Source organism: Moschus berezovskii, chromosome 14 (genome assembly GCF_049115385.1).
Source record: "Moschus berezovskii isolate FMDL1 chromosome 14, NW_MosBer_1.0, whole genome shotgun sequence".
NCBI lineage: Eukaryota > Metazoa > Chordata > Mammalia > Artiodactyla > Moschidae > Moschus > Moschus berezovskii.
Window position 1 is genome coordinate 58,208,473 of NC_142473.1, and position 115,798 is coordinate 58,324,270.

The 115,798-nt window shown below is 52.9% G+C and overlaps 3 protein-coding genes and 2 non-coding genes across 9 annotated transcripts; 3 read left to right on the forward strand and 2 right to left on the reverse strand.

The window, feature by feature from the left end:
• The first annotated feature begins 5,044 nt into the window (after positions 1-5,044).
• RPS3 (ribosomal protein S3) lies at positions 5,045-10,914 on the forward strand. The gene is made up of 7 exons (XM_055423693.2): positions 5,045-5,147; positions 5,981-6,111; positions 6,385-6,478; positions 8,369-8,463; positions 9,582-9,769; positions 10,291-10,487; positions 10,841-10,914. The coding sequence occupies exons 1-6, from the start codon at positions 5,118-5,120 to the stop codon at positions 10,482-10,484; spliced, it is 732 nt and encodes a 243-aa protein (XP_055279668.1). The 5' UTR covers positions 5,045-5,117; the 3' UTR covers positions 10,485-10,487; positions 10,841-10,914.
• On the forward strand, positions 5,686-5,835 carry LOC129554973 (small nucleolar RNA SNORD15). Its single transcript, XR_008685691.1, has one exon. It is a non-coding gene; the product is annotated as a small nucleolar RNA SNORD15 (small nucleolar RNA).
• Positions 10,031-10,174, forward strand: LOC129554972 (small nucleolar RNA SNORD15). Its single transcript, XR_008685690.2, has one exon. It is a non-coding gene; the product is annotated as a small nucleolar RNA SNORD15 (small nucleolar RNA).
• Positions 10,915-15,934: 5,020 nt separating the features above from the next.
• On the reverse strand, positions 15,935-22,423 carry KLHL35 (kelch like family member 35). The gene is made up of 6 exons (XM_055423692.2): positions 21,546-22,423; positions 20,384-20,568; positions 19,587-19,705; positions 18,505-18,693; positions 17,066-17,254; positions 15,935-16,123 (listed from the first exon to the last, which is right to left on the reverse strand). Exons 1-6 carry the CDS (start codon positions 22,415-22,417, stop codon positions 15,935-15,937), a joined length of 1,743 nt encoding a protein of 580 aa, XP_055279667.2. The 5' UTR covers positions 22,418-22,423.
• Positions 22,424-27,332: 4,909 nt separating this feature from the next.
• Positions 27,333-114,111, reverse strand: GDPD5 (glycerophosphodiester phosphodiesterase domain containing 5). Of its 5 annotated transcripts, none has more exons than XM_055423696.2 (18): positions 113,312-114,111; positions 91,870-91,951; positions 78,787-78,875; positions 67,837-68,013; positions 54,020-54,123; positions 50,840-50,933; positions 49,911-49,970; positions 44,319-44,417; positions 43,920-44,013; positions 43,400-43,545; positions 39,293-39,375; positions 37,811-37,961; positions 37,066-37,284; positions 36,252-36,409; positions 35,871-36,018; positions 34,556-34,638; positions 31,689-31,801; positions 27,333-28,958 (listed from the first exon to the last, which is right to left on the reverse strand). In XM_055423696.2, the coding sequence occupies exons 4-18, from the start codon at positions 67,951-67,953 to the stop codon at positions 28,810-28,812; spliced, it is 1,818 nt and encodes a 605-aa protein (XP_055279671.2). In that variant the 5' UTR covers positions 67,954-68,013; positions 78,787-78,875; positions 91,870-91,951; positions 113,312-114,111; the 3' UTR covers positions 27,333-28,809. The 5 variants fall into 5 exon arrangements, with proteins under 5 accessions (XP_055279671.2, XP_088699319.1, XP_055279669.2 ...); XM_088843193.1 differs by lacking the exon at positions 78,787-78,875 and adding an exon at positions 111,380-111,519; XM_055423694.2 differs by lacking the exon at positions 78,787-78,875.
• Positions 114,112-115,798: the final 1,687 nt, after the last annotated feature.

A 115,798-nucleotide genomic window follows, 5' to 3' on the forward strand; every position in this document is an offset into this window, starting at 1 on the left:
TCACTGCGACTACTGAGGCCCGAGCACCTAGAGCCTGGGCTCTGCAACCAGAGAAGCCACAGCAATGAGAAGCCTGAGCACCGCAGTGAAGAGCAGCCCCTGCTCGCTGCAACCAGAGAAGGCCCATGCGCAGCAGCAGAGACCCGGCTCAAATAAATAAATAAGCAAAACAGTGATGACCAAACAGAGTGGATATCATCCTCAAACAGCAATCCCTTAAGAGGTACCCTAGTGGAGACCGATGCACCCTCTTTCTGTGAATCCAGTGTCCCCTCAGGGCTGGCACAGATCCCTGGTTCTTTTATTGAACACTAGGAAAAGTTGTCAGCTTATTCAGGGGTCTTGTAGGAAAAAAATATAAGTCACTGAACACTCAGCCCAGCTAGATGCTCACCCTCAGGGAAGAGCAGGCCCCCGGGGAAGCAAGACCTACACAGCCTGATTAAGCAGAAGGGCTCTTTAGTCCCCCCCATCTCACACGCTCAGGGAACAGGGAGGCAGGCACACCCGGTTTCACTCTAAATTCTCTCTTCATTTTTTGGCAAGCTCCTCTAGTTGGATCCATGTATGCTAAATGCTTTCTATGAGATTCCACTGTGCTGGTCTTTAAGTAACTACACTGTTCTCCAAAACTGTTCATTCAACCAGGAAAGGCTCACCTTTGATTTCTAGGAATTTCAGGACAAGACTTGTGTGGCACTCACAGACACATCACCCTTTCTTCACAGTTCCAGGTATACTTCTGTGGCATGAATGGCCAAACTGAGTAAAAACTGCTTACATTTTGGATATTTGGGAAAAGATTAACAACTCACTCTCACAGTCCCAACATTGGGGCATGCATTGTCTTAGTTCCCTGACCAGGGATGGAACCTGCACCCTGCAGTGGAAGCACAGGCTTAACCACTGGATCACCAGGGAAGTCCCAAAGTCAGATATCTTTTTTTGGCCACATCGAGCAGGCTGTGGGATCTGAGTTCTGTGACCAGCAGTTGAACCCGAGCCCTTGGGAGAAAGCAGAGTCCTAACCACTGGACCACCAGGACATTCCCTACTTTTAATTAGAATTCAGTGTATTGTGACTACTATTATTTTTACAGTGTGATTTTGAGTAATATAATGTCTTCTTATAATAGATAAAGAGGAAGGCATCATGATAAAGGCTTCCTTCACGGACTTTCTCCTGGGACCAGAGGACAATACCCAGGCAGGCATCCTCTTGCGTCATTGGGAAGGGGTAGGAGATGAGCTACCACGGAGACTCCAGAGGTGGTGTTTACATCAAAGAACTCTCCATGGTCTGATCGTTAGCTTTGAGTCTCTACAGCTTGGTTTTATGGGTATCCCAATAAGATGCAAGGAAATTTATATGAGCCACACTACTAAAAACTGATCTAAAACCAGAATTCATTAATTAATGTCTTTAATAATCAAACTTTGATTAACACTGGGCCTGAGCCAGGCCATATCCTAGACTCCGGATGTAGTGAACAAAACAGACTTGGTCTCTGCACTTTGGAAGGTTACGGTCCAGTAGGAGAAACACATAAACAGGCCATTCCAACCCAGTGAGGTGAGTGTGCTAGTTACAGGAACAGTGTGCTAGCGAAGAGGTCCAATCCTAGAGGAAGTGACAGAGGGAGATGACATGGAGAAAAAGCCTATTCCTGATTTCCTTACCTCAGTGAGGGTTGTCACTAAGCATCCAGCCTTGATTCATTTTCAATTCTCCGCTCAACCTCAGTCCATCACCAAGGTACATTAGGTCCACAGCAAGTCTCTCTGGTTCATCCACTTCTTTCCATCTTCCCTGGTCCCTCTGTACAGACTCCCCCCAGAACTCTGTTAACTCCATGATTATAGGATCAGAGCATCTCAGCATCATTGGTGTTTCAGTGGTAGGGGAAAGCTCAGATGGCTTCTAGGACCAGGCAATCAGTGAGCCAAGCTGCCAGGAACCGTGGCACATTGGAAAACGCTTTCCTATATAACGGGGAAGGAGAGTGCTGTTATGAGGAAATGTGGGGCCACATTTTTGCTAGATTTTTCTATATTTTTAAGAAAAACGTAAAACAGTTTTATAGAGAAATTTTCTAATTTTTTAAATAGAAACAAACTTCAGATTTAAAATAAAAGTGTTCATCACAAGGAAACTTTTTCTCTTTTTTCAATTTATTTTTGTATCTGTATAAGATGATGGATGTTAGCTGAATCTTTTGTGGTAATCCTTTCATGATATAAGTAAGTCAAGCCATTATGTTGTATGCCTTAAACTTATACATTGGTGTATGTCAATTATTTCTCAATAAAACTGAAAAAAAAAAAAAACCCTTGGGGAAGTTTAAGGCCTGAAGTGTGCTGATGTCTGAAAGTAACTTTGAAATGTATCAAAAGATGCATTGTTGGGTGGGTAGAGGCAAGGATAAATATGTGATAAAGCAGATACAGAAAAAATGTTAATTGCAGCACCTAAGGGCTGCGTATATGGGTGTACACTGTACAATTCTTCCAACTTTTCTATATGTTTGAAGTTTTTTGTAATAAAATCTGTGAGGGGAAATTTTTTTATTGAAAAAGAATTGTGAGCCACTATCGTGACTTCTGTTACAAGCTGTAACAGATTTTATGAACGTGAGGTAGAGGTAACGAATTAATAATATAAAGGTCCTAAAACAGTCCTTAGAATATTTAATACATATTATATATATTATTATTATCAGTTTGCAACAGAGGAAGTGGACACAAATTGGAAGAGATAGGTGCATGAGTGCATTTCATTGAGGGCTTTCAGCTGAATTTCATTAAAGAATAAAGTGAGCAGATTAGTGTGTGTTAACTGTGGAAAATTCTGAAAGAGATGCGAATACCAGACCACCTGACCTGCCTCTTGAGAAACCTATATGCAGGTGAGGAAGGAACAGTTAGAACTGCACATGGAACAACAGCCTGGTTCCAAATAGGAAAAGGAGTACATCAAGGCTGTATATTGTCATCCAGCTTATTTAACTTATATGCAGAGTAAATCATGAGAAACGCTGGGCTGGAAGAAGCACAAGCTGCAATCAAGATTGCCAGGAGAAATATCAATAACCTCAGATATGCAGATGACACCACCCTTATGGCAGAAAGTGAAGAGGAACTAAAAAGCCTCTTGATGAAAGTGAGAGAGGAGAGTGAAAAAGTTGGCTTGAAGCTCAACATTCAGAAAACAAAAATCATGGCATCTGGTCCCATCACTTCATGGGAAATAGATGGATAAACAGTGGAAACAGTGTCAGACTTTATTTTTTGGGGCTCCAAAATCACTGCAGATGCTGATTGCAGCCATGAAATTAAAAGAAGCTTACTCCTTGGAAGGAAAGTTATGACCAACCTTGATAGTATATTAAAAAGCAGAGACATTACTTTGCCAACCAAGGTCCGTCTAGTCAAGGCTATGGTTTTTCCCATGGTCATGTATGGATGTGAGAGTTGGACTGTGAAGAAAGCTAATCGCCGAAGAATTGATGCTTTTGACCTGTGGTGTTGGAGAAGACTCTTGAGAGTCCCTTGTACTGCAAGGAAATCCAACCAGTCCATTCTAAAGGAGATCAGTCCTGGGTGTTCATTGGAAGGATTGATGCTGAAGCTGAAGCTCCAATACTTTGGCCACCTCATGCAAAAAGTTGACTCACTGGAAAAGACTCTGATGCTGGGAGGGATCGGGGGAAGGAGGAGAAGGGAACAACAGAGAATGAGATGGCTGGATGGCATCACCGACTCGATGGAGGTGAGTTTGAACTTGGGGAGTTGGTGATGGACAGGGAGGCCTGGCGTGCTGTAATTCGTGGGGTCGCAAAGAGTCAGACACGACTGAGCGACTGAACTGATACTTGGATTTAAACTGATGAGAATTGGGCTCTAATTAAACTGATGAGAACTGGATTCTAAACTTCTCTGAATTTTTTAAGCTCTGGTTGAGATATTGGCTCCTCTGTCTATGGAAATCTCCAGGCAAGAATACTGGAGTGGGTTGCCATGCCCTCCTCCAAGGGATCTTCCTGACCTAGAGATAGACCCTTCATTCCTATGATCGAACCCTCATCGCTCTCTCTCCTCCATTTGCAGGCGGGTTCTTTACGACTAGTGCCACCTGGGAAGCCCCAGGTTTCTGGATATTCTTGTTGCTGTTCAGTCGCTCAGTTATGTCCAACTCATTGTGACCCCACGGGCTGCATGCAGCACGTCAGGCTTCCCTGTCCATCACCATCTCCCGGAGCTTGCTCAAACTCATGTCCATTGTGTCGGTGATGCCATCCAACCATCTAATCCTCTGCGTCCTCCCCTTCTCCTCCTGCCTTTGGTCTTTCTAAAGGCTGATCGCCGAAGAATTGATGCTTTTGAACTGTGGTGCTGGGGAAGACTCCTGAGAGTCCCTTGGACTGCAAGGAGATCCAACCAGTCCAATCTAAGGGAGATCAATCCTGGGTGTTCATTGGAAGGACTGATGCTAAAGCTGAAACTGCAATACTTTGGCCACCTCATGCGACGAGTTGACTCACTGGAAAAGACTCTGATGCTGGGAAGGATTGGGGGCAGGAGGAGAAGGGGATGACAGAGAATGAGATGGCTGGATGGCATCACCGACTCTGTGGACATGAGTTTGAGTGGACTCCGGGAGTTGGTGCTGGACAGGGAGGCCTGGCGTGCTGTGATTCATGGGGTCGCAAAAAGAGTCGGACACGACTGAGCGACTGAACTGAACTGAACTGAAAGGCAGTATCAGGGTCTTTTCCAATAGGTCAGGTCTTCGCCTCAGATGGCCAAAGTATTGGAGCTTCAGCTTCACGATCAGTCCTTTCAATGAATATTCATGACTTATTTCCATTAGGATTGACTGCTTTGATCTCCTTGCAGCCCAGGGAACTCTCAAGAGTCTTCTCCAACACCTCACAGTTCAAAAGCAACAACCCTTTCACGGCGCTTTTCTCTTTCCTTTTACCAAAGTGAAAACTACACTTCCCATGAGCGCGCCCAGGCGTCGACATCGCGCAGTTCTTTGTCGTCGCAGAGCGCCCTTTATACGCACTTCCGCCCGCTTTCCACTTCCTTTCCTTTCGGCGGCTCGCGGCGGTAAGATGGCCGTGCAAATTTCCAAGAAGAGGAAGGTGAGATCCCGGGGCCCGGTTGCAGGAAACTGTGGCGTTTCGCGGGTCAGGAGCTTCTCTCGGTGCTATTGCGAGACCTACTGCTCTTCGCTATACCCGGGGCAGCGGCTGGACCGTGTCGCTTTCCCGTGGGCTGCGGATGGCGGTGGATTGAGCGCAGACCCGTGGTTGCCGAGAGCAGTATGGCTCGGATAGGAGAGACGGATTTCTGCCGGTTCCGGGCGAAGAGCAGAGATGAGCACTGACGGCTCCTCCTGTCCCGGAGAAGCGCTTGTGAGCCTTTCTTAGTCAGTGGTTAGTAAAGCTAGTAAACGTGATGTTTTGAAAGCATGAACCTTTTCCCTCATGGAATCATAGCTTTGAGAAAGGGAGGTAGCAGTGTTTTCTTGCCGCCTTCCTAGGCATGTCTGGGTGCTGCCTTCCTACCCCAAGGACCTCAGTTGGGAAGGTTACTTACAATATTATCTGGGGGTTAAGGAAAAGTTCTGGAGAAATAGAGGGAAGGGGCCTGGGGAAAACGGTTTGATAATTTAAAACCCTTCAATGAAGAGGAGATGACGAGTCTGACTGGAGGTGTTCTCTTTGTCCAAGTAGCCCCTACCCTGTGCTGCGTTCTGTGGCACAGTTTTAAGGGCCTGGGTCAAAGTTAACTTCCAAAAGATGACCTAGAGGCATTTGTCTGAGAAGGGTTACTATGTTTCCTCTGGAACAAGGCAAGATAATTGATGATGGGTCGTCGGTTGGAGGTGTTGAATTTTGATTAGGGTTACAATGACTGGACTAGAAAAGTGAGCCTACATCAAGATCCTTATTTTCATTTTACTTTTGGTTAGTTTGTTGCTGATGGCATCTTCAAAGCTGAACTGAATGAGTTTCTCACTCGGGAGCTGGCTGAAGATGGGTACTCTGGAGTTGAGGTCCGAGTTACACCAACCAGGACAGAAATCATTATCTTGGCCACCAGGTAAAAAACTCATCTTTCTGGCCATCACCTGTAATTGTCGTCTGCACTGAGGTGATTTGTTCTGTAAACTTAGCGGAACAACAGTTGAGTCTTAGTGAATATGAGTTTTTAAGCTGCATTTTAAAAAAATAATAATCTCTTAGTTCGTGTCATCCAAAATTTATACTTGCCCGTGTCAGATGAATTAGATTTTTACTACCACACGTGTGCAAGATTTAAAATACATCTGTAATGTTATGAGAGCTGTGAATTGTCAGTCTTCATTTTCCCCAGGACACAGAATGTACTTGGTGAGAAGGGCCGGCGGATCCGGGAATTGACTGCTGTGGTTCAGAAGAGATTTGGCTTTCCTGAAGGCAGTGTAGAGGTGAGTGATTCTGGCTTGTGCCAAAGGTTACTTTGGGCCTGGAAATGGCTCTTTAGGATGGTACTGTGCTATGCTTTGTCACTCAGTCGTGTCCAACTCTTTGTGTCCCCCGTGGACCCAAGGCTTCTCTGTCCATGGGGATTCTTCCAGGCGAGAATACTGGGGCTAGTTTCCATGCCCTCCTCCAGGCGATCTTCCCCAACCGAGGGATTATACCTAGGTCTCACATTGCTGGTGGATTCTTTACCATCTGAGCCACCAGGGAAGCCCTCTTTAGGGTGGTGCTTCTGAAAAGTCATATTATCACTCTGAGAGCTTACTTGTGATCAGTGAATATTACAAATGGATTGGTATTTTGTTGAAGTTCTTTTAATAAGCAGTTCAGTCGCTCAGTCGTGTCTGACTCTTTGTGACCCCGTGAATCACAGCACGCCAGGCCTCCCTGTCCATCACCAACTCCTGGAGTTTACCCAAACTCATGGCCGTTGAGTCAGTGATGCCATCCAGCCATCTCATCCTCTGTTGTCCCCTTCTCCTGCCCCTATTGCCGCCAACATCAGGGTCTTTTCCAATGACTCAACTCTTCGCATGAGGTGCCCAAAATATTGGAGTTTCAGCATCAGTCCTTCCAGTGAACACCCAGGACTAATCTCCTTTAGGATGGACTGGTTGGATCTCCTTGCAGTTCATGGGACTCTCAAGAGTCTTCACCACAGTTCAAAAGCATCAGTTCTTTGGCACTCAGCTTTCTTCACAGTCCAATTCTCACATCCATACATGACCACTGGAAAAACCATAGCCTTGACTAGACGGACCTTTGTTGGCAAAGTAATGTCTCAGCTTTTTAATATGCTGTCTAGGTTGGTCATAACTTTCTTTCCAAGGAGTAAGCGTCTTCTAATTTCATGGCTGCAGTCACCATCCGCAGGGATTTTGGAGCACAAAATAATAAAGTCTGACACTGTTTCCCCATCTATTTGCCATGAAGTGATGGGACCAGATGCCATGATCTTAGTTTTCTGAATGTTGAGCTTTAAGCCAACTTTTTCACTCTCTTTCACTTTCATCAAGAGACTTTTTAGTTCCTCTTCACTTTCTGCCATAAGAGTGGTGTCATCTGCGTATCTGAGGTTATTGATATTTCTCCCGGCAATCTTGATTCCAGCTTGTGCTTCTTCCAGCCCAGCATTTCTCATGATGTACTCTGCATATAAGTCAAATAAGCAGGATGACAATATACAGCCTTGACGTACTCCTTTCCCTGTTTGGAACCAGTCTGTTGTTCCATGTGCAGTTCTAACTGTTGCTTCCCGACCTGCATATTGGTTTCTCAAGAGGCAGGTCAGGTGGTCTGGTAGTCCCATCTCTTAGCAGTAGTTTATATCCATCTTGGATATAGTAATGATACATATGGGGAGATTGGCTGCCCATTGATCTCCATGATTTGGCTGTGGAAAGAGATGGGGGTGGGAGAAAAATGAGCAATGGTAGAGTTCAGTCTATGTCCCTGAGTGTGTGTAAGATGTGGGTATTAGAAGTGCTTTAATACTTGGATAGTACAGTGAAGGGCTTCCCAGGCGGCTTACTGGTGAAGAATCTGCCTGCCAGTGCAGGATATGTGGGTTCAGTCCCTGAGTCAGGAAGATCCCCTGGAGGATGCATGGTAACCCACACCAGTATCCTTGCCTGGAGAATCCCAAGGACAGAGGAGCCTGGTGGGCTGTAGTCAGTGGGGTTGCAAAGAGTCAGACACAACTCACTCAGCTACTGAATGAAAACCAGTATGGTGATCCATAGAGTAGTGTCTGCTGGTATCATGAATGTGCTGATTTTTAGTTGAAAACAGTGGTTAGTGTGACAAGTTTAAGAATGTGCCTTGTTTCCTTAAAGCTTTATGCTGAAAAGGTAGCCACAAGAGGACTGTGTGCCATTGCCCAGGCAGAGTCTCTGCGTTACAAACTCCTAGGAGGCCTTGCTGTGCGGAGGTAAGAGTCCTTATGATTGTGTCCTTTTGTGAATCGGTATATCAGCTATTTTGTTAATTTAGTAAGTGGACTTTGTCACAGGCTCAGCTAGTCTCTGAGAGCTTTAACAGTAACACACTGCCAATCCATGTTGTCACTAAACTGGCAGCCTAGTTAGACTAGTAAAGACGCAAGTGTTCAAACAGTGAGTGGGGGTACAGTAGAGCACTATGTGCTTGGGAGTAGAACATAGAATGGAGGCTGGGAAATGCCTTGGATTCATGTTGAAGTCATTCACATACATTGTGCGGTGGTAACTCTGGGGACTCAAAAGAGAGAAGACTCACTGCTGATGAGAGAACTTAAAATCTAGTCAAATATCCCCTGTAGGTATTTATAGATAGTAATGTGAGGACAGAGGACGTGAGGTGGTTAGATTGGCCCCGGAGCTGGGCTTGCTGATAAGATTTCAGCTGGCAGTTCCGTGAGCAGTTTCACTACTTGGAGTAAATGACATGCCTGGATGTTGGGAATTCATTAATCCTTAATGCAGAACCTTGGGAGGTTTTTCAAGAGGAGGGATGTGAAAGCTGTGCTGTAGACAGGTTCCCATGGGAGGAATGCCATAGGCAAGGATGTGCAGAAGACTGCATACCTGGTTTGACTGCCATCTCCATGTAGAACAGTGATTCTCGGAAAGTGTGGTGCCTGGGCCAGCATCAGTGTTGCCAGTAAGAACTGATGAAAAATAAACATTTTCCGTTTCCAACCCAGACTCACTGAATTGGGGAGTGGGGGCAATACAGCCCAGCAACCTGTCTTCATAAGCCCTCCAGGTGCATTGTGCACACACTGAAGTGTGAGTGGTTCGTTTTGACCTTGAGATTTCTGTACTGAGCAGCCAAGTTTGGAAGGCACTTGATTAGAAGGAACTTGATGTGTGTCCCTAAGGAATTCCCTAAGATGGTGGGAGTGGAAGGCTTCTGTCTCTTGGGTCAGGCTCTAGTCAGACTTACTCTGCATTAAAGGAACATTGCAAGTAGTCAGTGCAGGCTGAGTTCTGTTTTGAAGCGGGGTGGGGTTGAGCAGTCCTGTCTGGTGATGACACAAGTGGCTGTCTGTCTCTTGTGCGCCCAAAGGGCCTGCTATGGTGTGCTGCGGTTCATCATGGAGAGTGGGGCCAAAGGCTGCGAGGTCGTGGTGTCTGGGAAGCTCCGAGGGCAGAGGGCTAAATCCATGAAGTTTGTGGACGGCCTCATGATCCACAGCGGGGACCCTGTGAACTACTACGTCGACACTGCCGTGCGCCACGTGCTGCTCAGACAGGGTGAGTGGCAGGAGCGCTCGGGGTGGTGGGCCTTCAGTGGGTGGGCGTGGTTTTGTATGTGCCTTCAGTGGGCGGGCGTGGTTTTATATGGGCCTTCAGTGGGCGGGCGTGGTTTTGTATGTGCCTTCAGTGGGCGGGCATGGTTTTATATGGGCCGTCAGCGTCTGGGGGGTCTGGGGCCCAGTGCAGCGGTTTTGTACTCTGGGTTCGTTGTTCAGCGTCACTGAAGAGTTGGTTTGTCCTCTCGTCCTCTGGTGTGCCCTTCGGTGATGACACGATGACGAGTCAGAAAAGGCACGTCCTGCTCTCGGTCCTTGCCGGTGCCGCGTTCTGTGGTGCTGTGCACGGGTTCCTTTTGCACAGTGTCCTGTCCATTGACTGATTAGAGGCATTTGTCTGAGAAGGGATCAGAGGCGGAATGCTTGAGTAACCTGTTCATTTCTTCCTTCTGCCCTGTTCTGTTTTGTATTGGTGGGGGTGCAGTGGAACTATAGGTAGGTCTTAACTATGGCATCTTCTAGGTGTGCTGGGCATCAAGGTAAAGATCATGCTGCCTTGGGACCCAACTGGTAAGATTGGCCCTAAGAAGCCTCTGCCTGATCACGTGAGCATTGTGGAACCCAAAGATGAAATACTGCCCACCACCCCCATCTCTGAACAGAAGGGTGGGAAGCCAGAGCCGCCTGCCATGCCCCAGCCGGTACCCACAGCATAATAGGTATGTCTGTAAGGGCCTTTTGGGGCATAATGGAATGGTATCCCACCTAGTGAATAAAAAGTAGATTACACTTGCTTTACATGAGAGGACACAGATTGGAGCCAGGGACTCATTTAACCCTGGTATTCTTTTGGGAAGAGTGTTTGCACTGTCTTCCTTTGTTCAGAATTTTCAGGTCGCTCCTATTAGTAGTTAGCTGTCCTTCCCACGATCCATTAAAACAGTGACAGCCCTCTCCTATGCCTGGTGCCTGTTGTGTTGTTTGCTTCTATTTATTCTGTGTGTGTTAATTTTCATGCAAACCCGATACTTGGGTGAATTTTCTGTTCTTACTGTACTTTGTTTGCTTTCAGGTCTCCTTGGTCGCTGGATCTGGAATCTGAGTGTGGGTCTGTAAAGACCTTTAATAAAATCTTTTTAAAAGACATGTGGCCTACTAGACTCTACATCTAGTATTTAGGCTGAGGGTCATGTCACCCCATGGGAGCATTGCTTGATAGATTCTTAGGACTGCCTGGTTCACAGTGTTTCTGTGCTTTCCTTAAAAATCCTGTTGGTTTCAGTGTGAGGAGAGGGGCAGGATGAGAGAATCCAGGCAGAAGTAACCAAAGTAACCCTCTCCTTGTGGGGGAGTAAATCTGGTGATGGTGAAGGCTGATTATTAACAGGACAGCACCTTGATTGCCTCAACCTGAAATTCAGGGTTAAGGGAAAGCGAATGCTGAAGAGCCTGATGTTCAGAAGTAGGTTCACCTAAGGATTAATCTTTATAAAGCTTAGAATGTACAGATCAGAATCTACATCTCTGTGTCCTTCTCTTAACCATTATCCTCTAGTAAAGTATAAAGGGTACTTAAATTAACTACCATTCTGTATGATGATTTAAAGAGTTTTATACTGATGTGTGGAGAAGGCATTGGCACCCCACTCCAGTGCTATTGCCTGGAATATCCCATGGATAGAGGTGCCTGGCAGGCTGTAGTCCATGGGGTTGCTAAGAGACATGATTGAGCGACTTCACTTTCATGCATTGGAGAAGGAAATGGCAACCCACTCCAGTGTTCTTGCCTGGAGAACCCCAGGGAAAGGGGAGCCTGGTGGGCTGCCATCTATGAGGTCGCACAGAGTCGGGCACGACTGAAGTGACTTAGCAGCAGCAGCATGCTGATATGTATTTATAAGAAATTGGATTGTCTTCATTTATTCAGGTGAGACTAGTGAGGGACAGGCTGGCATGAAAATCCTACAAGACTAAAGGTAGTGAATTATGTTGAGAGCATACTGACATCTGTGTTTTCCCCTTTTTAATAGAGCATTGGATGTTTCTACTGGCTAGACAGTAATAACCTTAGTTGTTTTTGTCAGTGTTAGTGGAATTGAGACCATGTCTCGGTGGTAAAAGTACTCCTCTCTAGAATTCTCCAACCACTGGAACAGCTATTGTGTTAATCACCGTTTACTGTGTTCCACGGAATGGGCTCATGTATCTATATTTCATCTTGTGGCTGGGAACTAGAGCCTGAATACCAAAACATTCTCGTTACTCTGGGGTGGCACATTTCCAGGAGTGAGTCCTTTCTCAAGCTGAAGAAAGTTTTCTGTAAAGGACCAAGAGAGGTGGTTGCTGAAAATTGTAGTGTTTGAACTCAGCTAAGCTGAGGTGTTGGAAAAGACTTAAAAGAGTCCCTTGGACTGCAAGGACATCAAAGCAGTCAATCCTAAAACAAATCAGTCCTGAAAATTCATTATAAGGACTGATGTTAAAGTTCCAATACTTTGGCCACCTGATGCTGGGAAAGATTGAAGGCAGGATAAAGGGAGGACAGGATGAGATGGTTGAATGGCATCACCGACTTGCTGGATGTGTTTTGAGTAAGCTTTGGAAGTTGGTGATGGACAGGGAAGCCTGGTGTGCTGCAGTCCATGGGGTCACAAAAGAGTTGGACGCAACTGAACTGATAGTCAACATTTTCTATCTCAGAAGATAATTTTTTCTGTTTTCTCCCTCAAAGATTTTTACATTTCATGAAATTTTCTTCTTTAACAACTAAGTACAATAGTACCTCCACATGCACATCCCTTATTTGCAGCGGATACACTTCAGGCCCTCCAGGGGTGCCTGATAGAGCAGATGGGAAACTATGTATACTGTTTTTTTTCCTATATTAAGGGGTGGGTAAATACACAGCATAGATACATTTTAGACTTGAAAAAGAATCAAAGACTTCCTTGGTGGTATAGTGGGTAAGAATCCACCAGCCAGTTAGGGGACATGGGTTTGATCCCTGTCCACATGCTGCAGAGCAGCTGAACCTGGGCACCACAACCACTGGAGCCTGTGCTCCACAAGAAGAGAAGCCACTGCAATGCACTGCAGCTAGAGAGCTGACGCAGCAACAAAGACCCAGTGCGGCCATCAATCAGGAGTCCAGGGAGCCCATACGGTGATCGTGTAATGTCAAGTTTTATTCTGTTGTGTATGAAGTAAAAAGTTTTCTAGTTCCTTTGAAGCCCACTAACAATTCCAGTTGTAGCTTACTGAATGGTAACAATTCACATTCGGCAGGCAGTCTGGGAGCCCAGAGAGCAGTGGACCAGGAGCCATGTGGACCCTGTATATATGGTCTAACCAGTTGTCCTAGGACATTAGGACACATGGCCGAGGCTGTCACCTTTTGCTTGTGTTCCAGGGATAAGCACTAAGTCTCCCCTCATCAAGTTCCAAGTCCAGAAGATCAGGGACAATACCCTATCAGGCTGGAATCTCCCATGGAGGGAATGATGAATCTCCTAAAGTGCTGCATCCATCCCACACAGTTTTCTCAGATTAGCAGAGGCTGCATGGAGCTAGCAGACTCGAACTGGAATCCTGGCACTGCCGCCACTCACCAGTCCCATGACCTAAGTAAGCAAATCCCAACTCGAGTTCCTCATTTGTAAGTGTGGGAGGGAGAAGACAGGAGCATGCTAGTACCTCACAGGTATTACAAGAGAGAAATCCAGGAAACCTTGGTTTTAAGGTATTCAGTGGAAGGCTTTTGTTCAGGCACTGGAGGACGCAGCAATGTGAAACTGACCTCTTACCTCAAGAGGCATCCTGAGTGTCACAAGAGACCAGAGGTGTCACATAGAGGCCTGGCCAGATATCAGGTGATAGGAGGGCTGATGTTAAGGGTACAGGGAAGGAGTGGTCAGCTCTGGGGTGGAGGGTGTTAGGTCTGCCCAGGCCTGACACCTTCCTGGACAGCAGGAAAGGGCACTGGCACTTGGCATGAGCAAGCATTAGGACACAAGTGGCCATCATGGGGGAAACTGAGCAGTCTGCCTGGCTACACAGAAGTGTTTAGCCTGGGGAAGATGCCCACGTCTCTGGGGAAAGTGTCCCCTGGATTTGCTCCTACCTTTTCCACCCTGGCTTTTACCTGGGTAGGCAACACAGCACCTTCTTTGCCTTGTCCTGCTCTTTTCCATTGGGTGGGAGCAGGCAGGCTCTGAAGCTAGGCCTCTGTCCCACTGCCCTCCCCTTTTGCCATTATCAGCATGTCCAGATGGTCACAGGGTCCCTAATCTGGGATAATCGGAGGGTAGGAGCTCAGCTGGGACCCAGGCCTTTGTGCTGGGTGTGATAGGCCAGCCCCAGCTGGAGAGATCATGCAGACAGGGCCCTGGGGCTTTGGAAGATGGAGAACAGCATGGGGCTGCCCTGTATTGGAGGGGATGGAGGAGCAGATGATAACTCTTCAAAAGGCAATCTCAGTGCAAATAAGGGGAGCCCCAGATGGGGCCTGCCAGCTCTGCTGGGCCTTGCCTCAGAATCTGTGGCGTCCATCCTTTGTTCCCTCTTTCTACTCCACTGGGCTCACCCCTCCCGACCCGACAGTTTTATACTGCTGCCCCAGAGCCCTGGCCAACCCAGCTGTTTATAATGGCATCAAGAGCGTGTGCCCCCTGTTTATGCTGGGGCTGTGGCATGTCCAGATGCAGAGCTGGACTCATTGGTGTCTCAGAGGCTTGTGGCACTGGTGCCCACTACCTTGGACTTCCAGTTTGCTGTGAGCCTTTACCCCAATTCTGCTCAGGGTTCTACAGCTGTCTGTTTTGTTTCAGCTTCTTTCATGAGTGGAGGAACCCTGCCTTGGCCCAGGATTATAGCAGTGAACCTGGGTTTGGAATCTGTTTTTTAACACCTTTATCCCAGAGTCTGAATCCAAAAGCTTGAGCTTCTGCCTTATGTTTTAAGTTCTGTTTCTGGTCCTCAGACATATTTGCTTACTTATAAGCCTGTGCTTCTTCTTAGTTGTCTGATTTTTAATTTTATCTATCACTGAAAGTGAAAGTGTTAGTTGCTCAGTCATGTCTGATCCTTTGCAACCCCATGGACTGTAGCCTGCCAGGCTCCTTTGTCTGTGGAATTCTCCAGGCAAGAATACTAGAATGGGTTGCCATTTCCTTCTCCAGGGAATCTTCCCAACCCAGGGATCGAACGCTGGGTCTCCTGCATTGCAGGCAGATTATTTACCATCTGAGCCACCAGGGCTAGGTGGTTAAATTGGAGAGGATGGTTTAGAAAGGGAGAAGCATTCTGACCAGAAGTGCCTCTTAGATTCTGAAGCTTCATGAAATCTGTGGGCTATATAGTCTGCCTTCTAGTAAGTATGTGGCCTTGGGAGAGGCTTCTTATCTTACGGATATTAGTAACTAGCTGACTACAAGTTTGTTTTTGTTTTTTTTTAACTGTTGATAATCTGAAATATGGGCTTCCCAGTTGGCTCTAGTACTAAAGAACCCACATCTCTTATGCAAAAGACATAAGAGATGCAGGTTCGATCCCTAGGTCTGGAAGATCCCCTGGAGGAGAGCATGGCAACCTACTCCAGTATTCCTGTCTGGAGAATCCCATGGGCAGAGGAGCCTGGTGGGCTATAGTCCATAGGGTCACAGAGGGTCGGACACAACAGAAGTGACTTAGCACAGCACAATCTGAAATACAAGAATAGTGACTATTCCTGGGAGGAATGTGGGAAGGGATGGATTGGGAAATAGGGGGACCTACAAAGGCATTTGTAATGATCTATTTCTTAAGCTAGGTTGTGGGAACACATATTTATTTTATTATAATTCTTAAACTGTACAAAATATATTTCTTTTTATGCATGAAATATTTCATGATTCTTAAAAATGTCCACACCGTTATTACGAAGGTAAATGAAGTAACATGAAGTGCTGAAGTGCTTTGTAAAGAGTCATAGCAGGGAGCAGATATTGGGCATTACTTCTCCAGGCAAAGGAGGCTTGAGCTGGAACACAGACTCGACCTTTGAAGAAGGTTTTATTTCTACAAGAAAAGGGGCAGTAAGTTAAGAGGCCGTTTACATGGAGGTGCCACAGGGGGAGCAGTGGTGAGCCTGAGTCCTCCCGCCCCTCCCACCTCCTGCCTCGAGTGTGAGTCACCTGCCCCGGCTTTGGAGGATGGTGACGCAGCCGTGGGAGCTCGTGCAGCGCTGCAGGGACGGCTGGGCCTCTATCTGCCCACTGCTGGGGTCAAAGGCGAAGACCCTGTCGGTGCTTTCCCCGTGATCATCCCGCCCACCGAGGATGTGGACTTTCCCATCACACACAGTCACGCCACAGCTCTCCTGGGTGGACAGACAGAAAGACAATTAGCTATGTGGTCCGGCCGGGGGCTCCCTCTGTCCCCAGCTGGCTAGGCCAGACAACATAACCTTGAGCCACAGAGTATGAGCAGACAGTCTGGATGGTAGAGAAATAGGAATTGGATGGACCTGACTTCAAGCTCTGGCCTGACCTTTACTAAATGAATGACCTAAGACAAGTCATTTCACCTCTCTGGGCCTCAGTTTCCTGACCTGCAAAGTAAGAAGAATAACAGTACCTTCTTCATTACGTTCCTTTAACTTAATGAGATAAAGCACATAAAGCATTTTACGTAGTGCCTGGAATATAGTAAGCACTCCAATAACAGTAATTCCCACCACCACCATCTGTGGATCTCAGAGAAGCCAGAAATCTTGGGTGCCTAGAATTACTGGAGATCAGAACTGGCAAGGACCACCAATCCATCCACATCCCTAGATACTCAGGAGCTTTGGAGAGGGAACAGAACAGTGAGGGAAGGCAAAGAATGCAGAGGTGGAGCATCAGGGCCTAGCACCTCCCTTCTCTAATACCAATGAGGCAAGGGAACTTAGCAAGTGCCCTCTCTGCCTCTTTCCTCCTCCCACAATAAGCTACCACGTAGAGGCCTACAGAGCAGGAGAGACTGCGGGGTCATTGAGACCAAGCTCCCCATCCAAAGCTACAGTACTTTGGGGCTGGGATTCCAGGTTCTGCCTCACGTGGCCTTGCCGGTGGCCTCAACCTCTATAAGGCCAGTCTCCTTATCTTTGAAGCCCAAGGCTGATTATCATTGTAAGGACAAAACTAGAGAAGATGTAAAACCACCTAACATGGAGTCAGACACAAGACTCACTACCTCTGAGATCCAGATCCTTAGAAGTGAGTCTTTACCTTCTTCAATGGAACCAGTGCCAGGGCTGTACCCAGGAGCCTCCACTTACCACAGGGCTGGGGAGGACAGCTGCCTCCCCCCAGACATCTGTGCCAGGGTTGTAGGTGAAAATTTTGCTCATAAGGCCGCCAACCACATAGATAGTGTTCTCCAGGGAGACAGCGTCAAGGCACCGCTGCGAGAAGGGTGCTGGTGACCTCAGGCTCCACCGGTCCTCCTTGGAATCAAAGCACTGCACCTGAGGGGCAGGAGTGGCAGTGGTGAGGCCTCACCCCCTCACTGCCCTGCTGCCCGCACCTCTCACTTCTCTCTGTTGGGGGCACTCACTCAGCACGTGTGCCTATGTCCATCAGTCCTGAGCCTGGGCCCCTCCCCTCAAGTGTGCTCCACCTGGTTCCACATTCCAGCCCCTCTCCCTGGACTCCTGCTGTCAAAAGCTTTCTCATCTTTCAAGGTCCAGGAAGAGGCCTGTGTCCCAGGAGGCAGAAGCACTGTCTGCATTAGCGCTGCAGAGGGTTCTCAGAGCAGGGCCCCTGTGGAGACACCTTCCTGGCTGCATAAACTGTCAACCCTCCTTCTCCTTGTTGGTGCGCTGAGGTCGTGACAAGGGTCCAGCTGGGGTGTCTTGCCACCCCCATTCCTATAGCTGTCCATAGGCCTCTGAGGCCCACAGGTGTTTATGCCCTCCACAATTACTGAGGGTTCCAACCGCTGCACAAGAAGGTGCTGAAGGGCATTCCCCTAGCCAGCCCAGGAAGCACACCAGGAAGGTGTGCTGGGAGTGGAACTGAAATAAGGTGAGAGTCCTAGTTTTGGAAAGTCAGATCTTAGGGCCACATTCCTGTGAGGCCATCAGGGCAGGGAGGAAGCTGCCACAATGTTTTGTTCACAAAAAGTCTAAATGTACAAAATTTGTACATTTTTTGACAGATGGAAAATTTGATAGACTATGATTCAGCCACCCAGTAGACTATCACACAGACATTGAAATGATGGCTGTGAAGAGTTACTAAGCATGTAGTAAGTACTTATACTTTGAAGAAGAAAAAGAAGGATAGAAAATTTTACTAGTGGAATGTAAACTGAAACAGAAAAGGAAAAGTTAATTTAGAGGAAGCCTAGAAGGCAATGTACCAAACATTAATAGCAGTAGTTATCCTTACCTGATGAGATTATGGTTTCTATTTCTGTTTTCTAAATCTGCGATAATAAGTGTATTATATTTTCGAGTGGAGGAAGAGCATTTTAACTATCATTGCCCTCACTTAATTTTTAAAATTTTTGAAACCCATATGGTACCAGGCCAAACATTCAGGTCCAGACCTTCTGTGTGACCTTGGGGTCCTTTTTCTGAATTCATTTCCTTGCCTGAAATATGGGGAGGATGACTCAGTGCTGTCGATGAAATCAAGACAAAGGACAAGGACACGAAAGAGGTAGCTGTGCTCCTGGCACACAGCAGGCCTCCCCTGCCCTCTGCTGGCCCACCTTGTTGGTGCTGACGCCATCCTGCCCAGCGCCCCCGATCACGTAGAGCCGGCCGGCGCAGGGGGCCACAGCGGCTGAGCTTACTGCCTCGGGGAGCGGGGCCGCGGACGCCCAGGTGTTGGAGAAGGGATCGTAGCGTTCCACACTGCGCAGTCGACGCAGGCCATCGAAGCCGCCCACTACGAATAGCTGTGGATGAAGTCACCTTGAGTTAGGGCTGTCTGCACTTCCGCCCCAGAGCCGCAGGCTGGGTGTGGAGAAACTGTCCCACCCAGGGACCATCCCAGCTCCTGGCTCCGCCTCTGCCCCAGCCATTACCGATCCTCCCTTAGATTTTCCTCTATTAACAGGGGACTGGTTTCTAGGATGGGTACTGAATGTGGATAAGATCCGCAAAATAACTGGCACCAAGTTAATGCTTATGGACAGCTATAAAAATTATAAAAATAGCTAGTAATTTCTTAAAGGTTTACCACCTTACTTAACTGATCCATATTTGCATTTCTGAATTTGGGGTGTAATTTACAAAGATAATTGGCAGGTTTTTTTTTTTTTTCCAGTTGGTCTTAAGTGGCAGAGTCAAGATTCAAACCTAGATTCTTTGACTCCAGAGCCCACACCTTGACTACCTGACTACCAGACTGTACTGTCATTACTATTTTTATTAGCATTACCATTATTAAGCAACTTGGAGCAAGTTTTCTTTTAGGTGCCCTGATGCTGCTGCTAAGTCATGTCAGTCGTGTCCGACTCTGTGAGATTCCATAGACGGCAGCCCACCAGGTTCCCGTCCCTGGGATTCTCCAGGCAAGAATACTGGAGTGGGTTGCCACTTCCTTCTCCAGTACGTGAAAAGTGAAAGTGAAGCTGCTCAATCATGTCTGACTCTGCGACCCCATGGACCGCAGCCCACCAGGCTCCTCCGTCCATGGGATTTCCCAGGCAAGAGTACTGGAGTGGCTTGCCATTGCCTAGGTGCTCTAGATCCCTTCTTAAAAAGAGAGGATCCTAGAGGGCCCTCCCCCAGAAAATCCACACATCTCTACCTTGGGCCCAGGGCAGCAGCTGCAAGGTGTCCCTACCTGCCCCTGCACCACTGCCATCTTGTGTCTCCACCTGCCCCTGTGCAGTGAGGCCACCTTGATCCAGGTATGCAAATGGGAGCTGAACATCCACACATCACGGCTGTTGATGTGGCCTCCTAGGGGGAGAGATGCAGCTGTTGTCCCCAGGCTCTCTTGCTATCCCTTATCCCCAGGGCACTCCAGGAGAGCAGGGACTATGTTTTATTCTCTGAATCTCTAGGGCCCAAATCTCAGGGAGGGCACAAATCGATCTTTGCCATTGTGCCATGACAACAGGGAAATTGCTGACTCCCTATAAAATTGTGTTGTCCTGGGAATTAACTAATATAAGCTGTTTAGCATAATGCACTGCACCTGGTAGGCTAGATAAAGAGAAGTGATTAATACTAATCTGAATTGAAGTAAACATTGCTGAATATAGGGTGGAGTCACACCAGTGATTGGCTCTGCAGTACCTCTACAGTATGGTGGTGGTGGTTTAGTCACTAAGTCCTGTCCGACTCTTGCAGCCCCATGGACTGTAGCCTACCAGGCTCCTCTGTCCATGGGATTTTCCAGGCAAGAATACTGGAGTGGGTTGCCATTTCCTTCTCCAGAGGCTCTTCCCGACCCAGGGATTGAACCCAGGTCTCCTGCATTGCAGGCAGACTCTTTACTGACTGAGCTATGAGGGAAACCCACCTCTACAGTATCAACAACTGTAGGTTATCAAAAGGATCTGGTTGGAGGAAAAACACAGGGCGCGAAATGACAAGCCAATCCTGTGGGGCTCCATTTATGGCGCCCGCCCTCACCAGAAACATAGATGTCATTGCGGAGAGTACACGTTGCGAACTCTGAGCGAGCATAGCCGGGCAAGCTGGGCAGTGGGGTCCAGCGCTGGCTGTCTGGATGGTAGGCGTCAGTGAAGGGCAACTTCAGGAGCCCCTTTCGGTCACAACCACCGATGACCACAATCATTTCAGCTAGGTCCATGAATCTGGCATGGGGACAAACCCAATGCTGGTTAAGCTACACCCAAGTTTCAGCCTTTTCACCCTCTCATGGACTGCACTATATGGTCCTGCTGCCCTTCTGCTCCTCACCGTCCCCATGTTGGACTCTGCCACTTTCAACCTCCCCTCTGGCTATGGAGGGGAAGAGGATCATTACTCCTGAACCCCATTTTGCTGATCTCTAAGTTACAGGAAAAGAACGTTTTCAAAGCCCTCACCCCTACTTAGAAAAGTTATCTTGTTTAATCGACTTTGGCTTTCCAAAGGTTATGTAGCTGAAAGTAACAGAGCTAGAATTTAAGCCCATTCTCTTGACCTCCATCCAGGAGTAATTTTGCTGTGTCCCTCCTCCTATAACCATTTCCTAAACCCATCCCCTAATCATGAAATCCATTGAACCAAGGTACACATCCTTTTAGCAAAGCATTCTCCCCTCCCACTGACCCCTCAAACTTCTGACTCCACCAGAATTTCCAAACCCTTTAGCCAATTCCTACCTAATTCCTTTGAAAAATACTGAACATCTTGTACTCTTGTTCCAGGCCCTGAGTTTACTGTTGGAGATACATTGATGAGTAAGACAGACTGTCCCTTATTCCTGTGAGAGCGACAGACCATCCTGACTACTCCACCCAAAGTCTTTGGTCTGATATTCCAGGGGTGGGAGTATGCCTCTTTCCTTTTTTCCCCAGGCCCAGCCTATTTTAACCCCTTACTAGACCACGCTCCCTGAGGTTAACGGGTGTCTCCAAAGCATTCCCGAGACTACACGAGACAGTTTGTACATGAGAATTTTTCAAGGACCCAGAATCAAGCCTATGAAATGTCTGTTGAATGTATGACTGAATCTCATTCAAGAGGCATGATCAAGTGATAGGATTAAAAAATGGTGGAGGATTGTGCGAGCGGCTGAAGAATGTCTGAGTAACGCAGGGCAGGGGGCAAGGGGCGGGAGGCATACCTCCGCGGCCGGGCTCGAAGTGCGCCAGACTCGCGGCCCAGGATGAAACAGGCGCGGGCCTCTAGCAGCAGCGGGCGGCACTCGCTGCAGGCCTGCAGCAACTCATCGGCCTCCACCTTCTCCAGGAAGTAGGCGGGCGCCAAAAGGGGCAGTCGCACGTGCTCCAGCAGGCGCCGCAGCTGGCCGCGGCGGGCCGGCGCGTCGTGGCGCACCCAGCGCATGGCCGCCTCGAACACGGCCTCCTCGTGCGCCACGCCCAGCGCCGGGTCCGCCAGCAGTGCTGCCAGCTCGTCAGGCGTCAGCTCCAAGAAGTCAGCGTGGCGCGCCACTTCGGCGAACGCCTGGCGCAGCACGCGGCCGCAGCGCTCGGCCAGAGAGGCGAGCGAGAAGGCGGCGGCCACGCGGCGCAGCGCCAGGCTGTTGGCGGCGCGCAGGCGACCCTCGAGGAAGCGCGCGCAGGCCTCACGCAGGCCCGCCACGCCCAGCCGCTCAGCCAGCGCCAGCACCGCGGCCGCCTCGTCCTCGGCGCCTAAGCGCACGCCCGCGCAGTACACGTAGTCGAGCACCACGGCCAGGGCCGTCGCCACCGCGGTCCCGGCGGGGCCTGGCGCCTCGGGCGCCACGGGCACCACGGCCAGGCCGCGCTCTGGCCGCCCGGCCGCGAACAAGCTGCGGAAGTAGGCACTGCCCGCGCTAAGCGCCGCGCGGTGGCACGGGAAGTCGCGGCCACCGGCTCGCAGCACCACGTCGGTGAGGATGCCGCTCCGCCGGTACGCGTTCAGGGTCTGCAGGACACGCTGAGCGTGGCAGGACCCCGCGCATGGCGCCTCGGAGCCCCACTCCGACTCCTCCAACACCACGCCCTTCAGCATCCTGCCGGGCAAAAAGCACAGACAGCGTCGGCAAATCCACCTGGCTGGGGCCCTGCGAGAGGACAAGAGGCCCCTCGTCCATCATTCCTTCACTAGTTCACTAGTTCACTCAGGCAGGCGCACACGGTCTTAACATGTTTTCCCCCATTCACGCAACCGCACTCCCTTCCATCTACCCATCGAGATTCCAAATGGCCTCAAAGAGCTAATCCCTGCCTGCCCAAAGGGCTAGACCCGTACCATCTAGACCTGTACCATCTCCTCCCCCACTTACCCACTTCAGCCATATTGCTCTTTCTGTGCTTCAGGCTCGCTAAGCTTTTCCCTGTCAGTCTCAGCAGGAGACAGATGGCATGCTTTTAACTGGGGTAATTTAAGAAGACTCTAATAAAGGAAGGATTTACAAAAGCATAGACAGTGCTTTGGGACTCCTACAAAGGATAAAGCAGTGCCACGTGGCTATCAACAGCAGGGAAACTTTACCTCTCCAAGGTCTAAAGGCAGAGAGCTGGGAGGTTATTGGAAACTATACAAAATAGCTGTATGAGAGCCCTCTGACAGGAACTGTAGCCTTTGGTCAAGGAATTCTGGTGACCCCCGCAGGATCCAGTATGTTTGGTGGAAGTAGGCACTAGCCCCCTCTCCTCATCCGATGTGCTGTCCTAGGGGTCTCTGTTGGCAGTCCCCATTGACCACACCCTGGTTACTCTGTTCACTGTCTGCCCCTCCCCCGAGAGTATAGGATCTGGCCCACAGTAGGTGCTCAGTTAGCGCCTGTTCAAGGTCGAGTGAATATATCAAGCTGGTGTTTACTGAGAGCCCTTTTCTGCGAGAGGCAGTGAACGAGATTGTCCCTGCCCTCCTGGAGCTTCCATTGAGGGGGGATCCCATGAGGAAATACAGAGCATTAGGGGAGCTAAGAAGGGGCACTGCACCCAGCTGGAGGGGAGTCAGGGAAGGCATCCTTGAGAGGAGACCGAAGAATAGGTAGAATCAGCCAGGTGAAGGGAAGGGAGTGGGAGGGAGGAAGTCTCCAGCTGAGAGAACAGCCTGTGCAAAGACCCAGAGGGAAAGAAGGCATGAGGTAAGAGTAAGTAAGGTAAGAGGGAAGTTGACCCTCTCTAGTAAGTTCTCTGTTCTCTAGGAAGCCCTTGGGGGTGGGGTGGGGGTGGAAACCCTGGCTCTAAGGACTAATCCAGGCGCTGATGCTGCCTCTGCCCCTGACTCGCTCAACCTGTGCAACGCCTCCCCTTTAGTTTCCTCATCTGAAACAGGGTCATAATGCCTCCCTTGTGCAGTGGTTGTGACCTGGTGACTTTTAAACGGAATGTATGAGAAGTGCTAGGCTTATAGTACCAACTCAACAAATGTTTCCTTAGGTACTTTTACCCAGGAGGAAGGGAGCACATCACATGTTAGTTGCTTTTATGTACATAATTTCATTTGATCCTCATAAACCTGAAGTTTCTTTAGACTCTTCCTTTTCTTAAGTTTGTCATGAGGAAACAGCCACATAGATGGAAACTGCCCTTCAGAGGTTGCTGTGAGGATCAAAGGAGGGGTGTCTATGAAAGCATTCTATAGCCTGAAGGGCTGTAACGAATTGGTTATGATTTGGCCATTATGAACATGCAGCCTCTGCTTGCATACCTCCAGGGACAGGGGGCTCACTCCTTTATGTTGCCACTTATTCTAGGGGAGCAGGCATCTGCTCTCTGCTCCTTGCCTCTTCCTCCATTCTCCTGATTCCAGCTGCCGTGTCTCTTCTGAACCTGCTTTGCCCTGGGAGTCAGATCTTGCTTAGTAGTCAGTCTGGCTTTCACTGTTTATGCCTGGGCCATCCTTGGTAGTGGATCCCCTGTCTTAGCATCAAAGGAAATGAGCTCCATGGTGGGCAGGGTCCAAGCAAGTTAACTACTTTGCCCAAGTAGAGGGGCTGAGCCCTGAACCCGCCTGGCTCTAGACTCTGCATGCCCAGTGGCTCAGCCACACTTGCCAAAGTGAGGGCATGTCTCAAGGAGCAGCCCAGGACCACTGGAAGGAGTTGGGAGGGGTCATGGGAGCATGCTGCCTTCATTCTGTTCTCCACTGGTTGAGAAGGCAGCTACACTCTAAGCTGAGATCCAAGAAGGCAGATCTCATCAGCATCAGGAGGGACTTCTCTCTGCAGAGACGTCCTTGCACGAGGGGAGAGGGAGGGAGTCCCCTTGGGGGAAGTGCAGCAGTGTTTTTTTCATTCATTCTCCTACTGTTTTCAGCACTGGGCACTTACACACTGACACATCAGACCGAGTTTCCACCCTAGAGATTTCCCGTCTGGGGGCTGAAGAACACCCCATTGGAATATAAAGGTAGGATTCCCTGGGCAGGGCTTCATTCAGTTTTCTCTCATCCCAGCTGAGAGTCTAGGCACCTCAAACTGAGGGTCCTGACACAGACTGAGGTACCCAGCCCTTAGAAGTTGATATGTCACCCTCTTTTCACACTCACACCTACACACACACACACTCAGACTTGTAGACACCACACAGCCAGGGCAGCACTGCCACCTAAGTCCCCAGTTGTACCTGGCACTTACCTGGCCATGACCTCTCCTGGGCACTCTGCGGCTGCTGCTCCTGCACTGACCACTCCTGTTTGTCCTGCTGCCTGCACCCCTGGCAGCCTGGGCGCAATGTCCCTGCCACTCTGCCTGGACTCCCGCTCAGGCTCAGCTGCAGGAGGACAAAGGGGATGGACGCCGGTGGGGGGGGAGGGGGGGGAGGGGAGAGTTAAGGGGGAAGGGGAGGAGGGGACACTGGGCTTTTGTTCTGCTCTTGGACCAGCCCTGGGAGGGGGAGAAGGGAGGAGCCGGGAGTAGGTACAGGATCGACTGTGCAACTCTGGGATCCGTGTGCCCAGATCGGGGGTGATCTGGTGCTGGCTGTGCCCTTGAGTGATGCGTGGCTGTGAGGGGGTGTGTGTGCGTGCAGGTGTTGCAGGGTACTTGTATGTGCATGTGGGAGTGCACGGGGATGTGGTGCTGTGTGGCCCTGGGGCAGATGTGACTGAGAATGCAACTGCACAGCTTAGAGGTCTAGGGTTCCCTCCTGCCTCTGTGACTGTGCAGTGTCTGTGTTCCTGCCTTACAGCAGACCTGTCACTGTGGGACTTTGTGTAGCTGGTTATACACATTGCATGTCCCTGTCTTTGCGTCTCTGTGTGATTGTTCATCTCTGTGACGGGCCTGTCTGCATACAGCAGGGGGCTGTGTCTCAGGGACTGTGTGTGTGGACAGTGTATGGTCCCTGGGTCTGCGGTATGATATGAGCTGAGATGGCTTTCACTCAACAGTGTACCTGCCCCTGGAGTACAGTCAGGCAGGCATGGTGGGTGCGGGGGAGAGAACAAGGCAGCTCTGGGCTGGCCTGGCATCCTGGAGCCAGAGAGAGGTGACGCCATGGGTTGGTGTCTGATCATTTGCTGCCTCTATGAAGGGCCATTGGAACTGCTGTCTTTGGGGCAGGCAAGGGGGGTTTGCCTTCATGGAAGAGGGCAGCAGACTCGGGGGAGGTTGCCTTGACAAGAACCTGGATGGGCCAGGACACCTGGAACCTGGCCCTGGCTCTGCCGAGATTCTGCGTGCAGCTCGAGGCAGATGACTGCCCAGCTCTTCATTTCAGCAGGATTGGTAGTCTAGTTGCGGTTCCTGCTTTGTCCTAACGGGGTGCTCTGACATCAAGAGGGGTTTGTGAAAGCCATGTGCCAGTGGAGTGGAGTGGGTGAACCTGGGATCCTGTTGGAACGCGCCCCAGCAAGGTTCAGGCCGGCTGAGTTAGTGGAAGGAATTGAAATCGAGGGATCAATGGCTAACCGTGTGTCCTGAGGCCTGGGGGAGTCTGTTCCAAGGATTCTGCTCCAGGGAATGGTGTATCCTGCTTCCCCCTAAGGATTGTACATGTTGCTCTATGTTAAAGGATGTGAGAGATTCGGGCACCATTATATTGGGGACAGAGGGTCCAGAGAGGGCCCTGGAGAGGGGGAGGTAGGCTCAGCCTGGATGGGCCTCACCCAGTAAGGTACAAGGTAGCAAGAGAGGAGTGGGTCTGTGGAGATGGCTGGAAGGGAGGGGCCCTGTCTTCTGTTCCCTGTGAAGGGCAGTCAGGCTGTCCTCCATAGACAGGGGGAGGTTACGAGGAGGACACTGGGACGGTGGGCTTCTCAGTAACCCCCCAGGTCAAGGGTCAGGAGCCAGGGTTGAGCACAGGTTCAGCTGAGGTTGGAGAAGGGCCCAGCCATCTGCCTAACGGGGGGACAGCCTCTATCTTCCCACTGTTTGGGGTGAGGGGAGGCAGCCAGACTGCCTCTGTATTGGGGGGTGCAGGGGTTCAGTGTAGGACCCTGGTGAGAGTGGGATGCTGACTGGCTGTTCCACTCAGCACTCCCAGGCCCTTATCCCTGTTCCTGAAGGCTCTAGGTTAACTCGGGTTGCCCAAGTATGGACAGGAGCCTGGAACATGCTGCCCAGCATGGGGCACTGACTGGACAGGGAGGGGCTGGCATGAAAGTATGATTCCACTTTCCTGGGCAGGCCTGCCAGACACTGGAGAGGAGGTTATTGGGGCGTTTGGGTAGGGCAGTGTGCCCCACTGCTGACCCAGACAGTCCAGGTTTCACTCACACTTCCTCATGCCCAAGGAAAGCTGGAGCTGACCTCTGCCCCAGGAAGGGAGCACTTGGCAGATGTTTGAAAAGGGGGGAGGGAGAGTCCCCCAACAGTTTCCAGAGGGACAGTCCTAGAGGTTAGTGTGGGGGCCCAGTCTGGTTTCCAGCGTTGGGAGGGATTTCTTTTCTTTTTCTGAATGAAGCCTCCAGACCCCAAGCATTCTATTCAGAAGGCCCCCATTTGGAGAAGAGACACACCCCTTGGTTCCCACGAAGCACCATGTTTATTTAATGCAGGCTGGAACTGGGGTTCAGCCTCCCCCTTCACCCTTAGGACATACCCAAGACCATGCAGACTCTTAGGACAAATATGGGAGTTACAGACATCTTCCCAGGGAGGGCAGAGAGCAGGGGTCCAAGGACTGAAAGACAAGGACGTCTGTGGTCCCAGAGGCTGTATTTTGGCTTTCAGCTCAGGTTCCCCCCACCCTGTGCCAGGAATGGGAGTGGGCCTGTTCAGTCAAAGCTAAACCTCTGCCATTGGGGAGAGGCATCTCCCAACTAAGGGCCTGTTCTTCCCTAGGCCAGGAGCTCGGAAGCCCTTCGTGTGACTGCTAGTCCCACTGTCCAGTCCTACACTGGGCCCAGGAGCCCACCCCATCTGCCTTACCATCCCCAGCTGGTTACGGAAGGTCCACAGCCAGGGTGGGGTTCTAGCTCTGCTGTACTAAGCTGTGTGGCCATGGATGGTCACTTTACCGCTCCAAGACTGTCTCCCCCACCACAGGATGGGGACACTGGCCCCCGAGCCCAGGACTCTTAAGGAAGCCCTAGTGCCATGTGAGGCGGGGAAGGGGCCCACCACTCTGCCACTCCCCCAATTCACTTCCGAGAATGGTTCTTCCTCAGTCATGGCACCTGAATCCCAAACCCTGCAGGCTCTGTCCCCACCCTCCCACCGATAATTCAGAGATGAGACGTGTCAAGATGGCAGCTTTAATCATCCTGGCCAAGGCCCCTCAGGCTCCCTCCACTGCAGGCCTCCTTGGCCATACACCCACCATCAACCACGCCTGAACACTTTTCCCAGGTGGCCCCTGCTCTTGGCCACTGACGTGGGAACCTGAGGTCATGTCAGTCTGTGGATCTCCGGGGTGTGAATCCAGCAGCCCTGAGCCTGCTCTTGCCATCTCCAGCGGCTCCTGGGGGACATGGCCAGCATCAGTGGGAGGCTGGTTGGGGAGAACAAGTGTCCCCGCCACTGGAGCAGGCATTCCTCCTGGACCGAGCTTCCTTGTGCTTTGAGACTGACGGAAGAGCGGAGGTGCTGGGCACAGGCCCAGCCCAGCCCCTTGAGGCAGAAGAATCCCCGAGAAGGCGGTTTCCTCACATCACAGACAGGAGACCAGACACACGTGGACACACACAGGCTCCACATCCTCTGCTGCTGCAGGGGGCATGGCACAGCCCAGTGACCCCTCAAAGCTTCCAGGTAAGGTTGCAAAGGAGGGCCTCAGGGAGTGGACCAGGCCCTGGGCCGCGGGCCCCAAACTTCCCAGAAAAAGGAGCCCCAGGCCTGCAGGGGCATCTGAGAGGCTAGAGGGGAGCCCCTCCAAGAGAGGCCATGGCTGACAAGGGACCGGAGCCAATGAGGAGGCTGTGGAGTTAGCGCCCCGAGCATGCTTCTGCCAGCTCTGTGGGCTTCTCTGGTCTCCACACGAGGTACAGCTGGACAGACGGGTCTTCAGCTAACGCCCACTCCGGTCTGTGAGGGTCTTGGCACGGCTGCCGCTCCCTCGAGGAGCCACCGGGGCGGTGGCGCTGTTGGCATACGTGTCATAACTGTTGTCCGAACATACAGAGAGCTCATCGGAGACCTCCATGCCATCGCTGATCTCTGCTGGGCCACAGGGAGGCAAAGGTGAGTACAGGGAGGAGAGGGGGCAAATAAGAAGGGCAGGCAGATGCGGTGGGAAGGCGTGGCCTGTAGCAACTCCCGAGCAGGCACTTGGAGGCTGATGCAACCTCAGGTTTCAGGTGTGGTATTGGTGTGTGAGTCTGGCATTCACGGCCCTTCTCAGTCTCTGCAAACACTCTGGTTGCGCCCTCAGTCTCCTCTCCCCTGGAACTCCACCCTCAAGCCACAGAAAACTATCTGCACCCTCCTGAGCGTGGCACCCGTGTGTTTACTCTCCTTGGGGCTCTGCACATACTGGCCTGTCTCCTGGGCATGACCTCCCAATATCACCTCCTTTTCTTAAAATCTAGCTAAATTCTCATTTCTATTATTGCCCCCAGGCTGGGAGGGGCCTCCTCATAGCCACCCAGCTCCCTGCTGCTTCCCCTGCTCCATCTCCTGTACTGTCACCGTCTGTGGCCCCCTTCATCTGGAGCACTTCAAGGACAGGGATGAGGTCCGGGCATCAGTGTTCCTAGTGCCTGGGGCAGTGCTGGACATACAGCAGAGCCTCAGAGAAGGTCTGCTGAGGGGAGTCAAGCCTGCCCAAGGGGACTCCAGGTGCCTGGGTGGGGCTGACAGTCCCTAGAGAGGACTTCTCAACCAGGAATGGGCGGAGGGTAAGACCTGTAGTTGATTCTGCAGGACCAGCACCCAGAAGGTGCTAGATGAATGGCCTTTGGCACTGCAGGAGAGGTGAGGGGTGGGGTGCAGAATCTGACAGGCCTAAGTGCCGGCCTCCTGCCTTCCATTCATTCTACCCTCCCCTTCTGGCTTCTCTGAGTCAGGTACAGCACAGGAGCCTGAGGATCCCAGATGCCCTGTTCTGGCTCTTCCTTCCAGGAGCTCCTCAGTGTTGCCAGAGAGCTGTGGGACACTAGGGTAGGCCCACCAACCCAGCTTTGGTGCTCCGGGAATGCTCCCAGGAGGAGGGTTTTTGAGTGAGGGTGGGAGGAATCAAGTACCCCAAAGGCAAGGATCTGTATATCCTAAGCACCTTGAGCAGTGCCTGCCATGCCTTGAAAGAAGGATAAGTAAAGGAGTGACTGGGTGAATGGATGTTTACACAGTCGTTGGGGCCAGCCCCCCCTAAAACAACAACCACCCCCTCTGGGTCCAGGTTCATTCAAGCAGCATTTACCAAGCACCCCTCTGGGCCAGGCATGGCATTAACCCTCACAAGTACTCTGTGAGGGGAACCTAGCCCATTTTACAGATACAATGTCTGATGCTGAGGTAGGTTAGGTAACATATTCTTGTTCACACAGTTAGGGGGATAAGCTGGGGTTTGAATCCAGCGCCATCTGGCTTGTAAATACCTCTCGGATCTCTCCTCTCCCACTTCCATGCCCATGATTCCCATCTGAATTATTGGTTTCCTTGCCTTCAGCTTCCTGTTCTAACCTACCACCCTCCACACTTGTTAGGGATTGAATTGTGGGGACTTCCCTGGCAGTCCAGTGGTTAGATCTCCACGCTTCCACTGCAGGGGGGCATGGGTTCAATCCCTGGTCAGGGAACTAAGATCCCATAAGCTGTGTGGTGCAAAAAGAGGTTGAACTGTGTTCCCCTCAAATTCCTGTATTCCTACACTCCGCATGTGACCCTCTTTGGAAATAAGGTCACAGCAGATGTAATTAGTTAAGGTGAGGTCGTTAGAGCGGACTGGTGTCCTTGCGAAAAAGAGAGCTTCAAACCCAGAGATGCACTTGCGAGGCAAGGGGAGAGGCCAGACCAGATCTTTCCCTCACAGCTCTGTTGACACCTTGATCGTGGACTCAGCATTCCGAACTGTGAGACGATTCATCTCTGTTTTTAAGCCACCCAGTGCATGGTACTTCGTTACAGCCCTACTGTTACAAAGGCAAACCTATCTGTGACCCTCCTCTGCTTCCAGAAAAAAGCCCAAGCTCCTGACCACACTCAGGTCCAAGTGCTTCCCCAGTACTGCCTTGGGGTGAATCAGCCAGAGGCCCTCCCTTCAAGCCGTGTGGAGTGACCTTGAGTTCTTGGTGCCCAGCAAGTAGTCCTTGCTCGCTGCCTCACAAGCTGTTCCTGCCTGGAGTGCCCTTCCTTCCCTCTGCTTGCCCGGCCCTCACCTCAAACCCATCGCCCAGGCCCCTGCTATCATTCCTTTCCATTTCAACGGCATCACTCCTCACAAAGTGGGCCTGAAACCTTCCTCACTGCCCCAGGGAGTGCTGAACCCCTCTCCTCGCTGCATCCCCATCTGTTATATCTAATTCTCATGTACTTGTTTGTACAGCTGCTTCCTCCTTCAGTCTGGGAATATCAACAGGCAGTAAGCAGGGAAATCAACATTTGTGGGGTTCCTGTATGAGCCAGGCATATGGCAGGATGGACCTTTAAAGCAGGATGTACCCCCAGCCTCTGCATGTCACCCTAGCCCACCACCCCTGGGGTTGACACTGAGCCACAGGACCTGCAGCTGATGGCTGCAGGTGGAGGGGTGTGTGTTTGTGTGTGTGTGTGTGTATGTGTGCTTCCGTGTCACTGTGACATGAAGCCAGGTGGGTACACGTATGTCTGTGCCGTGTGCCTGTCTATGCATGCTGCATGTGAAATGCGTGTACACACGCTTGTGTGCCCCTGTGGGGCGCAGGGAACAGAGCCCAGAGCCTGTCTCGACCTGTCTGCGGAGTTGCACACCTGAGAAGATGAGCTTCTCCTTCATGATGCTGACGTCCCGGCTGGTCCGGCGCACCGCGGCACTCAGCATGATCTGCTCGGGGTTGTAGCTCCGGATGCCACCCAGGCGCCACCTGCAGAGACGGCCCCGTGGGCATCAGGTCCTTCCCCACCCTTCCTTGGAGCAGGGATCATGCCCACTTCCACAGACTCTCTGGAACTGGCCCGAGAGACCAGCAGGAATCTTGTCTGACTGTATAGATGGGGAATCTGAAGCCCAGAGAAGGGCAGAGCTGGGGCCTGAGCAGAGTCCACTGACTCTCAGCCACAGCTCTCCAGCCCTCTTACCTCCAGAACCCTACATCCGCCCCCCTTGCCCGGGAGGATGCTTAGGGGTTGGTTAGTTATATCTCAGGTGCCCCCAGTTATACACCTGGCTCTCTTTGGATAGGACAATTTGGGGGTGCAGGCTTAACAGGCATGACTGATGACCTGCCCTGGGGTACAAACCAATCCTGGGGAGTCCCAGCTGATGTCACCTATAGCTCCACCATCAGGACCAGGCTGAGTGAAGCCAGTGAGGAACCCCAGAGGAGGTGAAGGAAAGGAAGGAGGAGAGGGGAGACAGCGGGGATCTTGTCTTCACGGGGGGAACAAGGCAAGGGTGCTGGAGTGACTTGGGGTGGGGCCTGCTGCTGCTCCATTCTTACAGCCCTGGAAGAGTGGGGTGCATATCCCCTAATGGGAAGGGGCAGGCTGGAGTGTTATCCCTCTAACAACTGGGGCAAGGGGGCAAAATTAATTGAATGGGTTGAAGTGGGGCTGCATGGGCTGTGCAGGGACCAGGTGGAGCCAGGAGAACTCAGTTTCTTTGGGCCGGCCCAGAGCACAGTTTTTGTTGCTACAGTTCCTCTGAATTAGCCCCAAATCCCTGGCCTCTGAACAGAGATTTCTCCTGCAATCTAAGAGAGAAGGACTCACTGGACCCCCACCCTCACTCAGGGAAGCAGTCATCAGCTTGAAAACAAAGCCCAACTCCCCTGGGGCCCTAAGCCCTGCTGGAGTGGGTGGACGGAGCCCAGACTCCATGAGAAATCAATTGTTTCCAGATGGGATCAGCGCAGCCGAAATGGACAGACAGACAGGTGGATGAACAGAGCAGACAGACAAGGGGAAAGCAGGAGGCAGAGGGGAAGGCAGCCTGCGTTCTGGCTGGGCTGGCCGCCCTACACATGCTTGAGAACAGCAGCAGGGTCTCATTTATCACTGCGTGCCTGGCACCAACCCCCGTGCCTGCTGTGTGGTGGGTGCTATAAGGACTGTTGAGTGAATGAAGGGAAAAATGAGGCCCATGGGGAAATGATCTTCTCCTCCAGGGTCCTCTCCTCCTTCAGGCCTTGCCTGACCCCTAGGAAGACAATCATGTCGCCCTGATGGTATCTCGAGTGGCCCAGCATGCCCACGGAGCACCCTGGGTCTCCGGGCAGAAGATCCGACTCCTTGCCACAGGCCCAGCACAGCACCAGCCAGCATGGGTGGACATCTGCCGACGGAGAGGATGGTGGAAATCCCAGGTAAACGGCCCTTCTCTGGGCTCAGTCCCACAGTCAGGGAGCTCCTCCTCCTAGAAGCTGGTCAGTGAAGGTGCCTGACCTAGGAGGCACCTGACCAAGGGCGACTTCTCATCTTGAAAATCAACATTAAACCCAGGAGGGAAGCGTCAGGCCCGGGTCTCTGCAGCGAGGTATCTCTAGGACAGGAAGCTCAACCACTGGGGTCTCCTCCCAGGGGAAAGCAGGGAAGACGGTGCATTTAGGGGAGAGGGGTAGGGTCAGAGCCAGAAAGTGAAAGAGATAAGAGAGAAAGATAAACAGAGTGAAGGATGGGGAAGGCAAACTGGGAGAGGGGAGGGCAACAGGTGGGCAGGGAGAGACAGAACTTGGTAGGCTGTGCTCCGGGCGTTGGCAAGGCCTTGCCCAAAGTGCCAGGCTGTGGTGGGAGGCGCGGAGAGTTTTTGCCCAGGCAGAACCCCCTCCACAGAGGGAGACACTTTGGTGCTGAGAGAGGCCTGATCAGCAACCTGCAAGGAAATGTCTGCAGGGGGAAGAGAGAGCAGGGGGACACACACAAAGATGGGGAGAGAGCGGGGGGACTGCAGGGGAGCGGGGGAGTGAGGAAAGGGAGGAGGCTTCAGGCAGGGCCGGGGCCTGGGAGGGGGACCTGGGCCTAGGGCTCCGTGAGAGGCAGGCTTTCAGACGGAAGTGGAGAAGGGGGTGGTGAGGAAGAGGGCGAAAGAGGAACAGGAGGAGGAGGACCACACCAGAATTACCTGATCAAGTGATAGCTGTGAGATGCCAAGAGTGCAGCAGAGAGAGGGGAGGGGAGAGAGGAGGGACATGCGCCGGATCAGAGCGGTGTGGGGCAGAGAGAGATAGTCAGTCAGGAGGAAAAGCCCAGCCCCTGCTCACAGCCCTAAAGCCCCACCCCCGGGACCAACCCACTCCCACTGCGACCACCACCCCAGCTGTCGTCTGGAAGGGAGGCTGGGGAGCTGGCATGGGAACTGTGGGAACCCAGGCCCCGGGTGACACGGGGGGAGTGGGGAGACCAGCCCAGAGGGGAGCTGAAACTCCCCAGAGAGTTTACACAGCACATCTCCACCCAGCCTGGCTCTGGGCTCCCTGCTGGGTGCTCATTCCAGAAGTCACTGGGCTCTGGCTGAGGGGGACGGGCTGGGGGCCACCGGGAGGCCTCCTTCTCCACTGAACAGGGCAGTCTGGTCGGGATGCCTCCCGGCCAAGGGCTCAGGAGGACGTTCACCTGGCTGGGGTGGGGACTGGCCTGTTTGGGGCAGGGAAGACCATGGAAGGCGGTCAGGGCCTACTCACTTCTGGAGTATGAAGATGCCAACGATGAGGGTAAAGGAGATCAGGTCGGCGGTGACCCACGTGAGACAGTACTCGTCCGGGGGCTGTGGACAGACGGCCCGTGGCCAGCCTCCAGTCATGGTTGGTCCAGACCAGGGCTCCAGACCAAGGGCCCAGGGGCAGGAGGACCCTGAGTCACCCTCAGAGAGGGGCAGAGGAGGACCTGGAGGGGGCCTGGGGTCTTGAGAGTATATTTTGTAGCCCCGGGGTTTGGGGGGTGTGTGTGGGGATGTAGGATAAAAGAGAGCCATGCAGTAGTCAGAGTAGCGGTGGTGGTGTGTGCTAAACCCAGAGGATTTATGTGCTTAAAGGAGCTTAACGTGAGAGTCAAAATATGAAAGACAAATAGTTGAGTGAGGGGCTGTGCCGTGACGAGCAGGTGCACAGCTGAGTGTGAAGCGGATGTGGCGTCCATGTGGATGGGAGGGTGCGTGTCACTGCAGGCTGCGGAGTGTGGGAGCCTCCCCTCCAGGGCGCCAGAGAGGTGCCTAGGAAGGCAAAGCCTTCAGCGCAGCCAGGCTCCACACCCCCGTGATCTCCGGTGCACTGTGCAGGAGGGGCAGGGACAGGCCAGGTGCACTTTCTGCTGCTGGTCAGCTCCTGGGGCCTGGAAATGAGTGCACTCCTAGCTGCTGCTGCCACCATCACTTATTTCATCTGATTCCGAGCTGAGCCTTTGGAGAGTTTCAAGGACAATGGGCGGGTGGATAAAGATAACCACCCAAAATCTAGATGATTCACCGACACTGGCAATGTCTTAGCCATAATGAGACCCTCCGTCTGCCCTTCATGACTTCAGGGAAGTGGCAGTGGGAGCAGTGGATGGAGATCAAGGTTCCCCAAGACCCCTGGTTGGCAGAGCTGAGACTAGCACTCAGGCCAGTCTTCAGATGCTCGACCAACTGACATCTGGTTTCATTGGCTATAATCTCTGAGCAGATCTCAATGTTTCCTATTTTTGCCCCTATGTTGCCCTCTTTTCTCAATTACTTTCCTTCCTTTAAAACAAAATGTAATAATCCTCAAAACCAAAAGAAAACTCAAGTAGCTGTTTATTTCTCTAGGGCTGTTGGTGTTTTTCCCATTTGGCTCAGGCCCAGGTTCCTCCCACCTCCCAGTATCTCCTGACCTTAGGTCAGAAGAATCTTCCTCATGTTCCCCAAAGTGTTCCCTCCACCTGTAACACCTCACCAGAGACAGCCCCAGGTGTGGAGCCTGCTCCCCACTCCTAGGAGTCACAGGCAGCTCTCGGACCCCCAATAATCCTCCAACTCACCATGATCCAGAGCGGGGAAGGCACCTGGGACAAGGTGTGGGAGTTGTCGGAGGTGACGGATGGGACCCCTGCGCACCACAGCAGGGAGAAGAGCCACGGGGCATTGACTGTGTAGAGGTTCACGCTCAGGTTCCAGGACGCATAGTCCCTGTGGGGCAGCGACAGAGGCTGGTCAACGCTTGGGCCCGTGCGGGAAGCCTGTAAATCTTGGTCCTTCACACACTCATATCATGCTCACAACTGGTGGAAGGAACCTCTGCTCCCAGAGGGCCAAGCTCACACACAAGTCCGGGTCTGCCCTATGCCCTCCACCTCTCCTCTCTGAGCCCGGAGCCCGCGTGTCCAGTCCTCTGGGTGAGCCTGGCTGGGTAGGGTAGGCACCTGAGCTCCTGGCGGGACACCTGAGTGTAGCGCAGGTTCAGCCGCTGGATGTGGCCTCTCCTCAGGCTGGCGGCCGCCTCCTTGGAGCCTGACATCTGCTGGAAGCCGGGAGCCACCTTTCGCACGAAGGGCCTCTGCCTGTTGGGCAGCCACAGGACCTGCAGGCAGGAGAGAGGCAGCCTCTGATTTCTCTTCTATAAGTGGGGAAGGGTGTCTATCCCTCCTGGAGTGCCTGGACGGGTTAAAAGTGGTGGGACCTGGCACACAGTGAAAGCCTAAGGTAATAAGGTGGTCCTCGGGACCATCTCCAGAGGATGTGGTCCCAGCCAAGGCTAGGAACTGCTCCGGCAACACCTCAGGGAGTTTTCCCTCCAGACCCTAGTCAGGACAAGATCGATAACCCCCCAAACGTCCACCACTCTGCACATGGACACCAGTGTCTACTGTGCTGCCATATTTGGTATCAGATTCTTTCGATCCCCAGGTATCACACCCCGAGGATGTGGGCAGCAGTACATGGGAGTACTGTGTTCCCAAGAACCTGGCCCTGCTCCTGCCCTTTGTATATTTTAAAGGACCTCTTTGTTTCCTTCTTGTCCCCACGGTGACCCTGTCAGGGAGGTGTGGGGCATGCTACCCTCATTTTACTAATGTAGAAACTTGAGGTCTGGGGAGGAGTGATACAGTGAGTTTACAGCCGGAACTAAACTCCAGGCAGGCCTGGTCTCCCTGGGGCCGGAACCAGGCTCCGCGGAGCTCCCAGGGCCGGGAGGGGCTCTCTAGGGGACCGGCTGGGTGGGCTTCAGGGCCTCACCTGGTGCTGGGGGAAGCCTGAGCGCAGAAGGGCCTCCAGTGTGATGTTGAGGAAGCTACTGCGGTAGGGGTGCTCCCGCGGCGGGTCACGCAGGTTGAGCAGCAGCGTGGCATTACCCTTGGCTAGCTCCAGGAGCTCCACTAGGCTGCAGATGGACTGGTTTTGGGCCTCCCTGTGGTCGGAGGGTGACAGGGAGCTGGCTGTCCAGAACGGGTCCGTCTATCAGAGACAGGGACACACATGTGGCCTCACCAGGCCTGTGGGGCCTCCACATGCCTTCCTGGCTATGGAACTTGGAGACCCCTGAGCTGCCAGTGTCTGCTGGTGTGTGCAAGTCAGGCAAACTGAAGGCTGCGGCCCCGTGGGGACTCTAGATCAACCCAACCTTAACCTCTCTATCCCAGTCTGCTTACCAAAAGAATGATTTGCTTGGAACATTTCCCAGACCCCAGTACGTTTCTCCTTTAGTAGCATTTCAGATCAGAGAACCGACTTTGTCTAGAGTTTTACAGTTTTAATAGTTTTAACTATTACTATCACCATCAACTTTTTCTGGTAGGGGAGGCAGAACCAGAACAAGCAGTGACAGCCACGGTATCTGGGCTGCAGTGGCATGAGCCGCCTGGCTGTGAGTCAAGGAAGCTGGGCGTGTGAGGGTCGCCTGAGCGGCGGGCGGCCCCCGGTCCTCTCTGTGGAGTCCCGCCCATGCTTTCCATGCCGAGGACTGGGACAGGTGCTGGCAGACCTTCAGGAACCACTGGCCGGCGTTGAGCCTCTGCAGGATGGTCCAGTTGAGCATGGAGGCGGGCCTGCGGGCGAGCTCCGGGAACGCCTCCGCCACGTTGGTGGTGCGCCGCAGGTTGGCGTCGTGCATGAGGAAGGGCACCCCGTCCAGGCTGCGGGAGGGTGGGGCCGCGGAATCACTGCCCGCCCGGGCCCCTCACCTGCTCCTCCCACTCTCTCCTGCCCGCCCACTTACACCCGGCTACCACGGGGCTCAGGAAGGCTCCGCCCCTCTTCGGCCTCAGGTTTCCCGACTACGCAGGGAAGTCAGTGGACTGATAGGCGAATCCCTCTGGCTCTGAGGGTCAGACAGGGGTGGGGACGGCTGAGGAGGGAGGGCTGGGCCTATTAACAACCTAGGAAGGCAGATGCTATCTCATTTGATAATGGGGAGACTGAGGCTGGAGACAGAAGTATCTTAACTCAAGGCCTACCAGGCAGTAAGCGGTGGAACCTGGTTCAGAACGCAGTCCACGTGATGCCATATAAGAAGAGCGAAAATGCAGGCTCCTTTGACAAATTCCACCCCACTACCATCCTGGTCTCCCCCACTGCTGGCCATAAGCCCCGTAAGGTGCCTGAGTGTGGAACAGTAAAAGGCACCCGTGCTTCCCTTCCTCAAGACATTTTTCTACCATCTGCTAGGAAGAGTTGATAAACACACAATTCTCTAATGTCTACAATGGGAGTGGTGTCTTCATACTGTGGTACCCTAACTCAATACCCTGCCCCCTCCCCTTCTCAGAGATGATGTCATCAGATTGGTATGGCTTCTTCCTGCCCTTTATATAAATATTAATACATACTTATTTATCTGCATGTAGAAAATGTATCAGTCAGTTTTATCTGGTCTTTAAAAATATAACTGACATCACAGTGAATGGATCACTCAGGAACTTGCTGATTTCACTCATCAGAGTGTTTGTGCTCCGTCTTGCTGAGCCATACAGATCTAATATTTCCATTAAGTGGATCAGTGGCAGGACTCCAGGTCCCTACCTCCACTCTGCTTGAATCAAGAGAGTCTGTTTTGTCCTCTACAGATTTTATATCCTGGAGGATGGCACAAGGGGATTCCCAGGTGGTGCTATTGGTAAAGCACCCGCCTGCCAATGCAGAAGACATAAGAAACACGGGCTGGGAAGATCCCCTGGAGGAGTGCATGGCAACCCACTCCAGTATTCTTGCCTGGAGAATCCCCTTGACAGAGCACCTGGCGTGCTACAGTGCATAGGCTCGCTAAGAGTCAGACACAGCTGAAGTGACTTAGCGCACACATGCACAGCGCATGTTTACTTGCACGAACATGGTGCCTGCCCTGCAGTGGGTAACCCAAGCCTCTGCTCTCCCATCCCCAAGAGTCTGGGACCAGAGGTTTCTCCAGAGACCTGGATATGCATGCATTGAGGAGGGGAAGAGGTGCTGTCCCAATCCGCACACCTACCTGATGGTGACATCAGCCTGGAGTCCATACAGCTTCTGCTCTAGGGCCTTCCTGAAGGACATCAGTGTGTGCTCTGGGGCCAGCTGAGGGGGAAGGTGGTGGTGAGGGGAAAGCCAAGCTTTAGCTGGTGTGCCCCTCAAAGTCTTCCATGCTAGGAGGCTGGGTAGGCCTGGTTCTAATCCCCCTCCTTCAAGCAGTAGCTGTGGGGCCCTGGGCATCCACACAGCTTCTCTGAAGCTCAGTTTCCTTATCTGTTAAATCATGCCTGTCTCACAGACTTTTTTTGGTGGGGGGAGAGAGAAACAGGGGTGGTTAGTGTTGATGAATATAAATGTGGAGGTCAGAGGATATTTCTACAGTCTTCTGCCTCTATATAGTCTTGGGCTGAGCTGAATGCCAAGTTTCCCCCTATTTATACTTGGAGTCCGGGTGGAGATCCCCAAAGGAGAGGAGAGGGTAGATAGCATGGCACAGTTTCAGTAGGGAGACCGGTTTCCTCATCTATACAGACGTGAAAACACCATCTCTTAGACTGTTATTAAAAGCCCCAAGCATGTTGCCTGATATACAGTAAATGCTTAATAAATGACAGCTGTTACCCTACAGCATATACATCAGAAAATCCTAGTCTGAGTCCTGACTCTGTCCTTAACTAGCTTTGTGGCCTTCAGTGCATCTCTTTATCCTATAGGCCTTGGTTTCCCCATTTGCTCCTTGGGGGTATAAGTACAGTGTTCTCTGAAGGTCCTTCCAGTTGGGGGAGTTGGGGTTCTGAGTCTCCCTCCCTAGTTGTTTAGATTGATGATCTGTCATACCCTTTTCTGCCACTAGGGGTCAGCACCATACCAAGGGTTGTGCTAGGACCAAGCGCAGTGTAGGATGGAAGACTGGGAAGGCAGTGAAGATGGATGGAAAGTGCTTCCAAGGCTCATCCCATCCTCACCAAGACATGCTCATTCCCATCTTTTCTCCCTGTGGCCATGCTGTTTCCCATTTCCCAGCACATAACACACTCCCCTCTTCTGGAAAGCAGCCTGGCGGGGCAAAGGCTTTGGAGCTGAGATGGAACAATTCTCCTTCCCAGTCACCGACCTGGGCCATCACTTCCCCTTCTGGACCTCAGTTTCTTTAGCTGTAAAATGGGTTAATGTTATCAAGCTCATAGATGAGGTAATAGATGTCAGCAGTCTCTGAAAGGTGTGTTTCTTTCTTCCCCTTTCTGCAGGGCAGAGGAGCCTTGGGGGAGGTGCTACCTTGTTTCCCAGTTAAGTGGGCTGTGTAAGACCCCACAGAGGCACCTAAGGAGAGGTGTGGACTTGGTGGAGTTCCTACTCAATCACTTCCAAATGCCCTGGTGCCAGGCCTCCCACAAATGACCCCCGAAGGGATACTGGCAGGAGGTAGACTGTGGGTAGACACGAAGAGCATAGCAGTGGCTATGGAGACTCTCCGGGACAGAGGAAGTGTTTGGGTGGGGCCAAGTCTCTTTTCTGGAGGCTTTTTAAACTCAGGTCTCTTTAGGTTAGGTGCTGACTTCCTGGAGGAAGAGGGTTCCCACTGCCTCAGGCTGAAATGCAGATGGGGTATATTGTCAGAAATGTGCGAGTGTGGGGTGGTCATCACAGACTCATGGTGGACCACTGTGCTTCAGAGGCTCAACTCTGGAGTCAGTCTGACTAAATATTACAGTATGCAGACGCGCACACAGGTCCTCCCAACAGGAATGACACCCAGATACCGTCTCCAAGACAGGGATGAGCACTTGGGCTTACCACACATAGATGTGTGAGCCTCCCCCAGGCCGAGGTACACAGGTGTAGACAGTGATACTCATGTGTTCAGTGACACAAGAAAGAGTTGTGTCAAGACACCTACACCAGCCCCTTAAGGGGCGCCACGAGGATGCAATCAGCCAGACACACAATGGGGAAATTCTACAGGACAAATGACTCAGTTTCTTCAACAAATAAACATATGGGAAAAAAGGGAAGAAGATTATTTTAGACTAAAATATACTTATGCAGAAGGACACGGCAACCCACTCCAGTATTCCTGCCTGGAGAATCCCATGGACAGAGGAGCCTGATGGGCTATAGTCCATAGAGTGACACGACTGAAGCAACTTAGCACCAAAGATGCTTAGCTCAGCTGGTAAAGAATCCGCCTGCACTGCAGAAAATCCCAGTTCGATTCCTGGGTTAGGAAGATCCCCTGGAGAAGGGAAAGGCTACCCACTCCAGTATTCTGACCTGGAGAATTCCATGGACTGTACAGTCCATGGGGTCACAAAGAGTTGGACACGACTGGGCAACTTTCACTTGACTTTCAACTACAAAAAGACATTTTAGAGACAATAAAGGAAAGCTGAGCACTGATTCGGTATTAGATAGTCTTAAGGAGTGATCATGAATTTGGTTAGGTGTAATAGTGGCATTGCGGTCGTGGTTCCATTTTTAAAGTCTTTTTGCATTAGAGATACACCCTGAAGTAAGTATGGGTAAAATAATACAGTGTCTGGGATTTGCTTTCAAATATTAAAGTGGGGGAAGGGAGAGGGGAAAGAAAAATCAGGGAAATGGATGAAACAAGAATGGCAAAATACTGGTAAGTGGTGACGGTGGTTATTGGGTTCATTATACTATTCATTCCACTTCTGCTAAAAAAAACAACCCACACAGGGCCATCTCGCTCCTTCCCTTTGCCCCCTCCTTCCTGCCTCAGCACGCCCTCTTGTCCTGTGGCCTCCAGAGCAGGTGGGATGGGAAACAGGGGCCATGGAAAGAAGAGCAGCTGTAAGCTGGGGCCCTGCTTCCTGGAAAGCTGTGCTTCTAATTCATCCTCACAAAAGCCAGCAGCGGGGAGGTTTGGAGGGGATCAGCAACCCGAGACACCTGGGTGGCATGCGGCAAAACTGGACCCCAAATCCAGATCCCTCTGATGGGAAACGACGGCCTTCCCAGCTGGTTGCCTCCAGGTGCTGGGAGCAAGCAGCACAGGGTGTGACAGGAGGACGCCAGGCTCCAACTCAGGGGCACAGGTCTCAGCCTTGCCTAGGAAATGGGCGCAATAACACCCCCATATGCAGAGGGTGTAGGACCTTCAGTCAAACTCGACACCTCCTTTAAATGCTTCTTTCGTGAGGCTCCCTTAACTACCCTGAGATTCAGTAACACGGTGGACCTCCCAAAGACCCTCACAACCAAGAAAAAGCTCTCAAGAGCCCTCACACTCCCTCTGGTGGTGAGGAGAGGTACTGCCTCTGTTGAACCGCGCTTCAAGGCTTCCATAGGTCGGGAAACCCAACCTAAGGAAGCAGGAGGGCTTGCCCAAGGAAACAGGAAAGTATAACTCTTCCTTTCTGTAAGCCAGACTCATATCTAGGCACATCACACATGCTAACAGACTCCTGCTTTTCGTGGCCCCATGGTGCAGGCACTCCCATCATCCCGGGGTACTAGAGGAGAAAAACAGGTACAGTGAAGATGGAATTGGTCCTGACTCCCACAGCTGCCACGGTGCCTGGAAGCCTGGCTCCAGAGCACACTCACTCCTTTGAAGGGGAGGGCCTTCTGTGGGATCACAAGGGTGGCAGAGAAGGAGCAGGTGCTGACTTTGATGCCTTCCTCCCCTGATTCACCATAGTGCAAATGCCTTCCTTTAGCAGTGGGCTTGGGGCTGTACCCGGCTCTCTTGCCCACAGGAGGGTTTTCCTGTTGCTTCATCCCAGCCCTGGGAGCCTGCTCCCCTCCCCACACCCAGCATCTCTCTCTCTCTCTCCTGGGCCTTCCTAACCCACAGCCTCACAGTGTCTTTCCAGGGCCCCCAGGATAAAAGTGAAATCTTTTAAGCAAGATGCCTTCAGGCTCTGCAGGACTTGATCCCACCCAAACTCTCTAGTCTTTACACCAGTCCTTTCCATATATCATCCCCCGCCCCCACCACACACACATCATCACCAAGAAGGGCTAAAAATCGTTGCTATTATTATTATACCCATTTCCCTGCCAGCTCCTCCCTACCAGGAGATAGGTTTTTGCCTGTCTCCCTCTGGAATGGCAGCGCTGCCCACCCCTCATCCAGTCTTTAGGGCCCACAAGTGGCACTCACCATGGGGGCCCCGCGGTGGCCGATGAGGGCGGGTTTGGGGCCCAGGTCCTTTTTCTCCATGATGCAGGGAGAGGAGATGGTGAGAGGGGCCAGGTAGAGGGCAAACAGCACGGCAAAGAAGGTTCCGAGAATGGCCATCTGGGAGGCTGCAGACACGGGTGCAGCCGTGAGCCCCAGGCAGCAGGGCAGGGCATGCTAGAGCCCTCCTCCCTCTGCCCGTCTGGACCCTGGCACTCTGAGGGGGACCCTGCACCAAGAGGACTCCTCATTCTTGCTGCAAAAGTGAACCCGGCCTCGAACTCACACGCCAATGTAGAGACACAAGAGGAAACATGCAAGGCTGAGACTGTCACCTCTGTGCCACCTGCAGGCCACTCTGAACCAGGACTCGCCACGCTGAGAGCAAGGGCCCCACCGTAGCCCCAGGCTGCCCAAGTACAGTCCAGGTGGGGGCAGGACAAGCTGGCCTTGGTGCCTGGAGCACACGGGTTGGGGACAGGTCCTGCCCAGTTATACTTACAGGATCGTTCTGCGCGGGCAAACTGTCCTGCCACGATCCAGGAGAGTGCTGTGACAGCCACCAGGGCCCCTACGTGCAGGAACGGCGCTGTGCCCTTGGGTAAAGGAAGGGGCAAGAGAGACTGTCGGCTCCCAGCCGTGCCCAGACCCTCTGGTCACCAGCATCCTCCCGGCCTATCTTTATCCGTGGGGCAGGCAGCTGTCTCTGTTTTTCAGCGGAGGATACTGGGAGTCCAGGGACCCTGGGTGCAAGAATCCTCCCTGTCTCTGAGTTGCTCTGTGATGTGGACCCTTACCCCGCCTTCTGGACTTCAGTCTGGAGGAATGGGAGTGAGCTAAAGGCGCTGTCTTGTTCTAAGGGTCTTGGGGAACCAGCCGGTGGGCCCCCACCCCCACTCACCTGCAGGGAGATGAGGAGCACCTCCCACTCGTCCTCCCACAGCTGGGCCACGGCTGACATGGCCACCACGGTGGCCACCAGGATGGCCACCAGCCCGATCTATAGGGGAAGAGCCACCAGACGGTCAGGGGGCGCCAGAGCCTGCATAGCCCAAGGGTCCCCCCGTGTGTTGGGGAGGGAACGCAGAGGTGGAGAGACAGAGGGAGGGGCCGAGATGTGGGCAGGGAGAGTGGGGCGGCTAGAGAGGCCGACCTAGTGGGGCGGAGGCAGGCGGATGACAGAGAGACGGAGGCAGGAGGAGGCAGGAGGGCGGGCCCGGGGAAGCAGGGCCCACAGGAGAAACAGGACGGTGGAGAGAAGACAGGTGGGCTGGGCTGGGGACGTGGCCCCAGGGCGCAGGGTGTGGAAGACGCTCCTGCTGCCCAGCAGGCCCCATTCCAAGCCTTGCCCGCCCTCCCAGCCACTTTTCATCCTGTGTGACAGGTGAAGATATCAAGGCTCCCCTGGAGCTGGGACGAAGGGTGACTTGCCCAGGTCACAGGGCAGGAGGCTGAGGAGCCGGGTCCTGTGTGGGAGCCAGACACCCAGTCCACCTTCCCCTCGGCCTGCAGGCGGGAGCAAGCAGAGGGGAGGCAGGGGGTGGCCCCATGCGCCCTGTCACCAAGGCGCGCTCTCAGTCCCAGCCTCCCAGCTTCTAGCCTCTAATGAGCTATGGGAGCTGCCCTCCCAGAGAAAGTGGAGCAGAGCTCTGACGGAACCTTTTTGGGACAGAAAGCTGTGGGGACAGATGGGATCTGACATGTGTCCTGTAACACAATTTGCTTCCCCACACTAAGCAATGCCTAGCTTCTGGTTATTTAGCCCCCAGGGTCCCTGCCTTGGGCCCTGGATCTGCATCTCTGCACCACCAGGCTGGTCTTGTAAAACTCAGGTCATGCCTTCACCCTGAAGCCTTCCACAGCCCCTGGCTCCACAAGGTGCCAGCCAGGACCACTACCTCTGGCCCTCCTGACTCCCTACTGCCTGCTCCCAGTGGTTTTCTGTGCCAGCAGGGCTCTCGCCCTCTTTTCTCTCCCTACAGGGCCTTTTCTGGCAGTGGCAGCAGCATTCCCAGAGCCCTCCAACAACCAAACAGGCTCTAAATTGAGTTTCTGGCTCGTGAGAGCAGAGACAGCAGCTGATCCATCTTCGTTCCCTGCCAGGCAGGGAAGATTCATTCTTGTCTGGGATTAAGGTTTCCTTTGGAGGTTTGTCGTTCTGGCCCATCAGCCTGGAAACAAATGTTCTAATAAGAAGCAGTAATAAGGCTGAAATGGGTAGGAACCCTTATGGACTGTGACAGGCCAGCCCAGAAGACATGGGAATAAGAGATATGAAGGTGCATGGAGGGCCCAAGTGTGCCCTGGGTCTGTGGGAGGCCCTTTCGCTTTGTCCTCATGTTTATCCTTGTGAAAGCCCGTCAGGATTGTCTTCATTTTACACATAGGAAAATAGGGCTCAGAGAGCATAAGGGTTTGCTTGGTCATGGAGCTCTGAGGGGGCAGAGTCAGAAGCAACCCCCATTTTGCCTGTCTTGGAGGTCAGGCTTTTTCTGGGAAATCTGTCCTCACAGTGCAGTGGAGGGAGCCCCGGGGAGCATCCTCTTGACCCCCAACCCCAACATGCAGACTCCCTGCCCCCAGCTCCAGGGCACAGCAAGCATCTCTGGAGGGTCATTCCCTGAGTGTGTTTTATTACAGTAGTTAACTGCTAGTGGAAATACTTGTGATAAAACTGATTTCCCAGGATCCTAATGCAATGAAAATTTTTATCCTCTGAACTCGGCAGTTGTTATAGTGGCAACCATTATGCTCCACAGCACTACTGCAGTAGTCAGCGCCCGTGGAATTTTGCCACACACACCATGTCCTGAAGCCATGGAAACAGCGCTGACTCCTGACACCTAGACTGCCGATCCTCAAGTCTGACTGCAAAGGATACATCCCACCCAGAAAGTGGGGAAAGCCTAGGGGAAGCCTCGGAGAAAATGGTCTTTGGTTTTCTGTGCTGGAGGCACTGCAGTTCGTGATGATAGCTGGAAGGATGGAGGATATAGGAGGTACGTCCGTTCATTCACTGAGCCCTGCCTGGGTGCTGGGACTCGGGAGGAGTTGGAAACCAGCCTTGCCAACACGTTGGCCTCTTGGGAAGGTGATTAGAATCTGGGTTCTGTGTGGTTTAAGTCACAGATGGTCGGCCCAGGGTTCAGGGACCCACTCATGTCATATTCCTTGATGACCGTGCCTAGTGGGGGTGGGTACCCTCTCAGAGCGTGTTTCCTGAGCTGCAGACATGGGGGGAGTGAGTACCTGCCTGGAAGGGGCTTGGAAAGATAAATGAGAACATGCAAGTGAAATGCTTAGCACCATGGCTGGCAGCAAAATAATCAGTGCTTACTAAATGTCGTGTTAGTTGCTCAGACGTGTCCTACTCTTTGCAGACAAATGTTAGTAACATACTTTTTTTTAAGTGGGCGTGGGTTTCCCTGGTGGCTCAGTGGTAAGGAATCTGTCCTTTAATGTAGGAGATGTAGGAGTCGCGAGTTCGATCCCTGGGTTGGGAAGCTCCCCTGGAGAAGGAAATGGCAACCTACTCCATTACTCTTGCCTGGGAAATCTCACGGACAGAGGAGCCTAGAGGGCTATAGTCCATGGGGTTGCAAAGAGTCGGACACAACTTTAGCACCTAAACAACAACGGCAGCATCCAAAAGAATGAAATAATGCCACTGGCAGCAACACAGATGGACCGAGCGGAATAAGTGGAATAAGTCAAAGACAAATTTCATATGATATCACTCATATGTGGGATCTAAAATAAATGGTACAAAGGAACTTATTTACAAAATAGAAATAGAGTCACAGACATAGAAAGCAAACTTATGGTTACCAAGGAGGGAAGGGGTGGGAGGAATAAATTGGGAGATTGGGATTGAGATATATAAACTATATATAAAATAGGTAACTAATAAGAACCTACTGTACAGCACAGGGAACTATTCTCAATATTCTGTAATGGCCTATGTGGGAAACAGTCTAAAAGCAGTAGACACATGTCTAACTGAATCGCTTGGCTGTACACCTGAAATGAACACAGCATTGCAAACCAACTAAAAAAACTACACTGAGGCACTGTTTTCACCCGCTGGGAATGGCAAAGTCAGGAAGTCCCCGAACACTTTATGGGCAAGGGTGACTTTATAGGCACAATCATGTATTCTTGCTTGTGTGTGCTCAGTTGTGTCTGACTCTTTGTGACCCCCATGGACTGTAGCCCGCCAGGTTCCTCTGTCCATGAGATTTCTCAGGCAAGAGTACTGGAGGGGGTTGCCATTTCCACCTCCAGGGGATCTTCCTGACCTGGGGATCAAACCCACATCTCCTGCCTTGCAGGTGGATTCTTTTACTGCTGAATCACCAGGGAAGCCCATACATAAACTATACCGCAATTAAAAAAAAATACTACCCCCAAAAATGTTAAGATGCAAAATGAAGGTATAATAGGCTACCACTGTGTTTAAAGAAAAAGGAATGTGTGTGTGTGTGTACATACACACATCTGCATGTGCTTAAAATATCTCTGGAAAGATAATGGGGAGATATACATTTTGTACTTCTTTGTACCTTTGTAATGTTGAACCATGTCAATGTATTAATAGTCAAAAGTTAGTTAAAACAACCCCCCCCAAATAAATATTCCTTAAAATCTTAGAATAAAACTATAGAGTCTTGCAAACAGAGGGGTAGAATTTCCAGCCTCTACTTGACTACTGAGCCCCAGGGAGCTCCTTCCCTCCTGGTGCAGTGGATCCAGCTAAGCATCAGCTGGAAGGACGTTCCTCATGCTGAGATCTCCTGGGAGGGATCAGAGGGGAGAGGAAGGCAGGGCTGGCACCCTGGGAGCTGGCACTGGTGCAGATGAAGGGATCTGAGCCCCCTTCCCCCAAGAGAAGACTCCCTGCGTTGCTCTGCTGCCCTGGCTGGCTTGAGCCTCCAGATGCCTCTCCGCTGGGATCAAGCAGGTGTGCCCTGGCCTGCTGAGAGCCAGGCATGCCCCAGAGGAGGGGGCCGCGGTGTGCACCAGCCCCACCTGGGGTGCCCACAGTTGTCGTCCTTTCAAGTGTCAGGTTTGCAGCTGGGAAAAGAAAGTCCCTCACAGAGAAGGCTTCAGAAGTGCAGAAGAGATCTTAGGAAAGAGTGATGAGCAAGAGGAAGGTGGGAGGGGACCAGAGGCGGCTCACCGCTCTTTATGCCTCCAGGACTTTAGTCACCTGGGTCTGACTCCCCAGCTCCCCAGCTCCAGACCTTGGAGGCACGCCTGAATGCCCACAGGCACCTCCCACTCCATGCAGCCCAAGTGGAGCTCACCACATCGTTCTTCCAGTTCCCGTTCTGTATCCTTTTAGCTGGAAGTGAGCCCCTCCCCTCAGAGTCACTCTGGACCCATCTCACGGGCTCATGATTATTCCTGGACATTTCTGCCTCTTCCTGATTGGCCAGCCCATGGAGTCAGGCTCTGGGGAAAGAGAGGTGGCCCGGCCCTCTTTCTGGGGCCCTGGTGATCCTGGGAGGGAGGGCCTCTCTCTGGGTCAGTTCTGTGCCACTCCTGAGCCCACTGGGGTCTCAGAAAGAGCAGGAGACATCAGCCACGTGCATTCCACAGCATGTGTGCCATGAACAGTGAGCCAGAGAATCAAGGCTCTGGAATGTATGATGCCTCTTTGCTTTGGGTCCAGCCCTGCGTGGTGCGCTGGGCACACAGATGGAAAGTCAGTTCTGGTCTCTGCACGGAGCTCCTAGACTAGGGAGGGTTGGGGTCAGGGAACCAGATGGAAATGGACAATGAGATGTCAGGACTGTGGCCGGGGAGCCTTAGGGGATCGGGGGAGCCTGAGAAGCTTTGTGTAGGTGGGAGGAAAACCAAGGAAGGGTCCAAAAGAGAGAGAAAGGGAGGCAGGAGTGAAAACATAAAGCAGAGAAGAGGCAGACATGCTGGGAGGGCCTGAGATGTCTCATGTGGCAGAAGCTGAGGGTGACGGTCCCATGACAGCAGTTGGGAGAGGTCAGCAAGGGGCCAACCTGCTCAGGGCCTTAATGTCTGGAGGGAGAGCTTGGATCCTCCTGGGAGCAATGGGAGCTGTGGGAAGGGCTTTAAACGGGGAGTCGTAACACTGAATCAGAGTTTCAAGATGAGTTCACTGAAGAGAAAGAGGATGAGACTGAAGTCAGAGTCAGCCAGAGAGCTGGAGCTGTGACCTACGCCGGTTAACCACACGGCTGTAGATCTAGGAGCCTGGACCCTCTACTTAAGTTGGAAACCTTGGGCAAGTTACTTAACCTCTTCGTACCTCAGTTTTCCCAGCTGCAAAATGGGATAACAGCACCTATGCTGCAGGGCTGCTGAGGGGTAGCTGAGTAAACACAGTCCAGTGTCAGCTCCTAGAACAATTACAACCACGATCCGGGGGAGGCGAGATGTGTCCGGGCTCTCCCTCTGCTGCTGTGGCCTCCAGCCGCTCCCCTCCTCCCTGAGCCGTTGTGGAGGCAGCCCTTACCTTGTGCAGCCAGTGCAGGTTCATCTGTTGCCCCACGGCGATGTGACAAAGTGCCAGGACCTGGGGGAGGGCCCATAGGGCAAGAGGCAGGCATCACGTGTGACCCAGGTTTCTGCCAGTTCCCCAGACACCCTGCCCCCCATGGCTCTCCAGGCCTGGCTCAAGCAGTCAGCTAACCAGCAAACCGTTCTCATGCCCAGCCCTGCTCAGCCCTGCCCAAGCCTGGCCTCCTCCCAGATTATTTCAGATTCCTCCAGGCTCCTTCTCCTCTAGGGTTTTTCCCTCAAGAACTCATTGGACCCTGCTGCACTTGGGCTGCCTAATTCATGTTCTCGGAGTTCCAGGACCCAGGATTCTGAAGAAGACTTGAGCCTGTCCCCCAGGAGCCTGGAGAGTTGCTCTGATGCTCACCCACTAGGGTAAAGAATCTGCTTGAAATGCAGGAGACCTGGGTTTGATCCCTGGGTTGGGAAGATGCCCTGGAGAAAGGAATGGCAATCCACTGTAGTATTCTTGCTTGGAAAATTCCATGAACAGAGGAGATTGGCGGACTAAAGTCCATGGGGTCACAAAGAGTTGGACACGACTGAGTAGGGAACACACACCCAGGAGCTCCCAGGCCAGCCTGGGGACTAAGTTGAGTCTGAAGGAGCAGGATGTTGGAAGCAGGGACCAAAGCAGAAGTTCTTGGAAGAGGAAGTCTGCAGTGGGGCCTAACAGTGGGATGTCCTCACGGGGTCAGGGGAAAACATGCCAGAATGGGGCAAAGCAAGAGGACCTCCCACCTTGAAGGAGCCAAACCCCAGAGGTCTGGAGAAAAGCCAACTGTCCTCCTCAAACCAGGGTGGGGCCCTCCATCAGCCCGGCACAGGCCAGGTCTCCCTTCCCCTGGGAACAGGACCGCCTCCCTCTGAGACAGCCCCACGTACCTGGAGGCCAGCGATGTAAGTGAAGGCAGCTGCTGTGGTCATGAGGATGGGCACGGACCAGTCACTCCAGTAGCCCATGCGGTTGTAGAGGTACCTGCCAGGAGGAGAAGGGGTGGGGTCAGACCTCCACCAGGGAGCCTGGCTGCTCCCTGGGGCCTGCCAGCTCTCAGCTCTCAGGTGGCCTGCTCAGGTACTAGACTCTGGCCCTTCAGTGAGGAGGTCACTGCTTCCCTGGTCATCGGTCAGCCTGTGGAGGGCTCTCGGGGGACACCTGGGCGTGGCAAGAAGCATAAACAAGAAAACAATTTCCCTTAATTCTACTGCCCAGAAGTAACCATCATCAAAACTCTGCTGCCTTCTTCTGGTGGGTTCCCCTCTCTGCTTATATATTTTTGTAAACAGCAAAGCCGAGACCCCACTGTGTATAGCACAGGGGTCAGAGTTCAGGCTTTGGAAGGAGGCACTCGCAGATTCAAATCCCCTGGCTTGCAAGACGCTGGGGAGGTGACAGACTTCCCTGATGCTAAGATGCTATTGATTGTGACATTCATCTCAATTTCAACATCAACATTTGAAAAGATGAGGTCTTAGGATCGATGACATGTAACACCTGACTTCCCTGCACCTTAGTTTCTTCATTTACGGGATAGAATAATGAAGTGCCCTTCCTGGGATTTCCTGAGGATGAAGTTTATGTGAGGAACAAGGTAAGTACTCAACTCTCTGCTTCTTATTAACATAAGCATTTACTGATGTCAGAAGCCTGAGGAAATGTGATTTTTCTCATAGTCATGCGGTTTTCTGTTGCACGAACGTACCGTATGAAACCAACTTCCTACTAACGACAATTAATAGTTTCCAATTATTCACGATTATAAATTAACACAAAAACTCTTTGGCACATACCTTTCTGCATTACTAATTATTTCCTTAGAAGAGACTCCTACAGATGGAGTCACAGGGCCAAACGGAATAAGCTGCTTTTAGGGCTCCTGTTAGAGCCTGATAAGTTGCTCTCCAGAAAGACTGAACCACCCACATCCTCCCTGTACAAGTGGGGAAACTGAGGCTCGGAGAAGGCAGCGAGCAACGTGCACAGGTCATCAGAGAAAACGAGCCAGCACCAGGCTGTCTCAGGCCTGCTACCCTCTCGGGGCTGGGAGGCCCACAGGAGGACACCGTGGTGTGGGTACCTGCTCTCCCTTGGCCCTCACCCTCGGAATTCGAGGGCAAGATTTACTCAGGGTGAAACTGAGGCCCAAGAACAGGCAGCCCCTGGCCCTGGTAGCTACTCCTGCAGAGCATCTGGCTCCACATGTATCTCCCTTTCGGGAGGGAGCCCGCCCCCCCCAATTCCTGGCTGACAGTAACAGCCCAGCCAGTCCCTCTCTGACTTTCCCCATTCAGTCCTGACCACCCAGGTCTTGCTCGTCTCTTCTTACCGCAGGAGCTATCCCTGGAGGCTCTCTGTACTCTGAGGACCAGGCCAGGGGCTCCTGAATCCCAGCACAACTCCAAGAAACCGAGGAGACTGGCTGAGGGAGCTGCAGGTCCCCAGACCCTCCCCGAGCACAGGCAGAACTTCCCTCTGTGGTCTCCCCAACATGGCAGCATCCGTCCTCTGCTTGAGCTGCCCAGTGATGGGGAGAGTCTCTGGGCAGAGCAGGGTGGCCCCATGGACCATGTGATACCATCAGGTAGTTTAAATCCCTGTCCCAGATCTGACTGCATCCTGCTGTGTAACTACAGAAAGGCTACTTAATCTCTTTGAGCTCCCGTCTCCTGGATTGTCCTAATATGTGCACTTGGCACTAACTGGTTGTATGGCCATAGGGGAGTCCTGTCCCTCTCCGGGCCTTAGCTGCTCCTTCTGTACGTGACAGGGTGGACCACCACTGGGGTAGCAGCCCTGAAGCTCAACAGAGCCATCCAAGGACCTCAGGGAAGGGCCAGCAGGGAATGCTCCCACTTGCCCACAGCAGTGCCTGTGCTTTGGATACCTGCAAGGATGAATAATTTATTTATGGCATTTAATAAAGGCCAGAGGCCACCTCTGGGACTTGGCTGGGGCTCCGGCTCATCTTGCCAGGCTGTGGCGGGGCAGCAGCCTGTCCTTTATTGAGATCATTAATCACAGAAGCACAGCCTGGTGCCATGCAGAGGGGAGCGAATGCCAGACTCCATGAACTGAGTCTTAGGATCACTACAAAATTCTCGAACCACAGCCCATCAGAAGCCCAGAGTCCAGAAATCATAAATTCTAACATCATGACCACTTTCCAGCTGGAGGTTCAGCCTCCCAGGAGGCAACCTCGGGTTTAGGGGAGCCTGGAGCCCTCTCACATCCATCACCTCATTTTGTCCTCAGAAAGACCTGCTACCTGTCAGCGCTCTGCAATCGCATTGTACAGAAGAGGACACCGAGCCTGAGAGAGGACTCACACTCCTGTGCCCACGGTCACAGTGAGCTGACCTTCTAACCAAGAGGAAGAGGCAGCACCAGAGGGGCAGGCTGCACTGGCTGCCAAGCCCCAACTCTGCCCCCAGCTGGTTGTCTGAACTTGGGCCTCAGTTTCCACACCTGTCAATGGGCAAGTTCCTACTAGAGTCGGGTGAACTTCTCTTCCCTGCCTTCCACTGTTTGACAATGGCAGGCCATGGGGGAGTGAGGGCAGGGGGTGAAGAAGAAATAGGTGCCCTTGTGCATCCAACCCCAGACGTGTCCTTGGACCTGAGGCTGCTGCCCACAAGGGGCACCGAGCTTTCCCAGAACCACAAGATCCGCCAGCCTGGCCCATGGCCCTGCTCAAGGAGGCAGGAGGCCTGGAGTCAGAGACCACCTCCTCTGCTGAAGCCTTGGTTTCTTTGAGCCTTGGAGTCTTTGTCCACAAGGGGTCCAGAGGTCCCAGCTCCCAACCGAGCCCCTGCCCTGCCTTACATTCCTATTTCCATGATAGCAGCAGCAGGAAGGAGTTCCCTGTTCTCTCCAGCTGGTCTCAGCTCCCCTAAGTGTCTGTTCTCTCTAGAGGACTACGCCCTCAAAGGTTACACAGAGAGCTGGTGGCCAGTGGTGGCCGGGCCCTAAGGACCAGCCCGGGAGAGAGGTTCAAACCCATCCCTCACCCCCGACCCCACTCTCAGCCACCAGATGCCCAGGCCCCGCCCCCGGTCCCCACTCACCAGTTGAATTCATCGTAGTCATTGTGGACTTCCCACCAGAAGTAGAGCCAGGTGAGCGTGAGGCCGAAGGTGAAGGTCAGGAGCAGGAACCAGAGGCGCTCCCACTGGAGGGGCAGAGTGAGGCCAGGGGTCAGTGGGGGCAAGGCTGGCCCCTCGGGCCACCGTCACCCGGAATGTTCCCACCCCTCCCCCTTGGTAGCCCCACCGCCAGACTGGGTGCACAAGGGCACCTGTTTCTTCTTCACTCCCCGACCTCACTCCCCCATGGCCTGCCTTTGTCAAACAGTGCAAGGCACGGAGGAGGGGAAGTTCCCTCAGCTCTAGTAGGAACTTGCCCATTGACAGGTGTGGAAACTGAGGCCCAAGTTCAGACAACCAGCTGGGGGCAGAGTTGGGGCTTGGCAGCCAGTGCTCCCTGCCCCTTTTCACAGGGGTGGGGACTTGAGGCTCAGAGAGCGGAGTGACCTGTCCAACATCACCAAGCCCGGAGTCACAAAATGATGGGGAACCAGGGCAGGGCCGGGGGTCCACCCCAGAGCTGGGCCCTTAGTGCTGCAGCCTGAGGGCCCTCCTGTGTGCACCCGTCTCCAGGACCAAAGGCCACATCGGCCTGAGCCTTCACACTGGGAGGGTGATCCCGGGTCCGAGGGGCCACATTCCTCACCTCCTTCCCTCCTCACACATGCCTGCAAAGCAGGTGTTCTTCCTCACCTCTGCCCCTGCTACACCAAGGCCCAGAGAGGTGAAGCAACTTGCTCGAGTCACACAGCAAGTTAGAGAAGGATTAGAGAGCAGTGCCCTAGTCTCTAGGCTTGAAGGAATGTGGTGTCTACCACCCCCACCAGGGGTCAGCCCCTCTCTCTCATGGGGCCCGGGGGGTGTGGGGTGGATGGGGGGGGGTCCTGCTGACGCCACCTCTGCGCTTCCCCCAGAGGTCTGCAGGCACTTCCGGCTGGGGCCTCGGGTGGACCCCTGCTTCCATCCGTCCCCTTATCTCAGAGGCACAACAAGCTTGGAACATCCTGCTCTCTGGGAAACCGCTGAGATCATGAGATCGCAAACAACAGCTCGGAGGGGAAGTCAGTGCAGGAGAGACCCGGGATCACCCCCCACCTTGAGAGGCTGGAGGGGTTGGAGGAGCTCAACGTCTCTCATCCAGCCACTGCCCAGGCCCGCTGCGGCTTTGCTGGCATCTCTGATCCTCCCTGCACCACACAGCCAGCTTGGAGCTACAGTTCTAAGCCCGGTTTAACCTCTCAATGTCTGTCTAGCAAGCAAGCCCTCTCAGGGCCACCGGACAACGCTCTTCCTCCTCTTCGAGGTCTTCCCCATCCCAGCAGGGATTCTGTCTCTCCAGAGCTTCCGTAACTAACTGTGGCACCCCTGGCGGTTATGACACAGCCCCTGCAGGTCTAGAACTGTCCCACTGTACGTCAGTAACTACCCCCCCACTCCCGCTATACTGTAACCACCTTAACGTCTGGGTGGTCTTCATTTTCCCAGGGTGAGTGGCAACTTAAGATAGATTTGATAGTGAGATGGCAGATGAGAAAAGACTCTCTGACGCTGGCATGAGTCTGCCCACCCAGGAGAGATTTCACTCTGGGTTTACCAACTTACTACCCCCTCCAAAGAGGAGCCCTTGATTTTCTGTGAACGCCGAGCCAGCAGTAGTGAGCAGCCCTCTGTCCACAGAAATCACTCTCCCTCAGTAGGGATGAGGCCTCTGGCCAGAGGACAAGGTTCCGAGAAGGGCCCGGGTGAGGGGGGAGCCTCGGCCGACGATGAGTCCTGTCCCAGGCCAGCAGCATGGAGGTCAGTAGGTGGTAGGAATCAGAGGAATGGTATCAGGGACAGTGACAAGGAGAGAACTGGCCACGGGTGCTGGGAGGGGATGTCCTTGGTGACATGTGACGCAAGACCCAGTGACAATTCTGACAGGTGATCAGGAAGACTGCGGGTGTCAGGAGGGCCCACAGTGGACAGAGGTCCTGAGTACTAAGGGTCACTGTTCTCACTGGGCTGGATCCCGACAATGGGGCAGGAAGGATGGGGCAAGAATGAGGGGCACCCCCTCCCTACCCCTGGAAACCCACAACAAAGGACTAGGAACCCCATTATTGGAACGAGGCATGAGCTGGGGTTGGGGGCCACCCAAGGTTGACAGTACTGGGAGCTGAAAGCCAGAGGTCCTATGGCCACAGGGAGCCTGTAGATGGGGGTGAAGAGGCTCTGTCCACAGCAGGTCACTCAGAACAATCAGAGGAAAAAACTGAATGGCAGGGGCTGGAAGAAAGGGGAGGGAAGGCCAGGAGCTCGGGGAGGAAGTGGCCTAGGGAGAAGTTCCACTGTCAAAGAGGCTCCAGGGGCACGACTGGTCCTTGTCTGGGCAGGTTATAGGGGAGGGGCCTGAGCCAGCCCCGCCCCTGGGAAGCCAGCCTGGCTCTGCTCCAGGGCGGTTCAGCCACTGGCCCTTCATCACCTCCCACTGTCTGCACAATGCCCGGGCATTTATCCCCATCTCAGAGCAAACAAAGATCCCAAGTCTCGGAGAAGGGCAGCCACATATACAGGCTGAGCAAGCTGTAGAGCCCCAGCACTCAAGAGGCGCCACGCACATCACGGTCACACCATTGACGTGCACGTTTGTCATGACAAATTTTCCAGCAGGTAATGGTCCAAAGCCCTGTGGAAGGGCCACCCTTTGCTTATTTGCACAGAGGCTCAAAGGGAGTAAGTGGTAGTGAGTCGAGGTTGAGCAGTGTATACAAGGTGACCAAGGAGAGGAGGAGTGGAGGTAGGAAGCCACCCTCTGCAGCTCCCTTGGGAACCAGCTCTGCAGAGCTCTCCCTGAAACCCACCTCTGCCCTCTGGGACGATCCCAAACCCAGCTCGGCTCCCTGAGATTCCTTTCTCCTCTCTCTCTGGGGCCCATCCCCTAGGCCAAGCCTTCTTCTCCTTCAGGAAATCCTCCCATCCCTGCAGCCCCCAAGACCTCCCTTTCTTTTTCTTTTTGGCCCCGCTGAATGGCACGTGGGATCTTAGTTCCCTGACCAGGGATCGAACCCATGACCCCTGTATTAGCAGTGCAGTCTTAACCACTTGACCACCGGGGAAGTCCCAGGACCTCCCTATCTTCACTGCTTCTGCACAGACTCTTGGTACCCACCAAGCCACTTGACCTGGAAAGAAGCCAGGGTCAAGAGGGAGACAGACCTGGCTCTGCCACTTGGGTAAGTTACCACTGAGCCTTGGTTTCCTCCCCTGTAAAAAGGGAATGACATCCGTACTCTGGAGGGTTGATGTTAAGTGAAGTGATGTACATCAAGCAGTACACAGTAGGTGCATAATAAGGGGCAGTTAGTTCACCAGGCTGTGGACTCCTTCCACGCAGGGACGGCTGAGGTATCTGTGCACCCTGGCCCACAGCCCTTGGAGGACCGTGCTGCTCAGACACGGTGTGAGGAGCAGAAGCCGGTGTGGACGTGGTGGGATGCAGGGAGGCCTCAGGGCCACCAGTGGACAAGGACGTCATCCAACCCTGGGTTTATCCTCAGGCGAAGCCTGGGGACCCCTGGGAACCAAGGGAAGGAACTCCCATTGTGACACTCCAGCCCCTTCCCTTCTGAGTCTAGCAGCCACCTGAGAGCAGGACAAAGGTCAGGTGATTCCCGACCGGCTACAGAGGCACAGGGAAGTGGCTGAGAGCAGCTGGGGAAGGGGATGAATGAGCTCTGCCTGCGGATGGGCAGGCGACTCCCTCCCTGTACCACAGGGGTGGCTGTGGGGGAGAATCCCAGAGGCCCCGGCCCCATCTTGTCTCCTCCACTCTTGCCCCCGCCCTCCCTCTGTCCCAGACCTGGCAGCAGTGCGCCAATTTTTCCTGCTGGTTGTCACGTATTCTCCTCATCCCTCTTATCTCTGTCCCGCCTGCAGCCTTCTGCATTCAGAGGAGACCGTGCGTGTGGAAACAGCTTATTAGCAGCTGGGCTCACAGGGTCACACAGCACTGCAGCCACAGACCCCAGCCCGTGCAGGACGTGTGGGCGCAGGCCATGCTGCTGCCGGGTGCTGCCCGCCCCAGACTGTGCCCTGGGCCAGAACACACACAGACACTGCTATGGGTGCACCCTTGGAGTCCCCTAGGGTCTGGGGCACCTCCAGATAGAACCTGGAGCCTGAAATCTGCAACAGGATGGCACCGGAGTGGGAGCCGCCTCCCTGCCCTTGGTACCACCATGGACTTCAGGCTTACACTGGGAGGCAGAGCTGTCTGGCAGAACTCCTATTCCCTGTGTGTCCCTTGGGACAGAGACTGCCTCTGTGGCCCCCAGGACAGGAGCGCCCCTGCTTTGGCTCCCACGGCTCCAGGGATGGGTATTCCTGTCTCCATGCTGCTTGGCCCTCCTGTGGGCTGAGAGTTCTTCCTTCTGAGACAGTGGCCGGACAGGGGCAGGGCAGAGTCCTGTAACACTGGGTGAGAGTCCCAGACAGGCTGCCTACTCAATGGTAGCCTTGGAGAAGACACTGCTTTATCCTCCCCGAGCACCAACTTCCCGTTCTGTAAAATGGGGATGGCAGTGTTGGACAGAAGTGCGTGGCGATGGCAGGGTGTCAGGAGTTGCTTTTCTTGCCTCCATCCCTCCTGAAGTCTGCTCCTCAGCTGCTGCCCTGCCGCTGGTTCTCTGATACCACCCAGAACAAGTCTAGCCAAAGGGCAGGAACACTGGGGTCAAATGACCAGGGCACGGGACAATATAATCAAGAGCTGGGTTTTCATTCCCCGCCCTCCTACTGCTAGCTGTGTGGCCGTGGGCCAATTGCTCAGAACCTCACTCAATCCCCAGCTTCCTCCTCTATTCCTGAAGATGACATCACTTCTACCTCACGGGAGGGCTGCCAGGCCTGAATGTGACTACAGATGTAAGCTGTAAGTCGCCAAATCCACGATCGTTCCTATAATTATCATTTCGTGTCTGACAGCCCTTTAATTACGTGAAGACAGTGATCAAGTCTTCCCCGCCCCCTGCTCTACATCAAATTTCCCCAGCTGCTGAGGACAGCCAAGCAGATCACCCCTTCCCCGCCCAGGGCCATGGTCAGGGGGACGCAGAGGTCAGGCTCAGTTCTGCAGGTTGCAATCCTAGGAGCCGGCCCAGATGAAGGAAGAAGACCCTGGCCTGACCCAGCAGCTGCCCCATCTGGGCTCACAGCACCGGCAGACAGCAAGAGCATTTCATGAAGCTCTTGGGGGGTCACTCCTAGCAGCCCTCTCCCCCCTAGATCGCACCTCATCCTCTCCCCAGCTCTGCAAAGCAGCAGGAATAGTCAGAGGAAACCAGGGCTCGGGGAGGGGAAGTGGGCTGCCCAAGGTCACAAGGGGCAAATGTGAGCCATAATTCACACCCAGGTCTGCGTGCCTCTAGCTTCTTCAACTATCCCAAAGCAACAAGAAGCAGGACCTGTAATTATCCTTGTCTGACCAAGGAGGAAAGTCACAGGCAGTGCCCGAGGAGGAGCCTTGGAATTTCAGCATTAGAAAAGATTTCAGAGATCATCCTGCCTCATCCACTAAAGGTCCGATTAAGAACAGGAGAAACTGAGATCCAAAGACAGGGAATGGCCTGGGAGGATGGACACGGGATGAATGCCAATTTGTACACAGAAAGGTCGGAGAATTCAACAGATGATATCGGGACATCTGGACATCCTTGGGTGTGTGTGTGTGTGTATATATACATATATATAATTAGACCCCTACCTTATACCTCACACCAAACTACATTCCAGCATCTCCCTCCACATCCGAGCCACCACTCTCTTGCAATCATTCTACACACATACTGAGCCCTGGACACTGGAAGATAAAGCCTGGACTCCACGCTGAGCAACCTGCACAGAAGGCTGACCAGCCAGGAGGCAACTTGAGTCCTAGAAACCAGTATGGTGAATGGAGCAAGGGCTGCTACAGAGCACACTGCCAGTTATGGGGGCAGGGAGGGTCTGGAGGGCTTCCTGGAGGAAGAGATGCTTATAGCAAAGCTGAAAGGAATGGGCTTTTTGGAATGACTAAGGGAGGGTGTGGAAGGTGCAAAGGCACAGAACCTGGCGGCTTTTGTTTGGAATAACTGGCTTCTGGCAGGTTTATAAAAGCTTTGTCAGGACTTCCCTGATGGTCCTGTGGCTAAGACTCCGAGTTCCTATTGCAGGGTGCCCAGGTTAGATCCCAGGTTGGGGAACTAGATCCCAGATGCCACAGCTAAGAGGTCACAAGCTGCAACTAAAGATACCATGTGCTGCAACTAAATAAATAAACAAATATTGGCATAGCCAAATAAATAAATATTGAAAAAAATTACTAAAAATCAAAATGAAATTTCAAAAAGTTTCCTCTATATAAGAGTATTAACTTTCGTATAGATTATCTATTTTTTCTTATTTTATTAGTTGACTTTAATTTTAGTTTTCATGCATTTTATATAAAAAATTAAATTTTTATGCAGTCAAATCTATACCTCTTTTCCTTTATAGGCTTTTGCCTTTGGTATCGTATTTAGGGAAAGTGGCTTGTGATTATATATTTAGCTCGTATTTTACACTGATAATTTCTCATTGTTGGCACTTAAATCTGTAGTTCACCTGTCCATCTATATAGCTCCGTATGTGTGTATACATGTGTGGAGAGAGGTTTGAAAGCCTTTCCTCTAAAGCATGAAGATGAGAATTTCTTTTACTTTCTATCTTTCTGAGTTGTTTGAATTTTCTCAACAAATATGTTCTTCCTAAATAGGAAGAAAAAAAAAAAGAGAGAGCTTAAAAAAAGAAAAAAACACATTTTAATCCATCTGGAATTTCTTTTGATTTGAGGTAAGAGGCAGGGATCTAATTTTACTTTCACCAAATGGATACTTCAGCTGTCCCTGTTCGGTTTGTCATATCTTCAATAATTTCCACGATCGTCTACCACACAGCACACTCTCAGATGTGTGTGGGCTGTTTCTAGGTTTTCTAGTCTGTGTTCCCGTGTGCTGGTTCCGCCTGGCACGGCTCCTTCCGCGCGGCTGAGCTCTGCTCCCGGTGCCACTCCTGTGGTCCCGCCTCCGCTTCCAGACAGAGTCCAGCTGTGTCCTTAGGACTACGCATCCCTGTGCAGAGGCTGGACAGCGACTGAGGGGCGCCTCCTTGCCGAGTCCGTCCACCTGCAGGCTACACCTGGGGCACGCCAGCTCCTCCCATCATCAGCCCATTTCATCCTCATCAAGTTCCTAATGGGGAGATGGGTTAATGTCAGCTGGGAAGGGTGTGGGGAGCTCCCAGGAGAGAGAGCTGGGCAGCCCTGGCAGGATTATTCTGGCTCTGACCCAGGAGATTTGGGGGAGGGGGGCAGCCTGCGGAGGGTTGAGCTGGATGGCAGCATTAGGGCGAAGAAGGGAAAGGGATTAAAATCCCCACCCCCAGCCAGCTCCTGACAGTGTAAGAGGCTGGATTTATCTTTCTGGCTACAGAGAGCTGGGCAATTAGGCCTCTGCCCTCACTTCTGCCGGGGAGCACTCAGAGTGGCTCATTAGGCAGGAGAATGAAACCCGGCTCAGCCTGGAGCGCCCGCTCCCTCCCGACCATCCTGGGGGGTTGCATCCACCGGTGCGGAGACAGGAGAGCAAGAGCTGGGGGCCCTTCGGAGGGATTATCCCTACGCCCGGCAGAGGGCGCTGCCGAGGCCACAGGGTGGTGCGTGTCCAAAGCCTCATGCGGATGCCCATCACCTCCCACCCCATCCATGCTCCTTAGGCACTCAAGGTGGTCACGGAGGTCATGAACAAGAGCTTAACTGTCTCCCCTGGAGTGCGGCATGGCTACACCAGGCACCCCTTCAGTGTGGTTTAGGGAGAGCGGACGGTGTGTGAGATGGAGGGTGGGGTGGTTCCCGAAGGCCAGAAACAGCCTGGCTTTAATTACAGCGATAAATCCTCAGCTCCCTGCACTGCAACAGCCTCCGCCAGCCTCTCCTCTCTCTCTCTCATGGATGCAATAATATCATAGCCCATTTTCTTATCCTCATGGCAACCCTGGAAGGTTCACAGGATTAAATGGGTTTTATCATCTCCAGTTTAGAACTGGGAGAGCTGAAGCTCAGAGGGCTCCTTTCTGAGCTGCTGAGTCCCTTTCCCCCAAAGCACTGGAGAAGGGAACAGCCATCCCTTTAAAAGTTCGTAGGGAGGACACGTTTTCCCCCATTGGAACAGTGGTCTGTCCTGTTCAGGTATCTGCTATTTAACTTTAAGGGCCCGTGGGGCATGGGTTTGTACCTCCACCTAATTCACAAACAAGCTGAGGCCCAGAAGGGGTCTGCCTTTGCCTCAGGTCACTCACTATCTTGCTGGAGAACGCAGGGTAGAGTTCAGGCTGCAGCCCCTTAGCCAGGTGCATCTGGCTGACTCTAATCACACCCCTGAGCCCATTCCCAAGGCTGCTTCCTCCAGGGAGCCCACCTTGATTCCTGAGTGAGAGCCATTCTTCCTTGCCCTGTATGCCTGTCAGAGGCCCACAGTGGGTAATAGGACAGGAAGGCATGGAGCTGGGAAACTCACCCCCTCCTCCTACCTACTGGCAGAGCCTGACCCCAGCCCCAAGGGTGGCCTAGAAGGTCCCTTGGCTGGGTTAGCACTGGTCCCTGCCAGCCACAGCCAGGGGCCCTGGAACGCAGTGTGTACCCGCATTCTCCAGACCACCCAATGCTCCTTGGGGTGCTCACTCGCACTCATTGGGGATCTAGCTTGCCCACCCTAACTGGTTTCCTCACTAGCTCTTCAACTACCCTGCTCAGTCATCCTCCCCCTTCGTGCCCAAGGCCCTCCTCTGGGAGAAAACAGTCACCACCCACCTGGGCGGCCAGGGCCCCAGGTGCTGCTGCGGGAGTCCAGGGGAAGGGGAGAGGAAGGGAACGAGGCCTGACTCCTTTGTTTGAAGTGGAGACTTCTTAGAGGAAGAGACACTTGCGATGAGCTTTGAGGGACAGAGAACAGAGAGAAGGCGTTCCAGGCAAGGGGGACAGTGGAGCAGAGGGCAGTACTGGAGCGGGTGAGGGAGACCACCCTGGGTGTGCGGCGAAAGGGGCCGATGGATTCTGCCTCCGCGGGTGTCTTCCTGCCACGGTCGGGGGCTCCCATCGGAAGAGGTAGGCAGTGGCAGGCCTGGGAAGGGGATTTATTTTGTCTGGTTCTTCCCCTGCTATACTATTCCTGGACTCTACTGAGACCACGGCCCCTCTCATGCACCCCTGGGCATAGCGTGGACTCCTGACCCCAGGAACGGCCTCATCCAGCCAGGTAGAAATCATGAGATGACGGGAGGCATCATCAAAACTCTCTTTTGCAGCCAGTCAGCTGATGACACTGTCTAGGTGTGTCTAGAATCCCTCCCTTAGCTGCTTCTTTGTGGACCCTTCCCCCTAGTTGAGGCCTCAGCCTTCTCTCTGGCTCTCTGCCCTCCCCACCTCCACTCAAGGTCCCTCAGCACTTCTCCGTGATGGAACCAGAGTGGTCCTTGCACAGTCTGAGTCCGGCTGGGCCCCCACCTCCCAGGATGGAGTGCAGGCTCAGGTCCCCTTGGCCATGCGCCTCCCCTACTCACATCGAGAGCTGCACTAGGCCAAATCACTTTCAGTTCCCAAACACAAGACACTCAGCTGCAGTAACAAGCAGCTGCCCTGCCTTCCCCACGCTGGCACGACATGACAGCTGACTCTCTCTGACACCAGCTCAGACCAGCTTTCCTGCTAAGGATCACCCTGGGTGGTCTGGACGTCAGTTCTGGTCTGCTCCCCACCCACCCGGGAGCCCTTTCGGGGAGGGGAGGCACCAGATTTGATATACTTAGGGCAGGTGTCAGGACAGGTTCGTTGATTGACCAGTGCATCCCAGACAAGATTGGAGTGAACAGGGGAGAAGGCACAGGACTGGGGCAGCAAGCAGGTGCAGTGCAAGTCGTGCCTTCAACTCCTTGGCTTGAATCAATCACTTCCTCTTCCTGGAGCCCCATCCATACAATGGAGGAGGTCAAACAAGCTTGAAACACCCTTGAAAAGGCAAATGCAGACGTGCAGGAGCGTTGACTGTCACTGTCTGTCTCCTTCAATGTCTCAGACTGGAAGTTCCTCCAGGCCTCTGACCTATATCCCTCTTGCGACAGTGAATCTGGTCTTGACAACTGTGCTGCCTCCCGCAGAGGCAGAGTCTTCAGGGGGCCCTGTGGGGATGGCCTGAGAACCGTCTTCTGTCCTATCCCGTCTTAATTGGCAATATTAGAGTAATGAGTCACAGACAACAACCAATTAATTACCCCAGTTATAAAAAGCTCCTGCTTCCCCTTCCTAGCTGTCGAGTGAGCTGGCCTCCTGCTGCCAGGCTCCTCCACTCCCTCGGTGTTGGCAGGAGGGAGATGTCATTTCACCTCTCTGGTCCTCAGTTTCCTGTTTCCTTATTTGTCAAGTGTGTGTCCTGGGGGGAGGGTTGCAGGAGGTGGGAATGTGGAAGAGCGGCAGGAAGGAAGAACAGCCTGGATGGAGAGGATGGGGCGCCTTCCCAGGCTCCCAGCCCCCTCCTCCATCTCCAGGATCTATTCCAATACCACAAGGTCAGCTGTTAACCAGGGAAGCACTGAGGGTGCCTAGCCTGGCATTCAAGCCACTCTTCAACTTGTCCCAAATGCTCCTGGTCCTGCTCGTTCTATCAGGCAACCTCCCAAGTCCTCTCCATTCCCCTTCTTCCCCTTGAGGGAGGAAAGGAACAGGCCGAGCTGACTCCATCTTGAAAAAGAAGGAAACTCCACCTTGCACTTTCAGTGAGCTTGGGACCATGTGCCTGGGAGCCATGGGGATAACATACCTATGGCCGACTGGCCTCCCGGACTGATCAACACCAGATTCCATATCAAGATTTCCCGTCGCCAAAAAGAACATAATAAACCCCTATGTAGTCAATCACCTTTGTAATCTTTATGGCTCCCATTGGTGTAGGCTACAATGTATAATCAGCTGACCCTTCTGATTGTGAATCATGGCTGTAACCTGATTGTTATCTCCCTTTAACACTTTCCAGCCTAGGTTTAAGGAATCTGGGGATGTGGGCTTGAGCAGTACACTTAAGGTATATAAGGTTTTCAACAAAAGTAGGTTGGGCTCCCTGGCTAAAGAGGAAACTCTGCCTCGGACCCGCCAGTATAATAGACTGCACTCCACTATCCATGTTGTCCTTCTGAGTGAGTTTGTTTCCCGGAGCGTTTGGCTATAACATCCTTGCAAGCTCTCCTTTAAACACACCCAGACTCAAAACATGCCTGTCTTCCTGGCAGCCTCCAACTTCTTGAGACCCTTGCTGCAAATCTATCATGGACTCCAGGTGGGACAGGGCTTCAAGCCTTGATTTCTCCATCCATAATCAGGGCACAACAATTAAACATGCCCCACGGGGTGTTTGCCATGCCCCACGATCAACAGGGCCATGCCTGTAAGAAGTCATCCGCTGCGTGCACACAACACATGCTTGACAAACATTGAGTGTTGCTCTGACACTTCATTCCCAGTCTGAGTACGAGGGCTTCTGTGACTCACCACCTGTCTGTCACCTCATCTCACAGATGAGGCCCAAGATGTCCAGCTCCACCAAGGAACCTGACCCTAGGTTTCCGTGACTTGGAGACACAAGAGGCTCCCCCAAGAGGTCCTGAGCGGGGAAACAGGGGTGGGGGGTGGTAAGGGATGCCCAAAGGAGGAGGGAAAGGTGGGGATGAGGCCCGAAGCTGGACCCCCATCCCCTGGCCGAGGCCTCTCCTCCATGCCCTAGACCCCAGGGGTTCTGCTTCAACCCCCAGCCCGCACTCCCAGGGCTCACTCTGGGCCTCCAGCTGTTCAACAAAACTTCTTTTGTTGAACAGGTTACAGCTTTTGTTGAAGGTTACAGCTTCTCTGCACCAGCCTGACTCTGAGACACTGGTCCTTCACTGCATCAGGCCAGGAGCCCATCGCAGTCCTGGGGAGGGCTGAGGAGAAGAGAGAAGACAGTGGGCTGAGGTGGGGACCCAGGAAGTGGACGGGGACGCAGGAGCTGACTGGGGAGGGCTGGGGTGGGTGGGGAGGCTCGGGTTGCCTGAGGTGAGCCCAGCCCTTTTTGCAGAGGCCCTGCTACCTGGAGCTGCTGCAAACCCTCTCCCCTCTCACCGCCAAGCTGGCTCTTGGCCTACAGCCTCCTGCCATTGCCCCATACTTGGCACCCAAGCCTTGGCATCTTTGGAGCCTACACTGCTTGGGCCCTCAGTCAGCTCAAAACTGGCCTCACCCACCACTTCCCCCAGTCTGGGCCCTGCCAAGACCCATCACTTCCTGACTCCGCAGCCTATGACTGGCTGGCCCTGGGCCCACCAAGAGGTGTGAGGTGCCCCAGGAGAGTGGCTTCCTCCAGTGTCTGATGGCCAAGCGCTTCCTTCTTAGGAGGCCAGCCATCCTTCTCCTCCCTTCCTCAGCCTCAGCTGTCTTCCCACCCCACCCCAGCCCCACCAAGAGTGCTCAACCCACACCGTGAGGACCAGATCTGAGCTCTGCCCCTCACCAGCTCTGCGACCTTGGCCTGGTCACAACATCCCTGGCTGTTGCCCTAGGTGGGAAGTGGTAGCGATGACATCTAGCTCACGGGCTCAGGAGCAACAGGGGTGGCTGCGTGTCCAAGCTCAGCTTAGCACCCGGCACACAGACACACCTGGGTGCTGGCAAACTGCGAGCCCCTGCCTTCCTGACACGTGGAGGCCCTGCTGTCTTCCATCCACCACCTCAGAAAGAACAGAGCTCGGAGCAAAGCAGAGAAGACGGCCGGGCTGCCCTGGGCAGGGCCCTCCTCTCCCTCGCCTCAGTTGGGTGTACTGTCTCCTGTGTGCTGGAGTGGGGACATGGCAGTGAATCAGGCCAGGTGCTCACCAGGTGGTACCTGCTTCTCACCATTTGAGGGTGATGAGCCCAGGTTCCTGTGTCAGTCTAGCACTGAGTCCCCTCGTCCCTTCCATCACAGGCAGGGAAGGAAGGCGGACAGGCAGACAAGCTTCTCCAGCCTCCACATGCAGGGAGCCCAGCGATGCTTGGCCTCTGACCTCCGCCCCTGGTCACTCCAGCCAGTTTTGGGACTGGCTGGATTTGGAGACTGGCCTCTTTGTTCAGACAAGCAGGAGGGAGGAGAAAGTTGTTTTTCAGGCAGCAAAGCTCTTAGATAAACGCCATTTATCTCTCCGTCCCCTCCTGAAGGAATTGGGTTCCTTCAGAGACGAAACTAGATCCACTGGCTGACAGTGCCCCAGGGACGGAAGTGCAGTGTGGGGTCTGGCTTGGGGAGCCGGACACTGAGGGAGGCTTTCTGTATCCAGCCCTGGCAGGCGTGTGGCTCAGGTGACTGGGCCCTGGTGCCAGGCCATGGCCCTGCCAGTTCCCAGGCTCCTGATGGCCTGGCCCAGCTCCCCACCCTCTCCTCTGGCTACCTGCCTGGCCGCCAGGAAGCTGAGAACTTCTGCTCACCTGGGGGGACACCTCCCTCTAGGAGCAGCCCACCCAGCCCAGGGCTCCATGAGCAACGCAGCCCCCACACTGTCGGGGGGAGTCAACAACAAGCTACACCCATGAGAGGATGGCCCATCTAGTCAGGTAGATTTGGGAATTTCCACAGGCCCACTTTACAGAAGGAGAGACTGAAACCAGAAGCCCACAGGCAGAGTGAAGAGCTGAGGCCCCTCCCCCAGACCCCGCCCCCTTGTCCTTTGGCCCCTCCCCCAGCACAGCTCACCGGAGTGGTGTCATCGTGGGAACGCTGGTAGCGCTTCCAGCGGCAGCCGTAGATGCCGGTGAGGCAGGAGAGGCAGAGCTGCGGCTCATAGTACTGCAGGGGCTGGTGTCTCACCATGCTCGTGCCCGCGGCCCTGACGCCCTGCCCTCAGGCGCCCATGGAGGCCCCCAGCTGGTCCTGTGGGAGGAAGCACAGGTCTGTGAGGCTGGGCAGGGCTGGGGACTCAGTCCCCACACAGCAAGTGTCACTGTAGCCCAGGTCAGGGAGGGTCAGCCTCCGCTCAGAGCCCTGGTGGGTCCTTGTCTCACTTGGAGTCAGAGACCCATCCTTCGCAGTCCCCTGCCACCCACCCATGACCTAACCAACCAACAAAAATCCCCTAACCCATTAGCTGTCACTCTCCTACTCCCACGCCCTGGCAACCTAATCTACTTTCTGTCTCCATGGATTTGCCCATTCTGGACATTTCACATAAACTGAATCATATGATATATGGCCTTGTATGTTTTGCTTTTTTCACTCAATGTTTTCAAGGTTCATCCATGTTATAGCATGAATCAGTACTATATTTCTTATGACTGGGAACTATCTAGTTGTATAGATAGACCGCTTTATCCATTTATCAGTTGATAGACACTTGGGTTGTTACCACTTTTTGGTTGACATGAAAACTCTGCTATGAACACATTTTTGTGTGAATGTATATTTTTATTTCTCTTGAGTACATACTTTGGGATGGGGTGGCTAAGTCAGATGATAACTCTATGTTTAACTTTTTGAAGAACTGCCAACAGCTGTTTTTCAAAGCTGCTGTATGATTTTACATTCTCAGAGTACGGTCATTATCATCCCCATTTTACAGGTGAGAATTCTCAAGCACAGAAAGGTCTAGCCATTTGCCAAAGGTCACACAGCAGAGTCCAACAGTCTGGCTTTAACTTGAGGGCTAGAAAACTAAGTGAAAGTGTGAGTCACTTAGTTGTGTCCAACTCTTTGTGACCCCACGGACTGTAGAGCCCACCAGCCTCCTCTGTCCATGGACTTCTCCAGGCAAGAATACTGGAGTGGGCTGCCATTTCCTTCTCCAACTCATGACCAAATCCAACCAGCCACACATTTTTACACAGCCCACAAGTTAAGAGTGGTTTTCACATTTTTTAATAGTTGGGAGGAAAAAAACCAAAACAAAAATATATTTTAATCTGCGAAAATTATACAAGAGTCAAATTTCAGAGTCCATAAATAAAATGTTTTATTGGACAGCACTCTTCCTTCATTTATGTATTGTCTACGGCTGCTTTGAGTATAACTGCAGAGTTACGACAGACACCACAGGGCCCACAAAGCCTAAAGTAGTTACTGTCCGGCCCTGTACAGACAGAGCCTGCTGACCCTGCTGCCACAGGGCAGTGGCTCATGACCCGGGATCATAAGTGCAGCATGTGGTGGAGAGAGGAAAGGGAGCTGTGGGCACTTAATAGGGACAGGAAGGTCAGGGCACGCTTCCCAGAGACGGCGCTGAGCGGCGGCCTGCAGGATGAGCTCCCTCTCTGACTCCCCAGGGGCTGCAGCACAGGGGCACTGGGCTTCAGACCCACCAATGACTTCCACGTCTGGGCCTTACTCAGGGCCTCTGCCCACCACCCCACCCCACCCCAACTCCCCACGTGCTAACCTCATCACATGGATTACAGCCTCCACTGCGAGTGCAGGGATGTATTAGGAGCTTGCTGGGAATATTGACTGACCCGCAGCCGCCTAAGTGCTGGGAACTGTCTGGTGCAGCCTGTGCCCATGTCTCCCTGGGGAGGCATGTGGACACAGAACAGATGCTGGGGGCTCTCTGAGCTGAGCTGAGTCGAGGGCTCGGGGCAACAGTATTGGATGGGGATGCTGCTGCAGTCAGCTTAGCTCCCATGGGGTTGGGGAGGCCGGAGGTGGGTCAGCAGGTAAGAGACCCTCTCATTTTTCCTTTATTCCTCTCTAGAAGGAGTGTGTCAGGGTGGGAATTCCCTGGTGGTCCACTGGTTAGGACTTGATGCTTTCACTGCCAAGGGCCTGGGTTCAATCCCTGATGGAGGAACTAAGATCCCACAAGCCATGCAGTGCAACCAAAAATAATAATAGTAATAATAAAAAATAGGAGTGTGTACTCATATACAGACTCCCACATCCACAGCTGTCCAGTGGGGGTAAAAGAGCAAAATCCATAGCCAGGGAACCACATCTTACCCTGTGTACCCCCAAATGAGGACCTCTACTGTCAGGCTGGCCATCACACTTCCCCAGGAATGGGGGAGGCCGCTGGTATATGTAGAAAGAGGACTGGATTTACCCTGCCCTGGCCAATGACTTGCCCTGTAGCCAGAGCCACTCAGGGCTCTTCCCTAAGCCTTGGTTGCAGCTTTTGTCTTGACTTCCAAAAAAAGGTCAGATGCCTGGGGGGTGAGGGAGGGCCGGTGGCGGGGGGTGGGGGCACACGGCTGCAATGACAGAGGTACAGCAGGTGGGCATTTTGCACACAGGAGCCCTGCCATGACATTCCTTTCCCAGGACCCCCCTGACCCCGGGACAGATTCCCACGTGTCCTCTGCTCCCCCACCCCCCACGGCTGAGGATTACAACCCACCCAGGAATGGAATTTCCATTTCAAGTCTGGAAAAGAGGGAAATAGAACTGCCTGCACCAAGGTCTCAGCCCAGGACTTGGCTGACCGGGGCTCTTGGAACTGTTCCCCTCTCACCCCCCACCTGCCATGAATTTTCATTCTATTCATAACTGCAGGTGTATCTCTGAGAGGCAAACTTCTTTTTCCTTTGCACATTTTCCTGGGGCCATCAAGATCGCCAGCGGCTCCTTGCTCTCTCCAGGGGGGCCACCCAGACCCACATTGGCACAGTGACCACCTCACCACCCCTAACGTGTCTCTAACATCCCTCAAGGCCTTTTTCTCACCAGTCCTTTGGCCGCTGCCCAGGTTTCATCTATCCCCTGGGAGGGGACTCCCTGCGGTAGGCCTGGCCTGGCCAATCTAAGTTCTCACCTTCAGCCAGAGAGCTTCCTAAGACAAATGACCAGGATCTGGCTCCTCCAGCCTCACCATTCCAGAACTTGCTGTCCCTTCATCTGGCTAATGCCTCCTGACCCTTCGAGTCTCCGCTCAGATGTTACCTCCTCTGGGGAGCCTTCCCTGAGACCCAGGTTGGGTGAGAGGGCTCCAGGAGTCCCTCCTCCCTCCTGGGCTGCCTGTGGGGGCACAGATGACATGCCTGCCTCCCCCAGGGAACAACCTGAGTTACTCCCATTTCCCCAGTGGCTAGCACAAGGCAGTCCTGGGGGCTTCCTGGACTGTACTTCTGAAAAGGACCGGAAGTTCTGCTAACAGAGACATGCTGCCCAGACCCTGAGTGGTTGGGACAAGTTCCCAGAGACCAGATTCTCCGCACTGTCCCACTCCTGCCGAGACTAATGGCATCACTTTGTATCTGTTGGTTCTCCAAGCCACCCTCAGGGTTGCTGCTACCAGCTAAGTTCCAAAGAAATCTCCAGCCTGGAGCCCTGACTCTGGGACAAGAGAAAGCCCTCACCTCTTAACCTGAACTTCCACAGTGTCCTGATCGCACAGGGAAGGGAGTCAGGAGGGAGATGGAGTGAGTGTCTGCTATGGAGTGGGTGAAGAATGTTGAGGGTAGGCATATCTCCAGGGGCCTCACCCATCCTTATACCCTGGGAATGCACCTCACCCACTCCTTGGCTCTTCATCCCTGCCCCCCGACTGGCCGGTTGCCAGGCCCTCACCGCCTCCAGACCCCGCTGCCTCTGGTCCCAGGCCTGCTCGCTCTCCTGACAGTGGTAAAAGTCTCAAGCCAGGTGTCAGTGCCTGGCTATCAGCCTGGTCTCCTTCTACTGACATGCTGTGTGACCTTGGAGACTTATTTTACCTATCTGAGGAATGGGCACTAGATCAGTTCAGTTCAGTTCAGTCGCTCAGTCGTGTCCGACTGTCCGTGACCCTATGAATCACAGCACGCCAGGCCTCCCTGTCCATCACCAACTCCCGGAGTACACTCAAACTCATGTCCACAAAGTCGGTGATGCCATCCAGCCATCTCATTCTCTGTCGTCCCCTTCTCCTCCCGCCCCCAACCTTTCCCAGCATCAGAGTCTTTTCCAGTGAGTCAACTTGTCGCATGAGGTGGCCAAAGTATTGCAGTTTCAGCTTTAGCATCAGTCCCTCCTAGATAGAACAGCACAAAAAGAACCCAAGGTTACAATAAAAAGGAATAAGACACTGATACATGCTATTAATACAATGTGACTATTAATGCTATTAATACAATCTTAGAAACATTATGCTAAAGTGAAAGAAGCTAGTTATGGAAGGTAGAGGGGGTGGTTTGCAGGGCACCATGCTGACCATTGTATCTGTGTCATCTTCTGATGACAACTGTCCAAAGTAGAGCTTGACAGTCTTCTTTTACAGGTTAGAAATATGGGTCCCAGGTGAATGGAGGAATAGGGTTCATCCCGATAATGGAATATAACCCAGCAGTAAAAATAAATGCGGGAGACCCGGGTTTGATCCCTGGGTTGGGAAGATCTCCTGGAGAAAGGAATGACTACCCACTCCAGTATTCTTGCCTGGAGAATTTCATGGACAGAGGAGCCTGGTGGGCTACAGTCCACAGGGTCCAAAAGAGTCAGACATGACTGAGCGCTTTCACTTTTCACAAAAGGAAATGAGCTATCAAGCCATAAAAATACATGCTGCTGCTGCTAAGTCACTTCAGTCATGTCCGACTCTGTGCGACCCCATAGACGGCAGCCCATCAGGCTCCCCCATCCCTGGGATTCTCCAGGCAAGAACACTGGAGTGGGTTGCCATTTCCTCCTCCAATGCATGAAAGTGAAAAGTGAAAGTGAAGTCGCTCAGTCGTGTCCGACCCTCAGCGACCCCATGGACTGTAGCCTTCCAGGCTTCTCTGTCCAAGGGATTCTCCAGGCAAGAGTACCGAAAGGACCTTAAAAGCATAATGCTCAGTGACAAAAATCAATGAGAGAAGGCTACATACTGTATGTTTTCAACCATATGACATTCAAGGGAAGGTAAAACCATGGAAGTGGTAAATGGATTAGTGGTTGCCAGGGGTTGGAAGTAGAGTGCACAGGTAGATTTTTAGAGCAGTGAAACTATTTTGTATGATACTATAAGGATGGATACATGTCATTACACATTTGTCAAACCACACAGAACATATAACACAAAGAGTGAACCCTAATGTAGACTGTGGACTTCAGTTAATAATATGGCATCAACACTGGCTCACCAGTCATAGCAAATGAACCCCCCTAAGATATTAACACAGGGAAAACTGTGGGGTAGGGGAAAGAGAGGATGTAGGAACTCTGCATTTTCTAATCAATTTTTACAAACTCTCACCAGGGATTCCCTGATGGCTCAGATGGTAAAGAGTCTGCCTGCAATGTGGGAGATCTGGGTTCAATCCCTGGGTCAGGAAGATCCCCTGGAGAAGGAAATGGCAATCCACTCCAGTATTCTTTCATTCTAATAGATATGAAATAAGTAAATAATATTAATAAAATAAAAATTCGCACCAAAAAAATCATCTAATAATTAAATATCTATACATGCTAAGTTGCTTCAGTCTTGTCTGACTCTTAGCAACCCTATGGACTGTAGCCCACCAGGCAAGAACACTGGTGTGGGTTGCCCTGCCCTTCTCCAGGGGATCTTCCCAACCCAGGGATTGAACCTGCGTCTCCTGTGCCTCCTGCATTGCAGGGGGATTCTTTACCGCTGAGCCACAGGGGAAGTCCAGTAATTAAACATATATGTATTTAATTTAAATATCTATATCGATTGATCGATAGATAGCTAGATCAATAAATCTAGTCCTAAGAGATTACATGATTCAACCGAGACCAAACAGCTAACAGTGGAGAAGACAGCATTTGCAGCCAGGACTGCCAAGTCTAAAGCCCCGTCTTTCCAAGGCACCAGCCCTAGATAGAGGGTCTGTCTGTCCTCATTTCTACCGCCCTCTGTCTATGACAGCCACAGCATGTGTCACTGAAAATTGCACCTCAAAGGGCCAAGTTCAATGTTTTGATTGGCACCGGGCAACAGGGGCACAGAGCAGGGCCAAGAACTCTGGGGAGGAGAGAGGACTCCCCCACCCCACCCCCTCCACGGGCTCAGGGCCGGGGGAGGCAGAGAGCTGACCTCCCCCTCCAGCAGCCTTCCAGGCCTCCGGGGGAGGCATACACATGGAGAAGGAACCATCAACCCTTCTCCTTGGCTATGGCTGCCCTCGCTGAGTGTCAACCCCAGCCCAGCCCCAAGGCTGGTGGGCGGAGACTGAGCTCAGTCACCAGCAGGCTGGGTGACCTCCACAAGCCTCTGACCTCAGCTTTCCTGTCTGTATCAGGGGAGGGTCTAAACCACATCCGATGATCTCTAAGGGCCTTTTTAACACTCAGCTTCTAAAACCTTTTAACCACCTGCTCTCTCCTCGTTCTCAGGAGATAAGCAGAGATGGGGTTGCTCCAGGAGGATGGAAGGACAAATTCCCCAGTCCTTGTCTGGTCTGATGGGGAAGAGCCTCCTCCAACCCCAGGAATCACGGCTGAAGTCAGGAGCCCGCCCCTGACTGCAGCAGTCAAGATCAGGATGAAAGCTGCAGGCAGGCCTGTTGACAGGGTGAGAAGCCTGGTCATCCAGGGCCCCATCTCTGCCCAGGGGCCACCACCATCTTCAACAGGAACCCAGGTATAGGTAGTCATGGCCTGGATAACTCACGACCCCACACCTTAGAGTGAAACCCAAGGGGTAAACGGCACAAGGCCGTGGGGACTCCTCCCTATAGTGCTTGGGGAACATGGCCATGGAGCAAGACCAGGGCCTCCCTGTGGTCCTTCCTCGTTGCATGCCCATCCCCTGTTCCCAATGCAGCTGTACCTGGGAAGCCGCCTTAACTCAGGGCCACTCCGTCCATCTGCTCACCTCAGTGCAGCAGCCCCTCCTCCAGGGACCCAGCCCTGCCAGGTCAGGGTCTCTTCTGGACCCACAACTCCTGTGCTTCCTCCAGTAGCACTGCAGGGCAGCTTCCTGGAGAGGGTGGATGTCGATATAACTCAGAAGTAAGGGTTGGGGTCTTGCTAGGACAGCACAGGGAAAGCGTGGTGGCAGGGAGGGTGAGCAGGGCCTCTCCCAGGACTGAGGGCTCCACCAGGAAGTTAAGCCCCATGTCGGTTCCATCTAGTGGTGACCATGGGGTCTGCTGCCAACAGTAGCCTCCCAGGTTTCTGGGGACCTAGGTGGGCAGCAGCAAGGCATCCCCAGGCAGCTTACCAGCTGGGCTGTTACTCCAAACAGCCCACCAAACCCACAGAACAAGTCCCCGGCCACAGAGCTGCGGCTCGAGATGGGGGAGCCGAGCAGATTCCAGGCTCCTTCCCACTACTCTCCTGGGCTTAGCTTTTGAGGAATGCTCAATGTCACTATATTCCCCATTGCCTGGGCCTCGTCAGATGGCTTAAACTGAGAGATATGGGCTGCCACATCTCACTGTGTGGCCCTGGGTAAGTCACTCTATTTCTCTGGGCCTCAGAGAAAGCTCTAGATTCTAATGAAATCAGCAAAGAGGCAGACAGGGCAGGAAGGAAGTCTGTCACTGAAGCAGCTGCCATTGCGGAGGGGCGGAGGAAGGAGGGCCGGGGAAGGAGACTTGGTGGGCCAGCATACTCCCGCCCCCCGACTCCACCCTGGTCATGGCCACTCATTCTTCGGGGGAAAAGCTACTGGTGGCTTACGCTGGGGCTCAACAGGAGCTATCAAAGAATCAACCATGCCCTAATTAGGGTCACTATTAATCTCTTTTCACCGTGGTGCCAGGGCCTCTTGTTTACCCAACACTTTGTCCCAGAAGATTTCTGATGGCTCTTCCTCCGGGGGAATTTCCAGCAGGCTGGCTTCATCCCAAATGTGGGTCCTTCTGCCCCACCTGTAGGGAGTGCTCCCTGCTTCTCCTCCCAGAAGAGCTGGCTTCTGAACCACAGCCTCTGGAATTATCTGTTCCATACCCAAGGCTCTCCAGCTCATGCGCTAAATGTTTCAGAAGCCTCTGCAATGCTGGGACCCAAGAGAGACGCACAGAGAATCAGAGGTGGCTCCTCCTTTCAAGGCGACAACCTCATCAGAGCAACAGCAGCTACGATTACAACCACACGCACAGCGCTTTACAGAGAACAAAGTCTCCACACACATCATCTCACTGAAGCATGGCCTCAACTCCACACGCAAATACCAGATCCCCATTTTATGGACGAGGAAGTTGAGGCTGCTAGAGGGTAGAACAGGTTTGCTGAGCTGCATCCTTGTTTGAGGCCCTTGGGGGACTGACCTGCATGCTTGGGGCCTGGTGGGCCAGCAGTCCCCTGTCATGGCTGTTCATTCTTTGGGGGAGAAGCTTAGGATAGCTGAATGGGGGCCAAGCTCAGGACCTTGCCCAGGACCCTTGGGTTCACTTTGCACAGAAGGGACCTCTCCTTGGGTCTGTCCCCAGATCAGGGCTGTGGGCTGGGCTGAGCAGTCACCAGGAACAGCCCCCACACTCTCTAACCAGGGTCTTAGAATCGCCTCCCCCAAGGCTCGTACAATCACAGAATCCTGGTGCAATCCAACAGGGATCTCAAAACTAGCCCTGGATTTCAGACTATGACAGTCATCAAATGTTAGCACCAGGGAAGACCTGGAGCTATTCCCTCTGGCCTTCCATCCCTGCAGAAATCCCCGGTACAGCTGGTGGTGGTTCCCCAGCAGATTGGCCTGCATAGGCTTGCATATGCCTCTAGACAGGCCCCTCCCTCCCTGGAGGGCCGAAAGTTTCCTCTTTAAACCAGAACAGAAGGTAGGCCCTCTTGAGAGGGGCAGCCTGCCCCCAGCCACCCGCTCCCACAGCAGCACTGACAGTTCCCCAGGAGCAGGCAGAGTGAGCACGGGGCCAGCCTGGGGCCTGGTGAGGCAAGAGACTTCCCCAGTCTCTCCTTCCTCCCCGGTGGAAGCCCCAGTCCCTCCCAGGCGCCCAGTGATTCAGTCACAGGAACCAGGCTGGCTTTTTCCGATGCCTCTCCCTGGGTCTCTGGAAGGAGGGAGCCCTGAACAGGAGGAGGGCAGGCGGAAGCGGAGTCTGGCAGAGACAGGCCCTGAGCAAACTTGTCTCTGCCCGGTTTTTGCTCCCTGAGGGAATGGTGAGCCATGATTTATTTTATTTATTTATGTAAAATAGCAGAGTTATTATACAAACAGGCTTCCGACGCAGGCCCTGGGGATGGGAGGAGAAGCAAGTCCTGCCATTTTAGGAATCTCTCGCGCTTCCTTCCCCTCACACCTACCTGCCTTGCCTCACCTGCCCCTGCACCTCCTCACAAGCAGCACAGCACCTCGCAGTCTCCCCCGCTCCCCCAGGCCCCCCCAGGCCTTCGCTGATGCTGGGCCCTCTGCCAGGAGTGCCCTCCTGCCCCCGCCCCAAATTCCATCCATCTGAACAAATGCACCTGGCCAAAGCCCCCTGCAGAAGCCCACTGCTTCCTCCTTTGTCCTTCTATCACCAGGCAGAGCTCTTGAGACGTGATCACAGGCCTCTGTGCACGGTAATTATCTGTTTCCGTGGCTGCCTGGCCTGCCAGGCCGAGAGCCTCCCCAGGTGGAGATTTCTCATCCATCTGGCCCAGCTTTCCTGAAGAGTCTGCAGATGATATCTGTGACCCTGCAGGTGACAGGGACACGAGCTCCCCCAGGCCCCCGTCCCTGCTAGAGGAATCACTGCACAGCGGACCCGTGTTCTTGCACGAGGTCAGCACCAAGGAAGCTCCCGTTTGCACTGGTTAAATGTGCAAACGAAGGAAGGAAGGACCATATCGGAGCCTCTTAAAGCACCCAACCGCAGAGCCACTTCTGAGCCTGCTCCCAATTCTGCCTCTGAATAATAATTAGCCTTTTCCCTATTTACAGAAAAAATTAAGTTGCTAAAAAAAGTCTCAAGTATTCTCTCCCACAGTTTTTTCTGAACCCTCTGCTATGTGTTCCAGGTCTAGTACAAGACGACCTCAGGCTTAGCACAGAATACTGATTTCCTCACTGCCACCTGCATCTCTCCTCATCACAGCCTCCAAGAGGACCACAAGCTGGGCTACTTCCAGGCAAGTCTGAGAACCTGGGGCCTAAGCTTCTCTTCTCACTCTTTCAGACAGCCAGGTTTCCTTTCTGACCTTGCTCAAGTGCTGAGGAGGAAAGCCCTAGGGGTTGGCTGGCCCAGGAAACCTTGATGGTTCATGCTCCTTCCATGATTCAGGCCTCTAATTCCACCATTTACCATTCATTCCTTCGGCTGACGCATCACTTTCTCCAGGATTCGTTCTTAAAAATACAAATCTCCCCTGGAAATGGGAATCCGTCAAAACTCTAAACTGAAAGTCAAGGAAACTCAGTTTAATGCCTGGCTCTAGAGAGGCAGTAAATCCTAAGGGTTAGGAATGTGCATCCAGAGCCAGCCTGCCGAGTTTGGAACCCCGTTCTACCACTTACTAACTCAGCAGGCTCCTTAATGCCTCTACACCTCAGTCTCCTTATCTCCGAAATGGAGATAATAGCACCAGCCTCATGGGCTGTTGTGAGGACTAAATGAGCTAATACCTATAAGGTGCTTTAGGTAAGTATCTAGTCCACTGCAGAAAGCAAGAGATACTCAGAGTAATTTTTTTTTCTTTCTTGCCTGTAAAATGGAATAATAACCCTTATTTCCTCTTCTCCCATGAACTGCAGCTTACGACTCCCATGAGAGTGAACCTCATTCTGGAACCCAGTGGGCTGTTCTCTGAAGCTTGCCTCCAACTCCTTTCTCCCTGCCTCCTTCCTTGCTTTTCCTTTACCTGGAAGAAGGTACCAGCAGCTATGAGCTAGGCTCCTGGGGGAGGGGGGTCTTGTCCATGGAGGTGGTGATGTCACTTCAGTGGGAGAGCTGAGGGGACAAACGCATCAGATCACACATAAGTCCATGCTGCCTCTCCCCTCCCCCGGGCCCTTAGTGAGCCCCCACTCTGCGTCCACCCTGTGCTGGGTATGGGGACCAGGGATGGGCTGCATCCAGTTCCCATTCTAGGGAAGCTGCCAAGTGGGTGGGGGAGCCCATGTGATCTGGTGGTGGTCTGTGAGATCCCACACAAGCACCTCCACACGTGCTGCCCACGAACCAGCCCTAACCCAGTACAGCCTGCTCCCTGAACCACTCTTGCCCCCACCAGGACCCACAGAAACATGATATAAGGCCCAGCCACTCTGGGGTGAAACCTGGGGTTGTGTCTGGCTCCTGGGAGGCAGAGGCCCGTTCATGCTGCCCAGAGACCTGCTTCTTTGGAGGCAGACGCCAAACCAGCTGTTCTAAAGCAGCCGCTGAGGGAGGGCTGGGTGGGCTGGAGGCGGGATCTGAAGCACCGCAATTACGCAGCTGACTTCTGACTCATGCACCGCTTCCCCCATCACCAGCTCCTTCAGCCCTCCTGCCCAGGAACTGGGAGGGGAGATGACTTGGTACTGACAGGCCATGGAGAGGGGAGAAGGGGTGCTGGGTCAGCACTGCAGGCTTTGGAGGATGCTGCCACACTGCCAGGTACAGGACACTGAGGCTGGTGGGGCCAGAGGTCTGCCTATGTCACCCAGAGAGTCAGAGCCAGAGCCAGGGTGGGACCCAGGGCAGGGGCGGCTCAAGCTGGTGTCCAGCCCAATACTAAGCCGACATGAGGAGCTTCTCCAACCCAATCAGGGCCTGGAGCCACATACCAGCTAGAAGCACTGCCAAGACTCAGCCTTGGACAGGCTGGGGGACAGAACTGGGCTCATAGACAGCTTTGAAATGACATCCAGCTACTGAGAGATGGACTCCTGGTGTGTCCCCAGTCCTGCCTCCACCTCCAGCCCCCAGGTTTCTCAAGAGCTCTGAGTGCACTGCAATTTACAGTTTATAAAACACTTATTTTCTTCATCTCTCACAATGATCCTAAGGCCTAAGTGACAGAGGGATATAAATAGAGAGGGCTTCTCAAACAAATCACCTAGGGATCTTGTTGAAAGGCAGTCCAACTCAGTAGCTCTAGGCTGGGGGCTGAGATTCTACTCCTTTTTTATTTTGTTTAAATAAGCTCTTAGGTGATGCTGATGCCGCAGGGACCACAATTTAAGTAGCAAGAACATAGTTGTTAACGGCACACACGGTGGGGTCAGACTGCTTGAGTTAAAATCTTGGCTCTTTCTGTGTGACCTTGGGCAAGTTACTTAACATCTCTGGGCCTCAATCTCCTTATGTATAAAATGATAATCATCATAATAAAACCTACCCCATAGGGTTGATGTGAGGATTAAATTATGTAAATTGCTTAAAGTGATGATTATCATTTCAAATTTTAAAATGGAGGTTCTGAGAGATGAACACACTCAGCAAGGTGGCAGAGGGAGGATTCAATACCTGTATCTCTTAAATATAAATCCTGCAATAACAATTTGCCACAACATGTCACAGCCAGCAAGCCCTCCACCATCAGACAGACGTGGATATTGAAGTCTGGAGAGCAGCCAGGAATTGGCAAGGTCACCAGATAGTTGGTTCGGAAATTCAAGTCCATGACCCCCGACCTACTGCTCTTTCCATCACACCTCACTGGCCTGCAAGGCAGAGAAAGTATCCCAAGTTCCCCCTGTGGGGGTCCCAGCTCCACTGGGCAGCGGGCACCTGGAAACCTGATGTGTGTGGGAGAAGCTGCATGTGGAGGCTGCCCTCGTGCCCACGGAAGCCTGAGTTGTCCCGCACTCTCTGAGCCCTGCCTGCCAGGCTGGACGAGAATGGTCTAGCATCCCCCTTCCGTCACCCATCTTCTACATCCATTCTGTGGCACTGCTTCATTTCAGGGTCACCCAGCTCAGGTAGCAGGCAAGGGAGTGGGCAGGCCAGGCCCATCTCCACCCCCACCTTGGCTTCCCAGCATGGGGCCAGCGGGAGCCTGTGAGTCACTTGAAGGAAGTGCCTGGCCCCAAACAGGAAGTGGCTCTTCTAGCAGAACCCTCATCCCCAACAGGAGCTCCCCAGGGCAGGTGCTGATGAAGGAAGACTCTCCCCGGGCAGAGTCTGATGAAGGAAGGGAAGCTGACTGGGACAAAGCGACACCTATTCAGATCTTACCTGAGACTCAAATGCAACACCCATTGTCTGCACTGGGAAACCCGGTCAGAGAGCTTCTCTGCTGCGTTATATTATGAACACCAGTGTGCCTCTCTGAGGCTAAATTCCCTCACCTGGAGGATCACAGGGTTGTACTGCAAGACCGCTATGGCCTGATATTCTACTGCTATGGCCTGATATTCTACAATGAAATGAAGGATCGGAGGATGTAAATATAGGTTTTAAATAAATGAACAAAAGTTTATATGAAAGAGATGAAATAGTGGATGCCAATACCTAGACTTAAGCTCCAGTTGTAGTGTAAGCACTGTCATTTATCTATCGTTAGCACAGGGCATAGATCTCATTGGCAAGAAGACGTCCGCTGTATCACCCTTAGGCGCAAGGAAGAACGGTCATTGCCTTGAGTCCCACACATCACAAACACATGCTTACAAATATATTACAGAACATACAGGAGCTTCTATCACACAACATCCATGGGACCACAAGCCTAATCTGCTCTCCTAACACTGCTCAGGCCCCAGAGAAACTCTTCATTCCTTGGGTTTGAGGAACAAAAGGTGACTCTGTCCAGATGAAGGTCTGAGGGAGGCACAATTGCTGACAGGGTTGAGAGTAGGGTAGGGGTGGGAAGGCGAGGGGAACAGGATGCTACTGGGAGGAGGAAGGGGACTGAGTGGCAAGAAAGCTTTTGGGGGGGGGCAGACAAATTAAACTTGTCCTATCCTTTCAGAGAGCAGCAACTTCTTACATAACAAAATATCCATTTCCCAGTAATGCTGAGCATCCTCTTTTCTTTTTTGGCTTGTCTCCCTGTTGCAATTTGTGGTTCTAAAAGTACTCATGAATTAGTGTGGTATTCACAATAAATGCACATGGCAGCTGAGAAACATCTTACAGTATTTAACAATTCATATTACTCGGATTAATGTAACATGAAATGTGATACTAATTCTTTACAACTAGATGGACATTAAACACAAAAATGAATAGTTCCATTACAAAAGAATAGTTTCATTTTTCTAAAATTTTCAAAACTTTGAATTACTATATCACATATATTTAAATAATTATATTTTAAAATTAGATATTCATTAATTATGATGCATATACTTTTAATTTCCTAGATAATTTCAAGGAATAAAATAATTTTTGAAAATATAAATTTTCCTTTCTTTAAATTTAATTTATATTTTTGATGGAAATTATTCAAATTCTAAATACTTTAAATATAACTGCATTTTACTTTTGATCCTTTAGATCACTACCATCGATATACAATTTTCAAATGACATGAAAATCTTGATTATAACAGTTATAGTGATCTTGCTAACATGAAGACAACAAAATATATTTTATGAAATAAATAACATATGAAATATGTCTTATTACTCTTCCAAATTTCCACCAGCCCACCAACAAAACACCCGGATGTGTAAGAACAATTGTCCTCTTTGAAATTTGGTTCCTTTCAGTCAGATAAAACCATAACTTTACAAAGCGGGACAATGAAACTATCTTACTTAATAGTTTCCTGGTTTGTTCTGTAACCTCCCGATAGATGACAGAGACTGTACGGCCTCCATTTGTACTTTTTTCCTGGGCCCTGCAAAGTCTAGACCAGACCTATCTGTTGACTACCAGCTCACTTTTGTGGAGCTCAGGCCATCTGAGCTGGTGGCTCCTCCTCGGTGAGGATCAGCTGGGTGGTGAAGTCAGCCTTGTTCCCCGAAGTCTGCCTTTTAGAAACTGCTCCTCACATGAAAGGTCCCCATGCTTAGATGTGGGCCTTATTTCTGGAGCTGACTCATACACCCTCAAGGGCCAAGGCCATGACTTGAGGGCCATCTCCCACAGACCTGGTATTTTTAAGTCCCTTACATTCCAGCCCCATCTGCAAAGGGAGCTGGATAGGAGGGCCCAGCTGCTGCTGGTTCACCAGGCTGGTAGTGCCCACTGGCTCAGAATGACCCGTGGACCCCACAACTGGCTTTCTCCTTCTCTGCACTCACCTCAGCTTACTTCTACCCATGACCCCATCCTGTCCACTCACTCTGGGCCTACCGGTCACAGGGACCCACTCTGGGCTAAAGCCACCAGTATGCACCCTCAGCCCCCTGACATCTGAGCTGACAACTCTCCCTCTTCCCTGCCTTCCACCTTCCCAGTATCTTTCATGAAGAGCTTCTAGAAGTCAGGACCTGGATTCTAAAGGGGGGAAGGTTGAGGAACATGCAGGAGAGTGAAAGTTGGGAGACCCGGGCGCTGGGTGTGGCCTGGCCCCTGAAAGGCAGGTCGGCCTCATCTCTAAGCTCAGGGTCTTCATTTGTCAGATGGGGATGCCACAACTCAGCCCAGACGGCCTCGTGGGATTTAGGAGAGAACCCAGTGAACAGGACCTGACGGGGCTTTGTAAACTGCAAACTACTGAACCATGCAACGGGGCCTCGTTCATCTCCCGTGTTTCCTGCTTGGCCTGGTGCATGAGGAGTCCCTCTATGAAGACACCGTCCGCCGTTTATGGAGGGCTGGCCATGGCTTTGCATGAGGCCGACATTCCCTGTCTGTCCTCTCACTTACCCCTTTTAACCTCGCATTGCAGCACATTCTACAGATGCCAAAGGAGAGGCTCAAGAGGGTTTAGGTCTCATGCTCAAGGGCACAGTTAAGCAAGCGGCAGAGCCAGGATTCATACTTTATCTGACTCCCAAGCGTCTAGACAACACAAATCCAGTCACCAACACATATTTCCTGAGCTCTCTGGTGTGCCCCGGGAGGCCTGGGCCAGAGGGCCAGGGGGCCTTGGTGGTGGATCAAAGCCACCCCCTAGCCTAGCCTAGGCAGAACAAGCAGACTTGTTTCCCTTGCACCCACCAGTCGTCAGCCCCTCCTGCCTGCTCCTGGGACCAGGTGCTTCAGGCCACCACCTCCTCTGGGGCCTCCACCCTATGTCCACCTTCACCCCTGGGGTCTGCAGGTCCCCCAAGCTTCAGAATGAAGGGGCAGTTTTGCAGCAGACTAGATATTAAGCCTGGAGAAATCAGGATCCTGCCCATCTGAACATGGAACCTCTTACACAATAGGTGGTACGAGGGGCTAACTGACTAAACAGCAGTGACTGACCACTCTGGTGCCTGGCTCAGTTCATCCTGGCCACTGGGAGGTTAGCTCAGGTTCCGAATTAAACTGGAGCTGGTAGGGACCACAGCAGAGCTGGTCAAGGTGCTCAGATAAGCAGGCATGGGAGGCTGGGGGGAGTGGATCCTGGCCCTCTCACCTCCACCTCTTGGGGTATGAATCAAGCAGGGATTAAGGGCTTCCCTGGTGGCTGAGAGGTTAAAGTGTCTGCCTCCAATGCGGGAGACCCAGGTTCGATCCCTGGGTCGGGAAGATCCCCTGGAGAGGGAAATGGTAACCCACTCCAGTATTCTTGCCTGGAGAATCCCATGGACAGAGAAGCCTGGTAGGCTACAGTCCACAGGGTGGCAAAGAGTCGGACACGACTGAGCGACTTCACTTCACTCACAACCATGCTGAAACCATCAGCTTTTAGGTGGGCGTGTATAAAACTTTGGTTTTTATACAGGGGGCACTGCAGCTCAGAGAGGGCAGGTGACTTGTCCAAGGTTACACAGCAGGTGAAAGAGTCAGACTAGAATCCAGACCTGTCACGCTCTGTGGGGTTAGACCCCCAGAGGCCAGAGTGGAGAGGCTAGCTTAGGGTGACATCCCTTGGGCTATCACAGGTGCAGGAGAACGACTGGGACAAGTTCCATCAGGGCCGACCCAGGCTGACATCACCAGTTAAAGCCATCACAGTCAGAGTCCTGGACACACCACTTCTGTTTATTTGTTCCTGGGATACGCTGACCCACACGAGTTCCATGCGCCATCCCTGAGCACTTTCTATGGAAAAAGTCCAGTAGACACAGCAGAGTGGGTGGGCTGGGCTGGGAAGAAAAGCCAAATTCAATTCAGGTGGGGGTGGGCCCCTTGGCCTCAACTTCCTCCCTGGAGCTCAGGGCTCCACGGCTCTGTGCAACCTCCCGGTTGTCCCCAGTCCCCGCTGCAGTGCAGGTGGGACTGGAGGTGGGGGTGGCACAGAGGCAGACTTTTCTAGAAGGGGTGACATCAGGGCATCAGACCAGCCCTGGCAGGGCTGGAGCCACTCCCTGAAGTCAAGCAGTCAGGGAGAGTCCTGGGGGCTGGGGCACTCTGAGGGATCTACCTCTGGGTGCTGAGGGACAGGGACTGCGCCTGGGGCTGGGGGCAGAAGAGAGGCACAGGGCAGCTCTCAGAAGATCCTGCTGGCTGCTGACCACATGGCCCTGGAGCACCCACTCTGCACCCCCTTTCTAACAGGTGGGAAGAGCTGACACTTAAAACAGTGCTTCCTCAGAACCAGGTTGTGCCTGGAGAACTGTGCTTCTTTTGTTCCCACTCACATCCCCTGAGATCCCATCACCATCCTGGTTCTCCCTTCCTAGAGCCAACACCTGTGGAGGCGTGTGGGTGAGCTGCCATCAGATCTGCCTAAATCCCCTCTCCCGTGGGCACAGCCGCCCTCAGGGGTCCTTTACCAGGGACCCCCCTGGGCGAGGTCTAAGCTCTGCAGTGACCTCGCCCCTGGCAGCCAGCTCTGGGGACTCAGCCAAGTTCCCCTCCCAGGGGCGTGGCTTGAAGTCATGCTCTTGCTTCTTCTGTTTCTGGTTCCACTTTTCTTATTCTCTTAGTAATTCCCAACCCTTTCCTCTTCCCCCAGAAAACTTCCTAGTAACTCAGTTTCACATGAATTCTTGTCTCAGGGTCTGCTTCTAGATTGCCTAACCCCAGACAGTTATGAGGTAGGTGCCATTAATTTTCCCATTTCAGAGATGAGACTATGTAGCTCAGAGACTGTCAAAGACCCCCAGGCGGCAGGCAGCAGAATACAGGCTTGAATCGAGCTCAGGCCCCTGCAAAGCCTGAGCACTGACCTCTCCTATCCACCACCAGTATCATCTGAGTCTATTTACATCCCTCCTGGCCATCTGAGCTAATCTTTCTTTTTATTTTTTTACTGGAAGGAAAGCAGGAGAATATGAAGATGATCCAAGGGGGATGACTAAGTCCTTAGACTCTTCTCTTTGGCACAGATCCTGTTTTGGTCAATCCTTGTGAATCAGGGTGGGTCTGACATTCTGGGAATGCAGGGAGACTTCAAACCAACTTCATGAAAACAAGTTGTAAAAATACTGGCCGCCACTCAAAGCGGCCTGCTGATGAGCTTGGCTCCACAGAGCAGGGTTGAACAAGTTCACGAGAAGGGAGCACACAGCAGGGAAGACTTAGGTTAGACCCCGAGGAAGGACTTCCCAGTAATTGGGAGCTGATCCAGGGATAGGGTTGGTCAGGGACCCTTGGAAGCAAGCGAATCAATGTCCTGACCTTCCCAGGCCTCGCTGGTCTGAAGCATCTATGAAATCACTTTGGTGAGCAATGGAGACAAAACAATGCGAAGCCAACCCCGCACAGTCCTAAGCTTCAACCATTGACCTGGGACCTGGTTTACCAGGATGCTCTGAGTTTGTGGGGTGTCTGCCTCCTAGGAGGTCAAAAGTATTCACAGGGGACTTCCCTGGTGGCCCAGTGATTAGGACTGTGCCGGTGAGGGACCCGGCTTTGACCCCTAGTTGGGGAGCTAAGATCCCACGCGCTGCACAATGAGGCAAAAAAAAAAAGTATCTGCAGGTAAGGACCCCCAATCGTCCCCACACCCAGTGTGGATGGAGGCTCTGGGGCTGGCAGAACCTAGGGCAGCACCGAGGGCTGCCACCTGGCCACCTCCTCTGCCCCTGCTGAATGCAGCCAGCCCTCCAGGTAGAGACACCTCCTCCGGGAGCCTCCCAGTACTGCAGAGGACCACGGCAGGTGTTTATAGATGCCGTCTCCAGTTCCTCCTCCCTACTGGCTCCTGCCAAGTGGCAATAAACAGGCCTGAGTCTCACCAGTTTGTCTCCTCCACCCCTTTCCAATCACACTTCTTTCCTTCTTTCTCAGCCAAACGTCTGAAAGACTTGTCAACACTCACATCCTCACTTCCTCTATCCCATCTGTTGCTAAACCCACCACCCTCTGCTCCCACCAAGTCCATCCACACCCTCCACATGAGGAAGCCTCCTGGACAGTTCAGTCCTCCCTGACACCATGGCCCCCGCCTTCCTTGTGGAAATGTCCTCCTTCCCTGGCTTCTGGGACACCAGTTCCCCTGGTTTCTGCCCTCCCCCTCTGGCTGCCCCCCAGCCCCTTAGCTGGCTCCTCTCTCTGGTCAGGTCAGCCCTTTCCTCCTCCCCTGCCCTTTACACTCTCGAGGGCAATACCACCCACTCCCATGGCTTCAGACACCCCATTCCTGCCCAGGCTAAATGCCAGGCTCAAGTATCCAATGACCTTCTGGTCATCTTGTCCTGGACATCCCATGGGAACCTCACACCCACAGTGGCCAAATGGGAACTTGGCATGTTCCCCTGAACTAGGGAGGAATGGAGCAGCCTCCCACTTTCTCCCAACTCAAGGCGTCTCCAGTCTTCCAGGCTGGGAAGATGAGATTCACCCTCCCTACCTCCCCCATCCTCGCACCCCCAAAACCCACCCCACACCAAGCCCTGCTGTGCTCTCCACCCTCTCCCCTCATCTCCCACCTAACATCCCTCACATCTCCCTCTGCTCAGCTTCCTCCTGCAGGAAGCCTTCCGTGACTCTCCTGACAAGACTCAAGTTGGCCTTCTCCTGTTTCCACGTGCCCAGTACAGCCCTTAGCCAAGCAGCCAGGCTGGTACCGACTGCACATCTAACAGCCCAGACTGGTTCCAGAAGCGCAGGGCCAGGGCCTGGTCCAACTCTGGGTCCTGGCACCAGGCCGAGTTCAGCATAGAGGGGCTTCAGGAGAGGTTTCCCAAATCTGGGGATCGTCTCTCTGCTAAAAGACCACTGGTGAGCTCTGGATCTTCCCACAGCCCCCCTGGGGCAAGGGCTATCTCTTTGCTCTGCCCCTCTTCAGGACTTAAATAACACGAGCACTTTCTTGTTCAGTCGCTAAGTCATGTCTGACTCTTTGTGACCCCATAAACTGTAGCATGCCAAGCTTCCTTGTCCTTCACCATCTCTTGCAATTTGCTCAAACTCATGTCCACTGAGTCAGTGATGCCATCCAACCATCTCATCCTCTGTCATCTCTTTCTCCTGCCTTCAATCTTTCCCAGCATCAGAGTCTTTTCCAATGAGTCAGTTCTTCACATCAGATGGCCAAAGTACTGGAGTTTCAGCATCAGTCCTTCCAATGAATATTCAGGGTTGATTTCCTTTAGGATTGACTGGTTTGATCTCCTTGTCCCCTTTTAGAGGCATTCTGACCTGTTTGCTTTTACAAGGAGGTGTCACATGGGCCTGCAGATGCATACACGTAGACATACAAAAATATGCCAAGCGTGCATTCCCAGGCAAATGCTCATGGGCACCCAGCACCAGCACACGGGCTTGCAGAGGCATGTGCAGACACAGACAGGCCCTGCAGACACAGCTTCCTGGAAGCAGCATGGGCTAGGACCGCTGTCTCCTTTGGAGTACCAGCCTCTTTGGGCATCATGGGCTCCAGGAGTCAAGGCTGGCTAAGAGAGGGCTCAGGGCTGGATCTCACAGTTGCAGCGCAGGCACCTGGGGAAGGCCAGACCCCAGAGAACCACTATCTGCCTCAGTTCTTCCTTTCCTCTCAGTTTCCACAAACTCTTCCTCCAGGAGGCCCTCCCTCATCACATCCTTCCTCTCAGTGCTAGGGGGAGGAGGCTGCCCCCCAGAGGGGACAGCACCCCAATCTTCCCCTTGGACACTTTCTCATATACAGGGGAGGGTTGCACAGCCCAGTCACAGCTCAGAACTTTCAGGATCACGGTCCCCTCCTTTTTCAGCCTTAGCCCTGCCGTGACTCCAAATCTTAGCTCAAACGTCCCATCTGAGTAACCCCTGGCAGCTTCCTTTCCAGGTGCAGCCCCAGTATCAGAAAGGTAAGAGGTCAGCCTGGGGAGCTCATCTAATCCTTAAGACAACCCAGCTGGGGCCAGTGTTCTCATGCTTTTTTTTTTACAGGTGAGAAAACCACAGCTCGGAAAGACGAGGTGACGCAGGGCCACACGGCTGCTAAGACTTTCTTTCCTTTCCTTGAAATCATATCCCTAGCCATGACCTTCCTCAGGAGGGATGCACTGGCCTGAGAGGCAGAAGGGGAGTAGCAAGTGGAGGGCCTGGCAGGGAGGGGCCCCCGGGACCACCGAACGTGGCCACAGCCACTTGGAGGTCCAGCGTGGGTTCCTCCATTCACTTGCTATGGGATGTGGAGCAATCGGCAGGGCTCAGTTTCCCCACCTGTGATGTGAGCGGGGCTGGGGACCACAACCTTCAGTGTCAGTTCCATTTGGACCCGGCAATGTGGCAGAGGAGGACGGGGAGACAATGAGGGGTGCAGGGGCTGTTCTCCATGAGGGCGTGGGGACAGAGGAGGTGGCCACCAGATATTCTCGGGCCCTGGAAGCTGCCAGGCTCCTTCAGAACCATCCTCCGAGGTAATCATCCTTCCAGAGGGTGGCAGCCTTCTACCTTCCTCTGCAGGAGAGCCAATCTAAGCAGAGAATAAACGACAAAGTATCCAATATACTGGGCTTCCCAGGTGGCTCAGAGGTAAAAATCCACCTGCCAATGCAAGAGATGCAGGAAACATGGGGTTCAATCCCTGGGTTGGGAAGATCTCCTGGAGAAGAAAATGGCAACCCACTCCAGTATTCTTGCCTAGAGAATCCCATGGACAGAGGAGCCTGGTGGGCTACAGCCCATGGGGTTGCAAACAGTCAGACGCGACTGAGCGACTGAGCACGCATGCACACACGCATCCAATATACTGGAAGGGGTGGGAAAGCAAGCTGGGTGGGTGTGCACAGCACATGCAAAGCTGATGCAAACACCCCAGGCAAACAGCTGGGTATGAGTCCCCTCATTCCTGTCCTCTCTCCCTACACCCCCACCCCAGTCCTGCTGATGCCAGCTCAGAAGCAGCTCCTCCAGGGGGGCACTTCAGCCCCTCATAGTTCACCCAAGGGTTTCCTGGGACCCATAGCATCAAACAAACCTTTCATGTTGGATTGGGCAAATGGCCAAACCCGAACGAATTTTTTGGCCAACCCAATAGTGCGCTCTTCTCAACTTGGCCTCAATTCACCATCCTGGCCTCCCACACATGGGAGCCCCAGCCAAGTGGGGCCAAGTCCCTACCCCAGGGACTCCACTCTCCAGCTCCACACCTTTACACAGCCAGTTCCCTCTGCATGGAATGCCTTCCCACTAGCCTCGGGTTGCTGAACTCCTATAGATCCCTCAGTACCTAAATGGAAAATGCTACCAGTTAGCAGTAGGAGTCAGGTCCTAAAGTCAGCACATCACGAGTAATTGCATCTGGTCAAAATCACCCTTGACTGTATATAGCTACCATTTGTTTACAATGCTTAGGCTTTGTTCTAGATATTTCCTGTGTTTTCATTCATCTTACTCTTACACTTCTGGCAGACTGTATTTCCAAAGACATTGGCACTAATAACTCCCAGCCCACACACTCTCCTTATAACTCTGACACCTTTGCCATGGAGAGGTGGGGTCTATGTTATTACCCTCCACTTGAATCTGGGAGGGCTAGGACTGATGGCTAAAGTGACACTACAAGATTTCCAAGGCCAGGTCATCAAATGGCATGCATACTGTGGGGAAGCACAGATGAGCTCAGAGAGAAACAAAGCCCCGAGACCACATGGGTAACCTTGAGCCAGAACTGCTCAGCGGAGCCCACCTTAAATCCTGAGCTATAGAAACTGTGCGGTAATAAAGTGATTGTTCTTACATAAAGTCAGTATGTTTGGGGGTGACTTGTTATGTAACAGTAGTAACTAGAACATCACTATCTCCTCCTTAAAGAAGAAGAATCTGAGGCACTGAGAGGTTAAGCAACTTGCCCAAGGTCACAGAGCTAGTAACCAGCAGACCAGGATTTGAACCCAGGGAGTTTAGCCTGAGTCCACACTATTCACTGCCATGCCGTACAAGGGCCTGCAAGGTCCGACTGGTCTCCAGGCTCACAGCAGGCCTCAGGGAGTAGTTGCAGAATAAACAGCCGAGAAAAGGGATGAGCAAAGAATAGCCGAGTGAGTGTGAATGAAAGCAGAGTAAGCTCCCAGGTGCAAGGCAAGGGCCTTAGACGAGCCCAAGCCATGCAAACGAGTCGGACGTGACCCCCTCGTCACCTGGAGAAGGCGGTGATGAGGGAAGCCTGGCAGATGCCACCCACCTCTGCCCTTCATGGATGAGCCTGAGATGCCTGCCTCCCTGCTCCCCACCTCCCTCAGCCCTGCATGCTGCAGGATCAATCCTGGAGAGCCAGTGCCTCCTAAGAACAAGACCTGTGGATCCTGGAGCCTGCAATGGGAAGGTGCCAGGCTGGGAGACCTTATTCTTATCCTGGCATGGCCAAGGCCTAGCTGTGTGAACCTGGACAAGTCCCTGACCTTCTCGGGTCCCAGGTGCCCTCCAATGACACTGTTGTTGTTTTTTAACTTGTTATTTTGTATTGGGGTGTAGCCAATTAACAATGGTATGATAATTTCAGGTGAACAGCAAAGGGACTCAGCCACATGTATACATGGATCCATTCTCCCCAAAATTCCCCTCCCATCCAGGCCACCTTCAGTGACACTGTTCTAAGACTCACCAGATGCTGAGCTGGCTTGCTGGATGGGGGTTGAGGCGAACTTCAGTATGTGGGTCCTACAAACCCCCAAAAGGATCTGTGCCTAGGAGGAAAGCAGATAACAAGAATGAATCCCCCTACCACTCACTGGTGGCTCTCTGCGTGCTGGGGCATTTTCTCGTGCACCATTTCTAATCCTTGCAGCAATTTAATCCGGTACAATATCAAGTGACACAGCAATAGCAGACTTACCGCTCAACTGGTGCTGGAAACCAGGAATCCAACCCAGGCCCATTCAACCTCAAAACTCCTGCTCTTTCCATAGCAAGAGACAGGAGCAAACTAAGGATCTATTGATGAACAAATCGATAAACAAAATGTGGTATATACACATGATGGAATGTTATTTGGCCTTAAAAAGGAAGAAAATCTTATCACATGCTACAACTTGAATGAACCATGGGGACATTATGCCAAGTGAAATAAGCCAATCACAGAAAGACAAACACTGCATTATTCCACTTATATGAGGTATTTACAGGAATCAAATTCATAGAGACAGAAAGGAGAATGGTGGTTGCCAAGGGCTAGTGGGAGGATGCGGAGTTATTATTTAGTGGGTATAGAGTTTCAGGTGTTTGAGACAAAAACATTCTGGAGGCCTGCTGTGCAACATGTGAATACAGTTAAGACTATCTACTGTATTCTTAAAAATGATTAAGATAGTATATTTTAAGTTACATGTTTTTTGGAACCACAATCCCACTCTTGGGTTAGAGAGGGAGATTAGGAGAGGTTTTAGAGGGGAGAGCCCAGGCAGGCTTCATGGAAGAGGGGACTTTTGAGTCGGGCAGGGTTAGGGCAAGCACAGATGAGTCGGGGGCATACAGACAAAGGCTCAGGGCCTTTGGTCCTTGCCTTCCTGACTCTCAGGATCCAGCTGAGATCCAGCTGACTCCATTCCCCAGCCCACTCCAGGCTCCTACGATCTCTACACAGATGCAGCACCCCACAGGGGAACAAGCATTGGCCTGGCCTGAAGCAAGAATTTCTTGAACACCTACTATATGTTCCCAGGACCACTTACTTCATAACCTCGGGCCATTCCTGTTCTTCAGGGGCCTCAGTCCTCCCATCTGTACAATCAGAAGGTTACCCAGAATTCCTTCCAGTTCTCATTGGGAATAATCTGTGAGAGGGAGGGGAGGAGGGAGGTACCAGTGACCTGCCAAGAAGGGCACCAGGACACTACTGGTCAAAAGAGCAAGAATCAGAAGCTGCAGCCTTGGAATTTCCCTGGTGGTCCAGTGGTTAAGACTCCAAACTCCCAATGCAGGGGGCCCAGGTTCAATTCCTGGTCAGGGAACTAGATCCCACATGCTGGAACTAAAACTTGGTAGAGTCAAATACACAAATACGTTAAAATTTTAAAAAGCAGCAGCAGCTTCATGATCCTGCCGTAGGCAGCCTTTGCCCACTTCAAAAAAGAAGGGGTTTGGTTTCATTCCAACTCTACACACAAGGGCCAGTGCCTGTTATGTTTGTGATAGGATCACAATCCAGTACTGGAGTGACAGACCTGCACCGAGAGACAGCCCTCCATGCCCAGGGCTCTCTCCAAGAACCCGGACTCTCACCTCTCCCCTAACTCAGGAATCCTTTGTCCCCAGAAAAGACACGGTGGGACGGTCCCTGGTCCCAATCCCAGCTCTGCCACGTACTAGCTGGGCCTCAGTGTCCTCGTCTGCATTGTGGGGACACAGTTACCTCCTCTGAGAGGGCCAGAGAGAGCAAGGACACAAAACGCTGTGCCCAAGGTCTGGCATGCAGTAGGTGCTTAATAAATGGTCGCCATCACTGGCTCTCTTTGCAGACGATGCCATTTTCATCGATCTGTTTGCTCCTCTCAGAGGCTGGTTTGTTTGTCTGAATTCTTCCCAGAAGAGATGTTCCCCAGCCTTCCTAGGGGAACGCTGAGCGATGCTCCCCAGCCAGCCACAGGGAGGAGAAGGGAGGAGCAAAGAACTTTGCCTGATGGAAAAAGTCAAATCATCACCATGTGGAAACAGAAGAGAACTCCCAGGGAAGCCCAGTGGCTGCCCCAGCACCTTTCACCCACCCTCTCCCTCCCTCACCTAGGGGGCACTCACACGGTAACCTCAGGTCCTGCTTCCTAAGCTCTCTGAGGCCTGGCTGGGAGGCCTGATATGATCAGGCTTCTACTTAAATCACACAAAGCCTTCTATTCTTAGCTGAACAGCACCGAGCTCCCTCCCAGCTGCCTGTCAGTGCTACCAGCCCCTGGGGTATGGGCCTGGGGTCAGTCATCACCACAAGGAGGTGGCGGGTAGCCTGGTGACCCGACTCAAGCCTGAGGCCTGCATGAGGGCGCCCTGACCCTGGATGACCAGGGGTGCACAGAGGGGTTGCCTGGGCTAGAGGGAGATGTGAATCAGGTGATCTGTGAGGTTACTTCTGAGTCTAGTCTGCTTCTCAAAGTCTTGATTTCAAAAAGCCAAGATTCTAGGGTTCCATGATTCAGTGTTTCCAAGAGTTGGGGACAGAAAGATTCTGTGGTTCTAAACTACCAAGTTTCCAAGGTGCTGTTGAAGATCCGAGGTTGGGCTCTAGTGTACGCACTCCCCACCCGTCCCTTTAAGAGGCAGAGGATGACTGGCTCCATCCTGAACCGGGAGTCCCTGGCACAAGCATCACATACAGCCCACGGGACTCAGTACTGGGATCTGCAATACTCCACGGCTCCCCAGATCTGCTGGGGGCAAGAGTTCCTAGGGAACTTCCTCCTAGGGAAAGGAGGTGGAGACGGGCCGAAGCTGCCCTGAGGCCCACCATCACCAGACACTGCTGGGCAGGGCGTCCACTATCAGTGTCTGCCCTGGGCCAGCAGGACCAGCGTACACCTGTCAGGCAGGTCTGGAAAGGCTAGGTGACCTGTCCAAGGTCAAAGCTGGGACGTGGAGGAGCCAGGGTGAGAACTCCAGGCCTGGCTGGCTTCAGAGATCATCTCTCGACTCACACTGCTTCATGTTAGCTCACAGCTTCCTGGGACCACCTTCCCCAACATCCTCTTTCAGATGCAAAACTGAGGCCCAGAGAGAGAAAGGGCAAGTGCTCAAGGGCACAGGGAATGGGGAACAGAGCCAGGCAGAACTGTTCCCACTGACTGTCCCCCATGCCCTGACCAGGTCCCTGACACTGATCCTTCTCTAAATCCTTTCTTTCTGCCCACCCGGAACCAGGCTTCAGGGGCAGAGCTGTGTCCTGCTCTCCGTCGCCAGCATAGCAACTGCTCCATCGGGTCATCTGAGGGACGAGCTGAGAATCAGGGGATGGGATGGTGGGTCATGGCCTCCTGCCCAAAGCTGGCCAGCTAAGCACAAGGAGTGACAAGGTCTGGCGAGGGCTGACCCAGTGCTGGTCAGTTCACAGGGGCATTTGTCAGAAATACTCAGAGGCCAATTAACCAGCTGTCCCATTAAGGAAAGTAAATGAGGCTTCACTGAGCTGGCGTCAGAGAGCCTGCTGTCACCAGAACAGGGAACAAACACGGCCCTGGCTTCCTGAGCCACTGGCCTGCACCCACTATGTATCAGTGGTGCTTTTTGCTTTCCAATAGAGTGTGGGTTTTTTTTTTTTTTTTGACTGCTCCAGGTCTTTGTTGCAACATGAGGGATCTTTAGCTGTGGCATGGAAACTCTTAGTTGAGGCATGTGGGATCTAGTTCCCTGACCCGTGCTCAAACCTAGGTTTCCTGCATTGGGAGCGCAGTCTTCGCCACTGGACCACCAGGGAAGTCCTTCAATAGTCGTATAGGTAATTCCACAATGCTGAGAGTTAGGCGTCCTTTACCTTCCTTTCACAGGAACAAGGAGGTCAGGGACTCGCCCTAGGCCACTGGCAAGCACGCAGAGTCAGGGCAGCCCCATCCCAGAGAGAATGTTCAGGTGACTCAGAGCCTCCCCTGCTGGGCTTATGAGTGGAGAATGTATCTAAGCTGCACGGGTCATTTTATGGAGCTTAAGAGAAATTTCCTCTTTCCTGCTTAGAGAGATCACAGACCAAGTACCTAAAAAACCAACTGCTTTGTTCTGGGCTAGAACTAAATATTTCGGCAAATCAGTGGCCTACTAAGTACCTGGCACCAGTAGGTGTCCCTCCTGCTGGGTAGTTTGATTTGACCTCACACCAGCTTCAAAAGCTTTATAGCCTAGGCCGAGCCTCAGACTGGCCATGTCACAGATCCAAGGTTGCACACGTACGGGGTGGAGCTGGGACAAGAATCCAGGTGTGTCAGGGCTTTCAAAGCCAGAGGGTTGGGAGAGAATAGATATTTATGTCCACTGGGCTCTCTTTTCAATAAGCTCCTTAAGTTTATGCTGCCCCCTCGCTATATCCTTCTCCCTGCTTACCCCCTCCCCTGTCCCTAACCCCATGCCAATGGAAGCAAAGGGAATGTCTGTGATGCCTCTGCTGCCAGTCGATCCCAGTTGTCTACCTCCAACCCCCAGCCCTGGTGGGGCCAGAACACCATCTGGGAGCCACTCAGGAACAAGGGCATTGAGAGGGACCCTCAGAGCTCTTGGGGAATGGAGGCTGGGTGCAGCCCAGACCTATACTTCTGAGCCCCCATCCTGGACAGGTGGCTTTGACTAAGCACTCTGTGTGACAGGCTGCAGGCCACCCAGATGGGTGTCCCAGGCCCTGTTGAAATAAAGCAGCATCCACACCAGAGACTGAGTTGTTCCCACTGACACCTCCTGGGAAGCAAAGGGGAGGGAGGGTGACAGTCTTGTTCTACCCTCAGGGACACAGGCCAGAGTCCCCCAGATAAGACAAGCTTGTTGGATCCAGTCTGTGAGCAGAACAGAAAAGTTGAGGAGGGAGCGTTCCTGACACATGCCCCACCCTTTCCCAGGGGCCAGACTCAACACTCTGCAGACCTCTGGGGTGCAGCTGGGAGGGGTGGTGTCTGGTCCCAGGACCTAGCACTGCTTTTCCTCCTGTCAGAAGGCACAGGAGTGCAAACACGCAGGCCTGGCCTGCCTGTTCAACATGTACATAATTCATGGGCTCCGATCGCTCTGGCCTGGATAAAGTATACCCTACAGAAGCCTGCATGGAGATTAGCGAATGGCCATGCGGGAGCACTTCTGGGAAAGGGGTGAGTCCCCAGAGGGCTGGGGGATTGTGGGGGGCAAGGGTCAGTTTACTATATGCTTTCACAAGTTTTATCTCATTGAATCTTCATAGAAGCCCAGTGTGGGAGTTACTATTGCTCCCATTTTACAGATGAGGAAACTGAGGCTCAGGAGTCAAGTAGCTTACCCATTTTCACACAGAAGGAAGAAGCAGAGCTTCCTATCCTGCACCAAGCTGCTTCATGAAGGCAACCCACAACCCCTGTCTAGCTCAACTCCCCTCCGCCACCCAGTTTGGGGCCTTAGAAGAGCCATCAGTGAGGATACCATGGCACTTCATCCTGAGCTCAGCAGACTGGATGCTGAAAGGACGAGAGAATGAGGACTGAATTCCTCCAGCAGAGTCAGCCTGACCTCTGCCCTGGCAAATATCTGGCCCTTGCCCTGCTAGGGCTTCCCAGGAGACCTCAAAGCTGGGGGAGAAACAGTCTGGTCTTCCCCTGCACACATGCCAAGAATTCCCAAGAGCCCTTCAGAGCTGGAAAGGACATGCTAGGTGACCTTGATTGAGCCCAACCATGAGCAAGAGCAACCCAAGGTCCAGAGCAGGAAAGGACTTGTCCAAGATCCCATGATGGAAGAGTCCAGCCAGTACACAAACCTGCCAGGCAGGCAGCAGCCAGGTGCTGGGGACACTGGGATGAATGGCTTGGCCCTCAAGGTGCTCCTACTCAGCTTGAGTTTGGACCCTTGTCAACTGCCCAGCCAGCTTCTCCAGCCCCATCTCCAACGTCCCACCTTTCCTCCCTCTGCCTCCATCACCCCAGGCTCTACACAGGGTCCAGAAGGTGTAACCTACCCTGTTGCCACCTCTGTACCTGTGCTCTAGGCTGTTGCTTTTCCAAGAATGTCCTTCCCAGCTGGCCAGAGCCTGCCTACCCCTCCAACCCCCAGGTGACCTCTGCTCTTCTGTGCAGAGACTAACCCCAGATTCCTGAGCCCAGTTCAGGCCAACGGAGTCCAGGGGAAGTGCTCCCTCCCTCTTCTGAGCCTCCCCTCACTCCTGACAACATCAAGGAACTCCTTCTGTGTGAAAATGGGTAAGCAACTTGACTTCTGAGCTTCAGTTTCCTCATCTGTAATATGGGAGCAATATTAACTTTGTCTAGGGTAAATGTTCCTGGAACTGTCTCCCTTACCCACCTCTGGACCGGGGACTACAGAGCCACTGAACCCAGCAGTAACTGCATTACCCACCTACCTCCCAAGAAGACCCCTAACAATAAAAAACAAAAACAAAAATACTTCTTTCTTTTAGGGCTAGTATTTGTCTTTCTTTAAAAACCCTTAGTGGGCACAGGGAAATGAAAGGTTCTTAGTCAGACGCATCTTGGCATTTCCAAACTCTGGCTGTGCGCCTGGCACCCAGGAGATGTCTGAGAGATGTGTGTTTGGTGGATGAAAGAATCAAAATATCTCCACCATTCACTTCCTCCTGTTGCCTGAAACTCCACCATTATTACCAATTCTTTCCTGGGGCTAAACGGTCCTCCCGCAGATCCTCTCTCAAAAGGCAAGCTGCCTGGGGCAGAAACAAGCTCTAGCTGAAGCCTTCTGTGCCAAATTGGAAAGTGAGGGTATACAGATCAGCTCTCCCCCGTGTTTTCTCCAGGCTATCAGCCCCCAGACCCCGCTCTGCGACAAAGCAGCCGCGTGTTCAGGCAAGCTTGGGAAAGGCTGGTGGCACCTGTGCCAGAGGTTGGGGATCCCTCATGCATATCAATACAGTAAAGGCCCTGAGAAGTCCTGTTCTGAGATACGTGACCTTACATTTCCCAAATCTATGCGTCCTGGGACCCAGAACCATCCCAGGGGACCAGGGCTTCACAGAGCACAGTCCAGGCAGTGTGGACCAGATGGTGGACCCAGGCCCACTGCAGGACTAGTATGCGTGCTAAAGGCAAGCCCACACTCCCCGCTGGCCGATCCAGAGGCAGCTGATCCTGCCCCAGCTTTGTGACAGAAGCAGTAAATGAACGGGCATCACAGGGCTTGCCAACGGAGCACAGGAGAGGGAAGAGGTAACAGGCCAGGCTGGAGACCTGAATCCCCACTGCAATTCTGTGCTCACTGCTGACCACTGGGCAAGGGACCTTCTCCAGCTGAACTCAGTTTCCACTGTCTGCAAAACAGAGATATTGCTATTCTCAGGGCTGCTGTGAAAATGCAGCGTGGTGCTGCAGGCAGAGGTGGATTATAAACTGTAAAGTCCTGTGCCGGCATGTGCTGTGTACATCATGATTTACCTGTGTGTGCTCCTCGGAGGGTGTGGTCATGTCTTGATTGATCACAAGCCACTGCAGAGGTCCTCAATCAGGATGGATAGATGATGGATGCAAGACCCAGGGACAAAAATTGCTAGTTGACTAGCTATGAGTGAATGAATCAATGAAGCAATTCTAATAAGCTCAACTGTCCCATTTCTCAGTCCCCAGATGGCAGAAGCAGCAAACTAGGAAATACACACGGGGGCAAGAGGGGAGGAAAAAGAGGTGCTGGACCATTGGAGGCAGGTCTGTGGGCAGCAAATGAAGGGTCAGGGAGAGAAGAGTCAGGAACCTACAAAGGCAGAAACTGTTGTTGGACAAGTGAGCAGTCCCGAGTCATGGGGTGCAAGGAACCTGTGGGGTCTCAGCTGGTCTCGGCTCTCCGAGCAAAGCAGTCAGTGTTCACAGTGTTTACCATCCCAGGAAGTTAACCATGTGGGCCTCGTGCAGGGAAAGGAAGCCATCACTCCATTTCAAAAAGATTTCCAACCCAAACTATTAGACAGTTGTTTTCAAAGGGAACAGGGAGCAAGAGGAAGCCTCAGGGACACAAGCCTTAGCTGCCTGAAAAAATAGGCTCGGATGGTAAGGAATCTGCCTGCAATGCAGAAGACCTGGGTTTGATCCCTGGGTCAGGAGGATCCCCTGGAGAAGGGAATGGCAACCCAGTCCAGTATCTTTGCCTGGAAAATTTCATGGACAGAGGAGCTTGGCGGGCTACAGTCCATGGGATTGCAAAGAGTCGGATACGACTGAGCAACTAACAGTTTACATTTTTATACTAACTCATCAACATATTCATGCACAGAACAAGCTTTTTTTCTTTGGCTGCATGGGGATCTTAGCTCCCTGGGGATGGAACCCATACCCCCAGCAGTGGAAGCACGGAGTTTTAACCACTGGACTGCCAGGGAAGTCCCAACAAACATTCTGAAAGTGCCTATTGTGTGCCAGATAAGTGCTGTTAGGCGCTGGGGGGAAGGGATACCAGGCCTTGTCGGACAGTGTCACACATTGAAGACCTGGATAGACTAATGAAGTGTTGGGTCACTTGAGGATAGTGAAGGAGGTGTTGGAGAAAAGAGCCACAGACAGGAATTCTGGAGGACCAAGCTAAATCACCATGTGACCTCAGGCAAGGGACCTTCCTTCTTTGAGCCTCCACATTCCCATCCAAAAAGTGGGGCGGATAAAAAAAAAATCACTTAAAGTACTACTCTGCACCAGGCACTGGACCAGTGGTTACAGACCTTATCTAATGCACACAGCCAGCAAGACAGCTGCTGCTATTTGTGGTGGGGAACAATTGTCCCTTTTACAGATGAACAAACTGAGGCTCAGCTGGTTACTCACATGCCTGAGGGCAAAGAGTTGGCGGGAGCCAGAATTAAAACCCAGGTTTACCTGACTCCAGAGCTCCCCTTCTCTGGCCCTCCCAAGGAAGTCCCACGCTGCCTCTCACAGATGGCCGCTAAGGTTCGGTGACATCATGAATAGCAAACTGCTTTATAAAAGGTAAACTATCCTGGGACCAAAACCAAAGAGAAATCAGTCTTGATCCTCCAGGAAAACAAACACTGAAGTTCACAGAAGCATCGAGAACTAGCTGTAACCCAGAACTCCTGGGTTCCTGATCCCTCTACCTCCTTGACCAACTTCTTCCCAGGGAAAGGGCAGTCCCAGGAGCCCAGGGCAACCTCCCACAGCCCATGCAGCGTCCTTGCAGGCTGGAAACGGCCTCACTCACAACAACCCCGGTGGTCCTCCTTTGCTGAGGACCTAGATGCCCTGGCCTGGTGTGAGTGGGGGTAGGGGCTGAGCAGAATCAAGAGTCCCGGGGCTCCTTGGCCCCACTGACAAGCCAGTCACCTCATCTCTCTGAGCCTTGAGTTTCCCCACCCACAATAGAGGGATTTTAGCAGACAGACCTCACGTGGGAAAGGATCTGCTCGGAGGAGGGATTTGACAAATATAACTGACCTTTTGTGGGATGAGTTTAACTGGGTGGGTAGGAGAAAATCCAGGCTCTCAGAATCTCTGTTTGAGGAGGCAGGTGCTGCCCCACCCACCAGGAATCCCCCATCCCGACTCCCTGTCTAACCTTAAATGTGCCTCTCCTGCTCTTGGAAGCCCCACCCTGAGGTGAGCTCAGCTCCTACCACCACTACCATCAGTAGGACCCTAATTTGCTGACTTCCCAGGGTGGTGGGAGCCCAGGTAAATGAGAAAGAGAAAGGGGGGCTTCAGCTGACCTGTACTCATCTTTACTGGAGACATCTGGGACCCCAGGCACAGACATCCTCATAGACCTACTGTGGCCCACAGCGGCTGCGAACTGGCTTCAGGCCACACAGCAAGTCAGGAGTCAAGTGGGTGCTGGGACCCAGGCCTTCGAGACCTAGCCCAGAGCACTTTCTACTACCCCCGGGTCCCCGTTTTGGAGCATGGATAAGACCCAGAGAGGAAGAACAGTGAAAACAGTCAAGATGAGGCACCCACCCCCACACCACGCTGGTCAGGAGGCGCTGGCCATTGACAACTGGGCTCCCAAGACAGAGGTTGAAGCCAACACCCAGATGCTGTGCTGTTCCCTGCCTCACTCACTGCAGGTACTGATGGGCACATTTCTGTACAGAATGGGCTTAGCCTGCTTCTGCAGAGTCCTCAACAAAAGGAAGGAGGTTCCAACTGCAGCATAGTGGACTTAAGTTAGACACAAGAAAGAACTTTATGAAGCCGCATTAGAAACAGACAGTGCCAGTAGAAAGGAAACAAGATGAAAGTGGTTGTGCAGTCTCTCCTAAAATACAAGATGCCTGGACTTCCCTGGTGGTCCAGTGGTTAGAGGCTGCCTTGCAATGCAGGGGATGCAGGTTGGATGCCCAGCCAGGGAACTAAGATCCACATGACTTGGAGCAACTAAGCCCAAGTGCCACATCTAGAGACAGTCTGTGCGTCGCAATGAAAGATCTGCATGATGCAAGAAGATCCCAAGCAGCCAAATAAATATTTTTTTTAAATACAAGATGGTATCTCATCCATCAGGGCTTCCTAGGTGGCGATAGTGGTAAAGAACCGCCCACCAATACAGGAGACATGAGAGATGTGGATTCGATCCCTGGGTCGGGAAGATCCCCTGGAGGAGGGCATGGCAACCCACTCCAGTATTCTTGCCTGGAGAAGCCCATGGACAGAGGCGCCTGGCAGGCTACAGTCCAGGGGATCACAAAGAGTTGGACAGGACTGAAGTGACTTAACACGCATGCATGCATCTCATCCATGAATTCATTTTAGCTTCAAAACAGACCTGGAAGGTAAGTGTGGCTACCCTTTTCTTCTGTTTACCCTTATTTTCTAGGTGGGCAACTGAGGCTCAGAAAGTGTAAGTAACTTACCCAATGTCTTCAAAGTTCTAAAGAAGCAGAGCTGGGCTGCACGACCACACCCACCCCTGGCATCTCGCTGCTCCTCCTCAGTCTCAGACAGTCGGAGATTTCCATCCGGGCGAAGAGGGAGTGCTCAGTGGTGGCCTGCTATTAAGGAGAGGGCTCTGCATTCTAGGACTGCCCTGCCGTCCCCACAACGCCACGCCCCAAAGGCCTCCAGACACTTTCCACGCAATATGGCCCGATACATCTTTCGTCTGACTATGCACCTGAGCTCATCTGACGCCAGCCTCCCCATAGCCTTTGCCTGACTCCTGAGATAAGGTTGTCCCTAGTAAGACCACCCTGGAAGGTACCTGCAGCCTGATCTAGGGGGAAGAGGCATGGGCCAGGGTGAGCCCCGAGGTCCCTGCCTCCTCTGCAGCAACAAGTGAAGGGGAGGCCTGGCTCCTCCAGCCACGCTCAGCAACCTCCGAGTCACTGATGGGCCCTAAACAGAGAGCCAGGGCAGCCAGGCCACTTGCCCACAGTCAAAGAATAAGAAATAATTCAATAAGAAACTGAGCAGGGATTCAAACCCATGTCTGTCTGATTCCAGAAGCCATGTGTGTCACCAGAGCATCATTCCAACCCAGAGCGTCTTCCTCGTGCTCTGCTTGCTGCAGCCCCTAGGGCCACGCCTCCATGCCTTATGCTTCCTCTTCCTAGAACACCCTTCCCACCCAATTCAGACCAGTAGAGTTCCGAGCCTATCTTTTAAGATTCATTTCAAGTGCCCCCTTCTCCATGAAGCCCCCAGTTTCTCTCATTCTCTTCTGAGCTCCTGTGTTTTTCCTTGTATCCTGCTCAGAGCTGCCTGACCTGCCCTGTGAGGAAGAGACTTGACCCACACCCTAACCATTCCCTGCCACCCCAGCCTTGGGGCTTCTCCAGGGTGGCGACATCCAAGTCTTCTTCCTCCCAGCTCTTTATGCAGACTTGGTGGTAGAACTTGGGGACATCTCATCCAAATGCTTTTTTTTTTTTTCTGACAAATAAGCCATTTATTCTCAAGCAGAAAAAAACAAATATCCACTTTGATTTTCAAAATACCCTGGACATCCTCTTAGAGCATTTATCACATTAAATCAGTTATTTGATTACGGTCATCCCTCGGTATCTGTGGGGGACTGGCGACTGCTCTAGGACACTGAGCCTTAATAGAATGAGAGGCCACTTCTCACAGGACGTGATTGGTGGGGGAGGACGTGGGGAGGGGGGAGGTAACTGACAGGTCAGTGTCCACAACGGGGTCAGGCTGTGGGGAATGGTCACAGCCCTCGTCACCAGGGCAGAGTCTAGACTGAGGGTGGCGACGGTCCCCATCCTCTCATTAAAGGTCCGGCCACATCGTGAGTTCTGGGCTCCCACTGTCTTATTTGTGATAATGGTAAAGACCGTTATTTACTGGGCACTTCCTGCTCACCAGGCACTGTCCCAAGCACTTGCCATTCATTCACTCATCAATCCTCACAACAACCCTGAGGTACTCTCTGCTATTCCCAGTTCAAAGACGAGGAAACCCAGGCACAGGGAGGTTAAGGGATGCAGTGGTTAGTCCCCCAACCGTATTACAGCAGAGTCAGGATTTCAGGAGAAAGTCTGGTTTTAGAGCCTGTATTCTAACCACTATTCCATGCTTCCTGACCAAAAGGGACAGAGATATACGCTGGAAACTCACAGCTAGGTCCTCTGAGGACCAGTGGCAGCAGAGCTGGGCCAAGTGGTGGGGATGGCGGCCAGGAGGCCTGAGCACCAGTCTCAAAGGGCTGCTCAGGCACCGCTGGTGAGGCAGAAATAGAAAGATGTGTGCCCCCAGCACTCCTCTTGGAGAGGACTGTGGAAGATGGGATGCTCTGGGGTGGGGGCTGAGATCCCCTTTGTAAGGGATAAACTCAAGTGTCAAAGATGAGCCTTAAACTGCATCCCTTGGAGGGTGAGTCCAGCGCACCTCACAGGTTTTGCCTGAAAGCCCTGCGTCTGTTGTTTGCCTCTCTGGGCCCAGCCCACTTTGCGTCGGGGCCCCTGGAGGCTGAGGTGTTGAATTTGTGCTGTTGGTTTCTGGGAGGTTCACCCAGTGGGAAACCCCAAGGGGAGACTGGAGGAAGGAAGGGAGTGGAAGTTTTATTCCACCACTGGGGCTCCTGGGTTACCTGGGTCCCTCTCCTGCAGGCCAGAGCCTCTGTCCTTATAGCTGACCTCTTCCTCCTGGGGCACCTGCAGCCCTGGGCAGGAACCGGCCCCCTGTAGCTACGCTCCCTTCTCTGGTTTGCCACACCCCGTTGTCTGAGCAGCTCACTCTGGGCTCACACACCCTCCCCTGCTGGGCCAGAGCAGAGGAGACCAGGTACTGTCGCCAGTGACCCCTTTTTGCAGTCTTTCTTTCCCCCTCAGAGTCCCCTCTAAATGTGCATGGAACAAATGATTACATAACAGGGGTTTGCAGGGGGGCATGTTTCTACGTGTGCAGACCTCTGCTCTCTCAGCCTGGGCCAGCACTCGGAGCAGGCTGGGAGCAGGGAGCAGGACAGGGCCATGAAGGCAGGAGGCAGAGTTCAGTGAGGACAGCCACAGCCAGTGTGAGCACTCATGACATGGTAGGCACTGTGTACTATACACCAAGCACTTCATTCACTTCTCAGAACCTCCCCATGGAGTTTGCACATCCTATTCGAGCATTTTACAGAAGAGAATACTGGTGCTCAAAGCTGAAATGACTCTCCCAGGGTTGTATTTCCAGTAAGGGACAAAGCCAGTGCTCAAATGTGACTTTCTCTGCTTCTGAAACCCATCCTGGTAACTACCCTGAAATAATTTTCTTGGATTGGCTTTCAACAGAGGCAGCTGACTTAAATGGGGTCAATTATTGGTGAGGGCCACACAGAGGCCTCCAATGTCTTCCCAGTACCCTCCCCGAGATGAAAAAAAAAAAAAAAATCTCTGGCATTCTTTAGTCCTCCCAGGTGGGACGGGGGCCCCAAGCAGGCAGTGCAACTGGGTGTCCGGGTTGGAAAAACAAGCAGATTCAGACAAGGCTTCATTGTTAAGGAGAGCTTGACTCTTGGGCCATTAAAACAAAACCAAGCAAGACAAAATGCTTGCTGTCTTGTCTTATCTCTTAGAGAGAAGGGGGATGGGAAGGGCCCCAAGAGTGGGTGCTGATCTCTCCCCATGCCAGCCTCCATCTCAGAGGCCCAGCTTTAGGTGGCTGGACCAGTAGAAAGAGCAATGCAGGGGGAGTCCAGGGTCTGAGTCCAGCAGGCTCTGCCACTGTCTGTGACCTTCCCCTGCACACTGCTGGCATATCCAGTGCCTCACTGGTGCTTTCTGAACATGGCCTCATTTGGTCTCTACGGTCCTTTCAGAGAGATGTTATTTGTTTTCAGATGAGGACACGGGCTCAGAGAAGATACTCAAGCAGGGATCAGAGGGGTGTTGGAATCCAGGTTTATCAGACTGCAAAGTCTTTCCAGTCCCTGTTTCTCCAGAGAGGGCAATACCCTGGAAGCAACGAGCTCCTTGTCTCGGGGATGTATGGGTATCACCTGGGGATGCGGTAGGAGGCGTGCTACAGAGGGTGGCCAGGTGGTTTTCAGTCTTGGCTGTGCTTTGACATCACCTGGGGAGCTTTAAAAACTATTGATGTGTAGGTCTTGCCCCAGATTGTGGAGCAGGGACCAGGCAGGACTTTTAAAAGTTTCTGCAGTGATTCTACTGTGTGTAGCACATTAGAGAGCCATGGGCCCAGATGCTCACTATAACCTCTTCCACCCAACACCTTACAAAGGAAGGAAGGGCTTTGTTACTCTGACCTCATTTTACAAGAGAGGCAAAAACCAGGCAAAACATAAGGGCCAAGGTCATGTCCTCAGGGCCCACCATCAGCTGTGAGTGCAGCCAACATGAGGGGACCCTGATTTTAGGGTGCCTCTGGGGTGAACTTTTTAAAAGATACTTGGGGGGTCCTGGCTCCTTTGTCAGTGGAAGAAAAGCTTCTCTTTGAGCCTCCTGGGTGGGAGGGTGAGGCAAATTCTTCAAGGCCTTTTTTTCTTTTACATAGAGTTCACTCATTCAAAAGCTAAACAGCTGTAGGATTAACACTTGAAGACCACCTCTGCTTTGGAAGCAAGAAGATAAAAGAACTCCAAGCAACGCCTGTTTATTCTTTTCTGTTGGAGATTTGGTCCCAGGCCTGGGAAGAGCTGAGGCTCTCAGACCTCGGCCCACACTTCCTCCCACCTGCCTCCTTGGTGCCCTCCAGCAGGATGTCACAGACGGTGAGACAGGGTGGGGCAGGGGGAAGATGGAGGCCTGTGGAGTCCAGCAGACTCAGGGTCTGCCCAGGCAGGGACTCCTCCTGGACAGGAACCACTCCTCTCTGAGCCTGGGACTACTGTTGCCCGCACAGTAGGTGAGTGTGCGTGCATGCGTGTTAAGTGATACTTTTAAATGCAGTTCCAGGAGCACCACCTCCAGGAAGCCTTTCCGGACTCCATCTCTGCCCTGCACTAAACCAACCCAGCCCCTGACCTTCTCCACCACATTGTGTGTTGTCACTGCTACTGTGTACTCCCCTCCTAAGGAGTCCGCATATTCATTCATTATCCAGGGCAGCTGCCCTGTGCCTGGGACTCATTCCCTATGTGCGTTCTGAGCACCTATTCTTTCAGACTCCAGTAGGTGCTCAAGATACAGGCAACAACAGCACATATGCACTGAGTGCTTATTATGTGCCAGGCATTTTTCTGAGTGTTTTACATGAATTATGCATTTAATCCTCACCACAACTATAATTGTCCCCATTTTACAGATGGAGAAACTGAGACCCAGAGAGGTTAAATCACTTGCCCAAGTCACATGGCTAGAAAGGGTACACTTGGGCTGTGATCTGAGCATTGCCCTCTACCACCATCCACAGATGTCCATAGGATCGGCCCCTGCCTTGGGAGCTCAGTCTTCACAATTTGGAGGTTTTATATCTGTGTTTATTTGTTGAATGTCTGTTCCCCCCACAGACCAAAATCTCCAGTCATGTTATGTTTTGTAATATGTAATCATGTGTGTGTGCAGAGGGAGAGGGAGACCAAATGAACACTGCTTCCCTTAAAGAATTCATTCTGCTAAGCATCTGCTACCTGGACTTCAGACGGCTCCTCCCAACTGGGTCATTCCTGCTGTGAAGGTCTGGGAAGGACCAGGTCCTGGACATCCCTCCTGGTCCTGACCTCTGCCTAGAGCTTGGCCTACCTACTGGGAGGGTGGTGGGAATGGCAGTTCTCCAAATCCGATCTGCTAGAGTCCTCCCCAGGTGGCAAAGCATCCTCCTGGGTGAAGCCCTCCCTGCTGCTTGGCACACCCTCCCTCCTAGCCTCAGTGGCCGGGCTCTTCCATCAGCTTCTTACTGAGTCACTTGATCACGAAGCAACTAAGGGGACGGGCAAGGGGACTCATGCTGACGGAGTCTGTGTGTCAGACCTGGCACCTGCCTCCCATCGTCTCATTTAACCCCTGCAACACTGTGATTACCAGTGCCATTTTATAAAGAAGGAAACAGAGGTACACAGATTGAGTAACTTGCCTAAGGGGCAGCTTGCACTGTCTCTCCTGGGACGGGGTAGGAGCACCCACTCTGTGCCAGGCACTCTGGGAGCAGGGGGAGAATTGAGTGGCAGAGAATCTACTTCTGATTGGCTGGCAAGGGAAGCAGACCTACATAAACCCAATCCACAGACCACAGCAGGCAAGTAAGGGCTGTGGATCTGTAGAGGAGGAGTCCTGGAAGCTTCTAGAAGGAGACATCTTCAGGCCTGGCTCGCTTCCTCATTGCTTCACTCCCATGACCACCACAGGAAGAAGGGCAAGCCTTGGCCAACAAAGTTCTGGTGCCCCGTGGGTCCCGCCCTGGAGGCTGCAAAGGGAGGAGAGGCAGTTGCTCAGCCAGCTGCCCCGCCAGTGACCCCAATGTGACCAGGCCTGCCTGCCTGCAGCCCTGCCAACCTGGCCTGGCCCAGCCAGCTCCCAATCACAGGGTCGTCTCGGCCCAGTTAATGACCATGCTCCAGCAGCCCAGGCCGCCTCCCTCCTTCAAGGAGAGGAGGCAGCGGCTAACTACAGAGCCTGCTGGTCCAGACAGCGGCTGGGCCAAAAATCACAGCCGCCCATCGTACCACATCCTCTGGCTCTGACGCTGTGGTCTCCTCCCCTACCTTCCAGGGTCACAAAGGACACTGCAGAAGGCTGGAGCTCTGGAAGCTCAGATACCCCACTCCCCTCCCCATAGACCCAGGGAAACAGGTCTGATGGGTCTGATTCACCCCAAGTCATACAGTCAGCCAGTGCAGGGTCCAGGGCCCCCTGCTCAGCCTAGCACTGCCCTTCCCTACCCTTGGGAAGAAGGACCCTTTCCAAGCTTTTAACATGTAAAGTTTGCTCTCGAGGTACTTGGGTGGAGTTGAAGAGGCAGGACATCTAAAAGCCGCTGTGCTGTCTGTTCAGTCGCAGATAACAGCACACTCCTGGCTTCTCCCACCATCTAGCTGTGTGACCTTGGGCAAGACAAGGAGCCTTTCTGAGCCCTAGTTTCTGGGGCATAACAGTAGCTTCCTCCCAGAGTTATGAATGAGAGGGTCTGTAAAACAGCACCATGTCTAGCTCAGAACAAGTACTCAGGAGCATTAGCAATTGCTCACATCAGCATCACAGTAGTAGTAAATGAGTATGTGGATGCATGTTACCAGCTGTAAAGTGGGATGCAATGGTAGGAACTGTTTATAGTATTCCTATGAAGCGTGAAAGATTCAGAGGCAGTGTGACTAGAGGCTTGGGTAATCCAGGAGTGTTTCTCGGTGCGGGGTAGAGGGGTTGGGGGATTATGTTCTGAATTGGGCCTTGACTGATGGGGAAGTGGGCAGAGCGGAGGATGGTATCGACAATGAGAAAGAAAAGTGAAAGTGTTAGTCACTCAGCGTCTGACTCTCTGCGACCCCATGGTCTGGCCATGGACTTCTCCGGGCAAGAATACTGGAGTGGGTTGCCATTCCCTTCTCCAGGGGATCTTCCCGACTTGGGGATCAAACCTGGGTCTCCTGCATTGCAGGCAGGTTCTTTACCATTTGAACTATCAGGGAAGCCCATGGATGATGGGAGCAACCCCATAAACAAAGGGGCCACACATGATTTGTTTAGGAAACAGTGGACAGCAATGACCAGGGGTCCATGCAGTGGCTTTGGTGGGCAAGACCTTGAATGCACGGAGAGGCCTAGTCTCCATCTGACTGGTAAGAAGGAGTCACAGAGGGTCCTCAATGGGGCCCTGTGATGCTTTCTGCAGTGTGAATTCTGCCTGGCATTCAAGGCCCTCCACCATCTGGTCACCCACCCCTCTTACTCACACCCCTCTCTGACCCCACAGATTCATCACCACTCTAAGTTCTCCCCACCTCCCTGCTTATTACACTGGCTCATCTTTCCCGCCATTAGACCACCTTGTGGCTCCCGTTCACAGTGAGGCACACTTTCATGCGTATGATTTCCTATCAGGCCATCTTTATGTGTATGACCTCACAGTTACCTGTAGCTAACCTCATTTTACAGAGGAGGGAGCAGAGGCCTGGCCGGGCAGGTGTCTTGCTCACAGTCACACAATAAGTAAGTGGCACAGCCAGAATTCAACCTTGAACTGATGTCAGGACCGCTACTCTCTACAGCAAGTTGCCTCTAGCCCCTGTCTAGATACCTTTCTCCTTGATAAAGCCTTCTGGGTTACTCTGGTCCCCACGAGCTTCTCCCAGCCACCCCTCCTGACCCATTTGGAATCAGGGGCCCAACAGCTTGATGCTTGTTCGTCTAGCTTGGTTTCCATTGCCTCCTGCAGGCCCACCTTGCCCCCTTTAAGAGAGCTGGGGTTGATAACAGGTCACTTTCTTCCTGTCACCCCTTTCCGCCATATCTAAGACTTGATCTAGCACTGACAGGAACAACCTGCCTCCTCTGGTGGGGTTCAGAAACCAAATGAACACAGAGCAATCAATTTCTTCAAGCTGCCTCCCAGCAAGGGGAGCCATAAATTATTTACTGCATCTTTGTGGCTAGGGAGGCCAGACAATGGGCCAGAGGGAATGAACACCCACTCGCCCCAACCCTGGGGAGCCAGCAGCCCTGAGGTTAGGGGTCAGAACCCAAAGCCCCCTTGCCAGGGCCTCCAAGCAGATTCAAAAGGGTTATAGGATGAGGGCGGTGGCCCAGGGGTGCCTGACCTTTACAGCTGAGCAAATCCAGGTCTGTGAACCTGCAACAGTAGCCTCCATTCCTACCCAAGGCAAGTCTGAGAATTTCTCTAGCTTTCCTGGTCAAAAATTCAAGCTTCCTTTTCTTACAGGAAAGGAAATAGCTATCTGGCCACATGCTATATATTTATATTTCATTTAAACCTCACAACAACCTTGTAAAAGAGGAGTTCTAATTCACAGAGAAGCAGCTGGGGCTCAGAGGAGTGAAGTGACTTGCCCAACACCACATGGCCAGTGGGAGGAATCAGAGCAGATTTCTGCTGCCTGGTGTGACTCACTGCTGTCTGCCCGTGCGCTCAGCCCGCCCCATTGAGTGCTAGTCCCCACAATACCTTCTCCATCCGGACACCTTCCAGGGCATCTGGTACACAGTCAGCACTCAGTTCCTGAAGCAAACTCAGAGGCTCTGCACAGATGGTTTCACCTCTCTGAGCCTCAGTTTCCCGCACAAGGTAGCCATTAGCAACAAGCCCTGTCTTGGCAAACACCACTCTTTAGCATTTGACAGTGGGCTGGACGAGATGGCCCTATTCTCTGAGCAGGTAACATATCACCTGCCTTGACTCCATTTTACAGGTGAAGCGTGGAGACATGGATGCATCCAAGAGGCCCCTGGGGGGCACCCCAGCTCTTCTGCCTCACTCTGTGTTCCAGATCCTTTTTACTCCACCATGAAATGAGATCACAGGTGTGAGATTATCTCATCAGAGAGGAGCTTTATTTAGATGCGGGATTATTATGAGCATTTGAACCCCCAGGGAAGGTAGGGGCTGGGAATCCCAAGCCCCTCAGTCACTTTCTCTTCCAGTTCCCCCAAACACTCACCCCCAGAGACTGAGAGCTTCCAGTCTTCAGTTGACCACTCCACCCTCCCCTACCTCCCAGGGGCTTTCCAAGGTGGTTTCCCCTTGACTCCAGGAAGCTGGACACGGCAGGGGTGAACTCGTCCCAGCCAAGACCACCAGGGCTCCTATTGATGCCACATTCCCTCCCCACCAAGAACAAGAGCCCACGGAGTCCACGCCAAGCACTCTTTCACAACATCCCTCTCCGTGCACAACCCCAGGAGGCAACAAACAGGACCCCTGCCTGGGAATCCATCCCCTGGGATTGTGCCCTTCACCCTGGCAGCCCCAACCCTGGGAACCTGTGCAAACCCCTGCCCTCCTGGACCAGAGGTGTCTTGCAGGTTCCCCTGCCCCGGAGAGGCTGAGGTCAGACTTGAGGTGTGGGCCAGAGGCTGTGGGGCTGCTGATCTGTCTCAGGCCCCAGCACCAACCACATGGATTCTCACAACAGCCTCACATGTGGTCACTGAGACCTTACATCAGGGGTGGGAAAACCCCAGCCACCCATTCAGAAGATGCTAACCAGGGAAGCGGAGTGGATACCTTGAAGGATGTTTGGGAAGGTTTTTCTCAAGTGTACTTCTGGCTCAACCTGTCACTTGCTTTAGGACCTCAACAATTGGTACCCCCTTGTCCCCAGGCCTCAGTGTCCCCCTTTCCAATGTTAAACATGTGTGCCGGTGAGTGCTGAGGGCTTCATCTCCTTCAGCTCTGATAGGCTTTGACTTGGGGACCTCTATGGTGTGTTCTCCTAGCAGATAAGCAGTGTCTCCGGCCCTCCTAGCCTCTTAGAGAGGCTGGATCCTGGCACACAGGGGACGGGGCAGCTGTCTGGGAGGGAAGCTGTGAAACTGGTAAGCTTCCCACTTCTGCTCTCAACTCTAGGTCACTTTTCCTTGCAGGTGACATGACAACGGGGTGAGAGGGAAAGAGGCCAGGAGAGACCACCTACCAGCCTCAGGATCTGCTCTCCGATGGCCACACCTTGACCCCTACCCCCCACCTCCTGCCTGGCAGCTATGCATTTCCTTTCTTTTCCTCTCCATTCTCTGCTCCTCTCCCCCTCCAGCCTAACACTCCTCCCCAGTCTCAGCACCAGAGTAAAAAGAGCAGGGTCAATCAGTCCTGATGAACCTCAGTTTCCCCATCTATAAGCGCTCTTAACAGCACACAACACCTTTCATCACATGCAATGGGAGTGAGCCATTTGAGGGAGCCTTTGCGCATGGGTGGGGCGCGGACCCGCACACAATGGGCGCTCAATAAGTGCCCGTTTTCTCCTTTTCTCCTCCCTTCCCCGCGCCCCGCTCCTAGCCAGTTCCAGCTGCAGCTAATGCCCCGTGCACACCCGCAGGTGGCCCCGGAGCCAGGATGGGGTCGGAGGCCGCCTTTGCTCGGCATCCGGGGCTCTCTCACCTGCAGCTCTTGGCTCTCTCTTGTGTTCTCTTCGGGGCGGCAGGAAGGTGGCAGCTTCGGCTCGCAGTACCAGCCCAGTCTGGCTCAGTCTGACTGTCCGGCCCGCCTGGGACCCCTCACGCGGCTCTGGACCAGGCCAGGGCTTCCTAGACTTTCGCACGGATCCCAAGTCCGAAGTACCGTATCAGAGGCGGCAGAAGGTCCGGGTTTCGGGGAACCAGAGTCTGGAGGCGTCCGGACTCCTTTGCACTCAATCACGGGGCTGGGGTGCACCCCGCCTTAACCCTGGCCGGAGGGCTGGGGGGCTCCGACACACACTACAGAAAGGCTGAGAGCGAGCCTGTAACCCTGGAGCCGTATGGTGGGCCAGGAGCGTCCCGTCCCGGTGCACTGGATCTGCGTCGGGGGCTCGGGGCGTCCGGGCTACACGCTCCGGACCGCGGAGCAGGGAGCGTCCCGCCGGAACCCGGGGCTGGGGCAGGCGGGGCAGGGCAGGGCGCCGGCGAGGAGCGCGGAGCCGCGGCGGCCGGAGCCGGCGGGTAAGTCTTTCTAGGTCCGGACTCGGCTGGCTCTGCAATATGGGGCGGTCCACGGCGCAGCAGCTGACTCCAGAGCTCCGGGCCGCGGGTATACTTCCTCCTCTTTCCTCGGCTCGCTCGCCGCTCGCTCAGTCCCGCGCCGCAGCCGCTGCCACCGCCGCTGTCATCCCCGCCGCCGACCCCCACTGGAGCTGCAGTCTGAGCCGGAGAAGAGCAGAGCCGGGGCAGCGCCGCTCAGAGCCTGAGCGCCGGCCAGCACGGCCCCTCCCGAGTGGGGGCGGGATCAGCGTGAGGCCACACCCACCCGAGCTACAAGCAAGGGGCGGGGCGAGCTCCAGATTCCGCCCCTACCCCCACCCGGCTCAGGTCCCGCGCCGTCGGGCAGCTGGAGCCAATCCGAGAGCGGGAAAAGAGCGGAACTCAGCGGAACGTGGGCTCTACCTCGGAGAGGGCGGGGCCGAAGTGGGGAGGTGAGGCCGCAGACTGGACAAGGCAGGGCATGGTGGCATTTTAAAGAGCTGGGCTGAGGGAGAGGGTGACCTGGGGACCCGGATGGAGGTAGCAGTGGGGAGGGCTGGTTTATCTGGGACCGAGGGTGGGACAGTCAAGGGGTAGGAACAGGGGTCGGGGTGGGAAAAGGAACAGGATGTAAACTAGGGTAGTTATCCTGGGGCGAGTGGAGTCTTCGGGAATCGTGAAGCCCTCGAGACTGGTGGGACACAGCCTCACAGTATCCTTCTCCCTCTCTGGCTTCTGAGGCTCAGCGTGAGATGAACTTGGATACCGTGAAATATTCAGGTTTCTGGAAGCAATGAAAAATAAGTTTTTGAAAATAAAGAACGGGTCTTTCTTTAACATTTCCTCCTTCCCAGAGCCCATCTGCGGGGGGGGGGATGGGGGGGCGTCTTTGTCAGTTTTTAAAATAAGAAGCTAAAAGCAGAGGTTAGGTAGGGACAGCACACAGACATCTCAATAGTACTGAGTTTCTGTCCTGTACTCCCACCCTACTCCTTGGAAGGAAAGTTATGACCAACCTAGATAGTATATTAAAAAGCAGAGACATTACTTTGCCAACCAAGGTCTGTCTAGTCAAGGCTATGGTTTATTCCAGTGATCATGTATGGATGTGAGAGTTGGACTGTGAAGAAAGCTGAGCGCGGAAGAATTGATGCTTTTGAACTGTGGTGCTGGAGAAGACTCTTGAGAGTCCCTTGGACTGCAAGGAGATCCAACCAGTCCATTCTAAAGGAGATCAATCCTGGGTGTTCATTGGAAGGACTGATGCTAAAGTTGAAACTCCAATACTTTGGCCACCTCATGTGATGAGCTGACTCACTGGAAAAGACTCTGATGCTGGGAAGGATTGGGGGCGGGAGGAGACGGGGACGACAGAGAATGAGATGGCTGGATGGCATCACCGACTTGATGGACATGAGTTTGAGTGAACTCCGGGAGTTGGTGCTGGACAGGGAGGCCTGGCGTGCTGTGATTCATGGGGTCACAAAGAGTCAGACACGACTGAGTGACTGAACTGAACTCCCACCCCCATCGCTCCCCCAGAGCCTTGGAGTTGGAGCTGTGTCTGATTTATCTCTGGGCGCCAGGTTCGCCGGGTGAGGCACCGAGGGTTCTTGGAGGGTTTTGATGTATGAATGACTGAGTGTTGAGCGTCCAGCAGGGGCCGTGTAAAAGCCATTAAATGGACTGGGGAGGGAAAGGATGGAGGCCAGGGAGTACAGGTTTTCTGTAAGCCTCACCACCAACCTTGTACTGTAGGTACCCCATTTCACTGATGAGGCCACAAAGGCAGAGAGATGTCACCAAGTGATGTCCCCAAGACCATATGGCTGGCACAGGGTTCCTTCCACTAACCACTGTCCCATTCTAGGGCAAAGCTATGTGGCTTTGAACAGGTTACTTGATCCCTCTGAGCCTCTGGTACCTCAAC

What these genes read in the sequence shown, in the direction of transcription:
- GDPD5 (XM_055423697.2), bottom strand. Translation starts at nt 67,953, where the DNA reads ATGGTGAGACACCAGCCCCTGCAGTACTATGAGCCGCAGCTCTGCCTC. An exon ending in GCCACCGCGGGGCCCCCATG is followed by an intron (nt 39,376 to 43,399) that starts GTGAGTGCCACT and finishes CTTCCCCCTCAG; the next exon opens with CTGGCCCCAGAGCACACACT. An exon ending in CAGGCTTCCCCCAGCACCAG is followed by an intron (nt 36,410 to 37,065) that starts GTGAGGCCCTGA and finishes TCCTGCCTGCAG; the next exon opens with GTCCTGTGGCTGCCCAACAG.
- KLHL35 (XM_055423692.2), bottom strand. Translation starts at nt 22,417, where the DNA reads ATGCTGAAGGGCGTGGTGTTGGAGGAGTCGGAGTGGGGCTCCGAGGCG. An exon ending in ATGGCGTCAGCACCAACAAG is followed by an intron (nt 17,255 to 18,504) that starts GTGGGCCAGCAG and finishes CCTGCCCCTCAG; the next exon opens with GTGCAGTGCTTTGATTCCAA. An exon ending in CTGTCCTCCCCAGCCCTGTG is followed by an intron (nt 16,124 to 17,065) that starts GTAAGTGGAGGC and finishes CTGTCCACCCAG; the next exon opens with GAGAGCTGTGGCGTGACTGT.
- RPS3 (XM_055423693.2), top strand. Translation starts at nt 5,118, where the DNA reads ATGGCCGTGCAAATTTCCAAGAAGAGGAAG. An exon ending in AAATTTCCAAGAAGAGGAAG is followed by an intron (nt 5,148 to 5,980) that starts GTGAGATCCCGG and finishes ACTTTTGGTTAG; the next exon opens with TTTGTTGCTGATGGCATCTT. An exon ending in TTCCTGAAGGCAGTGTAGAG is followed by an intron (nt 6,479 to 8,368) that starts GTGAGTGATTCT and finishes GTTTCCTTAAAG; the next exon opens with CTTTATGCTGAAAAGGTAGC.